We start from the raw sequence: 144179 nt of genomic DNA on the forward strand, positions 1-144179 counted from the left end.
GTTGTTTTAATGAATTTCAACACATTTAGAAATGTAACCCAGCTAGAAGGAGGAGCTCTGTTAGCTAGCAGTGTGGCCAATGATTCAGTCACTGAACATTTGCAAGGAAAAATGTGTGGACAGAAGGGTGCACTGTGGGGCACGCTGTGACACGCTGCAGATTCCATGGCAAGATTTTATTTTTACCTTTTCATTCTATCGTATTTTATTTTCTCTTGCAGGGGAGGTTGCAAGGGCAAAGGGCAGAGATGAAGGGGTGAAGAGATGAGCGGGACTAGAGTGTGGGATGTGCAATTCACAAAGAATGAATAAAAAATTCTTAAAAAGAAAGAAAGAAATGTGGCTGGGGCAGGGGTGGTGGTGGGGTGCTGGGGTTGGTGGCAGCAGCGGTGACTCATTGAGTAAAATGCTTGACACGTATGCATAAAGACAAGTTTGATCGCAAAAAAACCATAAACAACAAACAAACAAACAAAGGACAGAGGTGGTAAAGCGTGTTTCCTAGTCCAGTCCTGGGAGGCAGACAGGCAGATCTGTAATACTCATTGGCCAACCAGTTTATTTCATTTGGGGAATTCCAGGCCAGAGAGAGAGCCTGTCTCAAGATGCTTAGCACTCAGAAGGCAGAGGCAGGCAAGTGTCTTTTGAGTTTGTGGCCAGCCTGGTCTACTTAGAGAGTTCTAGGCCAACCAAGGTTAGAGAGGGAAAAAAAGAAAGAAAGGGAAGAAAGGAAGAAAGAAAGAAAGAAAGAAAGAAAGAAAGAAAGAAAGAAAGAAGAGAGAGAGAGAGAGAGAGAGAGAGAGAGAGAGAGAAGGAAGGAAGGAAGGAAGGAAGGAAGGAAGGAAGGAAGAAAGAAAGAAAGAAAGAAAGAAAGAAAGAAAGAAAGAAAGAAAGAAAGAGAAAGAGAGAAAGAGAGAGAGAGAGAGAGAGAGAAAAGAAAAATCAAACACTCCAAGGTGGGTGGCAGCTGAGAAATAAGACCCAAAGCCCTAGGAGAGAAAAAATTAAAAGATATCTCCACAAAAAAAAAAAGTTTCTCAGAAACATTTTCAAATTATAAATGTTTTTCAAAATATATACCTTTAAGAACAGCTACATTGGGGCTGGAAGACGACTCTGTGGTTAAGACCACTTGCTGCTGTCACAGAGGGCCTGAGTTTGGTTCCCAGAACCCACATGCTGCCATCTACCACCTGTAACTCCAGGTTCTGAGGGGCTCATGCACCAGGAACACATGAAGTACACATACACACGCAGGCAGGCACACACTTATACACATTTTTGAAAAGGAACAGCTGCCTTTTCTTCTCACATCAATTCATCCAAATTATTTTTGAAACCTAAGCAAAGATTATGCATTAGGAAATTAGTAATGCTTATTAAATAATTTTCATAAATTGCATTACCTGTTGTAAATGGTAGCCCTAAAATTAGAGTCAATTATGCAAAATATAAAATGATCATAAGCACGAATCTTGTTGCCTTATTTTTCTGTCGCTAGGTCCAAAAATAATGCTCAAAGGTTCCGTCATTACTACTATGGATACAGTACAAACTAGGGAAAATAAGGCTCCTGCTGGTGGCAAAGAAAAAGCTGGCTCGGGTCCCTGTTTAAGGTACAGAAGCCTGTTCTCAAAGAGTGATGGGGGGAGGTGATGCCCAGCATTCAGTATTTTCTTACATTAAAAAATACTCACGTAACTCAATCACAATAAATTCATATAACCATTTTTAAAAAGGAGTTAACATCTGAAACAAAGGTCGTATGTGTTTAGGACTTAATATTGATTTACTAGATATGAACTCTGAGTGATCTCAGAGGTCTGCTTGAAGAACAGCAAGGGGCCATCTCACTACCACCAGCTTCAGCAACCTTTGTGAATATTTTGTAAAGAAAAACCTAAAATATTTAGCATCAATGCTGTCTTTTGCTGACGCCCCTTAAGTGTGGGCTTCTAACAATACAACCCACTACAGCAAGGAAATGAAGATCCAAATAATTTTAAGGCCCTGTGCCTTCTTAATTTTATTTAATTTATTTTTATGCTTTTGACAGTATTTGAGGTGATGGACACCAAGCCTGGACTTCTAAGCTGCAAAGACGAGAAGCCACCTTGGGAGGCTGAATGCAGAGCTTGTCTGGCCAAAAGGGAAATGCTGGCTTAACCTTTGCAGCTTGTCAGGAGACTCTAAACTCAAATCACAGGCATCTGCAGTTCTCTAGGCTGTGCTGTTTAAAGCGTTGTTACCCAGTCAGGCCCTAGCATCTTTAGGGATACAAATTCGCAAGCCTTTCCAATGACACCGAGAGTTAGTACCTGCTTTTACAAGTCAATCTAATGCACATCCCTTCTGATGATGCCTAGGTACTGAGTACAGGACTTGCCATAGATAAGGATATCTGCCACAAGTCAATCTAATGCACATCCCACACCTTCTGATGATGCCTAGGTACTGAGTACAGGACTTGCCATAGATAAGGATATCTGCCTCTGCACAGCAGAGCTATGGAGTCACGAGGTAGCTGATTGGACAGGCAGACTTCCCTGTCCAAGCCCCACAGATCAACGTATGCTTTACAAAGCGCCCCAGGGGATTCCTTCACAAGTTCATGCCCGGAGCTGAAAGAGGCTGACATCCCCTGTTCTCCTGAAGGATTCTTCCACGCACAGTCAGCTCCTTGGGGACTTGTAGTATCAGGAAGCAGCTGGAATGCTTCGGGCATCTTTTTACACTCTGTCAAAATCCCTACTACTTGCTTCAAAGCGGATGTGAGCAGGGAGGTTTTGAGCTAATGAGCTGGACGGTCACTAATAAAACTCAAGTGTGGCCAGTTCCTGTCACAGCCACAGTAAGACTTGGGCAACGACTGTTTCTGAAGCTATGGGATCTCTAATGATGAAATTCTAGGAACAGCGATGGGAGTAAACAGAGGTTTGTCAAGGTTTGGGGTTAAGAGTGGAAACAAATCAGAATCAGAAATGCCACTGACTGGTTTTGTCTGGTCTTGCAAAGAATTCCTTTCCTTCAGATTTAACAAGAATTGACTGGATAAAGAACCCACCTAGGATGACCTGTCGCTTAGATTTCCTTCAGCCAGGAGCTGCAGACTACCAAGAGTTTGGGTTTCTGCACTGAGGCCAGTAATATCTCAGTGGCTTGCGTTGTGTAAGAATTCTCTTCAACTGAGTATATATCTGGTGGGTTAGGGTTAGGAGTTGATATCAAAGGGTCTTATGTATACCTCACAGCCCCTAACACTCCTGGAATCTTACCATTCTAACTCCAACACCCACATTTACAGGCCTGGGAACCCAGGATTTAAAACATTACAGGATAGAGGAGCTGGTTAAGAACCACAGAGATATAGTTATAAATTTTTCTGACTAGTTCTGATTCACGTACCCAACATCAACTGGCAGACATGAACCACTTGATAAGTTTATTTATTGGCTATGAAGATTTTACACACAATCCAATGGTTGCTACACTATCATTACCGGAATGAGACATACTATCAAAGTTTTTATGCATATAAGATATATGAATCAATTTGATTAATGCTGTATCTGCCACATACACCTTCTGAATAAACATCTATCTATATGTGAAAGTCAATAGTGATTTCAATTTTAATCACTCATCTCTTTCAGCCATACATCATTTTACACTTTAAACACTTCCTCAACAGTATTTACATAATGCTAAGAAGACACTGAATATTACCAAAATGTTTTTCTGGATTTCGACAAGCTTGAAAACCTGACCCTGTACTTATGAGTGCATGACCTTGATTACAATTAAAGTAGACAAATTACATTAATCCAGTCTCCTTGAACAACATATTCAATGCAACTGTGTATGAATAAAACTTTCCAAGGATGAGGTTGTGCCAAATTTCTATGACATGCACAAAAAGGAGCATGTTTTTGTCTGGTTATAAGACATTATTAATACATAAAAGGGAAATAAATTTTCCAATCACCTTTTCAACCTAATTTCATCCTTATGTGTATTTTTTACAAGCAAAATTTAACATAGACACAAGCTATGTTATTCAAACAAGGAAAAATTGCTATGTAAATTTAATATTAGACTTAGACCTGAGTTCTCAGGAAGCTAGTGTAAACATACAATAAAAACTAAGCACAATAATCCATCAAAGACCTGCCAGTTTAAGCCTTCATCCCAAGTTACAACCCCCTTTCCCATTCCTACTAGCTAAATGAAATAAGATCAGACTCTTGTTGGTCTGAGTTTACCACCAGCTACGAAACACTTTACAGAAGTTTTCATGGCTGTTTTGCATTGTCTGTGTGGTCATAGTTAAAATATTAAGTTTTTGGTATAAACATGTCCGTATCGTCTTCTGATTGTTCTTATGCCAGTCTCATTGAACATTTATAGAGAAGTTAGTTCAAAGGACTAAGCATGAATGCAATACAGACACGGCAAAATAGAGGACTTAGGGGACCAGCCTTGTTCTACACAGGCAACTCTGTAGCCTCAGGCCAGGCAGGCAGTGTCTCCCTGAAACTTTAGCTAGTTACTCTACTGTTACCTGAACATCACACTTACGGTTTCTATGGTATTATTATGGAAAAGCATATAGAAGCATCTGAAGTTTTCGGAAGAAAAGCAGAGGATTCCTTTGAAAATAGAATAACAATCCTTAGAAAAACAGCACTTCTTATTAAGCAGCCCCAGCAAAATGCCTCTGTATCATTGTGAGTACAGGGATTCACCCCTCCTCACACAGGTGTCCCCAGCAGTCTAGAAGGCTGCACTGGCTTCACTTAGTCAAACACTGACATCTAGTGGAGAGTTATAGTGAGCTGTGAGATACCTTACACCCAGGAACGGTGGTCCTCAACCTTCCCCATGCTCCAACCCTCTAATACAATTCCCCAGGTTGTGGTGATTCCCAACCATAAAATTATGTTCATTGCTACTTCCTAACTGTATTACAGCTGCTCTACATTGTGATGTAAATATCTGATATGCAGGATATCTGATTTGTGACCCCTGTGAAAGAGTCACCGGCGCACAGGTATAGAACCGTTGTCCTGAAAGGACCCATTCTGATAGGGCAGACAAAAGCAAAACCACCACTCTCAAAGCATCAAGAACAGGTGGAAAAAGATTCATCCAAGGTGCATCTTCTGTAAGTCTTGCTTTTAGTATTGGCCAGTGCACAAGGCAGGAAGTGGAAGGGTAGACGTGTGAGTGGGTGAAAACTGTATGGTACTGTGGTGTTGGAGATCTCCCCCAAACATCTCTTTAACTTGCCATTCTAAAGGACAGATGACTGCCCAGCTGTTCTTTCCAAGAGTGAACACATTAAATAAATGCTCTTCAAACACAATTAAAGGGAGTGCAGGTGGAGAAGCACCTCCCAGTTTTCCTCTCACATACCCTCGGCTGAGTATTCTCTGCCGTCAGAATTTTATTAATCCCAGACAAGAATATGTTATGTGTATATTCATGTCATATCACTAAGCATTTATCTATTTATTCAACACACTCGGAAATAAAATGTGTAAAATGTTCTATTTTCCCAAGCTTTCCGAAGTGTGTAGCACCAGCATTTTTCCTAAGAAATGGAACCAAGTATCCAGGAGCAAGTCAACATAACATCTTCATATTTTATTTAATATACAAGTATTCAAATCAAGTAAAATTAATATTTGAAGACTGGTGTAATCACATTTTGTTCTCTACAAAATGAATTTAAAGCATCTCCCCGCCACCACTTTAGTGAAGCTGGGAAGGACAGATGATCTGCTCTACCACATCAGGCTACTCCCTTGTTCTCCATTAGTTTCAGCCACAGGATGGGCTTCGTTGTTGCAAAGGGCAGGAAATGTTGAAGAGGACTTTTGGAAGCTGGAATAAAGAATACATATAGCTGTGTGCTTAGTTTCTGCTCATGACAGACTTTCCATCACACCACTTCTGGGGAAAAAAAGTAAAAGCAAAATAACAGCAACAAAAAAACAAAACTAAGAAACAGAAAAGTGAAAACCTCTTATTCTTCTGGAAGAAGCAGTGCTAAACAAAGGAAATGCTCCAAAACAAGGCACAGCATCATCTCCCCAGGGGAAGAGAGTTTGTTAATACTACATCCTAAATAATTCTAATTTCTAAAATGCTTCCCCTCTTTCATTGCTTCTGGGGATCTGAATTATCTAGAAATGCTTGGCAAGACCAGCCCTGGAGTGTAAATCTCGTAAGATAGCCACATTGCTTATACAAGCTACCTATCCTTAAATAGACATAATTGCTCGCATTCTTAAATGGAAAAGAAATAACACTCCCGTCTGCCCTCAGCAAGTAGTACTGAATTCCAGTCTCCAGAGCTGAGACAAAAACAAGCAAACCAAAAACAACAAACAACACAGGACACAGTTGGAGAGCAAGCAAAACCATGTTCTACATTGAGGTGTCATGCTGCTTACAACTTAATGGTATTTTCTTACATTTGCTCTCAAATAACTTACAATGCCATTGTTTTGCCACTAAATAATTTCCTCCCTCACATTTTTTGCAGTGCTGTTCACTGGCTTTAGTTCAATTATATAATTGAAAAGCATTCAGGACATTCAGAATCCAAGTGCGGGGGGAGGGGGGATACTTACAGAACAAGATAGTAAATAATGCCTGTGGTGAAACCATTTTGCCCTTGAAGTTCAGTTTACTAAAGACCCAGAACTCAGAATTTAAATATCAACTATCGTTAGAATATTTTTGTCACTACCTTTATGATACATTACTTCCCTGGTTTACTGAGCACACACTGAAACTTAAAAGTTGTGCTCTCCATGTCTGTTCCTTCAGAAGGAACAGTCAGGAGTGTGACAGGATGCAACTTTCATCATGTTTTCATAAATGTGTACTCTGATTTTACTGGGCAGTAGGTTTGGACAGCAATATAGGTCACGGGCAGGATGGCAGTTTTGGAAAATAAGCGGATTCTGGTCATTTGCAGAAGTCAGCTGTCATCCCCGTGGGGAGTGTGTGTACATGTCCTACTAAGTTGCTCTTCGGGCTCCATCCTCTGAGGATACCTTATTATAGAATAGTTTTCCAGATGTGTTCAAGCTGTAAATGCTAAAAGACCAGTCCATGGGATGTTATTTGAGATAGATCTACATGTGATCTGCATACCCATGTACAATGCATTTAACCTCAGAACAAGAACTTGCAGTAATACCACAGAACCAATAACCAACATTTTACCATGAAAACCCACCCACCACCCTTTGTGACCCTCGCTTCTCTTGAACATGAAGAAAATACAGACAAGTCTGATTTAGAGAAGCAGAGGAAACTTTATTGATCTCTTTATGCTTCCAGCAACAAGAGCAAGCAAGACAGTATTTTTAACCCAAGCTCCAAAGAGTACATCTTTTCCAGAATTTAAATGGGTTGGATGGATTTTCCAGTGGAGTGCTTCCCTAAATCACATCTCCTGGTCCACAGGCACCAGCACAGGCCACGCCCACACCTCAGTGTCAAAGGGAATGTGCTGTATAAGGGAATACACTTTCCCTGCCGGTGTACCGCTGGGGCGCTGGATCTTCCTATGGGCTTCTGGGCTCCCATGATAATTTATAGCTACTCTTCCTGAATGACAAACGGGGTTACGTTAATCCTACTTTGAAAATACATGAGGGCAAAAAATACATTGATATAACAAGCTGCAAGTCAAAATACAAAATGATTTTTCAATTTTAGTTACCAAGTTACAGGATTCAGAAATGCTAATGGATTTGTGACATGCCTTTCTATAAACACAGACTTGGGAGACTCTATCAGGTGCAATCCTCCAGCTTAGGCATATATGGAAAAAGCAATTTTAAGTAGTGTCTGAGAGGTATGAAATAGAGGGATGAGCTCTCCGTTCCTTGAAATCACTTCAGTAGTGTCTGAACATTTTAGCTTACCGTGAGCTTAAGGAATGGCTGACTTTAAGCCTGGGAGGTTTTCTGTGCACAATTAACTATAACCAAGTGCTAGCTAGTCGCACTAGAAACATCCTTATGATGACAAGTGACACATGCCAAACTGATACATAGGACTTACCAATGACTAGGTACATGCCTACTCATGAAGTCCAGCTTTATGAAGGTGCTTACACACAGTTAAATACGGTTATATATAGTTTGAGTCTCTGGAAGCTAACACTTCCAAATACTCAAATTCTGAAAGAAGAAAAGTACAAAGCAGCCCACTCATCACTGAATTATTTTAAACTAAACAGAAAGCCTAATTTTAGCACTGCCAAATGCTCTTAGGTACAGACAGTAACATGCCACCTCACCATCTGTCTCGAAGCACCAAATCCACATTTAAACTATGAATGTGCCTAGCAAAGAATCTTAACGCATGTGTTGGTGCTTTACCGAATCTTAAACATGTTTGGGTCCACAGGGTTACATGTATCAACTTTTAACTAGCCCAAGGAGACTATATGGATGTCAGAGCATCTGAGAAGTGTAGTGTTACAAACAGAAAAGAGCCGTGAAGAAGAGCTGGGAGATCAGGAAATACTCAGTCTCACTACCAACTGAGCAAGAATCTGCAACAGATACACGGAAATTTTGCAGGTACCAAGAGCGACCCTTGAATTTCACTGCAAAGTGAACCTCTGGAGCTGCTGTTGACATGGATGCTGTTTCACTACACAACTGTACAGTGTCAGAAAGCGAGACTTCTGCAGAATGTCGACTTCATGTGTTCACCGACAGGTAACTGCTGAAGTCATATGGGCAGCAACTGCAAGACGGAGCCTGCATGGGGAAGAGCTATGCGCTAGTGGCGCAAAGAATGGACTGGGGGCTGCGGAGACAAGGCGTCCTTTTAGCAAGGTTCTTGTAGATAAGGGGTAAATCAAACACTGGCCTTAAAGAGGGCTAGAAAGGAAAATAAATTAAAGACCCAAAGACCTCCAAAAATAAGAAAAATACAGCAATTAGCAAGTTGCCTCTACATGAAATATGCTGAAAATATTACAATTAATTTAACTTAGGAAAACAGGCAGAGCCCATTTAATATTTAAGTTCAGACATTTACATGAGCTTAAACACTAACAATCATAGCAAAGAGTATCTTTCTTTCTTTTTCCTTTGGTGTCATTTACAATTAAGCTTGGACCAAACCATAGACTTGAACAAAGCCACATTTGTAAGTCATCAATGCAAAGCAGCCCTAGGTTGCTGGTGAAAATGGGCATTTGAGTCCTGTCTTGGTTCCTGAATGCCATGTGATGCAAGGAGCCCATTCTGGCATCCCTAAAGCTCTTCGCTTCCTTTCCAGGCCCTTCCTTCCTCCTCTGAACTTCTTTGTAGAGCTGAGCCCTCTTGCCCTAGTAGCACTCGCTTGGCAGGTAGGTGTGAGCATTTTCATAGTGTAGATGCTGCATCTTCACGCTCAAGGCCCCAATGCACATACCTAGTCCAGATCTGACTGCAACCCCAAACAGTATATCCACTGTCCTGACACACCCGCTACAATGTCTGGTCAGGCACTTCAAACCTAGTCTGTCAAAATAAAGCTCTTAGCCTTCCTCCCTCCCCCGTCCCCCGATTCCCTCACAACTATATCTTCTGATCTGCTCAAGTCCCAAGCTCTGGCTCCTTTCCACAGCACACGGCCAACTTTATCAAATATTTTCGGCTCTATTTTCAATCCGGACCCTGGATCGAGGCCTGGTATCACTTATCTGGATTGCTATTAGTCTCCTAACTAATCACCCTGTTCAACTTTCGGTTCATGTGTCCTCTCCCTTTTTCACATCCTCACTGTTCGTTTCTAAAGGAACAGTTTTATTGGGAAAATAAAGATATCACACAATCTTAAACTAAGTTAGTCAAGGATCTGAAAAGTCCTATCTTTACGTCTTTGAAAACTTGGCACCCTGATTTATATACTACCCGTTTCATAAGTGAATAACGATTTCCCTTCTCCCTCCTACCACCCATTCCTTGATTCCTTTTCCTGCTACATACCATTTACAATCTAACAAAACCCGTTGTTAGGCCACGCCATGTTTAAAGTATTTCAGAACAGGGCTTTTTTTTCTCTCTTTCTCTCTTTCTTTTCTTTCCTTTTTTTTTTTTTTTTTTTTTTTTTTTTTTTTTTTTTTTAGCTCTATTCTCTACTACTAAGAACCCAGGACAGCACTAATACCCCCAAGTACAGATAACAAAATATTGAGTAAAATACATGTGTTATTTCTAGACATTGCACTAATGAAGATGATACACACGCAAGCAAAGTGTAATGAGCATTTTTAAATGTGTCATTTAAAAACCTATAGAAAACTTTCTCATACACAGTGTATGTGTATAATGTATATATATTATAACCTTCAACACTGCTTGGAGATATATACATTATAACCTTCACTGTTCGGTCAGGGTAAGTTCAGAAAGCTAGCATTCCACTAACGACGATGGGGGAAGCAGATACGGTAACCAGCAGATCACTCTCTTTACTCCCTTAGTCCTCATACTCCACACAATACTTTTCATCACTTCACAGAGAGTAACGTGAAGCGTGACAGAACTCTTACACTCTCAAGTCACTTGAAAATGCTAAACTTCCCTTACATTTTTGCCTTGTCTGTCTTGCTCCTGCCAGCACTGCTCAACCACCCACTTCTCAGTGGGTTTAGTTCCTACCCTTATTGAACAAGGTGGGCCCAGCTTACTCAGTGGACTTAATACTCTGTTACAATGTGATAACTATCATTAGAGAGCCACAGGTAAGTTAGAGCATTGGCAACAGTGTAAAAAGCAGCCCTCTGATTGGCATGTCGTTCCTTTCCCTTCTCAGACTGTGTACATAGGAAATTTCACTAGCGACTTTAAACCTTCAAGGCTAGCTCCCTAACGCACAGCAACACACAGAGTATCATATACTGCTATGTAGTTCTTTGATAAAGTATTTCTCTCAAAGATCATCCTTTCCATTTTCCTACTTTCCTAAAATCCGGGTAGAGTCACAAGCCTCTTAAAAAAGGCAGCACTGTGTGAGAATGGGGGGACAGCTCTCCAGCACTGTAAAAACACCAGAACACTTGCACACAAACTTGCGCAGCTACGCTACACTACAGATAACACAAGAAACCCCACCTGTGTAATCCACTCCTCGAAGTGCTGCAGGACACACGTCTGCATCTGTTTTTGTCAGTAAGAGTGTACTAAGAAGTTGCCAACGACAATGGGAAACTGCAGTCATCAGATTGATTTCTAGTGTACTGATGAACTTTTAAGAGTATAGAATTCATTCATTCTTCATTTTAAGAACCAGACAGCGTTATTACTTCCCAACTTTTAACAGGAATAATCCAAGCAGCACCTACTATGTTCAATGCACCACCATCAGTGTGCTGAGGAACTGAGGAAGACAGGCTTCTTTTTGCAGACAAACGTCATGTGGTGTGGGACAGCCTTAAGCTTACGCTGAATGTTTACTGCCATGGGAATCATGTTTGCAGCTACAGAGAAGGAGATGAACTATCTTCCCACGGCTCACTGGCCAAACAGGGGCATGATGTTAAACTGAACAAAGAAAAGTGCCAAAATATGAGGCACGGACATAAAATATTAAGAGTAATATTAATTTTTTTCTCATTTCATGTGTGCATGCAATGTCTAGGAGGAAGGCAAGGATATGGAGTGTGTTTTCTCCTTCTACATTTACGTGGCTTCTGGGCCGACTCGGCTCATCATGCTTGCATGGCAAGCTCCTTTCTCTAGCGAGTCTTCTTCCTAGCCCAAGAGTAATTTTAAAATGTCAGTTAGTATTAAGTATATTGAACCTTATGTGGATTGAGCAAATTTACTAAACATTATACCAATGTTTTTATTGTTATATTGGCAGAGACATCTGTTCAACTTGCCATTCAGCAGAAAATGAATACATCTTACCAAAGATGTATTTTCTTTTGCTAGGAAGAAAAATCTATCTGGATAGGAAAGTGATGAACTACCTAACAAGGATGTGAAACGGCATTATCTCTGTATGTTTCATACTCTCTAAATAAGCCAATCAATTAGCAAGCACTTAAACTCAGCAGAACAAACGCACAGTGCAGACCAGTTAAGGGTTATGTAGCACCCACATCCACCACAACCCGCCCATCCACCCACTTCCCATCATTGCCAATAAGAAAAAGACAGAAAGGAGTTCTTGACTTACAGGCTTGTTGCTGAGAAAGGAAAAGAAAACACATGCTTGATTCTCTGCGATGCTTGTGTAGATGGTATCAGGAAAAGACCGACACAGTAACAGGTAAATGAGAGCTGTGACAGAATGCTCATCAAAGCGGTGGGCTGGAGACAAGCTGAGGGTACATGATGGGAAACCTTTCGTGACCTGTGCAAGGCAGACCTCCATAGATGAGGTAGTCGCCATGCCTACAGCCAAGCTGTTTGTTTTGCTATGAACTGCTCTGCTCATTTTAGAACATACCCAGGACTAAGCTTCAGAGCTTGGCTGTGTAACCTACACTTAGTGACCAAGGCTACTCAAGGATGTCTGTAACTACTCTTGGACACAAATGTGGGTCAGACACAGTTTAAAGTTCTTCCCCTATAAAGCCTAGCTTCTTAGAATTAATGTATGCTGACACTGAAGGCTCTTACTGAAAATTTGCTCTGAACTTCCAGTCCAAACACAAGTGGTTACAAGCACAGTAGGTGACAAGCTGAGTTCAGCAGCTTCAGGAAGGAAAGAAGAGGAAGCAGCAAGAGCACAAGTACACGTGCCTGTCAGGAGCATCTCCTAGTCCTAGATTAACAAGGAGGATGCTGTCTGACAGTGAGCAAGGCCATAACACTCATTACCATTGGTAAAGCACTGCATAAGCAATGCATGCTATGACCATCTTGAAAGCACTATCAGTCCACCATGCAGAAATGCTCTATTGCACACTGCAGACAGATACTGAAAACATTAAAGAACGTCCCCAAGGGAAGAATGAAGAGCTAGTGAGATCTGACTCAAATAACGTATATCTACTAAAATGTAATTATTTTTATTTCAGTGTTACTTGAAAAAACTAAAGTGAGTAGATATAACAGAAAAAGGCTTATACATTTACTTACTCTCAATAAGGAACACTCACTGAAATATAACCATGATGTAATTATTTTAAGATTAGTTTAGATAAGCCATTTGACAAAAATAACTGATGTTTCAGCTCATACTTAAATGATCTGTTCAAAGTCCACAATCTGCACTGTGACTAACAGTGTGATAATGTATGCATTAATGTATGTATCAGTGATAACTGAAGCTGACTCACACTTAGACCAGTCATTCTTATAATACCTGAATACCCCTGAATAGCAGGGGACTGGCTCAAGTGCTTTGTGTATCAGAAAGGAAAGGTAGTGTGGGCCAAAACTATACATTTTTATGCCTAAAATTAGGTAAGACTCCCTAGTTCAAAAGAAAAGGCTATGTCCACATAATTAAAATAATATATTTGGTATGTTAGCAATTCAAACTTTTTAATATAGTTATGCAAAATGTTTTTGTTTTTAGTATTACTTGTCTCACTGTGAAGTTTTTAAACAAAAGGAACTATGCTAAGTGTTTTTGTTATACACATTATCAAACTACCCAATAATCACTAGAAATAGTCTGAAACTAAAGCAGATCTTACAGATTTACTCAAACATTTTTTGTCTAGTTGGAGAAGTTACAATTAATCTATGAATAATTATTTTACAGGCAATAACCATAGCTGGTATGTATACTCAACACTATTTTGTGCACTGGCCAACTCCTCAGAAGGTACGTGATCACAAAAGTACCACAGGCCTGACGACCTGTGTGGTGGCTTGGCCATTTTCACACACTTAAAAGTTACAATTGGACTGGCAATGCAACAACACCCTAGTTTTCAAAACGAAAGTTGCCTGGCACCGAGAGACGCTGATTACTTTAGGGTAGAGAATGGCCAGCCTCAGCAGTGGGCAGAAGTCCTTTCCAGAGCTCACCATGGTTCACTAGATTGTTTTGGTTTACACACAAGGCCTCCACTCTCATCGCACTGACTTCAACTGTACATTTTTAATTTCTATTTAAAACAAGATTCACAAGTTTTCAGACATAAAGCTTAAATCTTCTAAACATGTTGTTAGCTGTTCTCTTATAAGTCAGTGGGTGTGTTGCAGGAAAAAGTTAAGCGCTAAATTTAAGCTTTCTTCTGATTTAAGACTTCTATCGTCAAACACTTGAACAGAAACTCCCTAATTTACAGTGGCAGTCTATGTAACTACACGATTCACTTTCCTGAAATGTCTTTGTGTGTGTGTGTGTGTGTGTGTGTGTTTGTGTGTGTGTGGTGTTGGTAACTCTAGGACTGAGCTAGCATTCTTCAGCCCAAAACAATGCTTGCTTTTATCCTAGTAATTAATTTTCATAAATTTTATTATGGTACTATATTTCCATATTTAGGACCAGAAAAGACACTGACCACAGATAATTTATTCCAGGCACAGGGAAAAAAATAGTACAATTATACTGTTTACAATTCTCTTAAGAAAGCTTAGTAATTACAATCTTAAAAGTATACTTAGTAATTATACTGAGAAGTAATTTAACCTCTAGATCCTTACAACTGAGAGTGCCACATCTGCACACTAGCACACCCTCACCTTCAGGGAGAACAGGGTTGTGGGCCTCTGGCTACACCCGCTGGTCATGTAGCACAGTAACAGTAATGCACCAGAAAAGTTCAAGATCAGGATTGAAGGGAAAAGCACCATAAAAAGCAATCACGGCTAGCAATTGTATGACAACATTACCCAACTCTAAACAGAAATCACCAATTTGGAAACAAAATGTCTGTAAGACATGGAGAGTCCTGAACGGCCCAGGACTTCAATTTCAATTCAAATGCTACGTCAATGTAGAACTCAGGTGTTGCTGTTTTCTTAAGACCAATGGTTTAAATGCAGGTTCATATATAGGCCCACTGTATTCTCTCCTTAAAGGAAAAAACTCTACAGACTTAGGATTTTTAAATGTTTTCAATTTAATTAATTCATTCATTTGTACTAGTCCTTAATAATCAATCTCTTGCCGCATCTTTATTTCATCAACAATCATCTCAGACACACCTTCTGACAAGACTTTCAACATTACGACAAGAAACTATGCCTTCAGGAGCATGTTTATTGTGTTTGAGATGATACATCAGTGCTCTCTGAGCTACAAAGGGTAGAAGGAAATCCTCTCATTACAAACTGACAAAGGTAAAACATTTTCACAACAGCATGAACCACATACTCAGAAATAGATCTGGGCTTAATACAAATGACATAATTCCTAGTCATCTACAGCTACTTTTATAACTTCATACAGATAATGAATTAGGCTAAAATGCACTATAATATTTGGTAGACTTCAGGACCAGTATCCTTAGTACATCACAAAATACATTTTGATATCCCAAAGAAGCAAGACTTGCAAGTAGGCATTTTAAACGTAACTAATCTACAGCTACAAAGTTCTACTCTTGATAGCATTTACCTTTTGGGGAGTCTCCCAGGCTCCAAAGGATAAAGGCAGAGAGTAGAATCAGTATAACATATACACAGAAGTCCGTATTGTAAAGGCTATAAAGATCCGCAGCACAGTGGGAAGAGGCCTCCTGCTCCTCCCCACTGCATACAAATTGTGTGAATTATGTTGCGTATCTCTTGGTCCACTGTCTGGCTATCCTGTCATGTTCTGCTCTGTTGGTCAAATACTGAGTGGCTATGCTTCCAACCAGAGGGTCCGCTGGAAAAGTGAAAACGACAGTAAGACATCAGGTGTGTTCTAGACACACGCTTCCAACAAGGCACTAATTAAAACAATTACATTTTAGCAGCATTTTTAATTCAGAATGTTTTGATTTTTCCAAAGAAAATAGTCGAGAAACCTGCTATATAGTTTAATATTCAAAAAAAGAAAGCCCCTTTCAAAGATATCAGCAATTGTAATGGAAGTTTTGGTTTCTTTGTATGTTATATAAAAATGCTTTTGTTTTAATCCAAAGTGTGGGACTTTAGTTTGTCCACACCTGTTAATCATCACATGCAGGGCGTGATGTTTGCCAGGTGATAACAGCCTTCCCTGTGCTCCACGGAGAGGGGTGTGGTCTAGGACTCAGAGTGTAACGAGACAGTGGGGTGTTTGATGGAGCCTGCTGGCTGCATCTGTGGTTGGCGGAGATTGGTACAGAGCCTAAAAGAACCCCTTGATCCTAACTAGCCGGGAGAAGTAAAGGGGTCTGGGTCCCTCTCCCCACCAACTTTTTCTCTCTTCTACTTAAGGTTGGGGGTTTGGTAGAAGGAAGACAGAGGCCTACACACCCCAGATAAAGTAAAGTTTTAAACAAGAGCACCACTTACAGTGGTTTTCCACTATAAGCAGCACATTAATAAATAATGTGTAAGAAATGTACCCCACTCAATAGTTTAAACTTAGTTTTGAGAGTCATACAGGACTACTACATTTGCATTACTCTGACTTCTGTCTCTCCCTGAATTCATGACGGCTTTTGTTATCATTGCTACATACGTGTCTACTCCTCCTTCTGTCCCTCTATCTTCAGTCAATGTGTTTAGTTAGGGCTGATCACTTAAGTACATAACCTATCAGGGACTCGTCACTATAAAATGTGTGTGTGTGTGTGTGTGTGTGTGTGTGTGTTAACTGTCACAATCAATGCAGAACATGATGTGTATATATGTCTATATATATGTGTGTGTGTGTGTGTGTGTGTGTATGTATGTATATATGTTTGTGTGCGCAAACACAAACACTCTTGCTCCCTCAGCAGCCACCGATTGTCTGTAGCTCTTCATTCATGGGCAGGGACTTGTCGAAGGCCTACCCCTTCCCCCCCTCTCACACTGGCATCCAATTACTGACACCTCTGTGCAGGTCTTGCTTAGGCGGCCTCAGATACTCTTTGAGATAGCATGGATGCAGCTTCCCTGTCATGTCATTCTTGACATTTTATTCAACTATGACAGTGTGGTACAAAGAGGCTACATGTTTGTTTTGTTTTGCATCATCTGTGTTAACCTAAGTTTTACATAAAGCTTCCATCTTACAATGCTATTCAGAATGAAATGTTCCCTGCTGGTTAAGCAGTAATGTCTATAATTGTAAACATAAACCACTAAAAACCTTGTCATTTCATTTTAAATAGAATTTTGAGTAAAAGTGGAATCTGAAATTAAAACTTTTATAAGCAAAGTATGTGTACATGGTAGAGAAGTTGTTCCAAACAAAGCCAACACAGACACAGTAAGAGCTTTCCCTTCTGGACACCAAAGACTCAGGATCCTCTCCCTGGCAACAAATGCTTACACCGTCAAGTCATCAGTTATCTATATATATACCTCATATTTAGGACTTAGTCCTGCTGTGTGTATGTGTCTTTTCCAGGCCCTTGTATCCTGACATACTAGAGCTTAGACTGTTGCCATGTGAGTTCATGTGTTTCATTCTATAACAGCTTATCTCTTACTAGGCATTCTGGTTATTTCTAATTTTCTGCTTAAACAGATGCATAATTATCTCTTCCTTCTTGAACCCTCTCTCATATCTAATAGCCAAGCCTGCACAGTAACATGTGAAACTCTAGGTCTAAACATGACTCTAACAAGTCTGCTACCCATGTCCAACTTCTTACTGCATTTCAGAAATTTAGTAATTTATATCATATACTAATAACTTGGACTTATACAGTAACTATCTAGACTGATTCATGAGCTACCACTGTGACGTCCATCACCACTCTATTTAATACCAAAAGGGAGAAACCCTCAGTTACTAGGTAAGTATAATAAAGAACATGGCAGCACAGAAGCAGGAAAGCGAAATCAGAGACACTGCATATCTCTAACAGGAATAGTCTACACAGCCCTACAGCTTGAAAGTTTCATAGCTAAGAGGACAAAAACAATCACAGAGGGCTATGACCTAGTAAACGAAATGAATATTGAGAAACTTTTGGTAATTGTAATGGCATGGGTTCTTCACAATTGGCCTTTGTTTTTGTTTTGTTTTTTTTTTTTTTGAGGGAAGATGTCACCAAGTAGCCTCAGCTAATTACGAAGTCTACAAGTCAACCTCCATACTATCCCTCAACAAATCTTATACTGATCTTCCTAATAATAACATTTACTTCTTATATGCATTAAGCAGAGAAGCCTTATTTGTAGATCTGTAAAGCTCTGCTTACCAGGGTTGCAGTCCGTCAAAAGGGAGCAAATGGAGAGCAAAACCTTGGAAATGGTCAGAGCCGGGCTCCAGTTGTCCTTCAGGATATCCAGGCAGATGACGCCCTGGCTGTTGATGTTGCAGTGATAGATTCTGGTGCGGAAGGTAACCTGCACACATAGACACAGGAGAGAATAAGGCTGTGCCACCAAGTCATCTGAGCAGTAACACACCGCAGGCGATGCTGTCAGCAAACACTTAGCAGTGAGTGCTACTCCTACACTGGGCGTAACAACAAAGTCAAACACTTTTATTGAAAACTATTTGTAAAATATTTTTAAAATCTGAAAAACTACTTTAAAAGTTAAGTAGTTTTATTTTAGTTAAAAGTATTATTTTTTTTGTTTTGTTTTGACTTAACATGGAAAGAACTATAACTGGCTTTATTTAGTTAATGTTTTGTTTTCTTGTGGTTGCTGTTGTTTTGTTTTTGACACCAAGTCCTTAGGCATGTAGGTCTGGCTGACCTGAACTTGCTGTGCAGACCACACTGGATTCAAATTTAAAGTAATCCTTCTGCCTCTGCGTCCTGAGTACTGGAACTATAGGTAACAATGCATACAATGCCAGGCGCTACCCTGGTTTAAGAATGAAGTGAATAGGTGAATAACTGATCAATTAGATTTGCATAAATGACATTATATATGCATGCATATGTGTAGCCATATATCACACACATCTTTGTACATACATGAAGATGGACATACATGAAGATGGAAAGTGGAGAAATGTTTAGGCTTCAAAGGTAATAAAAGATGAACAATTCTTTAAAGGTCAGGTCAGCCTCTAGTGAAAATATTACTATCACCAACTGAGGCAAACGTCATGCTATGTCAGAACACAATGAAGGAGGAGGGCCACAGCAGCATCTGTTACCTTCCTTTCTCTTAGTCACGCTCCTACAGTTGCTTCAGTGTCTAGCTAGACCCTGACAGAAAAAGGCAAGGGTTTTAGCTACTGGATCATAGAAACTGATATATTTTTCTCAGGAACATATACTGCATGTTTCTAAGGAAATGCAAAAAGTAGTGGAGAGGTAAATTCATCATTTGAACATGTAGAGGAAAAAAGAAATCACTATCTTAAAATTAGCAGTGTATTGTGAGCTTCAAAGAAGAATCTGGGAATAGGAAGAATATTCCAAAAGTGCCGTTGGGTAGGAAGAGTGTAGGAGCACACAAACATACTACCCAGTGATGGCCTAGTCAGGGCTACAGAGAAAACTATGATAACTGCAAGAAGTTATATATGAATGCAGAGATCTGAATTATAACTAGTCAACACACCAGGTTTCAAAACCAGAATGTAAAAGAGCTTATTAATAATATTTCTAAGAATATTACTTATTACATGCTGAAATAGTAACACTCTGGCTATACAGGGTTAAATGTACCATTAAAATTAATTCATGGTTAGTTCCATTTACTTTTTTACTTAATATGGCTATGGAAACTGAAAATTGGACATGTACTTAGTACTGTGCCACTGTGCCACTATGCTTCTATTAGACACTGTTGTTCAAGAATATAGAAGCAACACATGCCTGTCTAGATGACTGATAGCTGATTACTTAAGAAATAGAAATTATTTTCAAATACAATGGATTATTAAATTCTTCCAGCTACCAATAGTAACTAAACAAATTAGTATCCATTAACAGATTTTCTGTTGCTCTTTAGGAAGTTTAATACTTTATGTGAACTTCAAAAATGATATAGAGAAGCCGGGCGGTGGTAGTGTAATGTAAATCTTTAATCCCAGCCCTTGGGTGGCAGAGACAAGTGATCTCTCTGAGTTCGGGGTCGGCCTGGTACACAGAGCACATTCCAGGGTAGCCAGAGATACAGAGAAACCCTGTCCAAACCAAAACCACCCCCCCAAAAAAAAAACTAAAAAGAAATAGCCACTTTTAATACCAACAAACCACAAATTTTATATATGTTTCATTTAGGCATAGGATTTATGAATAAAAAGAAATCTATCTTAACATTAGCAATTTACATATGCAACACACTGGAACTTCATAGCATTCTAAATCTATAAACAGCTATATATTAATAAAAATGTCAAGTTATATACAGGACTATAGTTCAAAGCCCTTCTGCCAGACAATTCCACTAATGGAGCTATGAAAAATGTAGGCATCTTTTAAATTACATTATTTTCTCCTTTCAATAAAATACCATACAAATATATCCTGATAACTTTCTTCCTCTATCTCGCTAAAATGTTAAAACTAATTTCCAATAAGAAAAATCTCACATGTGGAAATCTCACATAAGTAGACATAAAATTTGCTAAAGGTTTATTATACAGAAAACAACCAAAGGATGAAAACTGAGCAGCTGATAATAAGCTGTCATTAAAAATATACCTATCTCTCAATGAGGATCCAAATTGTGGCACTATATCATGAGGGCTCTGACCCTTTGACTTAGCAAGCACTGTAGACCTTAAGAGCTTCTAAAGATAACTTTCAGGATCTTGAATTCAAATCGACCAAACACTCCATGCTGATGCAGGAACAGAGAGTCACTCTGCAAACTGACAGAGGGAGGGGTTGTCGAGGACATCCACATTGCTCACTGAATGTAGAGTCCAACCTGGTATCTGCTTGGTGCCTTCACCCCTACATTCTAGTCAGTCTCTTTGGCACAGGAAGATTCTCTATAGGCTACAAAAAACAAAACAAAACAAAACAAAAAACAAACAAACAAACAAAAAAAAACCTGGACACCAACCCAACCCCAAAAGGTCGACCTACAATTCATCCTGCCTGCAAGATGTGCTGGGGCAAAGGTGGCACAGAACACATGGGAGTGGCCAAGCAATGCCCAGCCGAACTTCAGGCCCACAGAGGAAGCCTATGCCCCATATTGCCTGGATGGCCAGGACCCAGAGTGGACAGCCCGAGACCTAGGCAGGGTAGAACCAAACACAACCAGCAAACCAAAAACAAACACAAACCAATGAAATGACTCCCGATGGTACTCTGCTATGCTCACAGATTAGTGCCCTGTCCACTTGTCATCAAAGGCTTCCTCCAGCAGCAGATGGGAGCAGGTGCAGAGATCCACAGCCAGGAATGTGGAAAGAGTCTACACTGGAGGCCTCCATAAGGTCCTTCCCCTCTCCCAGAGACTGAAACAGCAAGCAAGGGGCCAGAAGAGGTTTGCACCAAGTCCTCTGTGTGTGTTTGGCTGTAGTATTTTTGGGAGACTCCTAACAGTGTGAGTGGCTGTATGTGACTCTTTTTGTTCTTGGGACTCTTCTCCTCCAACTGGGTTGCCTTGTCCAGCCTCAATATGAAGGCTTTCACCTTGTTTTATTGTACCTGGTTTTGTCCTACTGCGCTCTCTTCTCTTGGAGGCCTGCTCTTTTCTGATGAGGAAATGGAGAGGGAATAGATGGGGGAAGGAGAAGTGTATGTGTATGGGGCTGTAGGCTGGGAGAAGTGGAGGGAGGAGAAACTGAACAGGATGTATACGACAGAAGATGCTATTTTCAAAAGAGAAAAGACAGAGAGACCAAGCCACCACCTTGTCTGTAATTTAAGGTAACCACCACTAGGTGGGACTACTGTTACAGTGTTAGAGAGTAATTTCCAGAGATGTCCTTTCTAAAAATTAAGACACATGGATGTGCATGCACACACATGCACACACATGCACAGAATTGAAAATGACAAGACAGATATGATGTATGGACATATAGGTAAGGTAAATATATAGATACACACATACAGATATACATTGAATCATTACATATATTTGAAAAGTTTTAGGATTTAAGAAGAAGCATTTCACACGTATAAAAGTCAGAAACTTTGTCTCTTTTTCTTGTATTTGTTTGTTTTGCCCTAGTTTGTTTTGTTTTTACTTTATCTAGTTTTATTCTTATTTTATTTTTAGATACCCACTTATATACGAAGAAAAGCATTTTACTAGCTTGTGGCTATCGCTTTGACAGCCTTCCTGATTCCTCTGTAACAAACTCAGCCACACAGACTAAAAGCTCTAGGGTCTTTACTTGACTTTGGTAAAATGAGCAGTCAGAAGAAGTCCATCCAATAAGCATCAAGTTTAAGCTCTGCAGAGGCACAGCTTTCTGTTACTCAGCTGACACTCCACTTAAATGAATTAAGAAGGAAGAAGTGAGCCTGCCACTCTTTCATTTTGTATTACAATCACAGAGGACACAAAACAAGTATGTAAGTATTGGTTTTTTTTTTTTCTATAGTATTCTAGTTTTTGCTTATCTATGCATAAAGACAAAATTTTTGTTAACCTATTTCTGAAAGCTGTCAATCAGGTTTATTTCACAGAGGAAGTTTCGGTTAAGTTTACATTTATGTTTTACTCACTTTTAGTTTTACTTACTAAGAACAAAGCATATTGAATATAAAATTATTTTTAAAAGGCAGATGTCAGTGTCTTTTGGCTTTAAAATAATTGGTTCTGAGTTTCCATATTAGTTCATAAACCACAATGAAATAAAAATTATTACATTAATATATATATAAATTCTAGAATATGTGGGTTTGGAGAAGGATAAATATGAATCAATGCACATCTAGATTCTTACCTTTGGTGGCTTAAATGGATAATCTGAAGAAAATGTGATATCCAGAAAAAAAACACCACCTTCATATACAGAACCTGGTGGACCAAGTATAGTTGACCTCCATTCATAAATGTTATCTCCTTTAGGCCCAGCACTATTTGAAAGAAATTAAAAATCAATATACAGATCTATAATAATGTATGTTAATACCTTAAGATAAATGCAAAACTAGAGGTTAAATAAGCAATAAGCAATCTACAGCAACACAACTAACCAGATGTGCACATGCACACATGCATAAACTTTTAAGTATTCCAAATAAACAGAAATTTTACAATGAAAATACAAAGACCATATAAATTTAATGGATAACTCTTGCCAGTGTTTTGCTATTTGCCTAATCTCCCTCTTTCACCAACCCCTCCACATACACATATGAACACTTACTAATGTAAGTTGCTTATATTGTTATCCTTTCCATGTAAAAACTTATATGTACTCTTCCAAAACATAATTTACAAGTCAATAGATTTAATCTCAACAATGTCACCCACACTAATCCATAATTTGCATGATGAAACTGTCAACTAATTTTTAATATACTTAATTTTCTTCCCACATAAAAGATGCAGTCTTGGGGTCAAGACAAATCTTATCTTACTCTTACACTTTTAATCTATTCCAAGACAAGATTTTACTATGTAAACCCAAACTGGCCTAGAACTTGCAATCATCTTGCCTTGCATCTGAAGTGCTGTAACTGCAGGCACAACCGATCATGTACACCTCACCACACCCACTTATGCCTTCTTTCCTCTAGCGTGGGTCCTATCAGAATTTCATTTTTCTGACTTTAGGTGGGGGGAGGCAGAATATAGTCCCTCAAAAAATGTGCAGCATCACCTGATTTTGTCTGTACTTCTCTCATAATTAGACTCAAGCAATATACTCCTAAGGAAAGAAGTAAATAAGAGACATGCATTTTTGTAGTCATGACATTTTAAAGCACATAATTTGGTATCCTATCCCTCACTGGTGATATTAAGCTTCACCCACTAAAGATGCTTTCCAAATTTCACACTATTTAGTTACTATCTGTTCTGCAACCAATAGGTACTCTTTGGTTAGATTACAACTATGCAAGTACCTTTGTCTTCATTCAAATTTCTCCTCTAGATTTAACATTCATGTGGAATTCTCGGACATTGGCATTATGATTTTCTACTCCAGTTCTTCTTCCACATTTAACAACTGCCTTGAGCCCTGACCTTACGCTTATTTAAATGGTATGTTACTGATATGGTCTCATAAAGCATTATCTTTCCAGTGCTTTATAATTATTATTGCATTTAATTATTTTGGTGCTTGAATCATCATAGATTTGCCCAGTGGGAGAGTCTACAAAACAGCTCCAACATGCTTTGAACATGCTGGCATCATTTTAGAGTATACTCCAACATGCTTCTAAAATGTCAGTGTCATTTTAAAGCACAATTTTTTTTTCCCTCCAGGCACAAGAAAATGTTTTAGCCTTTCAGCCCTGGAATCAGCTTCAGAAACCATGGGTCCTTGGTAGGGGAATGTTAAGAAATTAAGACTTGAATTCTAATGAACCATACAAACATCTTAATGGAATGTGCTCAACATCAGTATCATTTATGAAATAAAAATGTAAAAGGACAATATAATCTAAAATCATAATTTTTGGTTAGTAACCTAACTCTGAGTCCTGTAAACACTGTTCAAACACACCTTAGAAATTGTCATTTTCCTCCATTTGTTTAAAGTTTCATTTTCTCCTTAGTCATGTGCATATGTGAGTGGGGTGGGCAGGGAGGCCATGCACCCATGAGTGAAGGAACCACAGAGTCTAGGAGACTATGTTATTCTCTCTGAAGTTCTGGGCCACTTGATATGGGTGCTGGGAGTCAGGCTCGGTCCTCTGCAAAGGCGGCAGGTGTCCTTAATAACCAAGACATCTCACACCTAGTTTTCTCAAGGTTTCTACATTGCAAATTATCCTGGCTTTCTAAACATGTATGTATGTATTTTTTGTTCTTTTAAACTACCTTTCAATTTAGAAATGATCTGGAGGTCCTATTGAAGTACTGCAACCATATTAATAATAAGGCACCAGTTTAACTACATGTTATTAATTCCACAAAAGTGATGCTGCAAAAACTAGGAAACTTCAAATGACAAGATCTCAACGTAGGTTAGTCTACAGTCCTCAAGTGCTTTCCATTTGCACCTCTAATTTCACTGTGGCTTCTCTGTTCTCCAAACAGACTTTGCAAATACTTGTTTAAGTACCCAAAGATAAGCAACTTCCAAATAACCAAATTGCCTCAGATGACTGAACAGAGGTCAGTTGATGTCAGTCTTTTTAATGGACTGCAGAAGTGAAGACAGAAAAGATGGTGCTTTGGACAAATCTACCAGCCCTTGAAGAAGGATCCATCTTAAATCCCATTACCTGGTAGAAAAGCTAAGATTCCCACCATGAAATTGAATTAATTCTAAAGTTTGCTTTTTCCCCTCTTATGCTGCATGAAAAAGGGTTCCTTTAACACTATTACATGAGGATATTAACATAACAGAAGCACCTAGCCTAAGGAGTCTATTTTCATTTCCTTTAAGGCATCTTTTGGAATAGAGAGAGGCTGGGACAGACCCACCAAGAGGTTTGAAGATGAAGAGCATCAGGACTGAGTCCATTAACTCAGAGCATGTCACAAGCTAGCAGCACCCCTGCCAATGGGGTCTCACAGCTGAGTGGAAAAAAAAAGGGGGGGGGTGAAAACGGCCAACCATTTCCCTTTATTATGACCTCTGTGCTTTCTATTTCTCTCCCTTCCACAGGACAGATGCACACAACCTTCCTTCCACTTTGCCTTACATCATCTACCTTTGTCTTTAAGGTGAACAACATCCACATGAATCCAGCAATGCCATTTCCCCACACCAAACTAAGAGACAAACTGTTTCTTTATTCTTTCCAGCTTTTAACTCAATCAGCGTTCCTTTAATAGAACAGTCCTTGAAAGTGTCTTGTCACCTCCAATTTCTCTACTTCTGTTTCTAAAGTAGTTTCAAACTGAATATCTTTCCTCATTTTTCTATAGAAACAACTCTCATCTAAGGTCAACAATGACATCACTGATGGGCTCAATGGTAATTTCTCATGCATCAACTAACTAACATTTAAAGCACTAAGTCAACTGAGTGATGAGCCAGCAGCTGAGAGCGCTGGCTACCCCGCAGAAGACTAGGTTCAGTTCTCAGCACCTACATGGTGACTCATCACCATTTGTAGCTCCAGTTTCACAAAGTGTCAATGCCTTCTTTTACCCTCAGCAGGCACTGCATGCACTCAGTGCATATACATATATGAAGGAGAAACACTTGCCCATAAGATAAAAATAAATGTTTAAAAAGATAAGACCATAAAACTAGTTAAACCAGATACTCTGCATATCAAATTAGGTAGACTAGTGTCAAATGTCAATTCTTCTAACTTTCACCTCTGTATCAGTGATGTTCAAAGAAAAAAAAATGACAATAAACTCTTGTATGGATATCAACAAATTGATTCTAAAGTTTATGTGGAGAAAAACACAGAATATTTACTCACGAAGGAAGGAACAAAGACAGGCACTACCCCAATTTGAAGACTTACAATACAACTACAAATAAAGCATATCAGTGTGTATAAGTGAAAGAGAGAGCAAAAGAACAGAATGGAAATCAGAGGGTCACCAAAGATAGTTAATCTTTGTCGGTGCACACATAACAACAGAAAAAAAGTAGCTTTTCAACAAAGGGTACAGAACTACTTACTGTAGTAAAGTAAAATGAAAGCGGCAATGCAAAATGTCTAGACTCCCCTGTTTTTGCCTGTGGAGAATTCACTTCGGAGGATAATCTGGCAGTTTCATAGAGACTAAGCACAACTTGCCATATGACCAGCAATCACATTTATTGCTGTTTAGCCCGGAAACTGGAAACTCAACACAAAAACCTATATATAGCAGGAATATTCACAATCGTGTAAACTGGAAAGCAACCAAGACATATTAATAGAACTAGAAGCTGCTACATCTAGATGATGAAATATTAGTGCAAAAGAGCTCAACCACACAAAGACACAGATGTACCTTAAATCCACATTACTTGATCAAAAAAAGATAACTTGAAAATCTATATACTACTACATACTGCAAGATTTCAAACATATCCCATCCTGAAACAGGCAAAACTATGGAGGGAGTACAAATATGTCAGCAGGTACCAAAGGGTAGCTAGACACTGACGTGACAGCTGGATAAATGTATCACTATATATGTGTGAAAATCCATAAACTGTACAGCATCAAGAATAAGGTACCTTGTAAACTAGGAACTATGTGTGGCAATGCATGTTTGAAGCAGGTTCACAGACTGTAACATACAGCACCCACACCACTGGTGTGGCGAATGCCAACAAAGGCAGTTTAACGGAGGCAGGAGGCAAAGAGGGAGATGTTAATGCTGTAGTTTCTACTGAACTTTGCTATGAATCTAAAACTGCTGTAAGAATAAAGTAAAATATTTATTTAAAATAAAAATTGTAGAACTTATAAAAATTTCTATGCTGATGCAAAAAGTACTAAATATTTTTCAAGTCTTGGTTTATAAAAGGAGTTTCTGAATTACAAACAGATGCACTCCAAAGTTATGTCTTAAAACTAGGTGTTTTGGACTCTGGAAGCATTCTAACCATCATACTATAAATGAAAGTTTCTATACCTGCTTTCCCCCATAACAGTAAGTGAATAAATGCATGTAAATTTTTTTAGTTAGCAATACTAAAAACAAGGTTTTTCATGCTACCTGGTTAAGCATTTAGAACCACATTGTCCACACTACCTCAGTTTAACCAGCATGGCTTCAAGTTCACATAGTTGGCAAATATTCACTCTGGCCTCTGAGCTTTCCTACTCTTCCAAATACAACTTTATAGCTCAGGACAAACGAGACAAAAAGAAAGATTCTAATCAAAGAACAGAAGGCCAAAAGAAAAGATTCTTGCTTAACGATTAGAAGATGAAAGATAGAGGACACGGGCCTGTCCAAGTGATGAATGTGGGCCATGAACAGGGAGGGAAATGGACAGCTGATCAATCAACCTGAGGCAGGAAAGAAGTCAGGACAGGGGACAGAAAGTTAGGGCACTGCTCAGCAAACATGTCACAGCAAGGATGAAAGGGAAAAAGTTTCTTCTGTGACAGAAGAGACAAAGGAAGCAGGACGAGGACAGTAGAGAAGGGATAGACCTACATGAGGGCACATCCCTGCAGCCATGGGGAGAACTGGGCCCAGGGATGGCTTGGAAACCAAGATCTGGGCTAGACACAGGAAAACATCTATAGCTATTAGCCAACCAGTAAAAAAGACAAGCCAATGGACGTGTTAGTGTTAATAATATGCGTGGAAATAAAATATATTCTCATTGGTGACTATTTCTAAAAGCACTCAGGCCATTTCCAGAAATAAGTTAGTAAGTCAATGCCTCAAACTTCCAGCAACCCCGGCCTTTACTTCTAAGTGCTAAGACTGCAGGAGTGTACCACCACACCAGCCTACACTGGCCTCAAATCTACAGCAGTTTTGCTTCAGCTTTGTGACAGGACTGTAATCAGGTGCCACCACTTCTAGCTTAATCTGTTCTTGACATCACCAAGATCCTATTCATATCATGTTAAAGGTCAGGTTTCTTTTTTTTAATTTATTTTTATTTTTTTACAATATATTAATTTTATATCCGGATTGAAGCCCTATCCCTCAACTCCTCCTGGTCCGACCCTCCCTCCCCCTTCCCCCCATCCTATTATCTATCCCCTTCCCCTAGTCCACTGAAAGGGGGAGTTCTCGATTCCCTGCCATCTAACCCCAGTCCATCAAGTCTCATCAGGACTTGGGTCCTCTTCCTCTGTGGGCTGGCAAGGCCCTATCGCCAAAGGAAAGTGATCACAGAGCAGGCAACCAAGTTCATGGTTGCCCTGCTCTCCTTACTAGGGAATCCACATGGTGAGCTGCCTATGGGTTACATCTGAGCAGGGGGTCTAGGTCCTCTCCATGCAACAGTCCTTGGTTGGTGCATCAGTCTCTGCAGTCACCACTGGGCCCCGATTTTTTTAGCTTTGTTAGTCTCCTTATGGAGCTCCTGTCTGCTCCGGGTCCCTCTATTCCCCCCTTTTTCCATAAGACTCCCCACACTCTGGCTGTGAGTCTCAGCATATGCGTCGATCCCTTATCAGGTCAAGCCTTTCAGAGGACCTCTATGATCCTCCTAACAGGCTCCCATCCTGTCCCCTCTCTTCCAACCACTTCTGCTATCTAACCTGTTTTCCCTTCTGAATGAGATTTAAGCATCCTCCCTAGCTTCCTCCTTGTTTAGCTTCTTCATGTCTGTAGATTTTAGTATGTTTATCCCATATTATATAGCTAATATCCACTTATAAGTGGATATATACCATATGTGTCTTTCTGGTTCTGAGTTACCTCCCTCACTTTTTTAGTTCCATCCATAAAGATCAAGTTTCAACAAGGCATTTCCACTTCAGACTAAGTTATCTCAATGGTTAATTTATACTTTTGAGTATCTCCTTCATTTTCATGCGCAATGTGTCTGGTCCTCGATTACCTTTCCTTTCTACATCTTAATAACATTTTAGTAATAATCCTAAATAGCAGAGAAACAAACATTTCACAATTATAAATCAGCCTTAATTAGGTTTTTTAAAAAAATCACATTATTTGTACACTGCCTACAATTACAGAGAAATACATTATGTGGAAATATAGCTAATGCCTGTAAAATTACTGCAAAAATATTTTTACTTAGAAGACGTATAAGCTTCAAAATAAATTGAACATGACGCTGACCCCTAAAACTGAAACGAGTTTAGAAGGAACAGTATTAAAGGCTAGCTCATCTATTCACTTAAATAAACACTTCAAAAAAGTTCTCTATATAATATATCAGAATTTATATGTATCTGTCCTTAAAGGACACTTCAGAATTGGTTATTTCATTTAAAATGAATCATCCTGGAATAAACACTGATCACTATTAACATCCCTAAACTAGGCAGTAACTCCTAACACTGCCACATTCCACAAGGAAGCAATTACTACAACCTTTGTGTGAAGTTATGGAAGAGAAGGAAGATATCAGAAGGAGGAAGGAAACTTAAATTAGATAAATATTTAGGGATTTATATAGTAAAATAAAAGTTTTCTATTTTATAGTAAAACAAAAAGTTCTCCGAAGTCTTCCAGTCAGTGGCATACATTTCAGCGATTAAGGTAATGTTCAAGAAATAAATGGTTTCGCCTTTATACGTAACTCTCTTCTGTAATGTGTTTTCTCAGTTCCAGAACCAATGACTCACTCTACTGTCCTGCCACAGGAGTGGGCTCCGAACTATGTCAGAGACCACCTAAATGTGCTTCGATGTCAGCGCACAAGCACAGGTCTTCTCAAACTACGAACTGCCCTGTACCAGCAACATGCTTTATACAAATTACTGTGAAATGCCATGTAACCTCCTGGCTCTTTCGTAAATGTGACACATAAAAAGCAGTTATATTTTTTTGGGGACCTAGTCTTTTTGGCACATATCAAGAGTGAGGCATATACACTGCTGTTATCTTTCTTCCCAATCCCGACAATGTTGTATGGCGGTTTACAAGAAGAAAAGTGGTACTGATTTTCATAGGGATTAGAATCAACATGTTTTAAATTTGCACTCAACACACACACATGCATGCTCGCACATGCTGCTTGCAAGGTCATTTTCATGAAGGAACTAATACTTCTGGCAGCTAGGTGTACACATAAAGACGAATAGACTCAAAATGTACTTATGGAACCTGCCTAAAGATGCACCAAAAAATGCAAAGCTTTCTTCTTGGGCCAGTATTACCATATCATCTTTGATCTAAACCATGCAAAGCTCACACTTTGTCTACCTTGACATTCATCATACATATACAGTTGTACATAGTAATGAGAAATGCTTTAGAAAATAGTTTAGAATCCCAGCCCTGATACAAGTCACTACAGACTACATTTGTATAAGTCAGGTGAAATACTTGTAGAAACAGTCTTTCAAAAGACATGAAACAATTTTTCAAGCCTAACCCCAATTAGTTCAACAACATTTCAGTGTCTAGGAAATAATGCTCAAAGGACAAATTAAAAAGACAGAAAGTCAAATTATCAGCATCTGTAACTATACTCAAGTCTCTCACACTCACTGCAGCTTGTGGTATTAAACTTAAAATACTTTCCTGCAAGAATAACTACTCTTTGATAACCCTAGATTTTCTCACTAAAGGAGATATCAAAACTCCCTTCCTGCATTTAAGTTTCCCTCTGTCCATCACTCTCCTATTTATAAGGTGAAGCCTATACAGTTCTAACTTTACCAAAACACAGGACCAAAAAATGAGAAAAGAACTTTGTTTATCAATGAGTTGTTCACTTTTGTAAATGATTACTGACAGCTGGGATTTGGAACATCCCTAACATAAAAGACAGATTGCATTAACTACATCCAATGCTTACATGGACATGAGTGACCTCTACTGGAAACCTAAGAAAATTCCTCCCAAATTTCCTAAGGAAAAACCACATGTCTCTACTTCTTCCCAAACCTCAAAGTTTTAGGTGAACAGCTGCTACTGTAAAGAACTGTAGGAAAAGCTGTCTTTCTCTATGTTGACAATGAATTATATCTTCATTATTTATTAAGAATAGATAACGTGAAGACAACTGCAGAGGCGATGGTTAGATAAATGACATAGGAAAATAAGCCGAATACAGAGGAAGACCTAGAGATTTGCTGGTTGTTTCTAATTACTTTCTATTCCTACTCTCCTCCTACGCAGAATGTCTTTTTTAAAAATGAACTTGTAAATGTTGGTGAAAAGTTATCAGTTTTTACTACAACTAAGCAGCCAGAGTACAGCTTATTCATCCATATTGTGGTTTGCAAAAATGAATCCACAATGAATTTAATCTTTATAATTATAAATGACACAAAGGCCCCGGTGTCAAGACTATAGCCTACCTGAGAATAAAGACCCTAGTTAAATAAACCCACAACACACAAAGCAGAAATGTGACATGTATTAGAAAGGAGAAGTTTGCTTGCTTAGTGCCAGGGCATATGAACCTGTTAGGAAGATGAGAAATGACTAGCTTAGGAGCAAACAGTGGGTAGGAAGGATGCTTGAGACCAACAAGAGTTAGTTGGTGAGAAGTAAAGACTTAGAAAGACTGAGTGGCATATGCAAATACACAGCAGCAACAGGGAGGCCAAGTGAACAACAGCAGAACCTGGAAATCAAGACCATGCGGCAGAATTCATTGAAGCATGGTCTCTGGTGGAATGCCAGAGGGCTATGGCAGAGAGCACACGGCACAGTAAGTGGCTCACCTAAGCAGACAGGAACAGAAGCAAGACAAAGACAAGACAATGACCACACAACCTCCTTATGAAGCACACTCCTGATTGCAGTGTCATCCAAGGACTGAGCCACAGTTCTGTCGAGGGTCGGCACTAACTTTCTTCTACTTGCTGTGTATTATTGCAATAATAATAAGTTAAAGATAGACTATGAGGAAAGAAATTATCACACCTACATAAAAAATGCCAGGCATGGCCCTGTGTACTTGTAACCCCAGATTCTGGGGTGGTGTGTGTCAGGGCAGGGACAGGCAAATTTATCCCAAGAACTCAGCAAAGGCCAGCCTAGCCCAAAACTGCAAGCTTCAGGGGTGGTGTCAAAGAAAGGAAGGGGAAGAGCCACAGAAAAAAGACACACCGTAGACCCCATAAGCTCCACTTGTACACAGGCGCGTATGAACACACCACCAATCAACTGAACTTTGCAGATGGCGACAGTGAAAGGAATAGTTTATAACTTTGTGAATTATGCAACTGAGAAGACAAAGATGCCACTCACCATAATGTAGAAGTTAGTTTTGATATGTGGTATAAAAAGCCTTTGAAATATCCAAGAAATCCATGCATCAAAGAGACATACACAGATAACTAAGTAATGTGTGTGTGTGTTGTGTGTGTAGCCTGCACTGCAGCACACAACAAAATTTTTGAGACCCTGGCACCTGGGTAGCGAAATAGAAATCCTAATGGTGGAATAAGACAGCCTTGAGAAACATCACAGAGAAATAAGAGATGACACAGCAGGTCCATGACGGATATGTAATAGAAAGGGATCACTGTCACCATCCTAAAAAGATGAGAGCAAATCAAAGGAAATTTCAATTGCATAAAGGTTAGAAAGGGCTGTTATGTATTAAGAGGAGCTAAGTGAAGAAATAAAGTACTCCGGTGCAACCCTTTAGACACAGGTTAAGAAGGAGGAAACGTCCATGCACGGTCTCTTTACAGAGAACCAGGTGTTCTACAGTAAAAAGGAAATCCACTTTTTCCTGCTCATCTACCCTGAATTGTCTGATGGTTAGTTAGAACATTCGGTGGTAAAGAAGCACTGCAGAAGAAAAGACTAAGCCATAAAAATATCAAACAGAATTAACTTCTACAGCATACGTTAAAATCCTGAGTCCTAAATCCAAGGAAAGATTCCCTAATGATAAATTACACAGGCTGCTAGGAGATTTTAGGCATCTTGGCTACCAAAGACATCTTATCTTCCTTCTATCCATTTATTGCACTAAGGGTCCATCCCAAAGTTTATCTTATTTTTAACACAAGTCAATTATACTTGACAGGTGTGTCATCTACACTTTCCAGATTCTATTCTGAGACAAGCTCTGTTGAGTAAAATACAGGCAGCTGCTGGTGAACATGCCAAGCTCAAGCGCTGCTTATAGTGAAAGTCAGTGGTGGTATGAATAAGATGTCTCCATTGTTTGAGCATCTCATCACCTGGTCTAGCAGGTGTGGCCTTGTTGGAGAAAGTAAGTCATTTGTTTTGAGAGTTTAAAGACTCGAGCCATTTCAAGTTTGTTCTTTTTACTTCCCGCTCTGCAGTGGGCGTGACCCCTCAGGCTGTGCTCCAGCGGCCATGCTGCCCCATGCTGCCACAATCACCCTCACGGGCAAGTCCTATCAATCTGAAACCTTAAGTCAAAGCAACCCTTAATCATGCTGTGTTATCAAAGCAACAGAAAAGAACTAGAATAAAAGCCTAAACACACTCTAATAGCACCTATTTGTGGAGCACTGTTTTCATTTTTAACCTGTTTGATTCATGAAGACTAAGTCTGAAAATATAGCTTTAACCAAAAACTGTGCCATATACTAACTTTTGTCTAAAATATGATGCTTAAATAAAAATGAAATACAAAAGACTTTCAAAATTTAACACATTTCTTATTTACTGTATGCTTTATTGGGGATTATCTTCCTCCATGGGAAGTTATACTGACATAATAAAACTAATTTGTAATAACATGCAATTATAAAGCTTCAGCAATGGTACTCAGAAAACTCAGTGTTAATGATTCTCAGTAACATTTATTAAGTATCTACCATGTGACAGATACCTTTCAAGTTTAGATAACTTAAAAAAATGGTGATGACTATAAGAGACAATGCATGTCTATTCTCATGGGGACTATATACACAGTCTAAACAAAATTATCAACATAAAAAAATTCAAGGTAAGTTCAAAGCCAAAGCCATGTTAATAAACAGAGCATCTCCCCAAGTAAGAGGACACTAAAAACAGTACTAGCAAATTGATTCTGTATTTTTCCCCCAGAACATGTCCAAAGCACAGCTATATTGTCATCATCAACATTATTTCATTCAAGTAACACAAGGGTATAACAGTGAAAAAAAGTCAACACAGGAAATACCCCAGAACTAAGTTCACTGATGGTGCTACTATTATGGCCACAACCTTGGCTATGAGGTGGAATCAAGTGGAGAATGCTGCAATTCATTACTCCCAATCCCTGCCACCCGAGTTCCAGAAGTTCTGACTTAAGGATCTGAGTTACAGAAAGATTTCATCAGGCGTTATAAAGTGAAGCAATATGATTCAACATTAAGAAGAGGAGACCTAATACACATGATGAATAGAAATGAACTAAATCCAAGTATTCACTGCTCAGAAGAGCTTACCTACTCAAGCTTTGTAATTGCTCCTCCTACTGTGCAGATAGATGTAACATGCTATGGTAACTTTTTGCCAAAACTCATTACATCTGTGAACTGTGGTGCACTTACCAAGGTAATATTGTTAATTCTCAGCCAGAGGCATGATAGCTGTCCTAGAAAACTTCCCTGTCATCACCTCAAAAGCTCTGGTGACAACTAGCTTAGGAACTCTTCTTTAAAGAGATAAGATGTGAAAATGTTCACAATGTTCTTGCTTACACAATACACAGTGATGTTACATGCATTTGTCTCTAAAGCACAATGTTACAACATTTCAGGGTCCTTGCTTTTTCTGCTTTCATACATTCTTTTCCTCTCTATTCTTTAAGTACAAAACAGACTTAAAAGCCTGTTACACTAGGTATAACTAGGTATAACTGCTAGTTGATGCATGTAAGCACTTCAACAAAAGGCCTTTAACACCTGACCTTAAATTTTAATATTTAGAAAACTCACAGTGGGGGACCATAGTATACCTTAATCATGTGTAACTAATTCTAAAACATTCAGCAATACACACCAGGAGATAACACACTCACTAATAGATTAGAAATACTTTAAATGGAACATAACAAAGACTTGAAGGGTGGAGCAAAGTAGCATCAGAATCTGAGGGGGAATGAATATCTCCCATGCTGGGTAAGATAAAACTGTTAAAGTGCTTCAGTGGCATGTCATCATCTATAAGCATATAATAAAAAGTTCATTAAAAAAATCCAACAGTAGCCCATGTGACATAAAAACTTCTACTGCCATAATAGTGAAATTAGGGCAGAAAATGCAAAATTGTAAAAAGTGGTTGCTATAGTAAGTTGATTATTCCTCAGTCCAAAGCCTTATAGAATACAGAGCCTCTTATTAATGAAATCTGTACCTTGCTCAAAACTTGTAGTACATAACAATGCCAAGCATAGAGCATACAGAGACACTTGGTGGGGACACAGTACTACAACTCCTTAAGGGCTCCCAGTCACATGAATGTGAGCAAGTAAATGCTATTTTAAGGAAACAGTTCTACAATAATAAACAGACGTATAGGTAAAGGCCAAAAGCAAAAAGAAACAGAAATTCAAAATAATGTCCACCAAAAAACCAAAAATAAAAACAAAACAAAATAACAACAACAACAAAAAAAAAAAAAAACAGCTGAATAGCTCACTGTTTTTAATCAATTATGATGCATCTACTAGAAATCAAGATTTTAAAAAACTCATCATTTTAGGAAAAGTTAATGACAGATTAAGGGAGAACAGGAGCACGGACCTGTATATAGCACTAAATGACCTGTAGAAAAACAGTTTATATACAGTTTAGAAATATGTATATATATTTTAAGATGGAGATTATTAGCAGTCATATCTATACCAATGTGGTTCATTTTTAGTTTTTGCTTTTGTATCTTACCAAATAGTCTACAACAGTTATATATTATTTAAAATTATCTTTTAATTTTTTATTACATATTATTAAGATGTGTGGATACCGATGCAGGTGTACAGCAAGGCATTTGTGAGCGAGGCAGAGGACATCTTTCTAGAATTGGTTCTCTCCTTCCATCTTGCCAGGCAAAATGGAAGGATTTTTAATAGTGGTTTTCACTCTCTAGCTGTCTAGCTTTAAGCACTAATCCTCTTTTTTCACCATCCCTCTGATACCAAATATGTCAGCTAGTCCTAACAATTCTTTGGAGGGGTAGGTGGGGAAAGGAGTATACACGGGAAAGCTTAGGAAATACAGAGGTTCTGAAACCCTGTTACATTTGACAGGGCATTAGGCAAACAATCCACTGTTGCCCATCTGTCTATGGTAGTACCTATCTTTGCAGTTATCTTAAAGATGGTGAATTTTCAGCATGTTCTATCAAGTATCAGATCTGGGAATGAATTATGAATGTGTAGACCTAAAAGGTGATGGCAGATCACAGTGCCCACCACTTGTTTTATTGATGGAGAATCTGAAGTAAATGATTTGCTCAAAGCAGAATCTGAATTCTACCATTTCTTTTTTTTTTTTTTTTTTCAATGCAGTTTATTCAGGAACATTGAACAATCCTCGGACCCCGGGGAAAGCCAGCCCACAGCTTAAATAGCCTCTGGGTAGCCAACCCAGGCGTGCCACGGGGGCAATGCAGATAGGTCCACATACATGGAAGCAAGCCAGATCCTCGGCCTTAGCCAAATGTGGAGTTGTTCGTGACAGAGAGCACTCACCATCGGGAAGGTGGAAGGCGGAAACCAGCTCCATCTTTAAGGCATAGCATTCCGCAGCTCTCTACAGTTCCCCCTTTTTGTTTTAGACGCATCAGGCAAGAGTAGAGGTCTGATCTCTGATATTAGAAATAAATTGGGACTTTGTACAGATGTTCATTTAGGTGTCATCCACCCAAAGAACATCAGACCCGTCCGATACCTTTTTCTCAGAGGCGGGACCTTTTCTTATAACCAAGTTCAATATTATTTTATTAGCATTTTTGCAATTTCTCAGGTCTCAGTCACAAGTTTTTTTCTGCCTCCTCTACTAGTCTTTATTTGAATTCAAGGAATAAATGAAAGGTTCCGCATACTACCAAGAGTGTCTTTTCCCGTGTTCTGAATTTATGTATATATACCATATCTGACTTTTCAGTTAGACCTCACTGACAGAAAACCAAAACACAACAGCATGCAAACAAGTCAGAACTCAGGAAATGTGTAAACAGCTGCTGAAGACCCAGAGGCACAATGAGATCTCACAGCAGCTTCAAGGCGAAGAACCTTGCCTAGCAACCCAGCATTCACTGCATCTTTGTTTCCTAACAAAGATCAATTTCTAAAGAACCTGAACTTGTAATATGACTGAAATCTGGTGACCTACACTAACAGATAAGATATAAGATGATTAACAGCTCTCATAATAAAAACAACTGAAAAAGAAAACCAACCTAAAAAATCTGAGTATTTCAGACTTTAATTATAATTTACCAATATTAACTTAATGTTGACAAATCTAGAAGCAGGTATAACACCTTTACTATTTCCTTATGCAGTGGCTTCCTATATGTCCTGGACAAGTAACACTGAGGATTTACACTCTGTATATCTACAAATGTAAGGTTTCCTCAGACCACTCTCTCCCTTGTGATGGCCAAAAGTAATTTTCACGTCCCAGTGCTCTTCCAAATCATAGTATCTGCTGTAATGGCTCTCGGCTGTCACTATGCCAAATTAAAGCACAGGTCATCAATGTATTTCTGCAGTCTATGCTATTAAGAAATTCCCTGTGTGACAAAGCAATCTTAACAATCTCAACACCCAGTTTAATGATTAGCAGAAGAACAGTGATCATCCGTAAAAATGTTATATTCAATTTTATTACTGCCCACTGCTTTTGTAAGGAGAGACAAAGGGTTTTGGCTAACGTGTTGACATCCCACATAAAAACTAAAATCTCCTCCAGAAGGATAAAGCACTGTGAACCTGAGAAGCGTCTCTCTCCACCCCACGCCTTCAGAGAGGAGAAAGCGCACGGAAGCCCCAGAGGAGCGCGCTCAGGGCGTCCTTAGGGAGTTCACGCCTCCTGTCTTCCCAGCACTCAGTGCACTAACCGCACAACTTCATCAACAATATGACAGAAGGGAAAAGACCTTATTTTTAAAGATCTCAAGTCGTTTTGTTATGTGACATTTTAAATGATGGTTGTGTCACAGTGACTTTGCCATGAGACTGAAGAGCTCTTCTACTCTCACCTGCGGACCTCCTGAGAGCTCTGGTCACTACCCCCATGCCTTTATACTACACCTTGTACTAAGTAAAACTGATTTTATTCTAACCCAAATGTGCACATGTTAGAGCACGTGACGCATCCACAGATAATAAAGTGTTCGCCACTAACATGTTACTGAATAATTGCTTGTTGAATAAATATCAGATATGATAAAATATATGATAAAAATGCCTCATGACCCAAAACAGACTGACAAAAAAAGTATCCTATCCACTATTACATATGTAACTTACAGAAATTTTAGCTATGACAGATATAAAGAATGTCAACTAATTAAATTTACAGATATAAAAATGGCTAAATGTAAGACATTTAACAAGTGGAACCAAAGACAGCTAAACATCTCACTGGAACATGAAGGTGTTTGTGTCTGTGCTACTTAGCACAGTGGTCCTCAACATGGGGGTCGGGACTTCTTGGTGGTTTTGAATGACCATTTTTCTCACAGAGGTCACCTAAGACCATCAAAAACAAATATTTATTTACCTTTGATTCATAATAGTGGCAAAATTACAATTATGAGGTAGCATCAAAGGAGGTCCTCCTCTATCAACGGACCTGGAAAGGGGCAGGGAGAGATAAGGAAGAGAGGGTTGCATTGGGAGGGCATGAGGGAGGGGGCTATGGCTGGGATACAAAATAAATAGCCTGTGACTAATATAAAAAAGAAAAAAATAATTTTATGGTGGGGGTCACCGCAACATGAAAAACCGTATTAAAGGGTTGCGGCATTAGGAAGGCTGAGAACCACTGACTTAACACATACTGAAATTTATGGATTTTTATGTTTTTAAAAGCACCAATCTATCATGTAAATTAGAGATATCAAGAAAATAATACAGATATGTCTAAACAAGATGTCATGCTAAATGGATCATGATATAATAAAAATGGCTTATTCCTAATTGTCTGAGAAAGCGCCAGATTGCTTTCCAGAGTGGTTGTACAAGTTTACATTCCCACCAGCAATGGAGGAGGGTTCCCCTTTCTCCACAACCTCTCCAGCATGTGTTGTCACTGAGTTTTTGATCTTAGCCATTCTGATGGGTGTAAGGTGAAACTGCAGGGTTGTTTTGATCTGCATCTCCCTGATGACTAACGACGGTGGGCATTTCTTTAAGTGTTTCTCTGCCATTGGATAAGTTTTGACAAATACATACAGTCCTGTACATCCAGAAAATCAGGACACAGAACATTTTGACATTTTTACCCCTTCAAGAACCTATATGAACCTCTTCTTCCCCTCACATGCTCCGGGAAACATCAACTAACCTGCTCTCTTATATTTTTGTGACTGCACCTATAATTACTTTCTATGTCCAACTAAGACACTAAAGTTTAGAAGGTAAGATGTACATTTTCAGAGATAGAGTTGAACTTAAATAAAAACTCACAAGGTTAAACTTAAAAAAAATAAATAAATAAACAGTTCCAAGAATGCTGTTGTTTTGCTGTAACTTTTGGCTCCAAGCTGAAATGCAGTTTTGATGAGCCCTAGTAGAGGCTTAAGTAGGCCCTACTTTATAGTACAGAGGGTTAAGTGTCTACAGTACGGTATAGTACAGTGTAGTATATAGAATATAGGTTAAGCTGGCTTTGTGGTTCCTCGTGTGGGCTGTCTCAGAGCTGCCTTACTTCACACCCCTCTCTTCACAGTTCTGTACCCACTGCCATCTCCTTTATGCAAAAACTCGGGCTGGTTAACTTTGTTACATTTCTGCCTGTCTCCATGTTACATGAAACTGGAGTTACTTGAGTTCATTTACCTCTTTATTTAACATTTATCATTTTATTCCTAATAAATTTTTATTAAAAAAAAAGACTTGTAGATTTCTTTTATTCATTTGGTTCTCAAAACACAAAAGTTCGGTTTCAGGTCCAAGGGTGACATTAAAAAGTCCTATTAGTAAGAATTAAAAGTTGAAAAACAAGCTTAAAGAGTATTCTGTGAATTGTATACTTATCCTGTGTTTTATAGCTAATATCCACTTATTACCATACGTATCTTTCTGGGTCTGGGTTACCTCACTCAGGATGATCTTTTTTAGTTCTATCCATTGGCCTGCAAATTTCATGATTCCCTTGTTTTTAACAGCTGAGGAGTAGTCATTGTATAAATGAACCATAATTTCTGTATTCACTCTTCAATTGAGGTGCACCTAGGTTGATTCCAGATTCTGGCTATTATGAATAACGCTGCTATGAACAAACATTGAGCAAATGTTCTTGTTATGGGGCATCTTTTTGGTGTATGCCCGGAGCGGTACAGCTAGATCTTGTGGTAACACTATTCCCAATTTTAGGATAAAGCGCCAGACTGATTTCCACTCTGATCACTTCCCCCCACGGGGTGGGGGACAGCCTTGCCAGGCCACAGAGGAAGAGGATGCAGACTTGATAGGATGCGGTCAGATGGTAGGGAAGGAAGGCTCCCCCTTTCTGAGGACTAGGGGACAGAAATAGAGGGGAAGAGGGAGGGAGGGTGGTTCCAGGAGGAGACAAGGGAGGGGGCTACAATTGAGATGTAAAGTGAATAATTATTTTAAAAAATTTAAATTTAAAAGAGTATTCTGCTAGGCTTTCACTTCCTGTGCTCTTTTGAATACGTTTTTGGCCAAATTGTCTAAAAAGTCTCAAACACCTAAATAAATAAGGGTTGCATTATAGCAGCAACTGATACCAATAACATCTAAAAAATACTCGACATTCTATCCCTAGTGGAAAAAGGTTTTTCTGGTGATGTGTAGGGACACAGTAAATATTCTGTGTTCAGAAATGTGTTAGTATTCTCATACAGACATGGTGCGGCCGGTGCAGACTGATGGTGATGACCCACCATGCAGGTCTATGCAGATCTTTCCAAATGCACAGATGCAGATGCACAAACTTCTCACTCAGGTATGCTCTTGCTAAGTTTTTGTCACAGAGGATTCAGTAAAATGCAGAAAAAGCAATTACTTCAGGAAAGGTATTTTCTACAAAGAGCGGTAATGATCATTTGTAGAGATAAAACAATTATTGTGACTAGTACATATAATATAGTTGTGACTAAAAATCCTAAGATTAATCAGGATTGTGATAATTTACCACAAATAAAAATGTGTTAATCCTGGTAATGTTTAACATATTTAAATAACTCATTTAAGTTAGATTTATTTTTTTTTTTTACTGTTCTTATTCAAGAATAAAAATTATCCAAAAACTAAATCTCTCCCATTTTCTGACTTAAATTTGTGGTTATGGAACCAAATACAGTAATTTGGCTGTGCTTGGTAGAAACACTACAAAATAGGTGTTTATTAGTTTTTATTCTTCTTTTTTTATGACACATAGGTGGAAAATGTTTCTGGGTTTGTTTCTTAAAATTACTAAGGGCATCTGGAGGTTTGACATAAAGCTCTGAGACTCCATGACTTTAGTCATCCTTAATATATGAATCTTCCTTAATATATGAATCTACCTCTACTTTTAATGGTCTCATTGTTGAAGAAGAGACAGTCTCCCATACAGTTTGTGCAGAGAGAACCCAACAACGTGAAGCTTTGTGTATCGGCATGACGCACGTGCATGAGAGAGCACACATTCGTTTGGTGGCCCGAGAGCCAACTCCTGGCCCTATATTACTTACTGACACAGGGGTCACTGAACCTCAGCTCAGCAGTTCAGGGAGGTGGACTGGCCAGGGAGCCACAGGGTCTTCCAGGCACTGGAGTTACAGGTATGTGCTGCATGCCTGGTGCCTGGCTTTCATGTGGGTACTAGGATCCAAATTCTGGTCCTCATGCTTACAAAGCAGGACTTTGATCTGACCGACTGAGCCATCTTTCTAGTCTCTGTATGCAACAATTCAGAAATTAGTAAGATGCAGGACAGATACAACAGGGTCCTACTAAAACATAAGTAGCACAACAGATGCCACTAATATTGTTATAATAAATTACCATAGTTCCAGGAGTCAGTGCTATTTTCCTATGAATATTTAAGTTATGTGATTGTGATAACTCCATCCACTTCAGGAAGATGTATAAATGGTTAATTAAAGAAAAAGTTTAAGTGGTATTGATCCATAATTTTCAGAAACTCTGAATTACTAAACCACTGCTCCTGAGAGACAGTTTGGTTCTCTGTGCCTATATTCCAAATTTTGCCACATTCAGATATATTTTACCACATTAATTTACCACATATAATTTCACCACATTCAGATATATTTTAATTTCTTAGTGTTCATAATGAAGTATATATGCTTTGCATCTGTCTTCTGATTTATTTTATTTTCTTTTTATATAGGATATAGGGTCCCCAAATTCCGTATTAATTAATGCTTTTGCCTTTTTATTAGAGGATGATGTTTGCTACATAAAGGAATCATGAATTGCTGTGACCCCAAAAGACAAAGACTTACGACAGTGTGAAACAGCCTTTAGCTTCCTGAGTACAGTCTCCGAGCTCAGCACATTCACTGCATAGCATAAAAATCAAAACTGGCCAGTAGAGAAGGAGGGCTGACAACCTTTCTCTTCAGCCATCACTGTCTAGGTGAGTTACTTTAGGTTCATTACTTAGCCTCTCTGTACCTCAGCACCTCTCCTACAGTGAAGATACTAATAGTGTCTACTTTCTGAGTTTAGTTGAGAATTCAAACATTACGCAGCAACTGCTTAAGGCAGTATTTGCTGCTGAACTTAGTACTCAAGAAATTGTCACTCATCATCATTATCATTTACATCTAATCTCATGTGCACTGTCTCTGGCTCTCCCGACCTCTTACTGTGGTAGTAACAAATGCTTGTTCACTCAACACCAACGTTGGCTGTTGCTGCTTACGTTGTAAATGGGCAGGGAGGGAAGGAGACAGCGCCTGTCTGTGAACCAAATATTAAAATGGTGAGACACCACTTATAAAACGCACATATTAGTATCTTTGTCTTGCTTCCTCAAAAATTATCGTTTTGACTATTACCAGAATATAACTGACTGAATATATGCTTAAATTTTAATATGAATTACATTAGGAAAACTCTACCTTGTCACCTGTTTACCTCATATGAAGAACAATACAGAAAATTTTCCATTCCTAATTTTTAAGTATTTTGGAGTTTCCAGTCATAAAATAAATAAATAAGCAATAATCAAATTAGAGAACGCTCTAATGAAATAAATTTTAAACAGTGTTATACATTCGTGCTTGAACATTTTTCTAATATTTTCACAAGTGATGGATATGATAAATGTAACTAACATGTCTTACCATGTATGTATAATTGTTACTGTGTTCTACTTTTTAAACATCTTACTGTAAACATATTTAAATAAATACCTGAAAACCACTTAGTGGCTCTCTATATATCCATCATTCTGCCATTAGTAATTATTTGTATAAAGGCAGTTTTAATAAAAAGCCATATGTTCTAGGAAATGAAGTAATAAAATTTGTTATTAGGGAATTTTTAATTATTATATTTCAGCTGTAGTAGACAGGCTTTTATGGTGATTATTATTGTGCTTCACTTCAGGTTTATTAAGAGTTAAAATAATTTTCATAATTTCCTTATCAGGATAGCCAATTTAAAATAAATTATTAATAAATGTCTTTAGAATTCAGCACAGCCTTTCTTGTGGCTTCAGTCCTTCACTGGTAGATTCTGGAGCCAGAGATAGAACTAGAATCTGAATGTTCCTAATCTCAAAAGCCCATGATTCATTAATTTCAAAATTTAAAACTTTTGAGCAAAGTAGAATTTCACACATCAAAAACTCCACACCTTGACCTCTGAGATAGTTACATTTAGAACTCAAGAGCACTAAAAATATTTACAAAGTACCTTCTCGCTAGGTTTATAAACATCATAAATGAGCTTGTGTTTATACTTGGGTCTCATCCTCAATATATGCTGTTGGGTATATGAAAATATCCTATATTGAAAAATATCTGAATTCTGAAATACTTATCCCATGCCTCCTGTATCAAAGTTCTTCATCTATGCTATTGCATTAAAAACATCAAGTATTTCTAATGTCACTAGTATTCTGAGGTTCAGGCCATAAGTTATGGTGGGTCTGGAATTTGTTAAAAAACCAGATACTTTGACCAATATATTAAAATTTTAAATAGAAATGAGACTCCATGAACGTGTGTGACATGGCTTGCTTCCTAGAAATGCCTTTATGTCTTTCCAGTATTTTATTTGCAAATATGACATCCAGTGTCTAATATGGATTTTGTCACTGAAAATATTACCTATTTCCAAACTTGAGATATTAAAATAAACTTAGTTTTTATTAGATAACTGATTTTCTTTCTTCACTTACTATCAAAACTACAATTTCCTGGGGCATGAGCCACTTGGGACTGTTCCTTTTTACAAATATTGTTCAAAATATGTAATTACAGTTGTTTAATGTCATGTCACTTTTTCAGAATTTCAGTGACCACCAAGCTGTATTACTGAAATTTGTCATAGAAATGGGAAGTGGAAGACTATTGTAATTATTCTGGATTCAAATCATAGTACTGGCTATTAATAACCTCCCAGAGTCACACCTTCATATAGTAGTGAATAATGATTTGAGTGACAAACTCATATGCTTCAAGAAAAAAATAATGACATAAGGGGTGCAGCAGGGCAGGGTCGTGAGCTACCTCCTCAATACGATAGCCAGAAAGCAGTGCCTGCACAACATAAGTTGTTCAAAGATAAAACCCAGGGACCTATTTCTTCCAAACAGTGCCTATTGCCTAGTTCTAGTCTCGCAACTATTCTGATCTTTATGGGGGGCAGGGAGACTTAGGTCAGAGCCTTGGGATCTCATCAATGACACAGCAAACACATGCAGAGCTGAGCTTTACTGAGCTCAGCATAACCACACTGACAATCCAGAGAAAACACCGCAGCTCCTGCCAGATTTACTCCTAGGCATTTACTATTGTTGGTATTACTATAAACTGCATCATCAATGTGCAGCTATATCCATTCTGCCATGGAGATTATCTTTTTGTCTAGGTTGATAGCTCTCTCTGAATGGTATTCTTCAGAGGAAGGAGGGAGGGAGGGAGGGAGGGAGGGAGGGAGGGAGGGAGGGAGGGAGGGAGGGAGGGAAGAAGGAAGGAAGGAAGGAAGGAAGGAAGGAAGGAAGGAAGGAAGGAAGGAAGGAAGGAAGGAAGTCTTTTATTCCTGTGTCTTACTGATTCTACTATTTAGGACCATGAGTCCCTAAGTAGGCTTTTTGTCTTCAGGATTTAAACAGTGATACAAACCTTTAATCTTTTGGTTTTTGTTTTGTACACTCTCCCCCTTTTCAGACAAGGTCTCATATATCTAGGCTCCCTTTTAAACTTCTTACACTGCCAAAGATAGCTTTGAACTTCTGACCCTCCTGTCTCTAGGACCACAGATGTGCACTACTCGGTCTGGTTTTATGTGGTTTGTCCAGAACTTTGCCAACTAAGTTATGTCTATTCCCAGCCCTAAACCTTCCATCTGTTAAGATGGTGTATCTCATGGATGTTCCATTACTGTTTCCCATTTAAGTAACACTTTAGTAGTAAAATATAGGACCTGGTAAGCCAAAAAAGACAATTCTATCCATAACCAAACCCATCTTGGCCAACTGTGCTTGCCGGACTGGTTGGGTCTTAGAGAGCAGTTTTTACAAGAACAACTGCCTAGCAGAGCTATCTTCCCTTTGTATGACCATTTGTTTCTATCAGAGTCTTATATGGGCTTATAAAAAGCCAATCATTCACAAATGTACTCTCATTACGTAAGCAGGGGCTCTATGGAAGGAGAAACTTCAAATGGTATGAATTTTTCTAAATTCATTATTTAAAAAATGACAGACAGTTGTGAAACTTGAACATATTCGGCCATCCAAGGACTTAACAGCTCAATTCAAATCCTAGATTTTAAATTTCAAAACTACAGAATACTTATAAACACAAGCAAAGAAAGTCGACTGCATATCTAGAACTGCTGGTATACACAGAATACAGTAGTCATTTAACAAAGTTTCAAAATTAGCTTCAGGTATAACAATGTGATGGCTGTGGCTGTTACATGTTAGAGCTCTGTGTGGCAGTTACATGGCATAAGATGGCTACGTCTTCTGGCCTTTGCAAAAGCACTCTCGCCTATGCATGTGCATCTACACCTACAGGCACATCCTGATTTTTAAAACTGCAATTCGTTTAAAAGTTCCAAAACCAGGTCCTAAAGTCAGCCCAACGACCTAAGTTCTACCCTGGAAACTATAGCGTGAAGTGGCTCTTACAGACTGTCCTCAGACACACCTCTCCATCTCCATCTCCCTCACTCAACAACATAGAAAAAATGAGTAGGAAATAATGAAAACAGCACTGAAATGAGAGCTGTAACTGACTAGTACCTTGAGAACTGAACACCATGTATTTGAGTTATATAAAAAATTAGATTCTGAGTCACTAAAGCCAAACCAGTGCTGCCAATCTAGTATATATTTAAGTGACTCTTAAAAATACAGCGTAAAGCATTACATGTAACAATTTCTGGGATCCTAGGGCCCCCTTACACATATAGGTGTTTTAATCCATACAGGTAATTATGTGGATACGCAAGCCTGGTGCCTGCAGAGACTAGAATATCAGATCCCCTGAAACTGGAGTTAGAAGGTTGTGAACTATTATGTGGTGCTGGGGAATGAATTCAGGTCTTATATTACAGCAACAAGTGTTCTTAACTGCTGAGCCAAATCACTAACCAAAATCACTAAATCTAACTAAGTCATGGTTACCAATCTAGCGTATGTACTTGCGAGACAGTAACAAACATATACTAGTCACCACTGTCAGCTTCTCCAAGTACAAAGAATAGAGCTATGGTGGCAGCCAGCTAGTCTAGCATGAGTACAGCCCTGGATTTGATCCCAAGTACCATAAAACCTGTAAGACAATATTTGTATTCCCAGGAGACTAGTAACTAACTCTTCTACTCTGCACTTCAAGGCAGTAGTTACCCTTCTACATAAAATGACAATTTAATTCTGACACTGGAAAACAATGTAGTCTCTAAAATCTATTTTGTCAAATAAACATCATAAACAGAATTTTAAATCATATAAATAAAGACACTGCTCATGTTAAGCTAACTAGAAAGAAAAAAAAAGACTCCACTGCATTTGCTCCTTTTAAAAGCAGTTAAAACAAGAAGTTTTAAACCAAAAACTAAAACAAAAAGTAATGGCACAAGTCATTTTTGTCCCACTAGTTGACAAACACATCAGTGACCCAAGTGTTAAGCTCACACAGGCTGCCACTGAGATAAAAGATGATAAACATGGAAGGGCTTGAGCTAGAAATTAAGTTCCAAATAATCCTTCTCGTCCCACAGCTCTTATGTAGGCAGAGCTAACTTTCTAGGGAAAGGCTGCCCATCTGACAGAGAAGTTCCATAGAAAGCACTGTGAAGATGCCTACAGAACTCACGGGTAGGGTTGACAGTTGACAGTTGACAGTCTGCCCTCATCAGAAGGCACCATGAGAAGTGAAGGGCTGTCAGGGCTCCACCCTCCTGAATGGATTAACACTGTGGCTATGCAGAGAGGCTGCTAAGGATCAATTGCATCCTTTGCTTCACACTACTTTCTATCTTCATCAACCTTCCTCCTCGCCCCCAGGATGAAGTAATAGGACAGATACACCGTATCAGACCTCTCTACCTCCAAAACTGAGGCAACTGATCTGTTTGGTGTACATAACCTGATCTCAGGTATCAGTTTTAGTGACATAAAACTGAATAAGACAGAACTGGAATCCAGAAATCTAGACTTTTTCAGATCTTACTAAGGTACCTGACTGTGTACCTAGGTCAGGGAATCTCTGCTTAATTATACTGAGAAGTTTGAATTAAATTATCCTGTAAAGCCAAGCTGAAGTTGACAACTCATCAAAAAGCTTTAACTTTTTTATAAATAGATAAACTCAGATGTTTATATAATATACACATAAGCATATATGCACATAGTAGACTTGGAGCCACATGAGGGAGAATAGGTTTCTTTTTTTTTCTTTCCCAGATCGTGATTTCACTTAATATTACATATTGTAGTCAAATAATACTATACTCAACTAGGTCAGCTCTAATAAATGAAGAAAAGTTTCATGACAGGTAAAAAGCTGAAAGAATTGTTAAAAGATCTAACCTCCAAAATGTGCTTAAGGAAGACTTACGCTACAATAAATGACTGACACAAAGCGTGAGAACAGAAGTGCAACACTCAATGTATAGCAAATATACAAAAATAGGGAAGATCAAACCTTACTTGTTGCACAAAATCCCCAAACCAGGAAGATGAATGAGGGGAGAACAGAGGAAATACAAATCACCCTGAAGACAAATTAAGAGAATGATACAAGTGTGCCTTTTCTTACCAGTAACAACCCTGAATACAAACATATAAATTTTCTCAGTCAGTAGATAGAGACAGATGGGTTCAATAGCTAAAAAATAAGTAAATAAAAAGATGTACTATCTACAAGAAATTCACTTACCACTGAAGACACATACAAACTGAAAAAGATCAAAAGATATACCATACACAAAAAAAGCCAAAAGCGAGGTACTAGTTATATATAATGAACAGTTTTTTACAAAATAAAAAGATGTCCAGTAGCTAAAAGTGAGCTGTAGCAGTGCACAAGTGTAACCTCAGCCTTTAGGAGGGAGGGCAACGTAGGAGGATCACAAACTCAAAGTTCACAGGGGTTAAAACACGACCCTCCTCAAAGCAGGAGCCACAGTGTGCATGGCTACAGAATTGATGTGACAGGAAGAAACACTTTTAAATACATATAGGCATATGCTATTAGAGCATGCAATCACACAACACAAACACTGCAGCATCTAAAGGGAAAGGGGGTATCCACTCAAGACTCAAGTAACTGAGGGGCTAGGATAGCTCAGAAGGAAAACTGCCTATCCCCAAGACCACGGAAACCACATAAAAACTGGTGCGTGTGTGCACGCACTCGCGCACACACATACACACACACACACACACACACACACACACTTGTAACCCAAGAACTGGGAAGACAGGCAGATGAATCTATGAGACCCCCAGGCCAGCTAGTGCAGACTGCTAGTCCCAGGTCAGTTAGACTCATTTCAAAAAGAAAGGTGGATAGAGAGACAGAGAGAATGAATATCAAATAATTCATTGTTGATCTGAATGTAATTTTAACTAGGAACTCATTTATCTTACCTCGCTGAACTCAGTAGTAGCCTCCATGGAATTTAGGAAAGGAGACAAAAATCAGAAGGCCTAAGTTTGAAGAAGAGACTGTATCCTAGCTGGAGAAGTGAAGTCAGTGTTACACCTCTGGACTGAATAAGAGAATCTTCTTAGAGAAACCTTTCCTACAGCAGTGTTCCAGGCTAGCTCTCACTGTGTCTGTGGAAGCTGCAGCATGCTCTTACAGCAGCCCTAAGCCACCCACTGGTTTTTCGCTCAGTGCTCCTGGCTTGTCTGTAACTATATACTCAGCTAAAATCTTGATCTCAGGCTGGTCTACAGCAATTCATGACTTCCAGCTAAACTTAACCAATTCTGGGAGTAAACTTGTTCTGGTGTTGTCATTTGAACAATAAAATCAACTAACTCAAACTGTTATAAGCATTTTTACTACTTCATTAACTAAAACAAACAGCTTCACATTCACAAAAACACATTAAGACACTGATATCCAAATCATTAAAAGTATAAAGGTAGGTCTTTGCATTAAATGGAATAAAGATATATAATTGCACAGCCATAACAAATTCTTCCACAGTTCTGCATATCCAAATGTCTCTTTGGTATGAAAAACACAATGTGAATTAAGCCAATATAGAGAGAAATGTGAGGTGAAATGGATAATGCTTGTCACTCTGATCGAGACAGATACTGATTCTGCCATGCCATTCGTGCATTAAGCTTGTGGTAAGCCATTTCAAATGCATGTCCCTCTCTCACAACCAGCTCTACCTCAAGGACAAAAAAACGGCTGCAACACAAACCACACTCCTATGCCAGTGCCATGCTCTTGGCCCACAGCAACTGGTAAATTGAATGAATAAGCAAAATTCAGATATACTAGTTATCTATAGTATAGACACTACACATACAATAGATACTATATACACTAACCACACTATATGCTCTAAATTTAAGCTTAAGGACAGAAACTATATAATCATTCTCAATACAGAAACAGAATCTGACAAAGTTGAAGAAAACTTTATAACACAAGAACTGGTGACATTAGGAACGAATGATGCATAAATCAAAACTGTAAAGACTATATACAACAAAACCATAGCCAACATTATACTAAGCAGAAGCAGAGAACAATGCCTCTATGCCCTCTTTTAGTTAATAGTGCTCCAAATCTTAATAGAACAATAAGACAAGAAAAAGACACAAAAACTTTTAAACATAGGGGGGAAAAAGTCAAACTATTCTCACTTGCAGATGTGATCCTACACTTAAAAGTCTGTAAAATCTACTAAAGAAAGACTACAAAATCTACTAAAAAAAACAAAGTAGTTAAAGGATACAAAAATATGAAGGAGCAGTCTTCATATATAACAATGAACCCTCAGAAAAATAAATTAGAAAAAAATCTCATGCACAGTAACTCACAAACTAGAAAGAGAGAAAGAAACCCTAAATGAACCCAAGAATATAAGGAGCCAAAGCAAAAGTCTTCTACAATGAAAAACTCAAGACACTGAAAAAGAAAATCAAAAGTGACATTAGAAGACGGAAAAACTTTTCATATGGCAGAATTAGTATTGTGAAATTATCTTTAGTACAAAAAAAATTAATCTACAGACTCAATGATATAACCTTCTAAATTCTGATATCATGCTTGATGGACTAAAAAACACAATTGAAGAATGTATATGGAACCACAAAATAAAACACAGCACCACCATTAGCCAAAGCAATCCTAAAGAGTAAGAATCCAGCAAGAAGTGGCACAATATCAGACCTCAAAGTACACTACAACAGGCTGTGGTGACAAAGATAACCTGCTACTGGCATAAAATCAAACAGACTAACGGAACAAAATTAGAGTACCTGGCAATAAACAGACAAAGCTATGATCACCTAATCATTGACAAAGATAACAAAAACTGCACTGCAAAACACAGCCTGTTCAACAAATGTCACTGACAAAATTGGACATCACCTTCAGGAGAATGAAAGAGAGTCCTATCTTTTACCACACACAAAAATGAAGGAGAATTGGTTCAGCGACTTAGCTAAAAACCCTGAAACTACCAGAGAAAACACGGGGATGTTTGGAGGTAAGCAAGAACCTTCTAAGCAGACGTTCAATGACATAGGATCTACACGTAAGAGTCAGTGGGCGGGACTCCATAAAACTAAAGTTTCTGAACAGCAACACGAAGAACTACCAGATGAATGCACACCAGCAGGACACAGAGAGCGAAAGATCTTTAGCAGTTATATTTCAAATATAGGGTTAACACTCAGAATTCTAAAAATAGGTCCAAAACAAAAACCATCAAGAAAACAAAACAAAACAGCAAATCAACAAATGAACGGATGAAATAAACAGTTCTTAAAAAAAAAGATAGTAACTATTGTTAAAAGTGTTCAACCTTTTTAGTCATTGGGAAAAATGTGTATCAAAACTCTTTTTGATAACCACCTCATCCCAAGAAGAATGGCTATCATCAGGAAATCTGACAATACATGCTGGGGAGGATGCTGGGAAAGAGAAACCCTTACCACTTACAGGAGTGTAAATTAACATAGTCATGGAAATCAGTTTGAAGGTTCCTTAAAATTTTTACTAATAAAACTACTATATGAAACAGCTGTTCTACTCTCGGAGAGATGCCCAAAGGCTCCATACCCATCACAAAGGCATGCCCACCACGTGTATCCTTCCTATTTACGACAGTAAAGAATGGGCCAGCCTGAGTGTCTACCAGCAGGTGACTGGATAATGAACATGTGGCGATACTCAACATGAATATTACTCAGCCAGGAAAAAAAGAAAATCATGAAATTTTCAGGAGAAAGGATGAACTTGGAAAGTATACTTCACAGAATGGAACCATGCTAAGAATGAAAATACATACACATTTTCTCTCTCATGTATGAAGAACTGGTCTATAATGCACACATGTACATATGAAAACAGGCTTAAGTGTGGATATAATCTAAAATTTAGAAAGAAGACCAAGGGAGGATGAGGAAGGACTGCCATAGGCAAAAGAATATGGTCATGAAAGATGATATACAACTTTATTTTAGTTTTAACTCCATAGATTTTTTTTTTTCTTGTAGATATGCAAACTCAGCTTTCTGAAGCACCAAAATCCAGTTCCATATGTTAGTCCTTTGAGGTAGTGATGGTGAAAGTTCGGCTGCCTTTTTACTTTCATTGAGCAATACCAAAAAATGAAGCAGACATACCCAGTCATGGACCAACACATCTGTCACACTGACCCACTCAGAAAAGTGATTTTTAAAAAACTGCTTTAGTGGAATAGGTAGTGGTATCTGAGATTTTCTCTTTTCTGCTTAAAGCTATTATCAAGTCATTCTGTTACAATGTTATTTAATATGTAAACTGCACCGCTGTATGTAAAGTATGTTTTTGAAAAATTAAAAACAGATGCTGGAGAGATGGCTCAGCAGTTACAAGAATGTGCTCCTCTTCTGAAGAACCTGGGTTCAATTCCCAGAACCCACATGGCAGCTCATAACCATCTGTAATTCCAGTGCCAGGAGATCTAATGCCCTCTCCTGTCCTCAGAAGGCAGTAGGCACACATATGGTACACAGACATATATGTCTACACTCATAAACTAATGAGGAGGTCTCTCTGGGAAGGAGCAGGACCGGACAAAAGAACACACAGCAAGTGACCCACAGAAATACTAGACACAAAAAGGACGGGAAGACAGCACACAGAGCCAGAAGATAAATAGTAACAATAATAAAAACATTTTCTAAAATAAAAATATTTAAATACCACTAGTGAGCAATTGGCTGTACCCAGCCCTATACGATGCACACATTAATGGTGATAAAATTTAGCTTACAAAGATAAACAACAATAAATAATAGGGACTAGGGAAATACTCATAATGAAATTAAAAAGAAAAACAGACTTTTTTTAAAAAGCCTAAAATGGAGATTTACATTGTGCGAAAAGATAACTCAACCTGGAGAAGGAAGCTGGAAAGATTACCAGTTATTTTATGAACACAAAAAAGTATGTTTAAAACTGGGGTTAACTGAGAGGAAAGAGCCTGGACAGTCTGAAGATAATGAGATACCAATGGCCAAATAGACCCTGGATCTTTTAGGTTATGTGAGCCAGTCTGTTCTGAGCTCCTATGTCTGCACCAATAGGACTTCTCATACACACACAGTATTTTTATAAGCAACTCACATAAAAACAGTGCTAAAATTGTTTTATCGACCACCAAAATGCAACTACATACAAATACAAACTTTGATTTTACTTAAAATCATTTGAAGGGATTGTTGAAATGGTTTGTCAGGTACAGCATGTGCTACATAAGTAAGACTGGCAATCTGAGTTCAATCCCTGGAACCCATGTGATGGTGGAGGCAGACAACTGATTCCACAAACATGCTGGAGCTGGGGTACGGGCATTACACACACAAACACACACACACACACACAGTCAAATCACATGACTGAATTAAATTCTGAATGCACAGAATTTAAACATTACTTAAAATATTTTCTTTGTAAAACACGCTCCTGTAGACTTAAGCACTAGCTTGCAAAATGAGATTTGACAAAAGGCCGGAAATGTCTCCCAGCATATTCTTTTCACAGTTGTTTTAGCGTATTATTACTGCAAAGAGACACCATGACTACGGCAGCTCTTATAAATGATAATTAGGGGCTTGCTTACAGTTTAAGGGTTAGTCTGTGATCATGATGGTGGGAAGCACATGGGGATGGCACTGGAGCAATAGCTTCAAGTTTTAAATCCTGATCCACAAGTAACAGGCAGAGATGGAACCTGCTGTGGGCTTTTAAAACCTCAAACATCTTCCCCGAGTAAAACAAACCTCCAAAGCACAGCTCCTAGTCCTTCTCAAACAGTTCCGCTAAGTGGGGATAAGCATTCAAACAAAGAGTCTATGGGGACCATTCCCATTCCAATCGCAACAGTATCAGGACTAAAATGACTTCCTCTTTAAAAAGAGAGAAGCTCTAAATGAGAATACAATCAACATAAACTTATTACTGATATTGCTGATGTTAAGCTTAATAAGTCAAGTTACTTAATATAAATGTATCAATAAATATTTAAAATAGTAACATTCATTTTTACAACTAAACACTCTCCTTTTCCCTCTCTGTTTCAACCCTTAACTGTAAAAATTATCCTAGGTTCTTAAAAGACAGTAACTTTAAGACAGTAATACAAGGGGAAGTGGGGGAAAAGAAAGTACTGTTAAACGGATGTATTAATCATCCTTCACCCCCAACCTCACATAAACCTCCCTTGCACACATTCACAGTCACTGTATTTGTGGTGGTTTGAATGAGAATGGCTCCCATAGGCTCATATATTTCAATACCTACCTGATCTTTAGTTGATACAAGTATGAAAAGTATGAGACAAAGAGACTTTCTTAGAATAAGACAAAAGCTCATAGAAGATATTAGGAAGGCCATTTCAGGTAATAGATGAAAACCCTACTAGGACAGGTTTGTCTGTAAATAAAACTCACTAACAAGAAAAAAAAAAAAGCAAAGGAATTCATAAAGTAACAGTTGTAGTTGTGTGCGTCAGAGAGAGAACACATACACAGAAATGCATAACTCCACAGAACTCAAATTAACTGTAAGATTTCAGAATAGAAGAGGCCTAAAAAGTGAAATATAGAGAGAAGAAAAGTATTTTTTCCCAACAGACACATACATACAATAAAAATCCCATAAATTTGGGCCTCGGGTTCATAGAATACAGACCTATGCATGAGAGTAGGAGTTTGTATCCCAGGACCCGAGTAAGAAAGCCAAGAGGCTCCAGCAGCCTATCACAGTCCTACTGTTCCCTGAAAAGACACAAAGGAGGCTAGGTAGGCTAGGTCTCAGCACAGAGCAAAAGGAGGGTGCCCAACGTCAGTTTCCTCAAGTATGTGCACAAGGACCTCCCCATCGTACTGTGGAGGGGAGGTAAAACAGTGTGACCAAAACACAATGGATGAAAATCTCTAAAACTAATAAAATGTCCTAATTAAGTAATGAAGTAGAACATCTGGTATTCTTGCAGCAGACCAAGTTTGGTGCCCAGCACCCTCACAGGGCAGGGCACACCGGCCTATAGTCCAGTTTCAGAGGACCTGACACCTTCTGGCCTCTTCAGGAAACAACATACAGGTATATACGTACCTACACACAAACATCTGCACACATGCAGACACCTTCATACACAAATAAAAACGAAATAATCCAAACCATCATGTGACCTCCCCATGAACACACACATACCCCGCATCTGTGCACAGATGCATATAAACAAAAGAATTAAGTAAATATGTTCTACAAGGGTAGTAACAGTGACATTGTAAAGCAGCACTATTCACTGGAAGGCAACAGGAGTTAACCAGGATCCACGTCCTCGTCCTGCTTTTGCAGCATACCTACACTACTGGTGTGTGATGCCTTCTCTCAGAGCTGCTGCAAAACACCTGACATAAGCAACTTAAGGGTAAGTGGACTCATGGTTTTGATAAATTCAGTCCATCAGGGCAAAAGACTGCAGCTGGGGGGAGCACCGCTGTCCCCAATGTGGAGGGAACAAGAGCCTGCACAAAAAGCAGAGGACAAAAACACAGGACCAGGAACAGGCCACGCCACCTGTCCTCAGGGAAAAGGTCTGTCAGCCAGACCCTACCTCCTGTAATTCACATAACCTCCCCAAACAATGCCACCACCTGGGACCAAGTGCTCAAAAATAAAAGCCTACAAAGGGCTGTTCAGTCAGATAATACCAAAAAAGTTTGCCAAGTCCTGAATGTCTACTGATAGAAAAACATTCTTAAGTTTTCCTTAAAAAAAAAAAAAGGAAAAAAAGAAAAAGAAAAGTCAATTGTCAACAAGGTATCTTATGACTCTGCTGCGCTGAAACACCATGACCAAAAACCAATTTGGGAAGAAAGGTTTTATTTGGTTTATACTTCCATATCACTGTTCATCATTGAAGGAAGTCAGGACAGGAACTCAAACAGGGCAGGAACCTGAAGGCAGGAGCTGATGCAGAGACCTTGAAGGGGTGCTGCTTACTGGCTTGTTTCATGTGGCTTGCTCAGCCTGCTTTCTTATAGAACCCAGGACCACCAGCCCAGGAATGGCTCCACCTACAACAGGCTGGGTGCTCTCCTATCAATCACTAAAATATAAAATGCCCTACAGCTGGCAGCCCAGGAGTGGCTCCACCCACAACAGGCTGGGTGCTCTCCTATCAATCACTAAAATATAAAATGCCCTACAGCTGGCAGCCCAAGAATGGCTCCACCCACAACAGGCTGGGTGCTCTCCTATCAATCACTAAAATATAAAATGCCCTACAGCTGGATTTTATGGAGCAGTTTCTCAGTTGAGGTTCCCTCCTTTCAGATAGCTCTAGCTTGTGCCAAGTTGACATGACTAGCCTAGCCAGCACAATGGTAAAAAAGAAGGGGTAGAATATAAATTCAGTTTATCTCTGATCAAGCCTCTTGTCCTAACTCCCAAATTTAAAGATACATCAATGAAATAAAAAATTCCAAGTTACTTAACAGGAGCCTAGTAAACAAAATATAGACCACAGCCAATTCAGCTCAGTTTCTTTAGTAAGTAAGCTATAAAATGAAAAGAAATGGAGAAATCTGGGGCTCAGAAGACATTAAAAGTGGTTCTCAACCTTCCTAATATTTCTCTGCACTTTAATACAGTTCCTCATGCTGTGGTGACATCAATCACACAATTATTTTCATTGCTATTCACAACTGTAGTTTTGCTACTGTTACGAACTGTTTCTAACTACCTGATATGCAGAATATCCGATAAGGAGCCACTGTGATTGGGCCTTTTGATACCAATCCCCAAAGGGGAGGAGCCCTGACAACCACTGCACTAAAGTCTCATCCCAGTCTTCTGGCTCAAGTTAGGAGTAGGAGAGGCCAAGCCATTCACAGCACATTCGTAATGTTGAATAATGACTAAGGAACTGTGACCTAAAAGTAGTCTACATCTTTTGAAAAAGAGTACTACAATATCTATTTTTAAAGGGAAGAAATGAGGCAATGCTAAGATCTACTTTGAGTAATAACATGGAAAGTTAAAGGAATGGACTGTCCAGATGAAACAAGAAGAGCCAGGGATTGGTGACTTTCTGCAATGGGATGGAAGCCGTATGGGGAGTTTATTATGCTTGTTTGTTTTCTTCTACATGTTTGATATTTTCCATAAAAAGATAATTAAAAAAAATTAAGACACTGCAGCAAGGAACTGTTCTTACAATATACTTCAGAGTTCAAAGAAAAGAACAAAATGAATACTTTTTAAACAAAGCACTTTAACAGAAATGCTAATAGCAAGCATGTGCAAATTTAACAAAAATGACTTCTAAATTTTTTCAAAGACATTATTTAAATAAAACGAAAGCCTGTTCCATAAATCACATACATGCCTCAAATTATGTGAGTTGTCCAAGTGGGAGGTGTTACCTCATGTGATACCAGGCCAACAGTGCAGACACGCACAGCACGAGTCAACAGGCAAGTGCTCTTATACTGGGCAAGAATAAACTCATTAAGCCAATGCCTCACTGTGTCCTCTTCATTGTGCTGTCACTACTTTCTAAATTTAGAAAACTACAAAATGCATCAGAAGCCATAAAAATATGCAGACACACACTTCTGAAATGCATTCTCTTGGGGATTCTGAATAAATGGATTCTTGACCTGCTAAATGTGAAAAAAAAATACAACTGTAAGAAACCTATACAATTTTAAATAGCGAAACTCTCTAAAAATAATCGCCTTCAGAAGGGAAATAAATGGTGTTTATAAAAAGTGAGACATGGATGAAATGAGAAGATCGTCATGATGATTTGTAAAGAAAAATAAAATGAAGAGGTAGCAAACTCATGTTTCCCTAGGCCTTTCATTCAGCCCAAAATAAGTGGTGCTACACTCCCAAAAGCAATTTCAGACTAGGTATATCTTTATTTTTCCCCAGACAAGCTGGATGTTAAACAGAATGACAAAGAATATTTGCTCTGGGACCCTGAAGGAGCAAAAAAGAAAATGAAAAGAAAAACCCTTTGCAAATGACACACAACTGGTCAAAACCCCTCCCAGCAGGCTGACTAACCCTCTGACAGTGAGTGTCCACTGCAATATTGGGATTCCTTCCACGGCTCTCAAAGTTTTGCTACAAAAAGCCAAAAAAGTAAAGCAATCATTATACCCAGTAAAAGCCAAACAAAGGACCAGATCTTTAAAGTTTAGAAACACCGTTTAACCATTATTAGTGATACTACATTTAATGACAACTGAGCACCACAGGTGTCATAGCCAAGCCTAAGCTTTCTACTTATAGACCCTATAAATGCTATAATACTAAGAGATAAGACCTCAAAGTTTACAATGTAATTTTAAGTCAGCATCTAAACAAAATGTAAGGAACACATCTGAGTAATAAAGTTCTATAAACCTGGTCTATGGCTCTGAGAACATTATATTAATTTTGTTTAAATAAAAAAAAAAAAAAGACCAGCTGCTAGAAACATATTAGGAAAGAAAATCCCCATAACAGTATCTGACAGCAACTTCATATAAGGAACTTTAATAAACAGTGGCACTACTGAAAACAAACAAAAATAATTATGAGGGATGAAACATAAAGCCAACATCTGCAAAAAATTGGATGAGAAGATTATCATGGATAGAAGCGCTATCAGCCTTACACTTCCCTGAACATCTTGTGTGCCTGGCAGCTTTCCCCAACAAAGCACAGAAATTCTTAACTGCACAGAGATTTTTATGAAATTCATAAAAACGGACTGCTTTCACGGTAACCCAGAGAAAATGGAGATTTATCATCTGTCCATAAGAAAGCCATACAAAGAAGACTACAAAGCTGAAAACAAAGGTTTATCTTTTCCATTATGAACACATTCAACCCTTTCTTAGCTCTGTCCTTACAAGGAGAGAAGAAAGAGAACTGGCAACCTTGGGAATGCTTCCTGCAAACAAAATCCTTCATAAAGACACCTCCCTTCCTAAAAAGAGAAGGCCCAACACCACTAAGCTGAAGAAAGTAGCTCTTTTTTCCCCTACTTAAACACCTGAACCTTACTTGTGACCTAAAGATTCTAAAACCATGCAGTACCAACACTTCGGTTACTTTCAAAGAGGAATAAAACAAAGCAATACTCTTATATTAAACACACACCCAGAGATCCACAAGCTTTGAATACTTTTCATCAGGTTTTTCAAACAGTATTGTTTGAAACAGAGGGGGGAAAAAAGCTTACTTTTAAATCTGCAGTTAGCTGGGATTTATGACTGATTCTTTCATGTTCATGGCACAACTTTTTTTTCACAACAACTCTTAGATTTACTTTTTAAGTTTAAACCAAGATATATTCTTGCCCTTATGACTTACACAAATCCTATTGACGTAGTAATGTTATTGAGCTGAAAGGCACCGGGGCGTGCCAGGCTGCTACTCAACTGTTCACTTGTTCCTCTTAGAGAGAACGACCGTCCTCTATCTGTGGCATGTATGTTTTTGTGGCAGAGAAACTGGTTTCCCCTGGAATGCCCATGAACTCCCTCACGTTTTTCAGTTAGTCACCTTACAGTTAGTCATGGCCGTGGAACCAATTTGTGTCTTATTTCCAAATGAAAGCACTGAAATCTGGCACATGACTCCTTCAATTCTCCTGACTAGATACATGTTCCAAGTGGCAGAGCTACAGGACAGAAGAATGCATTCCTGGACCCCACAGGATGTCTTCTGAATAAAAAATGCACCTTTATATGCTGAGCCAGTCACTCTTCTAAGCTTCTCTGTAATCACAGCACAGCTAGCAGAATTTGATTTCTTTTTACAGCCTAATTGCATTTAAATGCTTCAAGACAATTCATATTTGAAAATGCCACAACTTGTGTCTGTTAAAGGACCTCTTTTCTGTGTAACTTTATATATCTACAATAAGCAGAAGAATTTAAAAAAAAAGAGTATACTGAAAGCAAAGTGGGAAAATAATCCAATATGTACAGAACTGTAAAAGAAGCACTTAAAATTTCACTTTAAGAATAAAGACCTCTAAAAGCAACAATCTGATTTTTTTTTCTAGTAAGCACATAAAATATAAAATGAAAAACCAATGATGGAAAACTAACAACTCAGAAAGTGGATCCTCTTCTGGGAACAGGAGAAAGGGAAGCGGGGAGAGACCGCGAGCCTTTCACAGTGTGGCTCTCACCACCAGTCAGGGCGGAGGCTGGACTGTCCACCTGCTTATCCGTGAAGACCCAGAGTTTTCAGGAAGGATGGAACAAAATAATTTGGTAGCAAAACCAAGTTACAAGCTGATTTTCAATGACTTATTGTCTCTACTGATCCCACTTAGCAAGACTGTTCCCCAGTCTTTAGTGCAGAGAAACATTTATATTGTGACCATGGAGTGTGCGGCAAGCACACATAAACACAATGATCACACCACATTCCCTTTCCAAAACCTGACAGTTCATGCATCCTGAAACATACCTGGGCCCAAAGTTTGAAATAAAGGAGTCTGAAATTGTGGCATATGGCAGCCAGGCTGGTTAGCATCTTAATAATGGAAATAGAAAGCAAACCAAGAGCATACGGGCTTTCTTACTCATGTAACTTTGATGATTCTTCAAATGGTGTTTTTCCTATTTTGTTTTGTTTTGTGGTACTGGCAGTTAAACCAAGAGACTCACACACGCTAATCCATCACTCTACCACTGACGGCTAGCTCTGGGTCTGAACACTTCCTTAATAGTCCTTAGAACACCATAAGTACAATCAGCCAAAAGCCATACCGTGCCAATGGTACTTTTAACAATTAGGAGACCTAAAACACTGCTGGAAGCATGTCTGAGCTCAAAACCTGAAATTTAGCAGGTCCTCATGGTCTCACTTCCTGTGGCTCCACACATCATCACAATATAAGACAAATAAACTCTAATAGAGGACTGACAGGAGATGGGGTCATCAGTTTGGAAAAAAGCATAGGTGACTGCATGAAAGCTAACTTCACCAGGAAAACAGACAAAAGCAAACAGTCCACTGGCTGAGGAGGCAGAGCACAGAATCAAGTGTTCGTAACGTTCCTCATAGCTTTACCCATGCTTTTGTTCTGCGGACTCCTGGAAGGAGGAGGGCTGTCTTACACTTTACAGGGGTACAGCAGCACCTTCCACTTCTATCCTCTAAATCCGGTGGCCTTCTTTCCCATTTCTCAAGAACAATAAACATATATAGGCACTGGCAACCGTCCCCAAGATGGGGGCGAGGGTGCTGCCCTAATACTGGTCAAGAAGCAAAAGAAAAATATTGATCGTTTATCGAAGTTCATCGCCTAGAATCTCGGCCTCTAGCAAAATGCCTGAACATATTTCTCTGTTGAAAGACATCAGAAGAAAGAAAATAATCATATTCTATTCTCTAAACCTGTGCCTGGTTTTCTATTTGTCTCTGATATTTGTAAAACAAACAAACAAACAAACAAAAACAGAAGACCATGTTCTGCCTTCTCAATCTGAACACTCAAGCAAATCCAATTTTTCTAATAACCGAACACGACCCATCTGCTCTCACAGTGTCTCATTCCAGATGAGAATATGGCATAAGGTTCAGGGAAGAGAACACAATTGGCAGCATGGAACTCTGCACAAGCTTACTGTTCCCACCACTTTCTGACATTATCTGAACGGGGCATTAACAGATAACTAATTACACTATACCCTTCTCAAGGTACTGGTTTCAGTTACTTCTCTGGGAGAGAACATTTCTTTAGTCTTACAAACAGTCCAAGTCCTTCTATACTGGCTTATACGCAAAAAGTACGATTACTGTGAATATCAATTTCTTCTTATAATCAAGTAAAAATGGTAGCTTAGAATTATATTAGGATAATCATCTCTAACACCACAACTGAAAAAAGAACAAACATATATGCTCTTTAATGTTTTCTCCAATCCAAAAGATTGCTTCTTCTGGAGCTCCACGCTGTGCAGAGCTGAGGAAGCAGAAGGATAAACACACAGCCTAACTTAGCAGTGACATGGCTCTAAGGAGCACAAGGTCTGAACCCAGCTAGCCTCACTTCTACACTAGGACTTTTCAAACCTTAACACGCAAATCTTCAAAACCTGCTAAATTCAAGGTTCTGGCTCTACAATCTGACAGGGTGGGGGAGGGGAGGGAGACAGAGCAGCACTCTGTACTTCTCACAGTTCCACCTGTGATGCACAGCTCAACCCACCAGTAACGAAGGTCTGATCTAGCAGTAAACGTACTTTAAGCAGCCTCCAGTAGACAGTCGAAGAAAACCCCTGACTAAGATCATGAACAAGAGAGGAGTTAGCAGCTTCTCAAAGCTTAGGTTTCCAGTTTTACTTCTCTTCAGGAGTAAGCTGTCAAAATCTGTAAACACCTGCTTTTAGATTTTACCAGAAAATCCTTTTATATTTTAAACTTTTATCTGTAGTATCTACCACGACTACGCATTCCCCACATCCAAAAACTATACCAACATCCTAAACATCTGCATTATAATATACTCTAAGCATGCTAATGGGTATTTTAGAAGCATACATTTGTACTTGTTTATATACACAGAGAAATTCGGGCTAAGTTAGAAACACAGCTTCCTAAATGTGCAGTTTCTACAAGCCTTGCCTATAAGACAAGGTCACCCTTTTGGCACATCACTCCACGGTCATGTCAACAGGTTTCTCTAAAAGCAGAGCAACGCACACAGTTTTCTTTCAACTTCCCTAGCATGTGGATTATTTCCAGCCTTATCTGATGCCTTCATGGCAAGACTATAAATGTAAGCCAATGAGCACTTAGTCCATCAGCACGCTCATCTCCATGGGCAACCTGCTGGGTTTGAAATCACTGAGGAGACACGCCTCTTGGCTGTCTGTGAGGGTGTTTCCAAAGAGAGCTCTCTAAGAAGGGACTCCGATCCTGCCTGTGAGCAAAAGCAGCACTCCTAATTCCAAACCCGTACAACCAAATCGCCAGTGATCACACTGTCATCAATGGTCTTACTACCAGGAAAATGAAGGAATATACCCAACTACCGTCGAGCTTACTTCAGGGCACACAATTCAACAATTAAAACAATACTTGATCACTCTGGGTGATTAGACCCAACTAACGACTGCTAATTAAAGGAAGAAATATAATAAAAATCTTCCAACTGAATAATCTGGTTCTTTTTTTTTTCTGAATTTTCCTGGATTTCATTCAACTCTGAGATACAAATATGTTTTACATTTCTGCCCTGAATAGAATTAAATGTCACATACTTTGAAAGCTTAAAAACAAACAAAAATGAAACAACAAAAACCCACACACATCCAAAACCATAGTATTAGGTTTCTTACATTGCAGACAATGCAAACCCACGTATGTACTTATGAATAGAAAATTTCGTTTTTAACGGTAGCCTAAATAAAGAGTAAATTTAAAGTATACACTCTCTCTAAGCCTTACAAGAAACATTCAAACACCTATGAATTTTAAGAAACAATTCTTTCCCAGATCTGACAGGAAGGCAAAAAATATATATAATACAATTTAGACTTTTCTGTCAAAATCCAACACTGCCTGCACGCAAACAATCCACAAAGTTCCTATCGGGCTAAGGAATAAACCTTCCACACAGAATTAGACATAAAAGTATCTGGTCTTTTTACAGGCAAGGCACTGAAGAGAAGAAAGCCAAACCTCAAATTGCTAAGATAAAATTTATAATGTCCACTTTTTTCCTAACTACTTATGCAGCTGCAAAGAAACTCAGTAAAGAAATAGAAAACTGAAAGACGCCATCTGCAATATTCGACAGTTATGTGCACCGAGAGAAAACAGACCCAAACTGCTGGGCACAGGCAGGAACAAAGTCTCACTCTCCCACTAACTGGCGAATGCTGAAAGCACTCTCTCATGGACTGGTCCACCAAGGAAGAACACAGAGCAAGTAACTCTCTGCCCCACAGAAAGCTTCTATTTCCTCTAAAATAATTCTTGGTGACCTCCCAGGCTTTTAATGTAAAAGCTGGCTTCCTCAGCACCACAGGGATGCTATGAGGGCATCCAATACACGCCTACCACATTTTGTAGATTTACGCTTGGCCCCTACTTTGTGCTATCTGCAGAAAAATCAACTATCTTTTCTTTGACCTTACACACAATTTTCAAATAGCAAAGTTTTGTGCTGATCTTTGCATGTCTCATACTGAAAAAATAAGTTTACACATTGAAAATTAAGTGATTCTTTAAGAGAGCAAACTTAGGTTGACCTTCTTAAATGAACACAGATTTGACACACCATTTAGGAGGTTGTACAGAAATACTTCTGTGTAATCAATTTACTTTATTTTTAAAGCAGCAAAAATGTAGCATTAGTCACTCATAATTAGTTGTAAATTTTCTAACAACTAAAAAAAGTGAAAACAGTTTAAAAACATTTATTAAACATAGCCACAATATTATCACTTCAACAAATAACAGCAAAATTTTATGCTCTGCTAAACTTTTAAAATCCAATGCATATGTCACACTTTAGCATGTCACTTTGAACTGGCCACAAGTAAAGCATCAAGAGCTGCATGTGGTTAGTGGCTACAGAACTGGGTAACAGAGCTCCTAAATTAATACGATGAGCTTGGACGTACCTGCACTTAATAAGCAGAACTATTAATTCACTGGAAACTCAGAATCAGATCACCTTATCAACAGATCTGATTAATGTAGTAAGAGGTCAATGGTAACATTTGTGTTTATGGCTGACTTAAGAGATACATCTTGTTATCAACACAAGCAAACAAAAGAACAAACAAAAGAATTTGTAGTAGAAACAGATTAAACGCCAAGGCATTTTTCCCTACCCAAAACATCGCCTCAACTGCACAGCAACTCTCAATCATGAGAATCTATTTCTATGCAAATTATTTCAATTTATCTCTAAATGTGCTGCATTTCATAAGCCATATATGTAAAATCACTGTTCAAAAATAAGTAGTATAGATGAAACAAACAAACAAAAAAGACCAAAAAATGTACCCAGTGGCTACTTTTGGTACATATTAACATTATTAAACATAACTATCTTAAATTAGTCTACCTGGGTTCCAGTGAAATTCTTTCCACAATTACAACTTATTACTTACTAAGAATTTTCTCAAATAATTAGGACAATTGCTTAAAATGTAAATAATTCCAACAATGCATTGTCCGGAAAATAACTGAAACCATTAGTTTAGCACATAAAATTTATCCTTAAGGCAAATTACTGAATAAATCACACACAAATGACTACACTCTTCTTTATTGCGTTTACATTTTCTAACCCTAACACTGGATCCAGCAATTTCTAAATTTGGAAGGTTACTTCAGATTGCACACAAACAGTTCTTTAAATCTGAAAATTTTAGAAATCACTAAAATATGGTTTTGAACAAAAATGCTCTATAGCCACAGGCAAAATCAGCACCACCCACCCTGATTTCAGAAGCATAAAACCCTCTATTCGTAAGTTCACACTGTGCACATGCTAAAGAGTGCCTTTTCTCCCGTTTTTATTTAATTAATCTGGATAATTTTAGCTTAGTGCACTTCAAAACAAAAAAGGAAACAAATGAAGCCGGCTTCTTAGGCTGCACATATATCCAGGCAAGATCATTAATCTCTCAATATTTTCCCACAACTCAAAATCCAAACAAGAAAATTTGTTTCCTACCTGCAGTTAGGAGGAGGATCAAGGGTGATTTCAGCTAGCTCCTTCTGAATTCTGTTAATGAAATGAGAACAAACAAAAAGGATCTGAGGTAGTCTGCAGACTAACCGGGGAATCACACTGCCCTCTACCACCATGCAGTTAAATGCAAGGCTGGCTTTGCCTTCAGTAACGCTAACATGGCTGCTTCCTCTTTGTTCTCAGAGGCATAACCCAAATCCCTCAGCACAAACTTTGCAGCTCTTTTTCTCACGTGCTACCGTAAAAAAGTGTCTCATTTACACCTGATTGGAGGACTAGTACTTACTGACTACTAAGTGAAGGACATATAATCTATTAAAAAACAGTTTTTACCAAAGAAATTCTCTTTTCAAGCTTATATGCAAATGAGACAAAAAGGGAGGAGGGAAAACACCAGAGAATTTGACAATGACTTCAAGTCACTTTTTACTGAGCTAAAAAATTAATAGGCTGCTACAAGACCACATTCACAGTTTTGGCAATATTTTACCGGTAAGAAAAGTTAAAAATTACAAATATCTTTGCCAATAAAAATTTCAAATAGTCATTCACAGTAACTATGCCCGTCTTCTCTGATTTAAGGGCGAATAAATTTGCAAAGGAAGAAAATAAGTACATAAGCTCAAGGTATAAGCAAAAGGCAACCGTCCGTCCACTATTCACATTTAGAGCATTTTGAGCTTAGGGCATGTTTAATATGATCCTCTACAACACTACAGCAAACTGGGCACTTTCCAAGACTGCTCCTCACCAAAGAAATAGTCTAAAGCTTTGAGCATTTGACTGATAGTTAAAATCCACGCAAATATTTTGAATCACAATAAAAATACAACATATAATAGGAGTCCACATGTTTCTTCCTCCATTCCTGACCAATAAAAATCAACACAGCACATGTACTGGGTAATGTGGGTACATCTCATTTTAATCGCTAGCTTTTCTAGATAGTCCAACAGTACCACCACTGCAAGGCGGTGTACTTGCAGAATTTTTTCTGTCACCACAGAAAATAAGAGTCAACAGAAAACAACTGATCTTTAACTTCGCCCCAGTAATGTTTCCCCTGCTGTTAACCTGTCAAACGTATCTACAAGTTTTAGAGGGATGAGAAAGAAGGACAGTGACGTTTTCAGTCACACGTTTTCAGTCACGAATGACATCTAAAGATGTAACTGGCTACTTCTGAATTTTATGTGCCCTCACCAAGAAGGCAGAATAACAATAATTTAGCCACAACTGCACCCGTGCTGCAAGATTTAAAGTCTTCTTCATACAAACTGTGAGCCAACTTAAAGCACACTCTAAGATCTGCTTTCCAATACAGCCAAGCCTGGCCGTTAGCAATTTTCTAGCAAACATTATCATTTCTGACCATTCAATTTCATGGAGAGAGGCATTGCTGATCTCTAGAATTGTCAATTTCACTCGAGCACAGCTCACAAAGGGAAATCTCTCCAATGCACCATCTAATTTGGGTTCACCAAATTTTCCTTGCCAAGCCCCTTCATCTGTCAGAATGCGTGACTCCTGAAGTTACCATAGCACAGAACAAAGTACACTTGCTCTGGAGTCAAAGGCAGCTGCAGGAAGGCTGCCTAGACACCACGGAGTGACAGCTCACCCAAGTTCAAGTACATCTGGTGGAGGAGTATTTCTGAACCGTTGCCATTGACGCTGAGCCAACAAAAGCACCCAATGGGAGAAGAAGGCACCCCTTCAATGTGAGTCCTGCCCTGCAGCCATTACCTTTTAGCACTGGTGGATAACTTAGCAGTCGTCTTGCTAGAGAGTTTGGTGTTCTTCTTCTGCTGGGTGGCAGAAGGCTTTCTTTCCTCCTGTTCCTCGGGCTCTGGAGCGGCTGGGTCTCGCTGATCCGCATCTGAACTGCCGCTGCTGGTGCTGGGGCTCTCATCATCCGACCTCTGCCTATCACTGGACATCTTGGAGAAGTTATCCCTGGGAAAACTTCTGAGGAGAGAAGGGACCCGGAGAGAAAGGTTAGACCTTAAGAAATGACCCAGCAGCATGCTGCCCTCTCGATAAGCAGTAAGGGAGTGTTTCAGTGAAAGGATTCACAAGTCCCCGGACCTGTGGTCCAGCAAGGTTAGAGGGAGGCTGCTGTGCAAGGTACCACAGGCATGGAGGGATTCGGCAAACTCGAGTTGGAAAACCCACTCACATTTTTTCCCCATCCCTCAGACAATCTATCAATTGTCTACTTTCTCAGAAGGCTTGAGACAGATCTGCCAGGGAACTTGGGCAACGGGCATTAATAACATATGACAACTGTAAATAACAGATCTCTCCGGGAATGTTCGAAAGTCACTAATACCGTCTAAATATCTGCGGGCTGACACCGGTCCGAGCCGCCGGATCCTCCCTCCCCGGGGGGAAACAGACCCCGTTAGTCGCCCATACGCTTATTTACGGTGGCGGGTCCTCCCGTGCGCACCGAGAACCTTTGAACACAGCAGCCAAATTTAAAAAAAAAAAGAAAATCAACTGGCAGCCGCCCCACAGCCGTCCCCACGGCGGGCGGCGAGGATTCACCCGGCCAAGCCCGAGCTGCCACCCGGGGAAAGGCAGGATCCGAGCTGCGCCTCCCGCGACGCCGCCGGTGCCACCGGCGTCCCCCGCTCCGTTCCTCCCTCGCCGACCGACATTTTGTCAGGAAAAAAAAAAAAAAGGAAAAATCCGCAAAGCGGCCGGGAGCCCGCGGGCAAAACAAACAAACAAACAAACAAAAGCCCTCCCCGCCCCCCGCCCCCACGAGGGCGACCGATCGGCGCGGCCCGCCCCGGGGCGAGCGCCGGGGCCACGCAGCGCCGCGGTCCTTTGTGGGGAGGGAGGGCCGCGCAGGGGACCGCGCCGCCGCGCCCGCCGCCCGCCCGCCGCCGCCGGGGGATGCGGGAGCCGCCGGCCCGCGCCGCCGACCGACGAGCGCGGCGGACGGACGGACGAGCGCGGCGCCCGGCGCGAACAAAGCTGCCGCCCCCGCCCCCGCCGCCCCCCACGCGGGCCCCGGCCCCGCCGCCTTACCTCGGCCGCCCGCCCGCCCGGGCCGCTCGCGCGCCGCTACGCCGACGGGGAGGGAGGGAGCGCGCCGGCGAGCCTTCCTTGAGGAAATGGAGGCAGCCGGGGGGGGGAGGCACGGACGGGGGGGGCGGGAAAAAAAAAAAAAGCCGCCGCCGAGGCTCCGGCCCGCGAGTGTGGAACATGGAAAGTCGCAGGCGGCCGTGCAGTGCCGCGGCGCGGCCGGAGGGTGGCGCCGCCCCGCGCTCCGGGAGCCGCCGCCGCCGCCGCCGCCGCCGCCGCCGCCGCCGCCGAGGGGTGGGCGCTCCGCCGGCCGAGGCGCAGGGACGCGGGAGCCCCCCGCGCGCTCAGCCTCCGCGCCGGCCCGCTCGGCTCGCCTCGGCTCCTCCCGGCCGCGCCGTCAGCAAGTTCCGAGCGGGCGAGCCGGCCGGCCGGGCGGGAGCGCGCGCGCGCGGGGGTGGGGAGGGAGGGAGGGGCGGCGGCGGCGCGCGTGCCCGGCGGGCGGGCGCAGGGGCCGCGCGCCCCCGCCCCCGCGCGCGCGCCCGCTGAGCCTCCTCTTCCCCGCCGCCGGGGGTGGGGGCGGGGGGCGGGGGGCGGGGAGGGCGGGCTGGGAGATGCGCACGCGTCCGCCCGCGCGCGGCCGGGACAAAGAGCGCGGCGGGGACCGGCGGGCTGGCCCTGGCGCCCTGGGCCGCCGAGCTCGCCCTGGAGGAGGAGGAGGAGGAGGCGGGGGCGCGCTCGCGCGGGGCCGCGGGTGGCTTCCGGCCTGGGCCCGCCTCTCCCCCGCGACGCTGCCCATTGGCCTCCCCGCCGCGGGGGCCGCGGGGGCCGGCGCTGCCGGGGCGGAGGGGGATCCCGTACCTGAGCGGGAGCCCCGGCGCGCGGCCGGGCTTCCCCGGAGCCCCCGGGGGGCGGGAGGCGCGCGGCGCTGGGGAGGAGGCCCGCGCGCGGGCGGAGCGGGCTGCTCCCGGCCCCTGCGAGCCGCCGGCAAGGTGAAGCCCGCGGAGGGTGGCGGGGGCTTGACACCGGGCGCCGACCTCAATCCGCCCTGGCTCCCGTCCTGCGGCGTGGATGCCAGAGGGGACTGCCCTCCGGACGCCTGGAGAACTTAGAAAAATCCCCAACTGTTTTTCAAATGTCCCGCCCGAGATGGAAGGAGTGGAGGAAGGACGTTGGAGGGGCGACAGCCTGACATTCCGGGCGGCGGGCCCTTTCGCTGCAGGGTGGAGGGGCCCTGGGTGCGTCCGTGGCGGGGTCGGCAGGAAAAGTTTTCCGAGGGGGTCATGAAGGCTGCTTTGCTCCCGCCTTTCTGTTTGCGGAATCTGCAACTGGAGGCCAGTTTTGCCCCAAGCACTAACTAGACAGAAGTACAGACACTTCCTGTTTGCAGCTCCTGAGAACGTGTTCCAGTGATGGAACCTCAAAGGAATTTGTGCATTCCTCTCCCACAAGTGTCCAGGGCCAGGGGTGCTGGGAGAAAGAGTTCACAAGAGAAGCTAGCATGGCAGAGCCGTGAGAGATAAGCCAGTGTTCAAGGGGAAGAGGGGAAAAAAAAAATGAGTGAGCCAAAGCATAGTCCTCCAAATAGAAAAGCCTGGGTAAAAACAAGCTACTCATTAGGTCACGTTTGTAACTTTCGAAGACACGCGTTCGGTAAGATTACACAAAGGGGCGATCCGCCGCTACATGCTAGACACACAAACCTCTTTCACACTTGGTGTGTCCAGAGCCAAGTGTCCCACTTCCTGCCAGAAGGAAAGGCCGTGTCGGGAAGGAAACCCGTTACTGACTTTCACCCAGGTGGGAAGGAAGGAAGGATATTCCAGTTAGAACAAAGTCGTGTGAAGAGGGGTGGTGGTCTGTGGGTCAGTGCACCAACGCTTTGATTAGGCTGGAGGGTAGACAGGAGCTGAATCCGAAAACTTCCGACTTTACATCATGTGACAGCCCTTAGAGCACAGCCAGCCAGTTTGGAGTTTGGGCAAGGCTGAGGATGCAGCCTTGGCTGTGTGTAAAAGGTGAGTTTCTGAGGGAGATTCAATACCCTAGAAATAGCCTGAAGGCCCAAAGGCTAACTGTTGATAAATACTCCACGGATCTTTGGTGAGTTTGGACTCACGGAGTCTCAGAATATTTGGGAACTCTCAAATTCTTAAGCAGTTGGGAAAGCTCAGTTTCTAGTTGTGAAGAAATAGATAAAAAATGAGAAGTGCTGTATTACAGGAGAAAGAAAATGAGATTGGAGCAGTGGTTCAGAAGCAGCCTTTCTATGAAAAATAATAATTGTGTGCAAGGTAGAAAAGTATCCCACTTTATGACAACCTTTGTGTAATAAAAGTTTATTTAAAGTTAAACTAACAGTTGGAATTACTAATGCTGCTGAGAGTTGTGGCTGTGGGCTTCAACCAAGAGATGTTATATTGAACCGAGCCTGGAGGTATCAGTAGGCCGGGAGAAAATACACACAATAAAGACAATGTTCTTGGCAAAATACCTGAAAGCTGGTTGGGGATATACAGCTCAATAACAGAATGCTTGCCCACGTGCTCAGGGGCCTGGATTTGATCGCTACTGCCCCCGCCGAAAGAAAAGCAAGAAATAGAATTTAATAGGCATGTAGCAGATAATACCCTCCACATTGTTAAACTATGAAGACAGTGCAAGCATCCAGGTTTAGAGAGAGAAGCCCGTGCGCCACGATGCTAGGTCCTCAGCTACCTCCACCCAGTTTGCCAACCCAGCTGCTCCCGGGCTTTTTCTGGGTGCCCTGCAAAATACCATGATGCCACTCCCTGATGCAGGAGCGACTCCTCAGTTACGGCATGTTTTGGGTTTTATCGTGAAGTCCTTCCTCACAAGACACCCTGCTTATACTTACTTGACCTTTTCTGTTTGGTTTTGCAAGGTCTGTGTTTGAAATTAGGGATCGTCGTGAGGAATAAGCACTTCAGGTGGTATATAAATGTAAACTGATGCAAATTATCCCCTAAAATATATAGTGATTTTCCCCACGAGGTGCCATGAAACAGTACCAAGAAGCAGACGTCGGCTATGTGGTGATTGCCACCATTTCCTGTAATAAGGCTTGTGCAGCCTCTCGCAATCCTACAAGGATCAGACAGAGAGCAAAGACTGAACCCACATGCGGTGGCTATTCCCATTCCTGCAACCCCCCCTTCTCTTCCACCAAACCTTGTGACCCAGTGAGTCTGCTTTAAAAGATGAGAACAGGTGAGACGCGCATCTCATCTCTTCAGTGTGGGAGATGCTTTTCCACTAGCCTTCCAGTGAACCTCCAGGTTATCTAATCACATACCCATCGTTTTTTCAGTTGTTCAACAAGTTCCAAGGTTGGTATATTGTGTAGGCTAGGACGAGACTTACAAAACGAAACTCCTAGCAACCCACCGCTCACAGTAAATATGAAATGCAAACTTATTAATCTGTGGACTTAGAGTGGGTTTTTGTTTCTTTTTACCCTGTGACTTTTCTCGATGTTTCTTTCACATTTTTTAGGTTTTGGGTTTTGGTTTTGATGTTTTGCTTTGTTGTGGGCTCTTTCTAGTACTTTGCAATCACTTGTCTCCCTCAGGCTGTAAACTTTTCTCTTTCTACCTCTATTGGGTAAACTGAATTTGTTTACTGGGAAGCCAGGTGAAGCCCAGCTGTAGTTTACAAGGCTCTACCTGCCATAGTCTGCAGACTCCCAAAGTCCAATGACGTGCTTGACATCTGGGGGTCTCCCCAGGACATAGCGTGTGGAACCTGCGGCAGGCTGAGATCTCAGGCGGGACTATCTGTAAGCCTGGGCTCTAGAACACAGTGATCATTTCCCACTTTGTTTCTTTGAGATAACTCTGAGGTAGCACTATTCCTAATTGTCTGAGAAAGCACCAGATTGTTTCCCAAAGTGGTTGTACAAGGTTACATTCTCACCAGCAATGGAGGAGGATTCCCCTTTCTCCACATTCTCTCCAGCATGCATCATCCATCAGAAGGGCAAACAGGACAGGCATCAGAAGTAGGAGAAGACAAGGAACTGGACAGGAGCCTACCACAGAGGACTTCTGAAAGACTCTACCCACCAGGATATCAAAGGAGATACTGAGACTGGACCAAACTTTGGAGTGCTGGAATCCTTATGGAAGAAGAGGGAGATAGAAAGACCTGGAGGAGTCAGGAACTCCACAAGGAGAACAAAAGAGCCAAAATACCTGGGTTCAGGGGGGCCTTCAGGGACCAATACTCCAACAAAGAACCATGCATGGAGAGGACCTAGATGCCCTGTTCAAAGGGAACCCATAGGCAGCTCAATCTCCAAATTGGTTTCCTAGTAAGCGGTACAAGGGCTGTCTCTGACACAAACTCAGTGGGCAGCTCTTTGACCACCTCCCTGGGGGCAGGGGTGCAGCCTTGCCAGGCCACAGAAGAAATGATGCAGCCTGCCTTGATGAGACCTGATAAGCTAGGGTCAGATAGGAAGGGGAGGAGGTCCTCCCTATCAGGTGACTAGGGAAAGGGAATAGGGGGAGAAGAGGGAGTGGAATTGGGAGGAGATGAGGAAGGGAACTGCAGCAGGGATATAAAGTGAATAAACTGTAATAAATAAATATATAAATAAAATTAAATTAATAAAAAAGAAAACAAGACAGGCAGAAATCCTAAACTGAGATACCTCTCACTAAAAAAGAAAGAACAAGTTAATGATTAAGTTCTGGCAAGACGATTTTTCTTCAATTCCCTTTGTCCATTTTCAGAGGTGATAAAAGTGGGTAAGCCCTTTAGAAAACAGTTTTGTAGTTGCTGGGGTTTGCTTTAATTGTATGTACTAGCTCCACTTTAAGAAAGGTGTCTTGCCAGACATGGTGACTGTAGAAAGTTCATGGCTAGCCTGGACAACAGAGCAAGACCCTGCCTCAGAAGAAGAAAAGATGAGGAAAAGGAAGAAGAGGAGGAAGTAGGGGTGGAGGAGGGGAACTATAATTAAGGGAAACATCGGTTAATAAATATGAGGGGGGATATCTCTGAAAAGGTGGGAAGAGCCACAAAGATTGTACAGGAATACAGTTACACAACCTGTCCATCCGCACCGTGGAACTTACTGCTGTCAGCGATTGCGCACAACTAGTATGCACAAATACAGAGGCAGATTTCAAAAAGTGTTAATTAAAGCAGTCTTTTTTAAATTAATTTACCTTTATTTTATGTACATTGGTGCTTTGACCGTGTGTGTGTCTGACTGAAGATGTCAGATCCCCTGGAACAGGAGCTACACACAGTTGTGAGTTGCCATGCTGGGATTTGAACTCTGGACCTCTGGAAGAGCTGTTCATTGTTGTTCTACTTTAATGAGCAAGTGTTACCTTAACAGAAGGGAGGGGCAAGGTATGAATAAATACTCAGGCATGAACTTAGTAAAAACCGATGCTGCTTTTAACAAGCTTCTAGTTCTGGTTCTGTGTAAATTAAGAAGTGAAGATTCAGGCAGGCTGTTTTAGAATTTGTCATAATATTAAAGTTGATTAAAAAATGAAAAAAATCATTTGTAAATAATGAAAAACCCAATAACTAAGTAAATTAATATAAGAGACTTTGTCTAGATCACAGCAGAAAGGTTGTATAATTAACTAAAAGGTAATTATGCACCAACATGAAAGCAGATTACTTAGAGATATGTCTGTATCACATATCTAATTTATGTTGATATATGTATGATATAGAAATATCTCTAAATTAAGTTTATAATTAAAAAAGAAGGTCCCCATGAATTCCAGGCCAAACTGGGCTTCCTTGTCTCAAAACAGAAAAGCTAGAAAAGTTCTTAAAACTTTACTTCTTGGAAAAAACAAGCATAATTGTGTTCTTAATGAAGTTGAGAGGAGCTGTGACATGCAAAGAAGAGAACAACAAACAGCACAGGAGAAAATGTGTATTTGTCCAGGCAAACACTGAATCCTCAATGTGCCTTCCTGAGCATAGCCACACAAAAATGAAACAATAAACTACAAAATGGTTTTCACTGTGAAAAAAAGATTCGTATATGCCTCATATAGTTCTGTGTAACTTTATAAAATTATGAGGACATCATATAATTAAAGGAAAACTAGAAACAAGATCTACTTAACAGCATATAAAAATTATTCATCTTTGCCTTAAATATTTGAAATGTATATTAAAATAAGGTCGTACCTTTTTGCCAAATACCCGTGAGAGTAATGCGAATAGAGGCCTCCTCTGTATTTATTGAAGGCTCCGTAAATTGATAGAACCTCTTTGGAAAACCATTTGGCAGTAGTTTTCAAAGCCATAAAAGCGTTCATACCCTTTAACCTAGTGATTTTGCTTCTGGGAATCTATCCTAAGGAAATAATACAAAATGTTTTTAAATGCCATATGCCTGGCAATGTTTGTTCCCATGTAATCTGCCTTCTATAAGAATGAAATCCACTCAAACTGTCCAATATAAAGGGCGAGGCTTTAGTAAAATGATGGAAAATGACATGCGAATGTAAAATAAGAGGAATAGAACTGTGATTGTTACCAACTCCTGTTTGTGGCTAATCCAGTTTTTCTAAGGTCTGCTTATAGACTACTCACTTGATAAGGCTAGCCAGAGATTTGGGGTATCATTTTTTAACTGAAGCCTTAACACTATCATGTAGATTTTTTGGGGATGCTTTTCTCATAAGTAAAATCAGAATAAATGTGTATCTCTTCTTCAAGCAACAACTGTGAGCCCAGCAATCACCTGGGAAAATGTATAAAAGAGATTCGGGAGGAAATATGCAAGAAATCGTTTTAGATGAAGGAGTTTGCTTACTGGTAGTTCTGGATACTTTGTCTATTTTGCACAAATGATATCTAGTAGGGAAAGACTTGGTATGAAGCAATGTGCTTTCATTTGTAAATAAGGTACTTTAATCTGCCATGATAAGCCTGTTTACATCCTCGTGAATATCTTTATAACTGAGGCATGATGACAAGCTATCACTTCAGTGAGGATGCTTCAGCCGGGGAAGTTAAGGGTCAACTGTCCTAGATTCCTTAACGTTGCTCCTAACAACAGTAGACAGATCTTGAGAAGCCAGGCATGGTGGTTCATGGCAGTAGTGATTCCAGCACTTGGGATGCTGAGGCAGGAGAATTGCCATGAGTTTGGCCAGCCTTGATGACATAGTAAGTTCCAGGTTAGCCTAATCTAAAAGTGATAAGTGTGTCAAAAACAAGAACTTCAGAATTCTACCCCCATTCTGCTATACTTCTCATAGCCCCAAAGACATCACCAAGTCCTCTCCTCCCTTCTGTTAGCATTCTCATATCCTCCAAGGCATCACCAGCTTCTTCTAAACGTGTTTATTGACCTCCCTCTGTAACATGAAAGACTTTCTCTGTTATGGAGGTATAGGTCAGTACTGTTACAATCACTCAGACTATTTTCATATACTTATCATAGTTTATTTGCATAAAAATTTTTACTGTTTCCCCACTAATGTAAGGATAGAACACATATATGTGCTTGGCATGTAATGAATCATGAGGTTACCTCCACACGCAAAGCCAGCTGAAGGAAATACTGTGGAATAATAAGGAAAACAATATTTTCCCACCGTCTAAAATAATTTTCATAAAAAGCAGCATAGACCAAGCATACAAGACATAAAAGTGTGGAAAGAAATTAAAGGGCCGTGGGTTTGTATAGCTGGGTAGGTTGAGGGTGCTTGCGACCCCCTAAACAATGGGTGTGGTCCCTTTTCTCACAACACTTCCAATAGCTATAGTCAGAGCATGGATACCAAACCACAGATTTGCTTTGTTCCTAAAACATAGTAGGGCAGCAAAACTTCCCAACCCGCTCACTTACTGCATGGATGAGGTTAAGTTTAGTGTATCATAATGTGTAAATACTGACAATTAAGGTTAAAATCTATCTATTTCAACCAGGCTCATAGAAGAAATAATTTTTAAGATTAGTGGAGTCAGAACTTGTATGTATTTGGTCTAAGTGTGTCTGCTTCTTGCTCAGCATCATGCTAATGTGCATAAAAAGCAGTGCCATAGATTCTAGCTCCAGTTAATGAGCTTGTAGATAGCACCCCTGACAGTAAAAGGGAGAAGCCACTTGCTCCCTAAGTCTCCAGGAGCCCTTGGCATCATACAGAAGACCCAAGGAAGGCTCAGAGATCTCTGAGAAGGCCAGTGACTGTGGGGAGAGGAGCAGAGGGCCTGCTTGAGGGCCCCTGACACCCAGAGCTGAGCAATGTCAAGGCCTGACATTGGAAGTTCAAAAGCCTGAGTCCTCTAGCTAACCCTTCATCCTTGTAGGTGCTGTACCCAAAACTGGTGCGCGTGCGCGCGCACACACCAGAGCTTTTAAATTTAGGACAGCAATGATTTAAAAACATATTTGTTCACATGACTTGATGTTTCCCCTGTGTTATTAGAAATTTATCTTTTAAAAACCTGTGATGGCCAGGCAAGGTGATTCACCTCTGTAAAGATAACGAGATAAAGCACAGCGTTTGAGGACAGTCTGGGCTCCATGCTGAGACCTTGTCTCAAAAACAAAGCACACAAGAAGTCTACGACTTACCTTATGGCCTTTGCTTCCACACACAAAGAAATCTCCATAAAGTTTATTTAGAAAATATATCTATTAGCATATCTGAGACTGTATTTATTTAAGCCTAATGCATGCCCTTTACTTTATAGCACAAAGCGCAATGCTAAATATGCACCAAACAAAAATTATAGTATCATCTCTACTCTAAAGGGTTTATAACCTAAGAGGATGATTTAAAAAAGAGGTTCTCAATATCCCCAAACAAGAGCTCCCCACACCATAAACAGTGGCAGTTCCGTTTATCTGTGCAGTGTGAAATAAGCAGCCTCCAAGGACCCCGCTTTTACTGCCCTGAAGTGCATAAAATGTAAAAAGCAATTTCACATGCTTACTCAACAAATACTGAGAGTTCACCCAATGAGAAAACGGTATTTTTGTAGGCAGGTGACAAGTCTTTCAAAACATACCCCTGCACACACACACACACACACACACACACACACACGCACACAGTACACACACACTACACACAGAGAAAGCAGGCACCGATGAGTGGAGCCATGGTGGAGCAGATGAAAAACAAGTTCTATCTTAGGATAATTACACGGTTAAAAAGCAGCCGTTGATTATTTTTTAATTGTGGTAAGTTACCCTTCTTCTTAAAGGAGAGAGAGCAAACCTTCCTTCGGCTGAGCTACTTCAGATGCTGGGTTCTCATCCACTCCCTGCTGTCACAGTCACAGTTTGAGCACCAGTGCCCTGCATCCTGTCGGTTCTCAGGAAGCATATCCTGAAAAAAGTCGCCATACAGGTGTGCGGTAGGGACTACCTTTCCATGGCCAGTTCTGCATGCTGACTCTGAGACACTCTCGCCGACTCAGTGAGGCAAGTATGGAAACCAACACACGTACAGATAAAACAACTAGCTCTGGTCACAGGGCCAACACAGGGTGGCTTCTGACAGGAGCCAGCCTTTGGCTTCTAAGCGCTGCCACATCCAAAGAGAGGAATAACATTGCAAGTGAGGGGAGCCCACAGAACGGTGGAGAGGCAATTAATAGTTTTCTTGGCCCTCACAATCAACAGTAAAACTTGCTGCCTTCCACGACCCACTGGAAATGCTGAAAGCCAGTGGAGTGAATTAAAATGCTGTGGTTTCAGGAGGCTAACGGGGATTGCCTGCCTTCGGACAGTCTTTGTATTGTGAGGTTGGTAAAGACTGTTCAATGAGAAAGAAATGTGTAGGTAAGCTCTTGAAAAATATCAGAAATGATTGCAGTCTTGGACAAATTTTCTACCAAAGCCTCTGCAATTTACTCTTTCGTTAGGCTGTTTCTTCATCCCCTCCCCCTCCACGCTAGTCTTTTTAGTCTGTGATGATGTTGACCCAAATTGTAAATCATTCTGTTTGTTAAATCAAATGTACAAACCATACCACTCTGTTCACCACTGTCGTTAAGAGAAAACAGCTGAAGAGACTTAAAAATGTGATTTTCTGGGGTAGCACACGCAGGTCAATGACTTTTCACAAATAAAAAAAAATCCTCTGTGTTGATGACAAAGTATTTATTGTAACAAATTGAATCTTAATGCTTTGTTACATGGATATTAGAAGACTCAGCCAAATGTTAAATACAAAGCACTTATTGCTGAACTTTAATTGTTTCTTTAATGCTTTAAAAATATCCCCCAAATCAGATTTGGGAACATCTTAACATTAAGTTGAACCTTCATTTCATAAGAGGAGCAAGAAGTTCATGTATATCTGACATGAGCTGAGAAAGTGTTTCCAGAATGCAGAGACGCCTTACTTTCTGTAAAGAAAGGGAAACGCTGCCTGTGACTTCAACGATGTGACCACATAAAAATAACACACCACATGATGTGACCACATGAACAACACCTTGAAGGTGTTGTGCGGAGGAAACCCCAGCATCATTAGGCAACCTGTGCCCCGCCCGGTCCAGCACAAGCAGTGATTGGACTGATGACTAGGTATGACCGCACTCTCTTAGATACATATGCATATATAAGATGTAATTGTTTATCTGAGCACCTGTGTGTATACACAGAAAATGCCGCAAGAGTATGCACGTGTCTTAAAGGCTGCAAAGGATGACCAGCATTGCAATATTCACAGCCACATGACTTCATTAATGTACAACTGAGTAATGTGAATACCAAATAACTAAAGCCAGCGTGAGAGGCTGACCCCGGGAGCTCTAGTGCCCCAGTCACGTGACTGCGGTGAGTTTCAGTATCTTACAGGTGATGTAAAACCTAAACCAGATGATGCCATTGTAAAGAGATTGATCTGAGGTGAGGGAAGGGGATATGGTGTTCATCTCTGTTCAGCTCCTTAACACTGATTTACTGTTGTGGCTTGTGGAAGTAACAGATGTTTATTGAATGAATATTCATTCACTGCTATCAAGTCCCAGTAGATGACGCTTTCCTCTTAAGAGGTCACATGTTCCTCTCGTACAGTGTTTGCTCTTGCAGTTGCCAATTGTTTAGAAGACGTAATATCAAGGAGCTGTTTAAAGTGGAGTATTGATGGGTAATGATGTAGAGGCTGAACCAGAGGTAAATATGCTAATTAGAAACAACTACAATGCTGGCTATGAACATTGCATCGACTTCCCTTGACTGCCTTGACAGAATCATGATCACTTCTTGTCAACCAATCTTGAATTTTCTTGTAAATTACCTTTCTAGTACACTGATTGAGCTCCAAAAACATTTGTTTAAGAAAAAAAAAAACATTACCAAGGACTGAGGTGACTTTAAATCACCATACAAACCAAATACAAAGCTTTATTGTGAAGACTTTTTAATTGTTAATTTTTATGGATAGAAATTATCATCATCATCATCATTATTATTATTATTATTTGGAGACCTAGATACATCACTTCCACTTCCTGTTCAAAGTCTTGCTTTCTTTTGTGGGCATTTTTCCAGCAAACAGCAATGTCAGAAATTCAGATAGCCTGTTACAGTTGTTTGTTTCATAAGTTTGTGGTTTGCAGACAGTATATCATACCTAAAGTTACTTTGGCTCTGCAAAGGATTATTTTGGCAGAAGTTGTATTAGTGTGTCAAACTGCCTTTTCAGAGAGTTGGCTGGGGTAACTGCCTAAGATGGCAAGTTATAAATTCCAAACCTGTTACTGCTCACTCCTACTCCCTTCCCTCAAGACAGCTGTAGAACTTCTGGGTTTCCGGTGCTAAGATCCAAACGCAGATTTGTAACAGAAATCCAGAAACAAATAAGATAATTTTAGGAGCAGAGTTACAGCGAGATAATGGCACGGTTACAGTTTTTTGGCCCATGAGATGGTAGTGTAGTTAGAACCATATCTAAGTCTCCATTCTCTACGGTGTTTTCAGAACAGAGAGGGCATGTGCATCAAAACCTGTAGCTGATTCACAGGTATTATTGTGAAGCTATTCGAGTCAGCCTTCTTTCTCAAACTCGCAGATGTGTTTTCTATTATCTACGTTATAGCCAGCATTTCTCAGCTTTGGCTGCACAGGATAATCATCTGGGGATGGTTTGGGAAGTTTGAAAACAGTCCTGATGCCAGGCCACAGCTGACCTCTCTTAACTTGTAAGCTGTGGGGAGGGCCGGCGAGGAGTTTGGTGTTTCTTTTTTAAAGCTCTTCCAGGTGATTCAATAAGATGGTCAAGTCTGAAGACTGCTGCTTTATCCAACTTCCTGGTAGGGGTGCCAACAATTGGTGAAGGAAAAAGCAGGAAGAACAGACTGTCTGGCTCCTATATTAAGGAAAGAATGTTAGAGATTGTTCACATTGTCGTAGACTGATGATGTATATAGAGATTGTGGGGCTGTTTCCCCCGAATCATTCGAAAACTATAACTTCAATCATATCTCTTATGGAAGAGCACATTTCTAGATAAGTATATATTTATTAATGCTGAAGTATTCCAGTGAATAAGTTACTCCAATATTTCAATTGATAGTAATTCCTTTAAATTTGTAGAGCTATCTTGACAACTATTTTTACTTTGTGGGCCCTTTTTCAAAAAAAAAATATAGATATACACTGATGAGTACAACACAGAATGGACAATTTTCAAATGGCAGTTACGAGTTACACACAGGCTTCCATCTGACGCTAATTTTAGCCATTTAGAGAAAAACGGTGGATCTATATTTTGTGCTTTTACTATTTCATTATGATCATTTCAATAAAGTATATTTTCTTCACAAGAACCAGACAGCAAGAACATAGACTGAAGGACACACACACACGAATCTCCTTTGAGGAGAATCACAAAGCAAAACAAAAGCCATGAATGTGGGAAATCAACCTATAAGGGGCTGGGGATGCAGGGATGCGAGGGATAGAAGAGACCGTGGTGGAGGGGGTGGCCAGAAGAAACAGAATGTTCCACACACATGTATGAAACTGTCAAAGAACAAATTTAATCAACAAAAAGTTCCCTCTGAGTTAATTTCAGTTAAGTGGAAGCAGTTATTTATTTGCTAAGATATAACCCACATAATTATACGGAAGCCAACCCAGTAGAGTAATTAGAGTCAAATAAACCAGGGTTTAAAACAGGCTTGGCCTATCAAAGCCGTGATTCCTAGAGCCTCATTTACCTAGCTCAGGGACTCTCAGTTTTCTGTCTTTGCCGTGATTACCCTTCATGGTCAGTTTGACTGGATTTGGAGTGACCCGTCACAGACAGACCTCTGGACACGCCTGTGAGAGGATTTCTAAAAAGGCTTAACTGAGGAGACAAGCCCCACCCGGAAAACAAGCACCCCACCAACCCCTCCCCCCCCCCAGGGATCCCAGATTTCGAAGAAGAGGAGATCCTGCTGATTCCCAGTGTCCCTTGCTCCCTCCTTGCTGACTGCAGAGGCAATGCGATCAGCTGCTTCCTGCTCCCTCAGCCTTTCTTTCCTGCCTGACTGTAGACCCACTTAAACCATGAGCCAAATAGATACTTCGTCCCTCAGGTTGCCAGGTATTTGTGGGAGCAACTGGAAAGGTAATAGATGCAATACTCCATGTAAGGATGTGGCTTGCGGGAGACCGAACAGGGAAGTTTTGCGAAAGCCCTTATCATACTGCCTGTACAGAGTAGGCCCTGAATAAATGGTAGGTGGCTTTTTTTTTTTTTAAACTGTTCAAACAGTATTTGTTTGTAGAATGTACGGCTCTGACACTGCCAAAAGCTACAGAAAACCTTTACATAATCTTAACGTTGGCATAGAGTGACAAGGAGAGAGTTTCTGCATGGGTTACGCTCAGGGCTGTGGAGCTGAGGGCTCAAAGCTAGCAGGCTCGTTAGGCAACTGAGCAACCGTGTCCTGAGCGCTAGGCCTGAGACGTGGGCAATAATGTGTCTCAGAAAAACACAAGTCCTGGCCCATCACAGCCCGTTTCATCAGTCACTGAGGGGAAAGAGCCCCAAATGGCTATACTCGAATACTCTCCCTATTGCTTGTATGTATCACTCATTGATTCTAACCTGTGAATGTTAACCTCTCTGAGCTCAGAGTGCACCTTCTAATCCATGACATCTTAAATCACTCTCAGCCAGGCAACATTTCTGATGCAGTTAAAACTCTGGGCTGCATGAACTCATCCATTGCTTTTTACATTGTTGTAATGTGTGATTAAAAAAAAAAAAAAAATCCAAGCCCAAATCAGTTTGATTCAGAGCGTAATTTTCAAAAAACATAAGATAAAAATTTAAGTAGCCAAAAGTATTGTAGTGTAATTGGCAGGGATTTTTCCCCTCCATTCTAGATCAAAAAATCAGAACACAATTTTAGAATAGCATCTTAAATTATATGTTTTTATTTAGTTTTATTATAGGGTCATAAAATAATGATATAATTTCAGAAACAGAGTTTTAAGTTCATGTGATGACAATAAAAATTTGAGGTTAATAAAGATTACTCATTCTTACCAGAATTTTGAACAGTATTATCAAAGAATGCAAAATTATTGTTTTATTTAAGTACTTTAATGTTAGTCTAGTAGCCAGTGTTTTAGACACAACAATATAATAATAGATTCAGAAAGCATTTCTAACTACTTATGATTAGGTACTTATTTCAAGTCAAGTACTGCTCTCAGTTCTCTCCATGTCCTGAAATTTGTTTCTCATGTAGCCCTAAAAAGTAACTAATACAGCCACCACCACGTTACAGTACACAACCACCACCACGTTACAGTTTACACCACGTCACAGTTCACAGCCATCACCACGTTACAGTCCACAGAGACACCAAGAACATGTAGTAAGTGTGGAGCCAAATGGACTCTTGACTGATTTGACTTTAGAGCCCTTGGTTGAAAGTGCCATAATGGCAGCTGATTATCACCAAGTCTTAAGGGAAGAAATAAACAAAAGCACATAATAAAAATAGAATAAAGTTATTGCCATAACGGAGTTAGAGAAAAAAATACAAGAGCTATGTAGGAAGATAATCATCTAAGGTCATAACATATGCAGAGGTCATCTAGGCCATAAAATATTCTGAAAGTGCAGGGACTTTGTGGGTTCATTGGTTTTGGTCAGCTTCTAGGGAGTGCTGAGTTATTTTCACTTTGCTTTTGAGTATAAAGAAGAGTAAAGAAAAGTAATAATTGAATAGACAGTGGTGACTCGAGATTTTTTTGTGTGTGTGTGAGAGAGAGAATTTGATAATGTGCTTCAAAACCTTTCCAGTGGGCAACATTCATTTGCTCAGCACCGGAAGGCCCTTAATTCATTCTAGGGAAATAATAAAGGTGAAAATCCTTTCTCTTCAATACTTCTGCATTCTATGCTTTCAGAGCTGTGTCTATTAAGGCAGTACAGCATGGTACAGACGTCTTGTCCCCCACAGATGTTTGTGTTCCACTCTTTGGAACCTGTGGACGTTTTAGGCTACACAGCAAGGAGAACTAAGGCTATCAATAGGGTTGGACAAATAAATGGTCTTCAGATAGAAGGAGGATTCTGGGTTACCAGGGTAGATCAGTTAATCATAATGATCATGGAACATGATGGAGTGGAGTGGGGGCAGAGGAGGGGATACAGTTCGGGTGGGACTCAGATTTGCTGGTGGGAGATGCAGAGGCTGGAGAAGGCAAGGAGAGAGTTTCTCCTTATAGCTCTCAGAGAGAGACTTCCCCTTCAGAAAGACCCACACCAGACTATTAGACTGCAGACGGCCAGGCCGCTGTGTCGTCACCCTCAATGTGTGGTAATATGATATAACAGCATTAAATACATAGCACAGCCGATTCTCATGACTGGCATGTGTAAGTGCTTTGTAAGCTGGAGAAGTTCATAGACCCGTGGAATTTTCAAACAACATGTTGGTGCTAAATGATAGCTGTGGAATTTCCTGCCTTACTATAATAATTACTGCTTCAAATTTAAGGGAAAAATCAGCTGATTAGAATGTAGTTTTCCACAGGAAAGATAATATAAACCTAGCACAGAATAAGAAACTCAAATTAATTTGGAGAAAACAAACTACACTATTTTTATTGCCTTGACTTATCTAATGGCTGGTGAAAAACACCTAGCATCAGTTACACGATGTCACCAAACATTTATTGGCCCACATACTTCATGCATTTGAGCTCTGGAGTCACCTAGAAAGAGGGACACTGGTATAAAAACAGCAACAGAATTCTTCAGGTTATAAATTGTTAATATGGTGTTTTTAGTGGGTTGGGACATCATTCTACAATATTTTGAATTATTTTTTGAGTCATGGGCTTGCTAGCTGTTGTCAAACGTGTAGTCCTCCGGCCTCAGCTTTCCGATGGCTGGATTAAAGGCATGCACCACCATGCTTAGCTGTAATTATTACTTTGGCTTCATTTTTAAACTCTTCTCATCTCTTTTCCAATGATTTAAACACAGCTTATTAGTTTTGTACACCCGCTATAACAAATCATCATAAATATTGTCATGTTTAGCAACAAATATATTCCTTTATGGATTTGCTGCCTGAAAACAGTCCCGTGGGATGACGCCAAGGTAAGAGTTGGACTGGGGGGGGTGGTGGTGGACAGATGCTCTGTTGAGAAACAGCTCCCCTGGCTGTTCTGGCTCTGCAGATGCAGTCTGGCCCTCTGAGGCCCATGCCCCTTCCTTCTCTTTCAAAGCTAAGAGCATAACATCTTCCTTCTCTCCAATAAGACTCTCTGCAGAGTCTGAACTCTACCTCCTCCAAGTATACCGAGGCAACAGCACGGTCCTCTCAGATAATTTAGGATGATCTCCTGATTTCAAGATTTATAATTTAATTACTTCTCCACGTTCTAATTTGCCACACAGGTAACATTCATTAGGACCTAGGTTTCTTTGGAGCCGTTTTTCAGCGTAATCACTTTTGTCAATGTTTTGTTTATAGTCTCATCATTTTTCTGTTATGTTTATTTTAAATTTAAGTAGGGTTACTTTCTTTCTTAGAGCTCTGCATTACATATTAAAGTTGCAACCTAGTCTAAGATTCGCAGACTTTAGAAGGCCGTGGCCTTAACTACCAAAAAAAGAGGAGTCAACATAATTACTCAGTTTTGATGAATAACTATCTTTACCATGTGATGTCTTTTACAGAAGGCCCTCTTCCAGAAAGGAAACTACACAATGTGGAAAAACTCTAAATTTATGATGGCAGATTCTCTGACAACCCTTCCGTAAAAGTGAAACCCAGCCTGCTAGTTGTAGAACTACCAACTGAGACTCTCTAAACAAATGCTCAGGCCTTCCCGTGGCCAGCAGCTAATTCTTCCATCAGCTGTCACCAGAACATAAAAATGTCATTTCAGATGTTATTTGCAATTAAAACTGTAAGGTGCTATAAGGAAGGGCTTCTTCTCCCCTTCGCTGCTGCCAGAGAACTGGAGGATCACTTGTCCTGGGGACAAAGACAATACAAAATAGTCTCTGTGAGTGGCATCAACCATCCTGGACTCTGAGGCCCTTACCCACGCAATGCTTAGGTAACTGCTGAGGTATTGAGTAAACAGAAAAGTTGTCTGTAGTTATCAGTTCCTGCAGATGAGATATAGCAACTTGTATACTCTGAAAAGGTTCCACACCTATCTTTACGCCGTTACAGCCGCCATGATATTCCCAGGCACCCCAAGATAGAGGAAATAAGCTTAAAAAGGCCTGCTCTGGGTTAATCACCCCAGCTGCGTTCCTGACAAACCTACTCTTATGAACTCTATAAAACGTTAGGATCTGTGGTGGTGTGAATGAGATGGCACACTATAGGCTTACACGTTTGAGAACTTGGTCCCCAATTAGCTGCAGTGTTCCGGAAGGATTAGGAGGTGTGACTTCGTTGGAGGAGGTATGTCATTGGGGGTGGTCTTTGAGAGTCTCTGCCTGCTTCCTGCAGATCAGAACGTAAGCTCTTAGCTACTGCAACAGCCCCACGCACTCTGCCTTGCTGATCGCCAACTGACTTTGGAACTGTAAGTAAGACCACAGTTCAAGGCTTCATTTATTTATTTTTTATTTTTTATTATTAATTACACTTTATTCACTTTGTATCCCCCCATAAGCCCCTCCCCTCTCTTCTTCATGCATGCCCCTCCCCAAGTCTACTGATAGGGGAGGTCCTCTTCTCCTTCCTTTTGATCTTAGTCTATCAGATCACATCAGGAGTGGCTGCATTGTCATCTTCTATGGCCTGGTAAGGCTGCCCCCCCCTCAGGGGGAGGTGATCAAAGAGCAGGCCAATCAGATTATGTCAGAGGCCCTGCAGAATATCAAAGTAGATGCTGAGACTTATGGCCAACTGTTGGGCAGAGTGCAAGGAATCTTATGTAAGAAGTGGGAAATAGTAAGAGCTGGAGAGGATGGGGACCACACAAGGAGAGCAACAGAACCAGAAATTTGAACACAGGGGTCTTCCCAGAGACTCATACTCCAACCAAGTACCAGGCATGGAGCTAACCTAGAACCCCTGCACAGTTGTAGCCCATGACAGTTCAAGGCTGCCTTTTATAAGTTGCGTTGGTCATTGTAGTAATTAAGACAGGGTCTGTGTGAATTTTTATCGTTAAAAAATGACTCAACTATTTTTTTTTGAAGTCAGAGCAATTGTGAGGGAGCATGGATTACGTTAACCCTTTGATCTTTATGTACATGCACTCGTGTGTGCAGCAACTGCATATTGGACATACTGTGGGTAAGAGTACAGCTTTGGGATCAGTCGACCCAGATGGGAAACAGCAGCTCTAAACTTTGTGCTGGGCGAGACTCAGCTTGCTGATTTCTACTCTCAGGTACAGCTAGACTGCCTTCTGCATTTGTACAATGGTGATAATAATAAACGCCCGATTTCTCGCAGGTTTTTTTTTTTTTAATTGAAATACAGTAAAAATCTTGGCCCACTTAAAATCAGGAGCAAGACAACGTGATGAGCCACTGTGGCCTCTGTCCCACACTGAGTTGGACAATAAAGCAGTATGGGTAAAAGCAATGCAAGGCATAGAGATAAGGAAGGGGAGATAAACACCACCATTATTCATAGGTAGTTATTAACATGAAAATGCCAGAAACCTCTACAGAGCAAACAGCCAGTTAGTTCAGCCTCAAATACCGACTCTCCTCGCTTGATCTGGGCAAGGTTGTTTAAAAATATTTGCTGTGCTCAGCTTTCACATTTAAATGAGAATAACAGTGGTAGCCACACTGTAGTCACTGAGTGGTTATGGAGATTGTATCTATATACAGGAGTAAGCATTGTGTAAGTGTTGATTCAATTATTAGCTTTTCAGCCAAATTATTAGAATTGAGTATGGAAAAACCAAAACCATTAACGGTCCATACTCCTATGAATCAAAAGCTACAATTTAACAATTTTTAAAGTATGATAGAATTTCAAGAGCTATTAGAAATAAATACAAGAAAATATGTACAAGATATTTATGGAAATGTTCTTTATTTTAGAAATGACAAATAAGAACTAAAATAAAATAGCTTTGTCACTGTATGAATTATAGATTCAATAGTATAAAAATATCAGCTCACTCTAAATTACCCTATATATATATATTTGTAGTTCAAATAAAAATCCTGACAACCCTGGTATGCAACTTGACATGTTAACTATAAGATAACATCTGAAAAAGAAATAGGCTGAAAGTAGCCAAACAACTTTGAAGAGGAACAGATTGAAAAAATGAGTTCTACCAAATATGAAGACAGAAAGCCATATTAAGGCAACATGGTGCCAGTGAAGGAAGGGACAAATAGGCCTGTTTGACACAAGCAGAGTAAAGGTGAACAAGCTAGCTCTTCAAACCAGCGGGGAAAGTCAGACTTTAATAAATACGTCCAAATCCCACTCAGTAAACAGGCTTAGCCCCCGAGCATAGCAGCCAGCCAGACACCTTTGCTGAATAATAGCATTTCAGAATACTGGCATTTCACACCTGAGAAAAATATTAGCTTCTCCCCTCTCCTGCACAAAACTAAGATTTAAGGGGATTAAAGACTATGTATGGGAAACAAAACTTTGACATTTGTCGAAAAACATTCAGCAGGAGTCCTTCACTCCTGCTACCCAGCAGTGGCTCGCAGGGTGCAAACAAGCCTCCTGCTTCCGGAAGCCCCATCTTTTTTCTACAGTCACTCGCACTAAACCGGAAGCTTTATGCGCTTCCCTCACCCGGCCCAGGGCTGTACGCATGCGTGGCTTATTATCATTTCACAGAGAAGGAAACTAAACGAAAGATGCAAGTTGGTCAACCTGCACACAGCAGAAAATGTCTCCGAAATGGACAGCCATTGTGACATGGAGTGCTCAGCAGGCAATGAGCGCAACCACGGCCTTTGTCTCCCACCTTTCTGACTAAAGCCTCAGAAAGCACATGACAGAGGCCCCATTAGGGACAACTTTTGAGGTTATTAGTATTATGATCTAAAGAAAAATACTTGGAATTGTTTTTAAACCTTGCCCTGATGTTAAAATGTAACAGATTTAAAAAATTAAATTAAATTAAATTAACCAGTGTAGATGCCTCAAGAATCTGCCTGGAAAAGCACTCTGACATAGTTAAGAATGTGGTGGCTTTACGCTTTGCGCAATAACGGGGGCGCATGAGGGTAGCAAACGATTATATGGTGGTGGACTCCGATCCCTTAAACTGTAAGGCCAGCTCTCGCTCTCCGCTCACCTTTCTCTTCATACAGCTGAACTGCAGCCACCTCTCTAAGGGGACGTAGCCGGCTATTAAAGAGTCCACGATGAAAACCTTTTCCTCCAATATTGCACACAGATCCCTTTACAGACTCGGACATCACTCTGCCTCCGTCCACTCTCTTGGTCACAATGTGCAGCTCGGTCTAGTTGACAGCCCAGTCGTTCTGGCCCTCAAGTGTTTTTCTCCATCTTTTCTAAAGGGTTCGTAAAAACAGGGCCGCAGCCCTGTTTATTCCCTCCCCGGGCTATCCCAAGAATGTAGGAGAGTGTGTGACTTAAGACGAGAGTTAAAGGGAAATGTCTGGAGGTCAGTGATCCTTGGTGCTTAGGTCACCCCCGAGGTCACGGTCCCCTTAACTAGAGCTTCAGGGAGTCTTGCTGCCTCTGTGCTCAGCTTCCACACTCAAGGGCCAGCTCGGCCTTCCTGACACGCCTGTTTAACTCGCACTTTCCAATATGCTTTCTCCCCTTTCCCTCCGCTCCGCCCCACAAAGGACTTAGCCAGACTCTCCAAGATTGTGGCACAGCCTCACTTGCACTGATGACGGACACTGTTCTTACCATGGACGTGTGGAGGCATTGCCCGATGGCTCTCCACTTTCCGCTGTCGGTTTCCAAACCTGAGCACGCTGTGTGCGCAACTCCACGGGCGCGCTCGAACCTGAGGCTGTTTTTCATGTTTCCCTCGATTGGATGGAAAGGTCTGCAGTTTTGTTTTCATTTTCACAATCACCAAAGGCAGCTTAGACGGGAGCCTCCCGAACCACAGAAATGCCATAACCACCTGTTCAGTGTCCCTGTTCATTGTGTCTACGACATGACAGGAGAGCATTTTAGTGTGTATGGGTGTGTAGGTATGTGTATGTCTGTGTTGTGGGCTCTAATGACAAAATTTTAAAAAAATGGGATAGGTAATCTGCCTATACTTTGACTTCCGATTTCTTGGGATGAAGGCTGCATTTCCCAGAAGCTCTTGCAGCTTAATGTGGTGCTGGATGTATGTAAACATAGTTTGCTGGCTGTTGTGACACATGCGTGTAAATAGTCCAGGCACTGGAAGGCAGGAGAATTAAAAGGTTGGTGTCAGCCTGGATTACATGAAGACTTGTCTCAAAAAAAAAAAAAACAAACCTAGGAGGTAAAAGTGGCATTGCAGTCTCTGTAGAACGTCCTGACAAGGAGAAAGGAGGCTTCTTAAAAAGCATTTGTTCTGTGGAACAGTCTCAGGCCTCTGTAGCTGAGGCCTTCTCACTTCATGAGCTATTTAGCCCGGTGGGGGCCTGAGTGCCTGACGCACTGCGGGCTGCCCGGGGCCGGGGCCCCTTTCCAGTCTTTTCTGAGGCTGCCGTAAGTATCTGTTCTGCATGGTCACGCCGTTGCCCTTTCTGTCACCTCACCTGAACCCAACCCCACCTATAACATGGGCTTAAAAGTCTTAACCGAAGGACAAACGACAGTTAATGGGCCGTCTGCGTTAGACTTCACAGCAGCTTAAACAGGAAAGGGTAGCGGGCGAGCCGAGCTGCCCCGTGGCACAGGGTGGCACAGCCGGAACTCTGAGGGCACAGCTGTGCGGCGGCAGCTGGGCTCCTAGTCACTTGGGAAGCAGAGGCTTAATGCAGTAAGGAACTTTATGCCACACCTCAAATTAATGTTGTTGCGTTTATTTCAATGCTTTCCTTTTTCCTTTTTTTAATTTAAAGTGGTGGTCAGCTGCATTTTCTCTCCCCTCAACACGGGCCATATGTTAACCCAAGTTTGGCAAACCCTGGCCTGGGACACTTACCAGACTGGCTAACCTCCAGTCCCAGCGTGCGACCTCGCTGGTCTCTAGAGGGGTGTGGGACTCTCCCACGTCCTGCGTCATGTGACTCTGACGTAACTCGTCTGCAGGGAACAGATGCGGCGTCTTCGCGGGCTCAGCTGCCCTGTGAAGATCTTCCCTGATATCTCCGGCTTCACAACCCACTGCTGTAACCCTGCCACTCCCTGCCGACCTTGACAGACGGCTTCACGTGACCCCAGGCTTCTCCCGCCCGCTTTGGCGCGTGTTTACCTTCTGCTTGAAGCACTTCCGTCAGGCTTCCTTATGCTTGACTAAATCCTGCTTACCCTTCTGAAAGGTTTCAAGGAGAACCTTCTGTCACCCTCCTGAGCCTCTCCTTGGTGTTCCTGTCACTCTTCTGTCTGTCAGAATGGCCATTGGCTTGTCTGCCCTGTTAGGCGAGTTTGGGAGGACAGGAGTAAGGTGTTCTATTTCCTCGTGCAATGCCTGGCCATAACAGGGCATAATGCTCAGCAGATGCGTCCTAGGTGGATGAATGAGAAATTGAGTGAACCACAGAAGCTGTTTCAAAGACATGGAATTCTGGGCATTTTACGGTGTGTGTGTGTGTGTGTGTGTGTGTGTGTGTGTCTAGGCTTAGCTGTCTCATGGCTAGCACACCCACTGAGTTCTTTTTACTGTGTGCTTAGCTTGCATTATTTGTGTGTGTGTGTGTGTGTGTGTGTGTGTGTGTGTGTGTCTAGGCTTAGCTGTCTCATGGCTAGCACACCCACTGAGTTCTTTTTACTGTGTGCTTAGCTTACATTATTTGTGTGTGTGTGTGTGTGTGTGTGTGTGTGTAGGCTTAGCTGTCTCGTGGCTAGCACACCCACTGAGTTCTTTTTACTGTGTGCTTAGCTTGCATTATTTGTGTGTGTGTGTGTGTGTGTGTGTCTAGGCTTAGCTGTCTCATGGCTAGCACACTCACTGAGTTCTTTTTACTGTGTGCTTAGCTTACATTATTTGTGTGTGTGTGTGTGTGTGTGTGTGTGTGTGTGTGTAGGCTTAGCTGTCTCTTGGCTAGCACACCCACTGAGTTCTTTTTACTGTGTGCTTAGCTTGCATTATTTGTGTGTGTGTGTGTGTGTGTGTGTGTGTGTGTGTCTAGGCTTAGCTGTCTCATGGCTAGCACACCCACTGAGTTCTTTTTACTGTGTGCTTAGCTTGCATTATTTGTGTGTGTGTGTGTGTGTGTGTGTGTGTGTCTAGGCTTAGCTGTCTCATGGCTAGCACACCCACTGAGTTCTTTTTACTGTGTGCTTAGCTTACATTATTTGGAATTCAACCAAGATTAAAATAAATAAACTTACTCATATCACAGAAACATGATGGGTGTGGTAGCTTACTGACCTGGATTATGGAAATCTTCACCAAGATATAAATCAATATTATGATATGTGTGTGTGTGTTTACACAGATCAAATTAAATACAGTGAAAAATCCCATTCCCAACCCCCAAAGTAAAATTTGACCATTTAATACAGAAAGAAAGCTGATTAATAGAATGCTATAATTCTTGCTTATCACACTGTAACAAATTAGCTCAAAACTTGGTGGTTGAAGCTAAAAATACTTATCACCTCACACAGTGTCCTTGGAGTAGGAATCTGGAAGTGAGTTGGCGGGATCTCTAGCTGGAGGTCGCCCTTGGAGGTCTGTCCAGCTGCTAAGCAGAGCTGTAGCGTCACTTGGAGAAGACTTAGCAACCCTGAAAGATCTACCTCCATCACCACCCACATGGGCTGCCTCACAGTGTGGCTGCTGGCACCCCCCAAAGCAATTCAAGCAAGGAAGAGCAAGAGACTGAGCAAGAGTGTGCAAGACAGAACAGTTGGTTTTTCTGTATTACGCTATTGGAAACAATGCAAGCTTACTTCTGTCCTACCATATTTCTTTTCTCTCTCATCATCATCATTAATTATTATTATTATTATTTTACCATTTATTCACTTTGTACCCTGGTTGTAGGAGGTTTGTGGGTTGTAGACTTGCTTCCACATTTGTCAGAAGTGACTCACTGAGGCCCGTGTACAGTCAAGGGGAAACTGATTGGTTCTTCGGTTTGGACAGACAGTGTAGGGCTCGCTGGAGCGCTCCTTACAAGGCTTCCATCAAAAATATTCTCTGTGTTTCAGATGCATGCAGAAGTACGTGCCAGATTACTGCCCAGGCCTGAGCAACAGCAGGTATTTCAATATTGTTTAGAAGTAAATGTATATTATTATCTCTACTTTCTTCATCAAACTTAATAGTAGGACTTGACTAGTTCTCAGAACGGCACATATTTATTGCATGGGGTTTTGTTTGTTTGTTTTTTGTCTTGTTTTGTTTTGTTTTTCAGGTAGTAGAAACATGATGAGAGGGCCTAGATGAAGATGAGTAAATCATGGTGGCCCTGCCGTTGCTTGCTTTTTATTTATTTGTTTATTTATTTATTTATTTACATTTTGACATGCTATAGATCAAACTTATGAGACCTCACTCATGCTAGTATAAAGAGGTTTGGCGATTTGAGATAGGATTGCAAGTAATCCAGGCTGACCTTGAACTCGTGATTCTCCTGCATCAGCCTAAGACTTGTGCCATCAGGCCTAGCCAAGAGAGCAAGGAAGTTTTACATGCTGACCCTTCTGCGCTTCACTTTTCCCTTCTGTGCATACCCCATGACATGACCCACAGTCAGCAGCTCAGTCAGCAGAAACCAGTGTCCTAAAGGTTGGACTCCTCAACCACAGGAAGTGTGGTGAATTAATTTGTCTTTATAAAATATTCAACCTCAAGCATTTCATGCGTTACAAAACTCTCTCAGATACTTGAATTACTTATATTTTATATTGAGTAGCCTTTAAAATGTATATATCTCAGACTTAAATTTTCCAGTTCTATGAGGGAGGCCTATATTGATCACAAGTTTGACACCATCAGAGAAAGGTGTTACATGTTAGGACAGAGATGATTATTGAAGGAGAACGATCCGTTTCAAGCTTCTTTCTAAGCTTCTGTATTTTGCAGCCATCCGTGCGATAAAATCCATCTTCATCCGGCTTTCTCTCCTTGTGCATGTCTACAAATTTCTCACTTTAAGGACACAGGCATCTGGATTAGCTGTCTGTCCTCGCCAGCATAACCTGATAAACTCTGTCCCCAAATATGCTCACAGTCTGAGATCAGTATATAATATAAACTTCGACATGTAAATTGGGGGGGTATATAATTCAATCTGTGCCAAAGCCCAAGGAGGCCCCTTGGCATCAGAGGCAGCAGACAAATACCCTGAGATCAGTTTTGGATTTTGTTGCTATTATCCTCACCCCCTTTTAATTTCAGGGAGCCAATGTGTGTCAAAGGATCTTTTAGGAAAAAAAAAAAATCCTTTTGGAATGAGTGAGAGTGACTGGAAGGCATCCTCTAGAGCTTCAGAAGCCAATTTCAGATTAGCTGTGGGCTACAGTCTAACATCAGCCTACACGAGGTCCCTGATCAGACCACTCCGCCTTGACAGCTCCACTGCCTTGCATTCACACTGGCTTTGCCTCGGTGTCTTAAAAGCCCAGTTTCCCCGTTCCTCAGTTTCTTTAAACATACTGCTCTTCAGCCTAGATTTCTCCACCCCCGCCCCACCTGCTTTCCTGTAGCTAAAGCTACAGAATCTGAGCTCCAGGTAAACACTCTTCTTTATAAAATCTTCGCCTGAGCTCCCCAAGGTAGCTCTGCCTCTGTAGGCATTCTCCGTTGCAGCTTCTGAGCCCTGCGACTGTGACTGTGAAACCTCGTGGTGGCTGTCATTACACGATTAACCATACAATCTGTCGCTTGCTCTCTGTCTGCCTTGTTAGATTCCTAACGCCACGATGGACAGATAGCGTCTTCCTGATAATATGATCATAACATGCTTTGTGCAGAAAATTGGGTGCTCAGCATATATGTTGAATTAGAGGCAACTAAAAACCCATGCTGGGGCTGGAGCTGTAGGGGTGGAAACATGAGGACAGACGGAGGAGACGTAACGCAGTGGTCAAGAAGGAGTGGTCAAAAGATGGGCCAAGGGGTCTCAATGCGAGGAAAGATCGCCCAGGGTAGAAATGGAGAATGAGGGCAATTAGGGTGCGGGGCACTTCCAATGTGAGGTAAATGCTGCCATGTGTGGTTAGAACCATCTTCCAGCCCATCGAAGAGAGGAGGAGTAGCAGTGCTTAGGCGTACGGGACACCTCACACTGGTTCTGGAGTTGCTGTGAGGGCAGGGATGCCCCCTTCGCATACTAACATTGCTGATGCTGTGTATGCAGACACTCACCACATGTGTTTATTTTTATAATGCTCACATGTAATGTAGGTATTTGGATAGAAATATAAAGGAGACCCAACAAACTTGAGGTGTGCACAGGATGGACATTAACACCAATGGATTCATGTGATATTCCTGGGTGACTGTTTGTTTTGCCTTGTTTTTCTTTGTTTCGCTTTGCTTGATCTGTTTCTTCAATATAGGCTCTCTAGACAGTGCTCAGGCTGTTCCTGAACTCCTGGGCTGGAGAAATTCTTCTGCCTCAGCCTTCTGAGAAGCTGGGGCTTAAGGCATATGTCACAGCACCCGGTTGGGTGAATCTTTGAAAAAGTGATAGAAAACACTAAAATCACAACAAGCCTCATGCTGGATTGTGCAGGAATTTAGGAATACATTCAAAGTGATTATCAGAGATGTGCTCAGGATTTGCTTGGATGGCTGGAATCTCTTCATGTATCTATGACTACTGCATGATAGAATTTAGTTTCAGTAATGTTTCTATGTTGGATCTTATAATTTCAAAACTCATGTAACATTCATGTAATATTTACTCTTTTTATCCCATCTTTGACCTTAAACATATATTAGGCAATACTCAAAAATGTAATATTAGGTTACTTCCATTTTTTAAAATTAATATGCTATGATAAACATCTCCAAAGGAGGTAATCAGAAGCAGGCATTGATTGGAAATGCTATGCCTTTTTAAGATGCTTAACATATCACCAAATGATCATTTACACAGTCGTAACAGTTTATATTTTTATTAGCAGGATATGACATTTAGTATTTGTCTAAATTTAAAGCTATCTCTAATTAGACATATGTGACTTACCGGGTCTGATCAAGGCATTTGTCTTGGCTTTGAGAAAATAAGAAAAAGAGGCCCTGACCATACCTGTCATTAGTGACATAAATGGTAGCATAAATGGACTTTAACTTGTGTAATAAGCATCCCAGTCTATTTACACCGGGTTCATCTAAAATGCGTATGTGTTGCCTAGATATAGAACTCTCACCGGCCCTGCAATTGTCTGGTTATCCTTCCTCCCCTCCCCCCAGAGAACCGTTTTGTTTTGGGTGAGGCATAGGATGTCTGGGTGCTAGGCTGAGGCTTCAACGCGTGGTCTCCACCTGGTTCCCCTCCACTCTGCAGTGCTGGGATGATAGATTCGGCGGCGGCAGCCCTCGCTGCAAGGAAGCTATTCTACATACGGTTCTTTTCCAGTCCCGAGATTCAGGTTAAGAGAGCCAATGCTCAAGCATTACTTGCAGAGGTTATTTTCCCGGTGATCTCTTACATATTATTATTTCAGCACAGCTGATTGGTTTTGTTTTGTTTTGTTTTGTTTTGTTTTGTTTTAGTTCTGGAGAAGACCGTACAGCTTTGCATTTGCTGCCTGGGAATTTATGGAAACCCTCCCAGCAGACAGAAGAGTCTCCTATCATCTAGAATAGAGAGAGGTTAGAGGAAAGCGATGTTATGAACAGAAAGATCAACAATTAAAAATAAGAAAGACAGAAGGGAAAGTAAAGACTGCCTTTGAAAAGTTATAGCGACAGGAGACTGAAATTAAACGTTTTATGTTGAAAATATCCTTATATTCGATTGCCTCATATAAACAGTTTTAAATTTTGAAAATCATGCCTTTCCCTCTCTCTCTCTGAATGCTGCTAAAGTTAATTTCCCCTTCAGGAAAGCGTTTATTTGATCATCCATGAGAAGTGGTTTTATTTTATGTTTTTCATTGGTGAAAGAATTTGGCTTAGAGATTTTATTAGTTATGCATGTTTGGAAACACTTTGTACGTAACACAAAGGTTTCCTCCTAAACACAAGGCTGTGATTATGTGCAGCTTTGCAGATGTAGAACTTAAATATAACATTTACCGAACGACACAACACATTATATTTTAACCCAAAGCAAACTGAACTTATATTTTACTATTTTGAGGGTTTTTTTTTTTTTAAATAAAGCTTAAGGTAAAGTTGTCTGTGAGTGCGGTGTCATCTAACTGAGTTTGGGCTGCTGTAACACAGTCCTGAAGACTGAAGACTGCTAACATAGATATTTACTCTCACAGTTCTCGATGCTGTGAGTCCAGGGTCAGGTCTCAGCCAGGAGCCTCTCCCAAGCTGCTGACTGCTGTGTTCTCATTAGACCCATTCATGGTAGAAAGACAGTAAGCTCACTCTCCGGCTTCCTCTTACTAAGGCATTGATGGTAGTTCCCAAATCCCACCTCAAGTTATCAGAATGGAAGTAAATTCCAACGTAAGAAGTTTAGTCGTGGTGAGGTTGGCAAGATGGCTCAAATTAAAGTACTTGTCACACAAGCCTGACAACCTGAGTTCAATGTCCGGAATCCACAGTGGAAAGAGAGAAGAAACTTCTGAAAGTTATTCTCTAACCTTCAAGGCATGCCCCCCCCAACAAACAAGAATAAAATAATCTTTGCAAATATTTTTAAATATTTAATAAATGCTTTTAAATAAAATATAAGAGCATCAATGTAACAAATTTGGCAATTATTTACTGATTTTACCCTTACGAACATATTCTAATTTTCTTTAGATAAAAAGGGTATTATTGAAAATGCATATTTCCTAATGTCACCTGCCATTTGAGTTAGACTACAAAGGGGGCAACTGGAAGCCTTCTGTGGGGGTGCCAGAAATGTCCATGTCCTAAGATGCCCATATATTCCTTTCTTCTTCCATCTTATTCTTTACCAAAATTCAGATGTGTGCTGTGTGGGCAGGGGTTGAAGTATTGTCTGCTAACCAAGGATGAAAAGCATAGTAAAAGTGGTTCAGGTTGGAGGGTCCTTGATGATGTCACCATGCAGTTGTCTAAACCCTGAACAACACACATCTAGTTACTTTTCTATGACACAAAACACTTGCCATCTTTAAACTACAATGGCAGTTTCCTATTATTCTGTTTCTATTATTATGCTCCTGACGTACGTAGTGACCTCATGTCTTACCAACTCCTTATCTTCATCTATTTAGATGGACAGTTTTCATATAATTTTAACTGACTGTAACAGTTTAGACTGTGTACTTAATGCTTACTTACTCTTTTTTTCATAGAAAACTTCACAATTTTATATTATTTTATAGTATGCAGTAAAAATACCACAAACTACCACTGCCTTTCTGGTTTGAGGCCTATAACTATTTAATCCCAGTCTCCAGGGACCAGCATGTTCATCAGGAGCACCCTAGCTTTCTTTTTAGTGCCCCCACTAGCTTAACCTGGGATGGAAACTTGGAGACTTGATCTGGAAAGGCTTCCGGGCATCTGTGTTTAATGTGCTCTTTATCACAGAGCAGGTATCTCTTCCTCTAACTCAGATCTTTCTATGCTAAATGCAATCAAGAAACATTTGGCTTTTTTTCCCTTTCTTTTTCTTTGCAGATGTACTGAGAAGGCAGACCTAACGCCTGCATTTACCTTTCTTCCTGTTCTTCTATTTAAACATTGCAAGCCTTTATCATTGGAGAAAAAGAACTGCTTTAAAGAAGAAAGAAAACTTTACCTGTATTTTACCTGGGGACTTTATTTTTTTCTAATAAAGCTCAACAGGGAAACCATTGTCTTGTATTAATGAAATTCTTATATAGACACAGAGAGGACAAAGCTGGGAAGAGCTAGCTTTAATTATAACAAACTGCTCTGTTCAATAATAAGTTATTAAAGTTTATTTGTATCATATTATAATGTATTTGTGTTAAAGAGCAGAACTTGCTATGAAAAGATAAAATCATGGTGCTCATAAAATGTAAAATGAATACATGCAAGGACTTTCAACCCATTAATGAGAGAGCCAGTAGATGCTAAAATCCTTTCATAAGACAACTTACAGCCAATAAGAGAAGCTGAAATGAAGAGATGTGTGATGGACGTCTTGTCAAAGGGACAGGGGTACGGAGCATGCCATTATTTATAGGGAAAGCACCAATTGCGTCCCACCAAGCACAATGTATCATTTTGTGGCTAGGAAGTATTTACATTACTGTTGGTTTTCTACACCAAACATGGTTATTAGATTTTTCACATAGCCAGGGAATTCCAAAGTTTTTTGTAACTTTTCCATATCTGTAACCTGACAAGGTATAACCAAAAGTTTGTGAACTTTTCTGATCTCCAGGCTAGGAACTGGCTTTATGGAAACTGGCTTTATGGAAACTGGCTTAATGACCTTTGCCACAGGAAGCAGTTAAAAATTGGGGTGGTCAGAACCCGGATGAAGGAAAGCTAACAAGGCAAAATATCCTTTCCCACCTAACTCAGAAGGATGTTAAGAGTTTGGACCCTAGAGCTTTAACACATTTCTGTCACTGACCATGTGTGTGCCTAGGGGATAAGCTATATTTAGTCTTTCCAAACTCCAATTTATTTATCTCTGTATAATGAGGTCATTAGTAGTACCAAATTGATGTGCTTGTTGAAGGGGATGAAATGTGATGACCTAAGTAGAATGCTTTGCATAATCACTGGCTTTGCAAAGTGACAATTAAATGTTAATTGTCATCATTAACATTTTATCAATATTACAGTTGTCTCTTAAGGGGAACTGATATGTTAAAGCAAAATCTGCTCCTGAGTGTGTAATAACATCAAATTATTTCTTTAAATAGCATAACTGAGGTATAACTGGCATCTGATAAACTCGGTGTATTTAAAGCGCACAGCTTGAGAAGGGCATTAGACATGTGTTTTGGGAAACCATGTCTACAGTGCACAGCCACATTGCCCTAAAAGCTTCCTGTGACACCCCGACCTCTCCCTATTTCCGTTTGTCTCTACTTTGTTCCTATCGCTTACGGTTTTTAGAAAATGTATAAATGGAGGACATAGTGGACATCCTTTTTGCCCAATTTATTTCATTCTTCATAATCATTCTGAGCTATATTCATGCCGGAAACTCTACTTTCCTCTTTTCTACTGCAAAGTGGCATTCCATTCTAGCTATGCAGTCTCCTCCTCATCCCTTTACCTGTCCTTATATATTTTGGCTGTTTTCCATTGTTACTTATTACAAATAAAGACGTCAAAACTGTTCGTAGACGTGTGTGTATAGACAAACGAGTTTATTTTGCTTGCGCAGCAGGGTTACTGCGTCAGAGAGTGGCTGTGTACGGAGCATTGCAGGAGGCAGGCAGCCTGGTTTCCAAACTGGTCGCTGTGTACGGAGCGTTGCAGGAGGCAGGCAGCCTGGTTTCCAAACTGGTCGCTCTTCACTCCTGCCAGCAGCGCACATCCTCACTACTCCATATTGCCATCCTCTCTTCCCACGGTCAGCTTTAATTTTGACTAATCTAATAGTTTTGTGGTTGTATCTTGTTATAAGTTGAACTTATAATGACTAATGAGATTAAGCCTCTTTTATGTATTTCTGACTTGAACTTCTGATTTAATGTAAAATGCTTTGCTGAACTATTATGGGATTCTGGTCAATCAGGTGATAAACTCATGCTTAATGTACTTCTAGTGTGAACTCACAGGCATAGCAGGATCAATGTAAAAGTTACACCTAGAACACAGAACATAGACATCTCCATGGGTTCACTGACAGGCAGAAATGTGAGTGAATCTGTGAAGCTGACCAAAGCAGGGTGCCTGCTCCCATTCAGGATGGACACTTAAGGAAGATAGAAGAGAAAGAGTTTGGTTGCCTTCTTCCTTACAGTGCCTTCTTACCTGGGGCCCTCAGAAGATGAGAGCCAAGGAAGCAAGATGTCTGTGAGTGGCTCAGGCAAACTGCTCCAGCAGTCCAAGGCCTTAGTGCTTCATGAGCTCATTGGTCACAACCATGAGCAAATATTAAAATGCAGCATAAACTCAGTTCTGCACTTGAAATACAGATGGAGTAAATTAATCTCAACAAGCAGAAGCAAGAACCATTTTAATCGGAAACTGTCCTTAAGCCTCAATTGGCTGTTCCCGGCTGCCTGGGGAGGATGTCATTTTTCTCAATGCTGTAGCCTCTGGTAGGCTGTTTTTGTTTGAGTCAGTAAGAAATGTGCCACTCTCTCTTGGGCAAGAAAGTCTAATTAAAGTCACTGGGTCACACAAGGAAGGCAGGAGAGTAGGAAGGACACTTGTGAGGGGACGGATTTTTAGAGGGAGAAGGACAGGGACAAGAGACAAGAATATTGGGTGAAAATGATAGACAGTCCTTAGAAAAATGCACGAGACTGTCAGATTATGAATGTTTTGAGAGAGGGGTTCTCTGTGTGGCCTCAGCTGTCCTGGAACTTGTTCTGTATACAAGGCTGGCCTTGAACTCAGAGATCTGCCTGTCTCTGCCTTCCCCAGTGCTGGGATTAAAGGTATGTGCCACCACATCTGGTTTAATTTTTAAATAAATTTTATGAAGAAAAAATTCAATGATAAACTCAGAAGTAATTGAGGAGAAAAAAAAACAGGAGAAACTAATGACAGCAAGGAATATAAAATAATAAAAGCACTACTGTGTCAATTAGTGCGTCCCTAGCACTTTACACACTATGAACAATCAAACCACAGAACCACACAAATCCACCCCAGATGAAATCAGTTTTATGGTACAATAGGAAAGAATATGAAGCTAGGTAGGGTTTTTATTTTTTATTTTTCAAAAAAAGAAATGAGCATGACTTTCATAATATGGAATAGGATGACAGGGAACAAATATGGGTAAAAACACACAGATACAAAAAGCAGTAAGATTCATTGGCGATACAAACTACACTCAGAACAGAAAACATAGAAGATGGATGAAGTCTAGCCATGCCTGGTAAATTGCAAGCAAAAGCTGTATGCCTTTTATAGTTCTTTCCATCAAAAAAAAAGGAATCTGGTTGTTATTCCTTCAGTTTGTGCTGGGCAACGTACCTGTTTTTGCCAGTGGGATGCTAGGTTGGAGCCTCAATGCTGGAGGGTGGGACACCTCAGTATATTTGCTGCTGTGAACACTAACGGTATCTGTCCTTGTGAGTTTCATGTCAAAGACTCAAGCTAGCATCATTTGGGAAGACGACTCTCAGCTGGGAAATGCTTCTATCAGACTGGCCTGTAGGGAGGCCTGTAGGGAATTTTCTTAGTGATAACGCGCGAGGACCCAACCCACCGGGATGGTGCCACTCCTGGACTGGTGGTCCTGGGATGTGTAAGGAAGCAGGCTGGGTGAGCTGCAGGGACAGTGCAGCAAGCAGCGGTCCGCCATGACTTCCGCTCAGTTCCTGCTCCCAGGTTCCTGCCTGGCATTCCGACCCTGACTTCCTTCCACGATGGACTGTGATCTGAAACTGTGAGCAAAATAAACCCATTTCTTCCTCAGCGATGGTGTTTCATCACAGCAACAGAAGCAACAACTGAGACAGCATTATATTGAAAACAAAACAACAAAATCTTGGGTGAGCCTTTCTAAACCCACTGGCCCCTAAAAAACTCATTTTAACCTCTGGTTCCATGTGTTTAACTTTGATTCCACATATAAGTAACATCATGCCATACTTGTATTTCTGTGTTTATTTCATTTAGCATAATGTATAAATGGTGAACATTTTTGAAAGCTATATATATAAATTTAATATACCCTAAGGCTGCTGAAAGCAGGTCATAAGGGCCCTCCGCAGACAGACAAATGAAGCAATAGAGAAGCTGCTGAGTTTGACTTTAATTGTTTTGTAATGCACACTCACAGCACATTGCATAGCTTAACTCTATATTTTAAAAGTTCAATTTTATTTTAACAAGCCAGGGGGGAAAGACAGCAACAGAGCAAAAGCAGCAAACTTAGAATCAGGATAAAAAGTATCTTAAGAGTCTGGAAGTTAAAAAACAAAACAAAACAGAAAAGCCGCAAATGAAGCCTGCTACTCAAACCACACCTACAGATTGCTTATGTGGCCTGTGCCTCACTAGACACTGGGGACACCTGCTGTGCTTGAGTGTCCACTGGTGACCAGAAGAGTTCCTAAGACTCTTTAATTGAGCATGTCACAATTCTGTGAGTAAAAGTATCACCTGATAGTGTCTGCTTAACCAGGGAAGAAAGCAGCAAATACAGACATTTGTTATTTAAAGGAATAAACAGTGTCTTTTTCGCTCCATTGGCTGAATTTGAACATTTAGAAATGTATTGCTGTTTCTCTCAGTATTTACATTGTCATGCTTGCTTAAAAGTCCCATGTTGATAGAAACAGTATTTTCCTTTTTTTTGTTACATTGTGTAATGTTTTAAATTGTATTCGTGGGAAATCCTTTTTTTTTTCTGTGTTATTTAGAGGAATTCTCTTTCTCAAGAGGGAACTGTTTTTCCTGATAGCCTCTTTTTTTCCTTTTATTATTATTATTAATTACACTTTATTCATTTTGTATCCCCATAAGCCCCTCCCTCCTCCCCTCCCTTCCTCCCCTTTCTGCATGCATGCCCCTCCCCAAGTCCACTGATAGGGGAGGTCTTCCTCTCTTTCTTTCTGATCTTAGACTATCAGTTCTCATCAGAAGTGGCTGCATTATCATCTCCTGTGGCCTGGTAAGGCTGCTCCCCCCTCAGGGGGAGGTGATCAAAGAGCAGACCAATCAGTTCATGTCAGAGACAGTCCCTGTTCCCATTACTATGTAACCCACTTGGACACTGAACTGCCATGGGCTACATCTGTGCAGGGGTTCTAGGTTATCTCTATGAATAGTCCTTGGTTGGAGTATGAGTCTCTGTGAAGTTCCCTGTGTTCAAATTTTCTTGTTCTGTTGCTCTCCTTGTGGAGTTCCTGTCCTCTCCAGATAGCCTCTTTTTATGTGAAATATTGGTTTTGGATTATTTGGAGTCACAGGAAGATCAGAAGCTAATATTTTTTGGTAGTGAAAATTATAAATAAAGCTTTCCCCATCCTCTCTTTTGAACATTTGCTCAATTGTATTAGAAGGCTATTATTTATGAAAACCAAGTTATGGTATTAGTAAATAAGATAGAGCCGAGGATTCTCAATTAGCTACCTACCAAACTAAGGAACTTAATTGTCGTTTGGGTCTGTCTGTTTTTCTGGGGAATGACTTGCCTCTCGCAGGCTGACGCCTAACTGCTCTGCATGATTGCTTCTCACTGCAGTCTCTACCTCACAAACAATCTCATTTCACTTTTATCCATCCTGAGCTGTTAACATGCTGTGTTTCTTCTATGGGGAAAAACATGCCTTTTTGCAATTTACACTCTTGACTGTAAAGCATTTCCTTTACTGTTTCTGCAGGTGACGTATTAACCTATTGAAGACAGTAGGAGTTCCATTTTATGTCAAGGCTGGTTTAAAAGTTTCTTAATTTCCCGCAGAGCCCACACGCACGCACGTTTGTGTGTGTGTGTGTGTGTGTGTGTGTGTGATAATCACACATGTGTCCTTCGCTATAACGCTGCACCTTTTTCTGTGGGACAGGCCACCTCATACAACCTGGAGCTAGACTAGAAACCAGCAAGCCCAATGACCTTCCTGCCTCTACTGCTCCACCCACAGCCCTGGAACCCTAGGCATATCCGCCAGTACCTGGCCTTGTAAAGGGGCCAGGGGAGTTAGGCCAGCTCTCTACCTCTGGATAGCACGGCACTCTTGTCTCCTGGGTCACCTTCCCAGTCCCCATAGCTATCCTAAAAAAACAAAATGAAGGAGAGCTTAATTTTCCTCTTTTTCCATCAGTTTGTCCCCTTTTTCTTTCTGTATTTTCTCGTAGTTCAGCCCCATCGCCACAGAATGAAACTAGTAAGGACCGAGGTGTATAGAGAGGCATGGGCATATCTGTCCCCATATGGTGTGGAAGTGACTCGGGGGGCACTCTGGACTGGCTGGAGGTGCCCGTGCAATGACGTCATCGGGCTCTAAGGACTTCCCAGTACGACCCACTTTCAATCTCTTGCCTGAGTTAAGCCTTATGCCCACTCCCCAATGTCTGTCAATATTTTTACTTTTGTTTATTTTACTTGAACAGATTTTATCCTCAAAAGTTACCGTGTAACTTTTTCCAATTTACCTAAAACCAATATTAAACATCTTTCCACACCAATGAAATTTGATGGACACAAAATACCCATCTCATGGAACAGTTTTCTCTTTTTCATCTTTTTGTAGTTCTGGGGATCCAGCCCAGGACTTCAGATATGTTACACAAGTGCTGTGCTATGTGCTGGTCTCAAGAGAGCTCAACATTAGGGAATGTAAGATGTTTTTTTTTCTTTTTTCTTTTTCTATATCACAAGGTGAAGAGTTTTCTTACATAACTCTCTCACGCAGGTGTTTTCCTTAGGATAAATGTCTGAAGGCAGAAGCTTAGGACAAACAACATGGTTGGTTTTAGGATTCTGAGCCATTCCACACTTGCCATTCAATGACCACTCTGGGACTGCTCTGGCCAGCCTGTACTCCCTGCCTGGGAGCCTTTGATTGTCAGTAGCAAGAGACATCACACTGTAACACACATGGCGCTGTTGCTGGTGTCAGTACTTTGTTTCTTTGCTCAGCAAAGTTTGCCCCAACTTTGTCTACTGCCTCATGTTGCGTTGTGTTGTTTGCATCTTAAGAAATGGTGAGATTCACACCTTCCTGTTGTCCTTTCCTTTGTCGCAAGGGTTCATCTGTGTGATCAGAACAGTACAGCAGGAAATGTGGTATGCTACTTTGGAAAGTCTGTTAGGGGTGGCATTGAGGTTTCTGTTGTCCTCTCTCTCTCCCTCCCTCCCTCCTCTACTCTGTTGGGTGCCACTTGCCGGATTATAAGACAATCCCTTATGGGAGAGGAAGTAAAGTTTTCAGTCAGCAACTAGCAAGGTGTTAAGACCTGCCAAGTTCAGTGTGAATGAGCTTCAGATGGATTCCTTTCAAGGTTAGCTTTTAAAGAACTGTAGCCTCTGCTGACAGCTTGGCTGCAACCTCCTGAGACGCTCTGAGCTAAAGATATCCAGCACCTGGTAAGCTGCTACAAGATTCCCACTCACAGAAATTAGGAGGCTGTGCATGTTTGTTCTTTTAAGCTGCTACATTTCTGAGATAATTTCCCACTCAGCAATAGAAATTGGATACTCCCCATACTGTAGCAGAGATTGAGTTTTTAATAAAAACATTCTGCCCTGTGGAGTCCAGATGGCTCCACAGGTGAGTTCTATCAGATATTTAATTAAGAAGTAAGATTGGACTTACAGAAACTCCTTCAGGAGAGGTGAACATGCAAGTCACAATTAATTTTATGAGATCACCATAATGCTATTACCCAAACTAGACAATATTATTACAAAGAAAATTTGCAGACCTATTTTAGCTCCTAATCAGAGACACAAACAATCTTAGCAAAATATTGGCACATCAAATTGAGTAATATATTAAAACCATGTCATATCCCAATCACCTTACATTTAGAACATTGTTGCAAGAGACTGTTTTGTTTTGTAGAGACAGGATCTCAGTACGCAGCCTGTGTGAGCTTCCCTTGCCTCCACCTTCAGGGTGACGGGACTACCAGCATGCACTGGGATGCCCAGCAAGATCAGTTCCAGTATCAAAAATCTCTATGTGCAGAGGGTATAGCTCAGGGACAGAATGCTGGTCTAGCAATACAGGTTTCATCTCCAGCTTCGTCATAAATAACAATAAATAATAAACAGCTCAGATTTCCTTGTGACCAACTAAGGAGGAAACCCCATAATGATTTCAAGAATTACAGAGCTAGAATTAGACGTATATGAACCTGTTTGTAACAACAGATAGTGTACACGCAGGAGAAGATAATTGCTTAGTGTTGAAATGTTAGGACCCCTATCACTACCTGTTCTGATCAGCATCGTTGTAGGAAGATATTCTAAACAATTTAATGAAGAACAAAGAGGTAAGGTTGGAAGGGAAAAACCTTATTCCATGTCATGTAATTGTATACGGAAAAATCCTAAAATAGTTCCAAAACATACTATAGGTAGTTAGTTTAATCTGTTGAGAATCTCAAGACAGGATATAAAAGGCAGCTACTTTGTCTCTATGCTAACAATATACAATTGAAAAAGAAACCTTACAAAAAGAATCGTTTGCATTAGCATCCTAGAAAGATAAAATTCCTAGAAATGAATTCACAGAAGGACTGGTACAGGAAAAACAGCTAAATGTGGCTGAGGACAGCTAATGTAAATGGACAAAACCAAATACAGGTGCCTTGTTCTCTGCAGGGAAACCTGATGAAAGATGAAATGCTTCCTACTTAGAGCTCTAGAGCCAGTTCTATCTCAACAAAGACAACCACATGAGATCCACAGAAACTGACAAGTCATTTTAGAAACTGACATGAAAAACAGGAAGAAGCACAACAACCAAAATAACACAAGAAAAGGGAATGTTAGCACTGCTTAATTTCAAGACTTAGGTAAAACACAGTGATCCAAACGGTATGGTTCAAATGCAGACAGACAGATCAATAGTGTAGAAAAAAGATCCTGAAAATACACCAGTTTTGGACAAATGATTTGTCATCAAATTATCAGAGCGATTCTATTGTGAAGGAAAATTTATAGCCAACATTGTGGGAACATTTGGATACTTATATGGAGAAAAGGTAAAAATTGTGTACTGGGTCTGATGCCGTATTATTATCGACAGCAGGTCTGAGGGCACTTGGTTTCCAATGTCAAAGCTGCTCATATAAGGCTTTAGGAGTCATGGTGAGGCAGCTTTTCAACCTTGGGTAGTATTAAGATTTCCTATCTGGAACACAAAATGCACAAATCACAAAACGAAATTAGTAATTGTAATGTACAATTACAGGTTAAAATGGACAAAAGAAAAATATATTCATTGTCAATGGTCTAACAAAAGCATCAAAATATCTACCACCAGAAATACAAATTAGAACCACAACGAGGGTATTCCAGCCACAAATCAGGGAGTTGAAAATAGAAAAGCTTTTGTCACCAGTCAAGGATGTGAAACTTCAAAATTCATAGGTGTGTGGATTTATTTCTGGGTCTTCTATGCGGTTCCATTGATCCTCCTTTCTGTTTCTATGCCAGTACCATGCAGTTTTTATTACTGTTGCCCTGTAGTACAGCTTGAGATCAGGAATGGAGATACCTCCAGATGATCTGTTGTTGTACAGGATCGTTTTGGAGATTCTGGGTTTTTTGTTTCTCCATATGAAGCTGAGAATCTTTTTTTCAAGGTCTGTAAAGAATTGAGTTGGTATTTTGATGGGAATTGCATTGAATCTGTAGATTGCTTTTGGCAGTATGGCCATTTTCACAATGTTAATCCTACCAATCCATGAGCACGGGAGATCTTTCCATCTTCTGATATCTTCTTCGATTTCTTTCTTCAGAGACTTGAAGTTTTTCTCAAACAGGTCTTTCACTTGCTTGGTTAGGGTCACACCAAGGTACTTTATGTTATTAGTGGCTATTGTGAAGGGTGTTGTTTCCCTGATTTCTTTCTCAGCCTTTTTGTCTTTGGTATATAGGAGGGCTTCTGATTTTTTTGAGTTGATTTTGTATCCTGCCACTTTGCTGAAGGTGTTTATCAGCTGAAGGAGTTCTCTGCTTGAATTTTTGGGGTCGCTCATGTATACTATCAAATCATCTGCAAATAGTGACACTTTGACCTCTTCCTTTCCGATTTGTATCCCCTTGATCTCCTTTAGTTGTCTTATTGCTCTGGCTAGGACTTCAAGTACTATGTTGAAGAGATATGGGGACAATGGACAGCCTTGTCTTGTCCCTGATTTCAGTGGGATTGATTTAAGTTTCTCTCCATTGAGTTTGATGTTATCTATAGGCTTGCTATATATTGCCTTTACTATGTCTATGAATACTCGATATTCGACAAAGAAGCCAATTCCATTCAATGGAAAAAAGACAGCATCTTCAACAAATGGTGCTGGACCAACTGGATGTCTACATGCAGAAAAATGAAAATAGATCCATATTTATCACCCTGCACAAAACTAAAGTCAAAGTGGATCAAGGACCTCAACATAAAACCAGATACCCTAAATCAATTGGAAATAAAAGTGGGGAGCAGCCTAGAACTCATTGGCACAGGAGACAACTTCCTGAACAGAACACCAACAGCACAGGCTCTAAGAGCAACAATCAATAAATGGGACCTCATGAAACTGAAAAGTTTCTGTAAAGCAAAGGATACCGTCATCAAAACAAAACGACTGCCTACAGATTGGGAAAGAATCTTCACTAACCCTTTATCTGACAGAGGACTAATATCCAGTATATATAAAGAACTAAAGAAGCTGAAAAGCAGCAAACCAAGTAACCCAATTAAAAAATGGGGAACAGAGCTAAACAGAGAATTCTCAACAGAGGAATATCGAATGGCAGAAAAACACTTAAAGAAATGCTCATCCTCATTAGCCATCAGGGAAATGCAAATCAAAACGACCCTGAGATATCACCTTACACCCATCAGAATGGCCAAGATGAAAAACTCAAGCGATAACCCATGCTGGAGAGGTTGTGGAGAAAGGGGAACCCTGCTCCACTGCTGGTGGGAATGTAAACTGGTACAACCACTCTGGAAAGCTATCTGGCGCTTTCTAAGACAAATAGGAATAGTGCTTCCTCCAGACCCAGCTATACCACTGCTAGGTATATACCCAAAGTTTGTTCAAGTACACAAAAAGGACACTTGCTCAACCATGTTTATAGCAGCTCTATTTGTAATAGCCAGAACCTGGAAACAACCCAGATGTCCATCAACGGTGGAATGGGTACAGAAATTGTGGTATTTTTATACAATGGAATACTACTCAGCAATCAAAAAGGAGGAAATCATGAAATTTGCAGGCAAATGGTGGGATCTAGAAAAGATCATTCTGAGTGAAATATCCCAGAAGGAGAAAGACAAACATGGGATATACTCACTTATATAGACCTATAAGATATGATAAACATAATGAAATCTATACACCTAAAAAAGATAATCAATTGAGCGGACATGGGGTAAGATGATCAATCTTCATTTAGAAAGACAGATGGGATGTGCATTGAACGTATGACAGGAGTCTACTGAGCGCATCTGAAAGACTCTAACTAGCAGTGTTTTCAAAGCAAAGACTCATGACCAACCCTTTGGCAGAGTACAGGGAATCATAAGTAAGAAGGGGAGTTAGTCTGATGGGGAAAGGATAGGAGCTCCACAAGGACCAAATATATCTGGGCACAGGGTCTTTTCTGAGACTGACATTCAACCAAGGACCATGTATGGATATAACCTAGAACCTCCACTCAGATGTAGCCTGTGGTAGCTCAGTAACCAATTGGTTTCCCAAAGTGAGGGGAACAGGGACTATTTCTAACAGGAACTCAATGACTGGCTCTTTGGTCTCCCCACCCCTGAAGGGAGGAGCAGTCCTGTTAGGCCACAGAGGAGGGCTTTGCAGCCAGTCCTGAAGATACCTGATAAAACAGGATCAGATGAATGGGGAGGAGGTCCCCCCTATCAGTGGACTTGGAAAGGGGCACGGTGGAGATGAGGGAGGGAGGGAGGGAGGGACTGGGAGGGAATGAGGGATCGGGATCGGGACATGGCTGGGATACAGAGTTAATAAAATGTAACTGATAAAAAAAAAAAAAAAAAGAAAAGAAACTTCAAAATTCCCATTCTGGTATTGGGGAAAAAATGTAAAACAAATTTGAAAAATAGCTTGGCAGTTTCTTATGAAGAAAAAAATGCATCATTCTTTTGTCCAATATTGGATGTTTTCTGTTTAACCAAGAGAAATGAAAACATAAACGAGGAGACTGAACAAAAGATTGACTAATGTTTCTAAACTCACAAAACAATAAAACTGAAGAATGCCAGAGTCCCTGCCAACCACTAGGAGAGTGAATTGACTATTGCCATATTGATAAGGCAAAGTATCACTAAGCTATAAATAAAAATAACAACATAAATATATTTTTAAGAGATACAGGGTGAAAGAAGGTGGTAAAGGCACATATTTTATTGTTTCCATGTAAGTGAAGTTCCAGACTTGCAAAGTTATTCCACAAAGACAGAACTCAGAATTGTTCTGGGAGGGAGAGATTGATCAGTAGAAGAGGCACTGGGAACTTTTTGAATTCATGGGTGACACAGATGCACGCATTAAAATCGAACAATGCTTTTATAAATCTGTGCATTTCATTGTGTTTTAATTACACATCAATATATCTTCGACTATATCGTTTTAGTTCTTCGTTAGAGCATCCTTCGTTGGAGCAGTTCAGTAGTTATCACATGTTAGATTTGCTGAAGTGGGACTGTCCCTGAGCATATACATGAATCTGTATGTGGTGAGTATTGTCATACCTTGAATAGCAAGGGTATGAGGAAGTGTGGAATGGAGGTGGGGATTGGACTGGGGAAGAAGAGAAGAGGAATTAGAGAATCATGGGATGGGGATTTAGGGGCCCTATCCAGAACTGTCCAAGGTCTGACTCAAGGGCAAGGTAGGAAGCCACCTTTTGCACAGTTACTCAAAAATGACAAAAGACATGAGAGAGAAATCCGTAATTACAGCAGGCCTACCTGAAACCTCTTTACACACGTAATTCAGAAATCATCTGACTTCGTGAATTCTTTGAATGTAGGACAACCTTTGTGGAGTGGCTTGACTCATAGAGAGCTGCACATTGAGTGAAGTCTACTACAGAGCTGTTGCACAGATTTTGTTGTTATAACAGGAATAAGCCTTTGCTACCACCATCATCTTTCAATACTCAGGTCAAGGGCATCTGTGCATTACAACTGATGCCATCCAGAACTAAAGATGCTATGTTGTTTTAGAATCTTGTTATTTGATGTAGTGACACTGGTGACTAATACCTCCTGAGTTCTTAAGCTGTGCCTAGGAGCATTCAGCTTGTCCCCAGGACTTTATGTTAAAAAAAAAATAACAGTAGGATTTAGTAATGTTATTATTTTTACTTTACAGACAAAACAGGAGTTACAGCCAATACTGCTCATCTGACAATGGCTGAGCCCGGAGTATCTCTCTTAACCAATATTCTATGATCCAAGGGTGTCAGTTTGCATGTGATTGAGTGCTTAAACATTTTTCTTTTAAAATATTCTATGTACAATGTGGTGTTAGGTTTGCCATCCCCTTTTCTCGGGGTTGATTGTTTATTTTCAGCAGCCTTATGTCTGCATTCCTCAATTCTAAACTGAAGCTTTTACCCAGCATGAAAACATTAATACATTTTTTCCTGGAGAGATGGATTATTAGCAAAAATAGATGATAATATTCTGTAGCAATAAAAATAGCAAGATCTACGGGACAGAGGCAATGGCATTTTCTAGAATAATCTTAGCTGAAAACGAGTGAATCACCTTGAAGGAGATAAATGGTTATAAGGTGACACCGCTGTCCAATATGGACAAACAAGGAGTGACAGGGGCCTTACAGAGGAGGACACCCCACAGGCACACACACTCTGAATGACCAGAGGGGGCCACATGCTTGCAGTCCCACCTCTGATGGAAGCAACCGGGTTTTCCTCTAGATCTAGTCTAAGATGTTACTTCTAGGAAAAGCTAGCTCATTTGGGAAGGTGACAACATCTTTTTTTGTACTTACTGTCATCTGAGAGAGGAGAACCAGGATGGGGAAAGATTCTACAGACCTGTTCTTGGGTTTCACATCATTCACACGTCTTCAGCTAGCTAGCGGCACTGAACTACTGTGTAACGTAAGTGTTTGAAACCTATACTGTGCCAAGCATTTGCCTTACCAGTTATTTTTAATTTGCCATAATTCAGCACAACACCTTTAATTGAAGTTTTCAACAGGGTAATCTCATCACTCACCAAGAAGAGGTGTTCTCAAGTATCTTGGAAACAGAGGAGCTTTGGTAGAATTAAATGTTCTGCGTTAGGCAATCCAAGTTTTTTGGGGGAGAGGAAAACCATAAGAAAAGCTTTTACATTCTTGGGTAATGGGAGGGGCCACATTTAGGGATAACATGGACTCCTGACCCACACCGAAAACTTATTTGATTCTGTAAAAGTATAAAGTGTAACAAAAGTCAAAGATGAAACCCAGGCTGCTGAAAACAATAATCAGAACAAATGTGACATTGGTGACTGCCTTCAGGACAATACCTCTTGTAAGTTATTTAGAAAACAACAATGCTTGGAATAGCAAAGCATATGAACAGGTAATTGAAAGGGGATGAAATTTAAATGGCTCTCGCATTTGTAAATCAGTGTTCAACCCCCCTATGAACCAAGAGAATACAAATCTGAACAACGATGAAATATCATTTCTCAAATAATCACAGTCACATTCAAAAGCAGCAGTGTGAGGTGATACTGAGCTGTCAGGAAACACATCATCTCCCGCGTCATTTGTGATTCTTGATGGCTTATGAGGATAAAAGAGAAAATAGTGTCTTTCAAAATCTTAACTGTGTATCTTTGATTCATCAATTCCTCCTCTTGTGGTAACAGCTTTAGAATGATCTGAAATTGATGGAATTTTTTAGTTACCTCCGCGTACACCTTCAATCAGATTCTCCAAGTATTAGTATTCAATCACATTTACTTTCTTCACCACACATATTGCTTTTTTTTAACAAAAAATTCTTTATTCTATAATTTATCATTTTGTATTTACTAAAATCTAGGATTTTTTGAATTGTTAATTTTTACATATTTGTTACAATTAAGAAATTAAAACTGATAATCTTACTGTCAAGAGAACTCTCCATATTTTGTCAATGTTATGAATAATGTGCTTTATAGCAAAAAAAAAGTCTATGGTTGTATTCAACTTACTGTCCTTCTGGGTCAATCTTGAAATGGCCTTTTCATCTTTCTGTAGATGCTATGGCACTGACAGTTTTGGAAGAAGCAAGGTAGAATTCTCCCCATTTGTATTAACCTGGTGTTGCCTAAGTTATTTTCATGATGGACACTGTTCACAGAAACACGTCAGAAGCCTGGTAAGCTCTTCCTGGGTCCACCATGCCACGGATCATTGGCCGCAGTTCTGTCTGCTGAAGTGCACCATCACATCTGAGCAGCTAGTTAGAGCACTGCTTGCCAGGTTTTCCTCGAAATGTCATTTTTCTCTTTATAATTCGAAAGTATTTTCTGAATATGATTTTGGTATTACGGGGATATTTGGATACTCCTTAACTTCAATCACCCACAATGACTCATCCCTAAATTAATTTTCAGTGTTGTTTAACAAATGGTGATTGTTCTAATTTCCATATCTTTACATCTCTTAGTCTATTTTACATTGTCTGGTAGATTGTTTTACTTTTGTTTTTTCATTTATTTTTTAAATATAAGAATGTAATAATAAAATTTAATATTACTCAATAAAATAATATGTATAAATACTTATAAGTGTCTAATAGTGACACCACAATTTATATTAAGAAATAATCTTTCTGTGTGATACTCTAACTGTACTTGCGAGGATCATAAATGAGACCTCTTGTGAGCTAGCAACTATTTCGTTTTGATTTCTCCCAGTCCTAGTTTCTGGTCCAGCATGATGGCCCATCTTAATCTACATTTCCTAAGCCAAGAATCAAGGAATTATCCTTCTTTTTTGTCCATTTCTGTTGTCTTCAATTTCCTGAGAAGTTCTGTTTTTATTGAGTGGAGAATAAAATCAATAGACAAAGATATTGGCATAAATAGTAGAGGACACTGTTGCTGTTTTCATAATTTTGGAGATTTTTACACATAGCCTTTAGTAGTGAAAAAGTAGAGTGGATATCAACATTTATCAGGAACAAATTAAAGATTCTAATGAGTAATATTTAGAGAACACACTCCACGAGATATCACATAAGCATTGAAAACACTGAGGGCTCTATTATACTTTTGTGTAAAGGAACCTAACATATAGGATATTTTACAAGAAGAAAGATAAATTAACAGCCACTGGATAGTATCTATTGTAAATAATATATATGTTTATTTATTCAAGCAGAAAAATTGAAAACTCTGAAAGTTTACAAACTTTACTAGACACCTTTATTGTTGCTATGACAAAAATGTACTTGACAAAAACAACTTAAGGAAATGTTTGAGGGGATACAGTCCAGCACATCATGGGAGGAGTGGAGTCACATTTCATCCACTGTCAAGAAGGAGAAAGAGGTGACTGCTGATGCTCTTTTCATGTATTCTCCTTGTTTAGTGCAGAGCCCACCCTCTGCATGGGTTTTCCCCCTCAGTCATGTTTCCAGTCAAGTTGCCAATAAAAATGAAGATACACTAACCCACTTTTTTCAACTTGTGAATGGAATAAGAGACAAATTGAAAGTTTTGCATATTCGTGATTTTGCATGAATTTTATCATATTTTAAATCTGAAGTATGAATTTGAAATTAATGAACACAAAGTAAAAAATGCAAAATAACTTGAACATTAGTGGCTTACAAGAAGATAAAATATTATACGGGAAGGTAAGGAAAATGAGCCACATTGTACATCAGTAAATTCTAGGATTATTAACTCACTGATTGGTCTGTGACAGTTGTCTCTGATGGTGTCAGTTTTGTTCCGAGTTTATTTAGTGTCAATCAAATGCTTTCTTGTGCACACCGATGTTAATTTAACTAGAAAAAACTTGAAATATGACCAAGTAGGATGAGTAGAGACTTCCGGGATGTATTTCCCATCTATTTGTCCACCCTTGACTTCTCCAGGAGCTACGGGATAGTTTTCATGCCATCACAGACTTACTGGGCAGTGACCTTGCCAACCTAGTTCACATGAAGCAAGCTTCCGTGCTTATCCAGGAGGGTTGGATACTATATTGTATGATATGCATATGGAGCAGAATTTCCTTAACCTTGAAGACAGTTGTGAAAACAGAGTCTTCTAGGCAGGAAGGGCACAGTGAATGTCCTGAGATGGCAGTGTGCCATCCCACTGCCTGATGATCAGGTGAAGGCCCTTGTGGAGAGCAAGGGCAATGACTGAGGGCAATGAAAGGGAGAGACAAGACCTTAGACAGAGGATCATCTGTGGACATACAGGAGATCTGGGCAAGGACAGGATAAGGAACGAACAGAGTGCTGAGGAAGGTCAGATGAATGAGGTGATTTGATTCCTACTTTAGAACCCCTTTGGCTGCCAGGTCTGGGGAAGACAAGTATGGGGAGGCCAGCAGAGGAAGGAATCTCAATAGGAGACTTGCAACAGTGCAGGTAAGAGCGGGTGATAGTTTAGGTTATGGTGATGAGGACGGAAGTGATGTCTTCACAGTTGGTAGGCTGTATTTGTGGAACAGAGGAGCGGCATAGGTGAGCAATGGGAACTTCTGGGGTTTTATTATGAACCTCATTATTGAAACAAAAGGAATTGATGTTTCTTGACACAGAAAAGAGATGGGGAATACAATGCTTGAGAGGAAATTAATGTGTGTAAGATATAAGTTATATATGTGAGCCTAGAGTTTAGAGACAAAATGAGACTGGAAAGAAATAGTTAGGAACTGCTCATTTGTTAGTTATTTAAACCCTTGATATCAAATGATTTTACCATAAGAAATCATCAATAGATATGACTCAACCTGTATATTATCACATCTGTAGAAGACAAGGGTCCAGAATTGGCTCAGAGATGATCTGCCACTAGCTCTACAAGATTATCTTTTTTATCATTAATTTTTATTTTTTATATTAATTACAGTTTGTTCACTCATTGTAGCCCCTTCCCTCCCTCCCTTCCAATCCCACCCTCCTTCCCTCATCTCCTCCCATGCCCCTCTCCAAGTCCACTGCTAGGGGAGGTCCTCCTCCCTGTCCATCTGACCCTAGCTTATTAGGTATTATCAGGACTAACTGCATTGTCTTCCTCTGTGGCCTGGTAAGGCTGCACCCCCCTCAGGGGTTGGTGATCAAAGAGCCAGCCACTGAGTTCATATCAGAGACAGTCCCTGTTCTCCTTACTAGGAAGCCCACTTGGATACTGAGCTGAGCTACCACGGAGGGCCTCTGAAAGACTCTACCCAGCAGGGTATCAAAGCAGATGCTGAGACTCATAACCAAACTCTGGGCAGAGTGCAGGAAGTCTTATGAAAGAAGTGGGAGATAGTAAGACCTGGAGGGGCAGGAGCTCCACAAGGAGAGCAACAGAACCAAAAAATCTGGGCACAGAGGTCTTTTCTGAGACTGATACTCCAACCAAGGACCATTCGTGGATATAAAATAGAAGATGATCTTATAATGAGGGTTCTTGGGATTCATGAGTGGTGTGTGTGTGTGTGTGTGTGTGTGTGAGCGTGTGTGTGTACGTTTGTACAATGAGCTAGCAACCAGGTGCTTTCTTAGTTTGGGTTGCTTCTTTCCTGCATTTCTAGTCATTTGAACATTCCTTCAGGACATACTTTGTGTAGAAAATTAAATCACCTTGGTATTAACAGCATCTGCTGTTGCCGGGAATATTAGTAATTTCACATGAACCCTTTGGTGCCCAGAACTGAATACTTTGGAACTATAGGACATGACATGATAGAATAGAGTAAAGCATGTTTTGTCCTCTGTAATATACACCCTGAGTCACATATTTTCTGTATATAGATATGGGTCAAAGAATCTCCCAATACACACTTCCGAATCTAGTTTTGAGAGGAATATATGTGGTGTCTAATCATATTATAGTCATTTTTCTTAACATTTATTTTTACTTTTATTTGTAGGTGTGTATATGTGTGTGTGTCTGTGTGTACATATGACACATACACGTGGGTGCTTGTAGAGGTCAGAAGAGGGTCACCTAGAATTGTAGTTACAAATTGGTTGTCAGCTGCCCAGTGTGCTTTTTGGGAACCCAACTGCGGTCATCTGGAAGAGCAGCAAGTGCTGTAAACTGCTGAGCTAACTCTCTAACCCATCAACTTATATTCTTTAGTAAAGAAATACCCAAAGCCATTCTTGAAACAGAGATGTGCATATGCCTACTAGTATAGAGTTATAGTTAATGACCGTTAGCAAAGGCATTTGCTTAGGGAGACAAGGAAATTTTTCTGCAAAAAAAAAAGAAAAAAAAATTTAAAAAAATTACAGATTAAATTTTAAGGTAAATAGGCTCATTAGCTCTCATAAAGCCTTCAGCTTTGTCATTCTTAAATTACTCTCCAATGTAATAGGAGTATTTATAGATCCTTAGACCTAAGGGAAATTGGAAGGAAAAAAAATCAGTTTCACTTAAAACGAGTGTGTGCATATATGTGTGTGTATGTACATATGTGTGTGTGTGTGTGTGTGACCATGTGTGTTTAGTTTGGGCAGTAATTATTAAGCATCAGTGGTGTACAAAGTTTCCCTAACATTTTATCCTTATTTGTGCTAGATATGGGTGACTACTTTTAACCTATTTAAGTGTTCAAGTTCTTAGTGTTTAAGGTTTTACTCTATGATGTTAAAATGCTAATCTATGTGTGTGCATGTTTCTGTGGAAATGTGGGTGTGTCCATGCTTTGGAAAGCAGTGGACAATGCTGGTGTCTCTTCCTGCCCTACACTTCAAGGCGGGCTATCCTGTTTTCTGCAGGTGCTTAGGTCGGTCCACCTTGCTCATGAACTTGTAAAAATTATCTCTCTGCCGTCCATCTCGCTGTGTGTGACGATCATGTCTGTTCTCAACCTCACAGAATCTAGAATCACCTGGAAGAAAAGGATTGGGCAGGGCCTGACTACGGGGACTATCTTGATCATGTCAATTGTGGTGGAAAGACCTGCCCACTGTGAGTGGTACCGTTCTTTTTTTCCTCGTACAATACATCTCAACCACATCCTCCCCTTCCTCCACTTCTCCCAGCTCCCTGCACCATCAGTCCTCCCCCTCAGATCCACGCCTGCTCCTGTCTTCCCCCCGAAAAGACGAGGCCTCCCACGTATACCACCGGAACACAGCACAAGATAAAATTATACCCGGCACAAAACCTCACAGGAAACCTGGACAAAGCAATCCAGCGGGGGGTAAAGGGCCCCAGAAGCAAGCAAAAGAGTCTCACTGTCAGGAGTCCACACCGACACCAGGCCAACAAAACCTTCGGTTGAGGCCATGGACTGTGTAAAAGAAGGAGGATGGCTGAGAACAGCCTGTCCGCACTCACCACTTTTTACTTTCTGACTGTGGCCGAGTTGTGATCATCTGCTTTAGGTTCTTCTTGCAGTGACCTCTCTGCCATGATGCACTGTGCCCTTGAACTGTAAGACACAATAAACCCTGCTCCCCTGAAAGTGATTTTGTTAGAGCCTTTTATTACAGCAGCGGAAAAAGAAATAAAGATGGTGTAGGAGCACAGATGTAGATCTCTGTCTTTACGGGTGCTGGGGATTCAAACTCAGGTCCTTATCATTGCACAGCAAGCACACTGTCCGTGGAACCACCGCCCTAGTCTTCCCTTGTTTTTCTGTATCTACCTTAAAAAAGAAATGCTGTAATATTTGTGCGTGCATCTTTCTGGTTCTTTAGGGTAGGCATGTAGAAGAAGGCAGAGTTGCATTATTTTTGTAGTCACGAACAAGCCAGCAGGTTAATTAACCCACAAACATTGCCCCACACATGGTTTATGCTTATTACAGGTTGGCTGTGGCACTCTGTAGTGTTTTCTTATCTCTAGGAAGCAGGGTAAAGAAACGGTATACATTCCACACGCTCTGCTCTCTAGGTAGAGAGTGACAAGACAAAGTATGTGCTCCTGGTGCTCATGAAATCACTTCTGTTCATTAGTCAAACTAGGCCACGTGATTTTCAAGTACAATGGCAAGGGAATGCATAGGTAGGAAGTAAAATATTTGGCAAACATAAATGTAGTTTTCTTAAGACTTGAAGAAATAAGGTTGGGTAATACCTTTTTCTCATCATCTAAGGCCTTTCTCTACTTAACTTACAATGGCCATTAAAATATTTTTGAGAAACCAAAGGTCTTATCCAGCTATGAGATTCATCATAGGGTCCATATCAATTGAAAAAAAAGGGAAATTTTGGAGGTTGATCCATTGACATTCTTGTTATTGGAGAGTTCTTAACATCCTAGCCTTCTGTTCAACAGTCCTTTAAGCTATTTTTTTCTCCAGTGGAAGACCTTGCCATTTAGGTCTATCTATCATCACTTATTCAGACTTATCCTATCATTAACCTCTGCCTCTAACTCTCCTTTGTATTCTTTTGATGGAAATTTTAAAGAAACTATAATTTTCCTCAGGGTTGTAATACAGTAAAAAGGCTAAAGTGTTTGGAGCTGAAGGAGCTTTGCATTTGTTATATCTCAGATCACTTATATCTCTATCTAGTCTCATCATTTAAGGCAGTAATTGACTTCGTGAGAACCGCAATTTTCTTATCTTTCTTATCAATTATCTCACACTGCTGCTGTGAGAGAGTTAAATTAGATAACACGTGTAAGGTACTCCATAAAACCTAGAATATGAGAAGTAACATGAAGTATTATGAAGCTCCATATTTTGCTTTCTTACCCACTTTCCTGTGAGTAAAATATTCTACTTTGGGAAGAGACTAAGCAATGAAACAAATGAAAAGATCAAACTCTTCTGACACGTTCATGTGAAGTCACCACACTGTGTACATTGAAGATCTGACTCAAAGAAACTTTCTCTTGTCAGGAATCAAGTGCCTTTTAACTGCTGCTGATCCAAATGTCTCTGGTGGAAGATGCTTCTGTTGTAGCCACTTTGTCATTTTTTAGCAGTCACTGTTACCTACTAAGGGCTTATTTTGACATGTTAAAGTTCAATTTTCTTATAAGTGCTGTTTCATAAGCTTTGATGGATATAAGACACACTATCCTAAAGCTAACATGGGAGTATGATAATTTACATATACACTGTCAATATTTTCACTGCTCTAACATACGCACATCAGGAATAGTAGTAACCCCACTTTACTAAATGAGATTTTACCTTTGTATAGCCCACGCCCAGCCCAGCTGAAGCTTTATCCATAGGGAATATGAGGACGAGAAACATGCTTTTCTACTTTTCCTGCTTACATCAGAAAGGAAAACATCTGGTCAATCTCATCTATCACAATTGTTTTCTATAGCCTAGGGTGCTGTCCATATTCTTGATTGGCCTCTTCTTGCTAGAAAATAAAAAAGTGCTAAAAACAAACAATAAACAAATAAAACGCAATAAAGTAGGAAAGTGGATCTCACAAATTTTGGTGAAAGGCTAGACATACTTAGAGATTCTAAGTGGGATACGGCATGTAGCTGATGACAGATTTCTTTCTATTTATTCTGAGAAAACAGGGATTGAGATTTATAAAAACAAATTCGAATAAATGAAATATTTCAAAGAGTAAGAAACCATAGAGGCACCAATTTAAACCAAATCATGACTTGAAAGTCTTGCGGACCTTGCTTTGTTCCCAATACTGCTTGCCCAGTACACGCAGCAGATGGCAGCTTAGGCTTCAGGCGGGGCCTCTAGTAAGGGAAGTGGGCACTGCGTCAGACAGGGACTCACTTGCCAGGTTTTTTATCATTTTCCCCTGTGGGACTGCTTTGCCAGGCCACAGGGGGAGAGGACATGCTCAGTCCTGATATAACTGGATGAGCTGGGCTGGATGGGAAAGGGAGCTCCTCTTTTCTGAGGAAGAGGTGAGGGGGTAGGGGATGAGAAAGTTGGTGGAACTGAGAGGGGGTGGGGGATGGGGCCACCACAAAGATGTAAAGTGAATAAAAATATGCGAATCACAATATATTCAAATGAAGCCAATAAAAATATTAATTAAAAAAAGAGAACTCTCTGCTTGATGCTTACCATGCACAAAAGAAGGCTGGAGCAAGGAAGAACCCTGTCACATAGTTCTAAATAACCACAGGAGGGGAAAGAGATGAATAAGGGGTAAAGAAGGGGCTGATGTTCTCAGCACATTTGATAACATTCTTTTCTGAATGAAATGCCTTGTCTGTGCAGCAAGTTCCACACAGCGCTGACCTCTAGGCTGCGCCTTGCCCTGAAATTTAAAAGAACCCTGATAGTGGAGGAAGTCTTTAAGCAACCGTCCTGATGCTGTGACCCTTTAGTACAGTTCTTCATGCTGTGCTGACCCCTTCCCCCAACCATAAATTTACTTTTGTTGCTGTGTTGCAACTGCAATTCTGCTACTGTTATGAAGTGTAATGCAAATATCTGTGTTTTCTGATAGTCTTAGGAGACTCCCTGAAAAGATTGGTCAACCTCTAAGGGGGTCACAGCCCACAGGTTGAGAACAACTGATCTAAGCTCAATACCCCCCCCCCCCATTTTGTTCCATGAACCACGGTTCTGCAGAAGCCTGTTCTGGAATCAAGATTGGCACAGCAGCTCTGCCCTGTTTTTCACAAAAGCATCAAGTGCAGCATCCATAGTAGATGCTAAGTCAGGACCACTTCGTCACTGGGCCCAGCAGAACACTGCACTCTCCTTTCGGGTAGCAGTGAATCCTTTAGTCTATTATCACTTTTCTACACGTGAGGTGAGCAGCAACTAAGTTATTGTGCTTTGAGTTTAGTGATCTGTGGCTTGGTACTGACGGTTGCGGAGACTTTCCCTCCATAGTGGCTGCACTCATACCATTCACCTTGAGCCATTGAATCAATGGTCACTTACACCTTCATCAAGGGAAGTGAAGGGATCAAAGCCACCAGGCCTGGCTGCAATCCTATTTTTTATCCTTTCTATTCCCTATAACTACTCCTTGAGAAGAATAGTTTCAGTTCCCATCTACAATCCACAGTATAAAATAATTTGTGTAAAGTCATGTATCTAAGAAGTGGAAGAAGCCGGGCATGGTGGCACACGCCTGTAATGTCAGACAGGGTAGGTGGATCTTTGTGAGTTCAAGGCCAGCCTGGTCTACAAAGTGAGTCCAGGACAGCCAAGGCTGCACAGAGAAACCTTGTCTCAAAACAAAAACAAAAATAAAAAACAAAACCAAAAAAAAAAAAAAAAACCAAACAAACAAAAAGTAAAGGAGCTAAGGAAGTGTGACTCAAAATCAGCAGGCAACAGTCTACTCACCATTTCTATCATTTACTCCATTTCTTAGACATTTGTTTCCTAATGTCTAAAGGTAGGACTGGGAAGGGAGGTGTTGTAGGGCTACAACAAGGATTAAAAAGAAAGTTTAAAGAAGTTTCCTCCCTAAATATATTTTTATCAACAGTTACATGAGTGAAAATGAAAACTTATTGGATTTGGGGTTTGATATGTGTTTTTCTTTTTGAGGCTGGCCTAAAATTAGTCATGTCACCAAGTGTGTCCTTCAGCTTTGATCCTCTTCCCTCCACATCCCAGGTGCTGGCACACATCACCATGGCCAGTTTTCTGTGATGGTGCAAAATGAACTTGTAGCTTCATGCATGTCCGGTGAGCACTGTCCCAGCCTAACTGTATTCCTAGATGTGCTGGCTACTTTTATGGCAACCTGACACAGGCTAGAGTTATCCAAAAGGAGGGAACTTCAACTGAGAAAATGTCTCCATAAGTTACTGCTGTAGGGCATTTTCTTAATGAGTGAATGATGAGGGAGGACCCATCACTGTGGGTGATGCCATGCTTGGGCTGGTAGTCCTTGGGTCTATAAGAAAGCAGGCTGGGCTGTTTCCAGCTTCTGGCTATTACAAATAAAGCTGCTACAAACATGGTTGAGCAAATGTCCTTATTGTGTACTTGAGCACATTTTGGATATAAGCCTAGGAATGATATAGCTGGATGTTGAGGAAGAGCTATTCCTACTTGTCTGAGAAAGCACCAGATTGATTTCCAGAGTGATTGTACAAGTTCACATTCCCACCAGCAGTTAAGGAGGGTTCCCCTTTCTCCACAGCCTCTCCAGCATGTTGTTGTCATTTGAGTTTGATCTTAGCCATTCTGATGGGTGTAAGGTGAAATCTCAGGTTCATTTATATTTCCATTTCCCTGATGACTAAGGACACTGAGCATTTCTTTAAGTGTTTTTTTCGGCCATTCAATATTCCTTTATTGAGAATTCCATGTTTAGCTCTGTACCCCATTTTTTCATTGGATTACTTGGTTTATTGGTGTTTAACTTCTTGAGTTCTTTATATATACTGATATTAGCCTTCTGTCAGATAAAGAGTTGGTGAAGATCCTTTCCCAATCTGTAGGCTGTCATTTTGTTCTGACGACAGTGTCCTTTGCTGTACAGAAGCTTTTCAGGCTCATGAGGTCCCATTTATTGATTGTTGATCTTAGAGCCTGTGCTGTTGGTGTTCTGTTCAGGAAATTGTCTCCTGTGACAATGAGTTCAAGGCTCTTCCCCACTTTTTCTTCCAACAGGTTTAATGTGTCTGGTTTTATATTGAGGTCTTTGATCCACTTGGACTTTAGTTTTGTGCAGGGTGATAAGTATGGATCTAGCAACTGAGGAATGGATACAGTAATTGTGGTACATCTACACAATGGAATATTACTCAGCAATTAAAAACAAGGAATCATGAAATTTGCAGGTAAATGGTGGAAACTGGAAAAGATCATCCTGAGTGAAGTATCCCAGAAGCAGAAAGACACACAGGATATATACTCCCTGACAATTGGATATTAGACACATAATATAGGATAAACCTACTAAAAGCTGCACAACTAAAGAAACTAATCAAGAAGGAGGACTCTGGCTAAGATGCTCAATCCTCATTCAAAAAGGCAAAGAGGATGAATATGAGAAGAAGGAGAAAAAAAAGGGAACAGGACAGGAGCCTGCCACAGAGGGCCTCTGAAAGGCTCTACCCTGCAGGGTATCAAAGCAGATGCTGAGACTTATGGGCAACCTTTGGGCAAAGTGCAGGGAATCTTATGAAAGAAGTGGGATATCGTAAGACCTGGAGAGGACAGGAGCTCCACAAGGGGAGCAACAGAAACAAAAAATCTGGGCACAGGGGCCTTTTCTGAGACTGATACTCCAACCAAGGACCATTCATGGAGATAACACAGAACCTCTGCACAGATGTAGCCCATGGCAGTTCAGTGTCCAAGTGGGTTCCATAGTAATGGGAACAGTGGCCTGCTCTTTCATCACCTCCCCCTGAGGGGGCAGCAGCCTTACCAGGACACAGAGGAAGCCACTCCTGATGAGACCTGATAGACTAGGTAGGATCAGAAGGAAGGAGAGGAAGACCTCCCCCATCAGTGGTCTTGGGGAGGGGCATGCGTGGAGAGGGAAGGATGGGATTGAGAGGGGAGGAGAGAGGGAGCTACAGGGGGCATACAAAGTGAATAAAGTGTAATTAATAAAAATTAAAATTACCCCCCTCCAAGAAAGCAGGCTGATCAAGCCATGAGGGGTAAGACGGTAATTAGCACCCCTCCATGGGCTCTGCATCAAGCTCCTGCCTCCAGGTTCCTGCTCTGACTTCAGTGATAGACCGCCTGGAAGTGTAAATGAAATAAATCCCCTTCATCCCAAGTTGCTTTTGGACATGGTGTTTCATCACAGCAATGATAAGACTGACCAAGGCAGCAACCTTTGTTTGATTTTGTTTTAAATTGGACGTGAGCCAAGCCCAGTGCCTCACACATGCTAGGTAAGTACTCCATTACTAACTTATGTTTCCAGCCTCAAATACCTGCATCTTTAAAGCTTGACAAAAATGGACTCAAAATACAAAATTTTATTTTGCAACCCTGCTTAAATTCATGGCAAAATATCAGAACTGGACAGCAAGAAGAAATGTAACGGGAGCAAAAATCTATAGCCTAGACTTAAAATTGCAAACAGAAAAAGCAATCAGCAAGCAGGTCATATGAAACAAATCTGGAGTAGTTAGTTAACCGCATGGCTAATAAGACTATTACAGAAAATGTGAGTCCGTTTCTCAGGTAGAGTTGTCCAGTCCCATGGGTGCAGTTTGTGGAATGTAATGGACACGTGAAACAGTTACTTTGCGCAATCTGGCACCTGTTCCTCGTTTAATTAAAAAGAGACATTTACAAGCTGTAAGATGACCAGTGGATGCTGAGGGGTCAGATAACTTTGATCAGCTGAAAACGCTGAAAGAACACAGGCGAAATTAAGGGAGGAATTGAGGTAGTGGGTGAAACTTTTAAGAGCTGTCTCCAAATATCGAAAGGACTGTCAAGTGGTGTTACGGGGATTAATTTCACTCTGTGCCATTTCAGGGAGCAAAGAGAAGGCATACTGTAGGCTCAGAGAGACAATCTTGTAGTGGCCCCTCAACCTGTAAGAAGGACTGTCGTGAGAAAGCAGGGGCTGTATTGCAGGTTCCAGCCAAGCCTGGCTGGCATCTAACCTGTGATCTTCTCAGCAACACAGTTTGCTTCAGCTGGTCTCTAGGGTCCTTCATGACTCTTAAACTTTATGACAGCATTAGAAATTTGTCTTGATTTTCAAGTGTATCATGTGCTTAAATGTTTATGTTCACTTCTTTTATTACAATGAAATCAAGAGACAGTTTGCTTTGGAGGTGCAAGTTTTCTGCCGACAGGACATTTTGAAGAAGTTAGTCAACCCTTAAAAATTGCAGACTTACCATCTTAGAGGTTTCTTTACTCCACAGAGGTAATTTATTGCACACAATTATGATATATAATATATCTGGCTTATTAAGCATGAAAAAGCCATGCTTCTGCACTATTATGGGAGAACTTACTACCTTATAAAGCTTAATGTTCATGGTTGAGGTTACTATGGTGACTATAACTCAATTCTTTGGGACTATAAATTACTTTTATTCCTATATATTATGTTAGATTCTTTATGTACATACAACATCTATCTATTCAGAATCACAACTGCAGTCTCTACTGTAAAGACGATAAATCAAATAGACTAAAAATGTGTTCCCTAGTGATTATAAAACAGCCATTTGAAGTAGTCAGTATAAGCAAAAGTAGAAAAATTAGGACTTTATCAGGGAGGCAAAGAGCATTAGCAGAATATAATACATATAGTAGCAAAACATGAAGAGACAGTAAATCAGAAACACTATGTTGTAGATCTGTTTCATTTTTTGGGGTGCACTGTAGATTAGAGGCAAGAGGAAAGAATGCAAAGACTCACATTTTCTTTGTTTATGGATAAGTGTAGCATGTTTACTGATTTTAAATAAATTTTCAGAATTCTTCAGTGTTATAGACAGTCATTATTAGTGGAATTCAATTCTTTTCTGTTCTAATTTATTCAAGGGATGCTTTACTTGTCAGTGGAGAAAAGGCAATAGTTTGTACCCGCTGCACTGATGAGCTTCTGCTGTTGCTAGGGAAACATCTAAAGGCTTGTTTCTGCTACGTACTGGGCTCGAAGGTACGATGATTCTGTCATCACTGACACCACAGAGGCACACACTGTGTTTTATTGAAAATACTGGGAGTCATAAAACTCAAAAGGACCCAGTTTTGGCACTGAGTTAACGAGTCTATTTTACTGAGTCCTACTTTCTCTACTTGTAAAAGTACATAATAATGCCTATAACTAATCACTGAAGAGAATGCTCTTAGGCCATTTCCTGGCACATGCCCCAGGTGGGCTAAGGGGTGAGAGAAGACAGGAGCACACGTCATGCTGACTCAGTGCCAATGATTAATGGGGTCTGGGCTATGGTCGTCAGGTAATCTTCACACTGAAATGTTCTTTGTAGTTTAATTGTGCAACCAAAGGGAATGGGAAACTTAGATCCTGTTCAGCCAGTAATCAAATTTGGATTATTATAATTTGTTTCATTTCCTCGGCTGGATTAAAATTTCCCCGAGGGCAGAGATAACATTTAGTTTGACTTCGTGTCTGCAAAAAAAGAACCCTGCATTTGTAAGACTAAAATAAAATAAAATAAAATAAAATGACTTTAGCTTAACGTGCCTTAAAAACCACAAGTGAAAATAATAGAGGTTCTGTCTGTTGGCTGGAAACTATCAGGACACAGACTTAACAGGAGTATGATGATGAATGTAATTTAGGTTTGTAATAATGGAACAACAGCGCTGAAGATGCTAGCTCCCAGACTAAAGTGGCTGAAACCCAGTTCCACAGATTAACACACCGGTGATATTTGTGGTATATCCAATAATCAAAATTATAAATATTGTAAACAATTTATACTGTCATATAATTTTTTCTATTGTGATTGATACATCTCTTCAATACCACATATATTAATTAACAAGTACCCCTTTGTAATGACTGCTTGGTTGCTTGTGACTCTATCTTTTCTTAAATATTGATTAATAATAGGTTAACAGCCACAACAAAATAATAACAACAGTAATAAGTATAATAATAAAACTACAATAGGAAAAGTGTATATTATCCTATCGGAAAAGATGTAACAATGATTTTGCAACAATCTCTAACCCTGCTGATGAGTGAAAATTCAAGTGGAACACATTGATGATTCAGGAACGCTGGCGCTTCTGAGGAAGTTGTCTGAAGTACCAGGAATGCATCTGTGTGGAGGAGAGATGTCTGCCCGAAAAGCTTGTCAATTAGATAGAACTTCTAATTTCTAAAGACTGCTTTCAGAGACAAGAACATCTCTTAAGGTAGCAGCAGTTTCTTGCACAAGACTCAACAGGGACCAGACAAGAAAGAGGCACGAAGAAGGCAGAGCTCTTGGGGTCTCAGGCAGGACGCCATGGCACCAAAACCTCATTGCGGACACTGCTTTAGAATATGACCCACTTGGCGGGAACGGGTAACACTGACGTGTTTCCTGGTGTGTCACAGAAGTGTTGATATCTGCCCATAGTCATCTGAAATAACATTGCTTTCTGCCTTTTCTATACCATCACATACTTAAACAAATCACCCAAGTTTCTAGGCAGCAAGGCAAAACATGTTTAAGAATCGCCATTGTTTATTTTTGGCTTGTTTTTTTAATATTCTCACTCTGATAGAAACTTACGAGTTTGTTTGACTAAATTCCCAACTGTATTCAATGCTCATAAGCATATGTAGATACATAGCTATTGGTTATTTTATTTTTCAATGATGAAATTATCTTGATTTAATATTCCACATTAAGATATACAGTATTTATTATGAATATATTTTATGCTTCAAGTTATATATGTATATATATATTATAAATTGATAAATATTTTGAAAATTCCAATGCAAAAATTAAAACATCTCTAATTAAAATAAGCTACTATCCTTAACAGTAAAATCATTTCAGCTAAAACCTGATTGATAATTAGCAACATTGTTTTCCTTTCAGTCTCATCCTTTGTGTGTATAGTGTCTTGAAGCATTTATCTTATTTGCTATAATATGATTTCAGTTAGATTTCTCCTGGTCAAGACACACGTTCTGAGATTCTGAAGCACGTGTGGTACCTTCTTATCCACACACTAGTTGCCATTAAACAATAGTCTCTGAAAGGGCACAATGGACAAAGACTATGTGATTGGTGGAGGGAGAAGAATTGGAACAAAGGATAAGGATGGGTATATGAAGGTCTCACAATGAGCCTCTTCTAATGCCATTAATACAAATCAAGGAAATGGAAACTAAAACTATGAGCATTTTGAATATTACAGTGTATATTGATTAAATACAACCATGATATATATGTATATATATATATATATATCATGTTATATATATATAAAACACTAGTAATAAAACTTTTCTGTTTCTTTCGAACTCTCTCTGCCTTCCAGTTAAGAGTGCTTCTCAAGCAGCAACTCCCACCTCTCTGTTTTTGGATTTATAAAATACTTTATAAATCTGTAAGCCATATTGAAGTTTGTTCTGTTCTTCTTCTTCTTCTTCTTCTTCTTCTTCTTCTTCTTCTTCTTCTTCTTCTTCTTCTTCTTTTTCTTCTTCTTCTCCTTCTTTAAGTTTCTCAGGCAGGAAGATAGTAAATATCAGAATCCAACATCCCTCCTAATTCTTTCTGCCTTACTTATTTTCCTCTTTAATCTATTAAGATTGTAGTTGTGAAAGAAACTTGGGACAATTCCTTAACAAATAAAAAAAAATGAAGAAAAAAAGAGGATGACAAAACTAGCAAAGGAATCCCAACTTTTGGTGCAGATGTGAGTAGACCCAATCACTAGGAGTGAGAGAAAGTATGGAAGCAGAGAGGGAGAGAGAGAGGAAGAACGGAGGGTTGGAGGGAGGGGAGAGAGGCTGCTTTGAGTCACAGGAGTGACATTCATCTGGTCGTATCTCTTATGTTTCTCTTCAACAGGCATTTGCCTTTCCACTTAGAAGTAAAGACTGAAGAGGAGCTGAAAAAGTGGTTTCTCCCCAGCTTTTCTCAGCCTTCCCAGGCATGGACGATCCGCCCTTCTCCAGGCGGGAACTATTTGCAGCAGTGTCCCAGGCTCCGTGTTCTCTAATTGCTATCCATCTGTTCCCATTAACTCCCAGAGCCGTTTGTCTAATTTAAATATTGTTTTCCTTTTTCTAAACACTTCAAACCAAATTCTAACTCATATATGTGCATAGCATTTCCAAAGATCTCTGTATCCAAGGAGAGCAGCGCAGCGTTACCTACTTTTTGCAATGTTTTTTTTTCTAAGATTGTAATATAATTACATCATTTCTACCTTCCCTTTTCTCTCTTCAAGGCTTCTCATGTACATCATCCTATCTTGCTCTCTTTCAGATTCATGGTCTTTCTTTAAACACACACGTACATCTCCTTTTTGGCCCACATAAGGTTACTATTATGTCTGTTTTCAGAGCTGACCCTTGGTATTGAATAACCAATTATGCTCTTCCCTGGGGAAGACCCCCCCACGCACACCACCTCTACCACCACCAAGTATGAGCTGCCTGTGGGTCTCTGCGGGAGGCCAGAGCTTCCCAAGTTTTCGCTTGTCTATTGCCTTGTTTGAGCTGCCCTTGCCCAGCCCATGTTTAGGCAGGTGTGATGTTGAGACGTCATGGGTGTAGCTTCTGATATTTTTGGGAGACCTAGTCTTAAAGCAGGCTTCCTCTTCTCCTGGCTCTTATGACCTTTCCACGCCCTCTTCCTCAGTAATTGCTGAGTCTCTGGTACAAAAGATACATTACAACGGTTTCAGTTGTGAGTGGGCTCATTTCCTACTTTGCAAAGAATGTGACTCAGCAACCAACCCCTCAGCGCGTTACACAGTTACTGTTTTGGTGGGATGATAGTAAGAATAGAATGCTAACTTTTTATAGTACATTGTGTAAGCCACAAGAGTAGTTTCACTGGGATTTAAGGTCAATGTAACCATCTCACTCTACTTCTTCTGAGATCGTATTTTATTTTTTTAATTTTGATTTGTGATGCAAAGAACACAATAGGATGTCATGAGTAAACATCTCATTTTATGTTCACTGTGACAGAAGTGATGATGTACTGAATGCAAAGCACTTCCAAATTACAATGATCTCACCACCACACTCTTATGCAAAATATTTGTATTGTATTGACTGCTATTTATTTAGTACAAACCCAAAGGTAAGAGCCTGAGAGACTCTACTTGGCATCTGTCTCCAGCAGTCCTGGTTTCTCTAACCTGTGAAAAGCCACGGTAAAGGAAAATAGCTTTCATATTTCCCTCAGCTCCTGGAAGCCTGTTTTTAAAGCCCTTCATTGTATTTCACCACAGATGTGTCATCTCCTTTTCCTCTATGTATCACTTTTGCCCATCCTTCTTGCTATCTCTCCTACACATCTTTTACTTTCAGTTTTTAAAATTTTCCTGTATAAGTGCTGTGTTTACATCATTTCCTCCACTTTTTCTCCCCATCCAACTCCTCCCATGTTTCCTCCACTTCCTTTCAAATTCATGACCTATTCTTCCTTAGTTATTGTTGTTACACACACACACACACACAGGAGCACACACACTGACAAGTAGAGACAGACAAATTTGTGCACATTTGAACAAAACGTGGGCTCCATTTGGTGCTGCTTGCATGCCTATGGGATGGGATAACCGACAAGGCTCTCCTCCCCGGAGGAGATGGATTGTCCTCTCAGCATCTGGTAACTGCCTGTAGCTCTTGCACCTGTGCTAGAATGCCAAACCATGTTTTCAATATGCAGGTGTTATTTAAGCAGTGATAGTGCTGAGATTTCCTGAGTGCAGCTTCTCCGTCGTATATAAAAGACAATGTCCTGAAACAGATGTCCCATTCCTCTGGCTCTTACAACCTTTCTGTTCCCTCTTCTGCAATCTTCCCTAAGGCCCCCTGTGTGTGTGATATGCTGTGGCTATGTCCGTTAATGTCGAACACCCACAGTCTCCGGTCCTCAGAATCCTGGCCTGTTGTGGATTTCTGCAGTCATCTGTCCATGCTGCAGGAAGGAGAGTCTTTGTGGAGGGATGGGAACTACACTTTTTAGTCTGTGGGTATAAATATTTAGAATACAGTTACAGTTATCCCAGGTTAGGAAAGAGGCACTAGTAGGCACGCCTCTATGGTCCTCGCCAGCCACAAAGAGTTGATTAGGTTACAGCAACAGACAGGACTTCACCTAATATGAAGAGTGCCAACTAGATATTTGTTGGTCACCCCTTAGATAGAAGTTTAACTATTGCCCCTCTAGGAACATCTATGGCAGTCCAGTTGGACTCTCATTCCTTCTGGTCCTTGGCAGTCTGTAGAGCACCTTCAGCAACTATGGAAGCCACTCCTTGGGGAGGAGGCTTCCAGGCTGGTTCCAGCTCCGTAGCTCCAAGTCCTGAGCCTGAAGTGAGTGTATGATGTCTTCAGCAATAGCATCCTACCATCAAGTTCTTGGAGGTAACCAACCGGAAGACAATGGCCTCTGTTATTTTGGGAATCTCTTGGGCCTCAGGGATCAACATTTTGAAGGGAAGTTTCCTAAGCCTGACACTGGTTTTGTTAGATACGCTATGGCTCTGGTGAGGAGCATTATCATTTCAAGTGATATAACCACACTGAAAATATGTGTCTATGCATAAGTTTAAATATATATATATATATATATATATATATATATATATATATGGCAATCATATATATATATTAGGCAATCATAAAATAATGTTTCCCTATGTTTCTCTAAACATCTTAGCATTATTTATCATTCCTTCTTCCTTACCTGATTAAAGTCATCCTCTCCAGTCTTAACTTTCATTGCACCTATTATCCTTGTCTCTTGAGCTCCCTTCACCCAATTATTATTTTTTTGGTTACTCTAGGTTACACACTCACATCTAAAGAGTCAGAGCTAGGATTCACAAACACAAGAACTCGTGCCGCATATGTGTTGCTTGGCATGGATTGCATCATTCATTTTCTTAGTCAATTAATTCACTTACCTGTAAGTTTCATGACCTTTTCTAGACTCATCAGAACCATCAGAGTTAAAGCAAGAAGAGATTAGCATCTTAAGTATACCAATAACAAATAAGGATTTTGAAATTATAATGAAAAATCCTTCTATCTTTAAAAAGAATGGATTCAGCCAAGAATTCTACCAGATACTCAAAAGAAATCTACAATGAATACTTCTTAAATTATTTAAAAGAATAGAAATAGAAGGAACACTTCCAAAATCTCTCTACAAATCCTCTGTTTTTTCTTTCCTGATTTCCAGCCATCACTTTTGCACTCATTTTTGTGTGGTTGTTCTCTAGCCATTTGTTCAGTCAAGCACATGATCTGCAAGGAAGAGGAATTCTCTTGTTAAGAGTCCCGCTCTCCTTTATGTGCTCCCATATGCAGAAAATGTTCAGTGATGTCTTGGAATTTGTCTACAAAAAACTTCTTTTATGAGAAGAGTCCTGCTTGCCATGACTGAATTTTTATATACCCCAGAACTTAATTATAATGATGTGTTCAGGATCCACTTATGGGATTACTTTATAAATGAGACTGTTATGGAGATGGGAAGTTTTGGTGTTTCATTAAGTAAATTCTCTGGGATACTGTCCAAAATGATTCTTCCCGGTAATAAGATTTATCCCCAGATCAATACTATTATAGCAACACTACAGAACCCACTGTTGCCCTTGTCCCTCTTGAAGTATTTAAATTTGATTTTCAGATTACTGCTCTCGTTCCATTTAGCTAAAAATCTGGTAATAAAAAGGGAGCCTCAGCAGAGGTTTGGTTATGCCACATAGTCAAGCTCACAGAGCCAGACTGCAGTATGGTAAATTCCTGCCCAGTTCCTACTTCTAATAATACTTCCACTCCAACCTCTGTGGCTTTCTGTTTTTTGTTCGTTTGTTTGTTTCTCTGAACTCTTTCCTCGTGTTGAGTGCCTCGTCCTGTTTAAGAATTGCAGCTTCCCACACCTGTTTTTATTCACTGTTTTGGGTGTGTTTAAGTGTAGTAGTGTTTGTTTTTACACACTTTTTGCCCCTATCTTCAATTCATCCTTGTAACGGTCTTTGTGCATTATGCTAATTTTTCTTCTTAGCCCTAAGACCCTAAGACACTTTATGTGTGTGTGAGAGAGAGAGAAAGAAACAGAGACAAAGACAGAGACAGAGAGACAGAGACAGAGAGATCAGGCAGTGCACAGCACCTGCACTGAGTGAAGCCCAGTTGGATTGGGAACTCGTATTTCATGCCTCCCAGACAGGAACCCACACACACTTAGCCCTGCTCTGTGTCTCCTTCCTAACCTGACTTTGTCCTCTACTTTATCATTCTCCAACTTCCTTCTGTCTTCTTTCAGTCAGACACCTAAGGTAGTTTTCCCATCTTTCCTTCTTGAATTTAGAGGCAGGTCCATCATATGCCTCAGTAAATTCTGATCCTGCTGGCATCTGGTTTAATTGGTTTGACAAGAATTAATCTTGGGATTTACCTGTAATGATTTTTGTAATTCTTTTTGGCTGGGGCTCCACTCTTGGTTTCCCCGGCCTTCTGCGCTTGAAAGGGAATGCTTGGTGATGAGTGTGATGCATAGAGTCCCCCAGAAGCCACCCTTAGAGAAGATTGTGCAAGCTGAATCGAGGCCTTCTCCTCACTTGTGAATCAGCTCTCATTTCTGATAGTGGAAAAAAAAAGTTAAGGAGATCAGGGGCAAAGTGCTTAAGGATATTGTAGTACTTGTTCATCCATTTCTGCTGTTGTAGATAATCTGGCCTTGCATCTTCAAAGTCTAGTTTAAAAAATAATGTGAGGTCTCAGTCAGCAATGGTGCTTGCCTGCAAGCCTGATGATCTAGCCTTCAGCTCCTGGGCTTCAGCCCCTGTGGACCTGCACAGACTTCCTCTAAAGTGCTCTCAGCCTTCAGGCCTGTACAGTGGCTGCATCATTGACTCTGTCCTAAGGTGTCATGGACTGAATGCAACTGCTTCCTTCTCAGTGCTAGCCTCTGAACATGTGATCCACCCTAATAAAACTCCCTATGCAGTTCCTTTGGAGAGCTCTGACCTAAGCAGGCAGGCCCTGCGCCTTTGTATTTCTTGCTCATTAAGGAGGCAGGACTTGCTCTGCATGGTTCTGACTTATGATAGAGTTCTGTAGGGTTCCTTTCCCTGACTTTTGTTGCTGGGCATCTTAGGGTTGTTATGGTTCCTGTGGTACATCACTAGGTCATGCTAATCATGCTGCACGTTACAGCAGAGAAGCTCTGCTGTGTGATGGTCCACAGGAAAGATGACCGACAGGTTTTCAAACAAGGAATAGTGTTACCCCCAGGAGCAGGCCATACAGTGTATTGTAAGACATTCGTGGTTTTCCTAGAGCTAAGTTCCTACCCGCTTGCCGCATTTGCATTGAGCAGTATGCATTCCAATGTTCCTTTATATTTTATCTTATTGTTCTGCAATATCTTTCATCTTTGCTTCAGTTTACTTGGTCAAATTTTTATACTATGGCATACTTATTTATAGGACACTGTGATTCTGTTTGGGAGGGAGAGAAAGCATTAAAAATCAATAAGAAAGTAAGATCACATTGTCTATTACTTGTGCTTATACGCTTCCAAGTCCCAAAACGCAGTGTTGTTGACAGCAGAGCATGAAAGGCCTTGTGCCCACAGACATCCAGGGAAACTAGGAGTGTCAATCACTCAGGAGCATCTTCTCAAGGGAGGAAATACCTGCTCTTTCATCCAGAAGGCTGGAAACTGGAATTGAGTAACAGTCTGGTGATCTACATCATCTGTTGGGCCAGGCCATATCAAGTTCAGTAACCAGGTGGCTTCTAACCCAAATGACCTTTATCAAATCATCTTATATTATTTGTATACTCAGAAGCTCCCAAAGCTTCCATAACCAGGACCAGAGATGGGTGATGGCCCAAATGACCTCTACACTATCTGTATTACAGAGACCAGGCCAGACCCTTTCCTAGGCCCTGAGGCTAGTACAGACAACCTACCTCTAGAACCTGTCTTCTTGGAAGAAATGTGCCCTGAGTTGAGTTTCCATATACCTACACTTTCTTGAGCACCAGAGACTGTAAACATCAGGAAACTTTTACCAATTTGTGCTGTGTTTTACATATGCAGACAATGACCTGCCTGGCATCAAACTCTTAAAGTCTGATCCAGATTGATGAAGTCAATCTGAACGAAGTTTCCATTCTTCTTTTGATTTGCTTCCCTGCATGGATACTTGCATGGTCCCCCTCACAGTGTAGTGGAAATGATGACTGAGTACTGAAAAATCACCAAGATTCTAGCATGTTTTTTTTTCCTTTATATTACATTTTTATTATTTTATTTTTTTCATATAATATATGTTGAGCATATTCTTTCCCCTCCCACAAATTCTTCCAGATCCTCCCCACCTCTGTACCCATCAAACTTTACACTTGCTCCAAACATGTTAACTCCCTACATAGGAACATTGATTTTAAGGCACAACTATACAGAAATAGAATACAGTATTATAAAGTGGTAAAGGGGAACACAGAAATGGAAGGTTGAATGGGGAAGGGATTGGAGGGAAGGGTAAGAAGGGAATGGGTGAATTTCTCATATGCAGTATTAAAATTGTCTCAATAAAAGTAGGCTGGTATGTATGTCATATGCAGGGCCCTGATTTTGATCCCTAGCATTGCAAAAACAAAACAAAGTAAAAAAGACTCCACTTCATATTAGAATATGTATTTTTTTAATCTTTTGATACTTAAGTCACAGATAGACTTTAAATTAATATTATTCAATTATTCTGAAAAATCATTTAACTTGGGCTTATTTGAAATTTATTATTTAGGAATATTGTATAACTGTATTTGCAAAATTTAAAAATTCATAAAGTCCTTTCGTTCTCACACCGTTTGGCACTATGCACATCTTCTCTAATTAATATTGCATGCTGCAGACAGTTTGAAATTCATCAGATAGCCTGGTGGCCTCCTGCATTGCTTCTGGGTGTGGAAACTTACAGCCATATGCATGCAACTAGAGTTCTCCTAAATCTAAATCTTTAAGTGTTAGCGACACCACAGCTGAAGCTGCTTTTAATAGAAAATACAGACAGAGAACTAATCTGCTAGCTTCCTAAAGGAAAACTGCAAATGGCATAGGATATTTGTACCCACGCGGCTTCACAGAAGAGGGAAGGGGCCTCTTTCGCTGAGTTGTCTGATGGTTGCATCGGTGCAAAAACCGAGCTCAAGTTGTTTACGGTGTGGAGACAATCACCCTTCAGTTCACCACGTGGTTTTGATAATGGGAGACTTACTTTATACATGTTGACTATTATATGCATGTGTGTTTGCCTGTCTGCATGTGTTTGTGTGTAAGTGCAGAGTGTCTTAGCCTTGCATGTGTAACTAGCACACATGTGAAGGTCAAAGGGCAATTCTGTGGTCTGTCCTTGCCTTCTGTCATGCTAAAGACAGGCTCTCTTGTTTTTGCCACTGCATAGACGAGGTTTCTTGATGCACCCGCCTCCAGGATTCTGCTGTATCTGCCTCCCATCTTTCTGCGGAGCTCTGTTATTAAGCTGTATACTACTGTGGTTGGCTTTATGTTATTCATGTTTAAATTTGAAATAATAACACCCTGAGTGGTGAGTGAAATAACATTAGAAACAACAGTGTTGAGCACTTTGCAGCTCGAAGCACTTGCTAATATTATTTCATTCACTTCTCAGAATGTTATTGTTTCAAATTGAAACCTGAAGGGATTGGTAAAGAACTCATCCACAGGCAGATAACCTGTCAGTCGTGTAGCAGAGGTGTGAACAGAGGCCTCTGGCTTCTGGCTTCTGCTCTGAATCTGCATCATATATTGGCAGTAATAACCAGCATTGCTCAGAGGCATCAAAACTGGTGCGAATAAAGCTTTTTGCATAATGGGAAAAAAATATATATACACATATATGTTCATGTAGAGGTTTGATAATATTTCATAATTCACACAGTTAAGATAAGGCTTAACTGCCTCGATTGTAAAATTTGTATCATGTGTCCTATGTGGACCACATCTGTCAGTCTGGCCTGTATAATGAGAAGGCACTCCTGCTGTGCTTCACTGTGGCTCCCTCGTTGAAGGAGCAGTTACTTACGAATTAATGCATGTGTGTAGGGCAGTTTCCCCTTCGTTTTAGTAATAACAGCTTAAAAGAAAAAAAATATCATTGCAGAGAACCATTCATATCCAAAGGGTCACGCATAGAGTCCTATTTTAAGCACAAACCCATTGAAAATCACCTACTTCTTTTATTGCTGTTGTTTTGTTTTTGTTTGTTTGTTTGTTTTTTGAGACAGGGTCTTCATGCAGCCCTGACTGTCCTGTACTCACTTTGTAGTCCAGGCTGGCCTTGAACTCACAGAGACCCACCTGCCTCTGCTGGGATTATAGGCGTGCGCCACCACGCCAAGCCCACCTACTTCATTTGTAAGTTGCATGGATGGTAACTATTGCTCAAAGGTTTAGAAGGTACAGGGGACTTATTTCCTGACTTCAGATGGACTCACTGTTAGAATAACAACAACTTTTAGGCTTACTTGTCTTATGCTCATAAAGCTTGTCAAGTTTTGTATACGGAGCCCATGTTGCATTTCCTCGGTGAACTCTGGCGTTCCTCAGGCCTGGGCAGTTTCAAACCCTCCTAAGTTAGGCCCGTCATCCCACACCAGAAACGATGGGGGTAGAGTTGGACGCCAGACACTGTGGAAGCTCCCATTTACTAGTATTATGTAGTTGGGGGCTGAAAGCCATTAAACTATTTGGGACGCATACTTAAAGGAGCTGGTTGTTTTCTGAGCTAGCTCAGTTCGTGATGTGTTTCCAAGGTTGTTACTCTTTGAGGTGCACTTGCTTTCTTTGATTGACCTGTGTACAAACCTCTTGTTCTCCAGAAATGCCCACAAGATTAAAATTTTTAAGTCACACATAATTCTTATATTAAAGTAACTATAAAACCATGGAAATTGCAGGAAAGCACCGTACCTGACATTTGCCTCATTTTCCTCCAATGAACTGTCTTACATCACTATAATAAAATGTAAAAGCAGGAATTGAGCCCTGGTCTGTATAAGTTTAGACTGTTTTGAAATGTATAGGTGTATGTAACCATCAGTAGAGTCAAAACAAACAGAGTTCCCCCAAGCTCTACAGCCATGCTCATCTCCTTATCCCACAACACTTCAGCTTCTGGCAACCATTAATTTGTTTTCCAGCTCTATGAATTGATCATCCCAAGAATATTACATAAATGGACTCACATTGTACATCTTTTTTGAGATTGTTTGGCTTGTTTCAATGTCCTCAAGATCCATCTAATTCGTGTCTGTCAATAGTTCATTTTCTTTCACTGCTGAGTAGCTTTCCAGCTAAGGCTGTTACGAATAAATAATAATAAATGTTTTGTTTCTCTGGGACAAGTGCCCAGGAAGTGTAACTGCTATATTGTACAATTATCTTAAGAAATAGAACTCTTTTCCAGAGTGGCAGACATGCTCCCGCCAGAACCATGCAAAGGATGAAAACTTCTCTGTATCCTTTGCTAGTAATCATTAGGGCCACTTTATAATTGCCATCTTAAGTTTCAGACTGTTTATCTCACTGTAGTCTTCACTTGGGGGTCTCTTAATAGAGATGTCTTTCTCACCTGCTTATTTGCTGTCTGTGTGTCTTCTTGAGAAAAATTATGTTTTCCTGTCTTTTCTCTTATCTTGTAATTGGATTATTTTTACTATGGAGCTTTAAGCGAGCTTGATGAACATTTGTCTGCTTATTTGCAAACATTTCCTCATATGTCCTGTCTTGTCACTCTCTTAGCAGAGTCTTCCACAGAGTGAAAACATTTAATTCTAGTAAGGTACAATTACTTGACTAATTCACTTCTCTGGATTTTTCTTTTTGGATCAAGTCTACAAAACGTTCATCAAATTGTATACCCCAGAAATATTCCCCAAAACAGGTTTTATAGTTTATATTTAAACCTCTGATTCATTTTCAGTTAATTTGTATGACTGGAGCTTTGGTCAAATCTTAATATATTTTCCTAGAAGCCCATTTGCTTTTAATTATTGAGTTCTTTTTTTAACATTAATTTATTTTTTATTAATTACAGTTCATTTGCTTTGTATCCCAGGTATAGCCTTCTCCCTCATCTCCTCCTATGCTCCTCCCCAGGTCCACTGATAGGGAGGTCCTCCTTGCCTTCCCTCTGACCCTAGCTTATCAGGTCTCATCAGGACTGGCTGCATTGTCTTCCTCTGTGGCCTGGTAATGCTCCTCCCTCCTCAGGGGAAGATGATCAAAGAATCAGCCACTAAGTTAATGTCAGAAATAGTTCCTGTTTGCATTACTAGGGCACCCACTTAGAGACAGAGCTGCCAAGGGCTACATCTGTGCGGGGGTTCTAGGTTATCTTCATGCATGGTCCTTGTTTTTGAGTATCAGTCTCAGAAAAGACTTCTATACCAAGATTTTTTGTTTTTGTTGCTCTCCTTGTGGAGCTCCTGTCCTTCCAAGTCTTTCTATCTCCTCCTTCTTTCATAAGATTCCGTGCACTCTGTCCAAAGTTTGGCTATGAGTCTCAGCATCTGCTTTGATACCTTGCTGGATAGAGTCTTTCAAGAGGCCCTCTGTGGTAGGCTCCTGTTCTGTTCCCTGTTTTCTCCCTCTTCCAATGTCCATCCGATTTGCCTTTCTGAGTGAGGATTGATCATCTTACACAGGCTTTTCCTTCTTGTTTAGCTTCTTTAGGTGTACAGATTTTAGTATGTTTATCCTATATTATATGTCTAATATCCACTTATAAGTGAGTATATACTATGTGTCTTTCTGCTTCTGGGATACCTCAATCAGGATGATTTTTTCTAGATACCACCATTTGCCTGTAAATTTTATGATTTCCTTGTTTTTAACTGCTGAGTAGTATTCTATTGTGTAAATGTACCACAATTTCTGTTCCATTCTTTAGTTGAGGGACATCTAGGTTGTTTCCAGATTCTGGCTATTATGAATAAAGCTGCTACAAACATGGTTGAGCAAATGTCCTTGTTGTGTACTTGAGCAACTTTTGGATATATGCCTAGGAGTGGTATAGCTGGATCTTGAGGTAGCACTATTTCTAGTTGTCCGAGAAAGCACCAGATTGATTTCCAAAGTGGCTGTACAAGTTTACATTCCCACCAGCAGTGGAGCATGGTTCCCCTTTCTCCACAACCTCTCCAGCATGTGTTGCCACTTGAGTTTTTGATCTTAGTCATTCTGATGGGTGTAAGGTGAAATCTCAGGGTCGTTTTGATTTGCATTTCCCTGATGACTAAGGACACTGAACATTTCTTTAAGTGTTTTTCAGCCATTCAAAATTCCTCTATTGAGAATTCTATGTTTAGCTTTGCACCCCATTTTTTAATTGGATTACTTGAATTGTTGCTGTTTAACTTTTTGAGTTCATTATATATTCTGGATATTAGCCCTCTCTCAGATATAGGATTGGTGAAGATCCTTTCCCAATCTGTAGGCAGTCGTTTTGTTCTGATGACAGTAACCTTTGCTTTACAGAAGATTTTCAGTTTCATGAGGTCCCATTTTTTGATTGCTGATCTTAGAGCCTGTGCTGTTGGTGTTCTGTTTAGGAAGTTGTCTCCTGTGCCAATGTCAAGGCTCTTCTCCACTATTTCTTCTAACAGATTTAGTGTGTCTGGTTTTATGTTAATATCTTTGATCCAGTTGGACTTTACTTTTGTGCAGAGTGATAAACATGGATCCATTTGCATTTTTCTACATGTAGACATGCAGTTAGACCAGCACCATTTGTTGAAGATGCTATCTTTTTTCCATTGAATGGTTTTGGCTTCTTTGTCAAAAAGCAAGTATCTGTAGGTGTGTGGGTTAATTTCTGGGTCTTCTATTCTATTCCACTGATCCACCATTCTGTTTCTATGCCAGTACCATGCAGTTTTTATTACTATTACTCTGTAGTACAACTTGAGATTAGGGATAGAGATACGATCTGTTGTTGTACAGGATTGTTTTAGCAATTCTGGATTTTTTTGTTTTTCAGTATGAAATTG

General features: G+C 40.4%; 1 protein-coding gene and 1 long non-coding RNA gene across 3 annotated transcripts; one reads left to right on the forward strand and one right to left on the reverse strand.

Annotated features, from left to right (window-relative positions):
* Positions 1-15175: 15175 nt before the first annotated feature.
* On the reverse strand, positions 15176-70214 carry Ube2e3 (ubiquitin conjugating enzyme E2 E3). 2 transcript variants are annotated; one of them, XM_021643323.2, is made up of 6 exons: positions 69934-70214; positions 68641-68862; positions 66877-66927; positions 22885-23017; positions 18263-18410; positions 15176-15804 (listed from the first exon to the last, which is right to left on the reverse strand). In XM_021643323.2, exons 1-6 carry the CDS (start codon positions 70110-70112, stop codon positions 15707-15709), a joined length of 831 nt encoding a protein of 276 aa, XP_021498998.2. In that variant the 5' UTR covers positions 70113-70214; the 3' UTR covers positions 15176-15706. The 2 variants fall into 2 exon arrangements, with proteins under 2 accessions (XP_021498998.2, XP_021498997.1); XM_021643322.2 differs by lacking the exon at positions 69934-70214 and adding an exon at positions 69445-69634.
* On the forward strand, positions 68761-101819 carry LOC132655930 (uncharacterized). Its single transcript, XR_009593894.1, has 3 exons — positions 68761-68891; positions 94663-94713; positions 100238-101819. It is a non-coding gene; the product is annotated as an uncharacterized LOC132655930 (long non-coding RNA).
* Positions 101820-144179: the final 42360 nt, after the last annotated feature.

The sequence above is a fragment of the Meriones unguiculatus genome, chromosome 8 (assembly GCF_030254825.1).
Source record: "Meriones unguiculatus strain TT.TT164.6M chromosome 8, Bangor_MerUng_6.1, whole genome shotgun sequence".
In the NCBI taxonomy this organism is placed as follows: domain Eukaryota; kingdom Metazoa; phylum Chordata; class Mammalia; order Rodentia; family Muridae; genus Meriones; species Meriones unguiculatus.

Excerpts from the sequence above, each read along its gene's own strand:
- Ube2e3 (XM_021643323.2), bottom strand. The coding sequence starts at position 70,112 with ATGTTCCACACTCGCGGGCCGGAGCCTCGGCGGCGGCTTTTTTTTTTT. Across the intron at positions 66,928-68,640 it reads TTATCCACCAGTGCTAAAAG|AATTCAGAAGGAGCTAGCTG; the intron begins GTAATGGCTGCA and ends TTTCATTAACAG. Across the intron at positions 23,018-66,876 it reads GATCCTCCTCCTAACTGCAG|TGCTGGGCCTAAAGGAGATA; the intron begins GTAGGAAACAAA and ends TCTTTCAAATAG.